The sequence below is a fragment of the Rhamphochromis sp. 'chilingali' genome, assembly GCF_963969265.1.
Source record: "Rhamphochromis sp. 'chilingali' genome assembly, chromosome: 5".
NCBI lineage: Eukaryota > Metazoa > Chordata > Actinopteri > Cichliformes > Cichlidae > Rhamphochromis > Rhamphochromis sp. 'chilingali'.
Window position 1 is genome coordinate 22,795,770 of NC_137932.1, and position 144,179 is coordinate 22,939,948.

Here is a 144,179-nt window from a genome sequence, read left to right on the forward strand (position 1 = left end):
TAAAATAGACTTAAAGGGTTTTCCCCTTTGAGAACTAGCAATAAGCTCCGTGTTTGTTAATGCTCCCTTGCAAGAGCTTAAATTAACTAAAATTCAAGTTTCTGTGTGTCTCAGATTTTGTTAAAAAATTTCTAACTGGTTGTTCTTTGAAAATACCAATACTTATGATAAAGATGGCATTTAAAAGAATAAACATTATCATGCTAGCAATGTGTGGTCAGATGCAAACTCTGTTTTCCCAACTTTTTGCATTGATAACACACAATAAACATTAAGATGAATTTAACCAGCATAATTATTTTATTTTTAGGGAGTTATGTGCAGTGTTCAAAAAATTGAACAGGTGTTATATGAATAATTATCTGCAAACAAAAGCATGACTATCAGAGTTACAGGCATTTTAATTCATCTGCTCTCAACTATCATGTTTCTTTGTCCCTGTTTTTGTCTTTTTTTGTTTCACACTCATCAATGACAGAGTTTGAAATTTTGCTTCTTTTGCAGACTAGAACAGTTAGTACTTCCTGTGAATACTAAGGTGTGACTTCCTCATCAGCACGTTTGTCTTTGAACATTTTATTTTTAGTCACAAAGGGGTGGATAAAGTCAATGCAAAAAAATAAAAAATAAATTACATCTGAGAGAAAAATACTTAACATTAAATGCTTGAGATCCAATATAATCTTTTACTCATACCATTTTAATGTGGCAAAGAAGCATCACTGACCAGCCCGCTCAGAGCAGCAGAGCTCTGATCTCTTCTTCATTGTCACCACTAAGACTTCAGCCACCCCAACTCTGACAGAAAATAGTTGAATCTGATGTGTTTTTGAGGTCACTTGTTTGATTATGAGGAAGAAAACTTCCAGCAGAGTTTGGACTGAATGTTTAGTTGATCTTGCTAAAAAATGGGCAGGCCTTCAGGAAGGTTTGTTTACCTTCACCAGTTTTTGTCTGTGGTCAGATGATCATATGCATTTATTTGTGCATTAATAACTGTCTACCTTGGTTAAAAGGTGTTTAAGCATAAAGTGAACTTAAAGTCTAGTGGGACTGTATATGAGAATGCATAAAAATGTCTAGAGCGATCAAACTTTGCACAGAGAAAGCAATATTTATTTAAGTATCAGAGGCATGGTGCAATGCTCGCATTATGTCAGCGTCCTTCCTTTTTCACCATCTCCACCTGTAGAGGGAGTCTCAGCTTTCTCAGTAGCTTCATGTCTCATAATATCATGTCTGTTAAGGCAGACAGCATGGAGATGAGAGAGTGTTGTGCCCTTAAACAGGGGAAATAGTGAGGAGAGGTGAAAGAACGGCACAGACACGCAGCTCTCACTCTCACTCGTCTGTATTGAGTTTCAGAAGCAATACAACCAAAACAATATTCTTATGGATGCACTCAGTCTCAGGACAACTGTATCCAAACTAAGTCACTATTGTTCGCTGCATTAGCTGATGAGAATACTTTAGATAACATGAACTGTAGCATTAGACAAAAACATATTTTTAACTCGCACATGTTAGCTGACACAGTCACTAACTTTCCACAGCAATCAAATAATACTTTAAGTACTGCATGTCTTTCAGTAGTTAACTTATACAGATAGTAACAGAAAAATCTTCACACAATATGGCGGAGTAATAGCGAAAACTAGCATACGCAGCAACAGAGATTAACTGGAACTTCTCAGCAAAATAGTCCGCAATTCACATCTTTCACTACAATGAACAATGATAACAATGTAATAATCAACAGTAACACACATTTATACAGATTTGTGCATGACAGTTACCTTAAACAGGGGAAATAGTGAGGAGAGGTGAAAGAACGGCGCAGCACGCAGCTCTCACTCTCACTCGTCTGTATTGAGTGAAGGAGGAAGCGCGCGAACCCACCTACTGGAGCCCTGAGGCATTAACAATGGATCAACGCACAATCAACCCAGGCAAAACTTTCACTGCTTATCTCCCTCTATATTCCCACTGCATATTCTATTCGAAAACATTCAAAGCAACAAATAAAACATTAATAAGGGCATGACATGAAATGTAAGGAACAGAGATGTACAACTTCAAAACTAATCAAATTTATGATCCACCACAAGAGCGGATCCAAATGCAGACAAAGGGGGTGGAGGTGGACATTAACAAAAACTGAGCAGTTATTTTGGCTGAACAAGAAAACAAACAAAAGCAAAGAATGACTAAAATGGAGGTAACTGTCACAGCTGCCGAGGCAAGCCGTGTGGAATAAATGAGGATCCAATCGCAGGCAGTCATGGAGAAGTGAAGGTGATTTATTGAACACAAAAAGAATGTGGACAAACAGCAAACGGGGCTCGAACTAAACTAAACTGGGAAACAACTAAACTACAGAGCACAAACCTGAATGAAAACGAGCAGAGGAGGATGACGATGAACAGCAGGGAGAAGACACGGTGGAAACACAGACTGACACTGAGTAATACAGACAAACCGGCAACAGGCAGGAGAACACACAGGGCTTAAATACACACACCAGTAATCAGGGGATGAGAGACAGGAGGGCAACACAGCTGGGAGGAATCTGGGCTGACGGGACAGGGGAAACGTAAACTGATCACACTCACATACGTCACGGACCTTCACAATAAAACAGGAAACTCAGACACATGGAACCAGACAAGACATTGAACTAAACAGACAGATTCACAAACAGATGGGGTGACACCATAGACAGACAGATACAGACGCGGACCGAATATAACACAGAACTTAAACAATCATCATCTAGAAAATGATAACAAACTAAAAGCGCTGGGTCACCGACCCAGGACCATGACAGTAAAAAAACATATACAATAAATGGTACATTTACTGTATGAACCGACAACAGACAGAGCAAGACAGAGGACAAATACACAAAAGGGTAACAAAGAAATGAGAACCAGGAAAGAAAAACAGCTGGGACTAATCACACACATACTCATTTTCATATCTTAGTACCATCAAAACTGAATGCCTAATTCTAACCCTCAGCCTAAACCTAACCGCAACCTAATTGTAACCCTGACACTAAAACCACATTTTGAGCCTCAAAAATGCCTTCAAATGCACGCGCGCGCGCGCACACACACACACATGCACACACAACACTGCGAGGAAGCAAAACCAAACACACTAAACACATGACGAAGAACTATCAAAATAAAACAGGAAACATGAGACACAGACTGAGAGGCAGACTTGACGCTGGATCTGGGGCTTGGCTAGACGCGACACATGGAACAGACGGGAGGCACAGAGACAGAAACCAAGAGACTAGAAATCACAAAATACTAAAGAATAACTAAGGGAGCCAAGAATACAAAAGACTAAAGCATGAAAATCCACTAAACATCATAAAAGACACCTCACATCCTGGCCACTCCCTGTTCGAACTGTTGCCCTCAGGCAGACGGTACAGGGCAATCAGAGCAAGGACTAATAGACTCAAACACAGCTGTTATCCAACTGCAATAACACATCTGAATACTACAAAAAAATGTCCATCACGCCACTCTTGTGTTAATCTATGCACGGTCTGAAGCATGTGTGTGGGAATGTATGTGAATGTTTTACTGTTATATCTTATTAGTATTTTAAGTATTCTATCTATTTTATTTATTGAATTTTATTGTTTTATTTATATTTTGATATTGCTAGGGATGATGCAATGATCGGGGACCATTCTTAATTTCGTTGTTCTCATGACAATGACAATAAAGTTTCTGATTCTGATTCTGATTCTAAATTTTAGAATATTAATAATCAAAACATAACCACTGGGTCACCATGACAGGACAATGACACAGGTGAAAATGTGACAGGTCATCTGCGCCTGCTTTTGTTTATTTGATTAATCAATTTCAAAACTGCACTGGTCTTCATTAATTCAGACTTAATAATTGTCATTTGCTGTTTAGTAAAGTAATTTCTTGATCTGAAATAGCACAGAGGAAGTCAAACATATCTATGAACTCTTTTCTTTTATAGACCATGTGCAAACAGGCTCTTGGTATATGTGACATAATGGTACTTTACCACACTGGGTATGGAACAGATGAGTCTGAAGGACAGTTAAGCAGTACATGACCAAAGTAGGCCCTCTGAAAATAACCAGATATGCATGACTTTAACGTGACATAAATTACATGATTATTTATGAGATCTGTCCCAAACAATAAGCATTTTCTAACATATATTGTCACAGATTAGGTTTCTGAGTCTTTATTGTTCTCTTACAACCAGAAAAGTTGCTGTGTGTCTTGTAAAATTCTAAAATTAAAAATTAGAATCATAATATATCTAAAGTAAAATGATATACAGGTATGCAGTGAAATGTCAGAGCTTAGTACAAACAAGAGAGGTTTAATAATAGTGATGAGATAACAGGAAGGGGAAGTGGCAATAATACACACAGCTTTTACTGCTGCTGATTTATCACTGCTCTGCTCAATAGAGTCCAGTCTTCACTTCAGAAACCACTCTTCTCTTTCACAAGTCTTTTTCCGCCCAGCTGGTAAGTTATTTGAGTTTATTAAATCAAGGACAGCACATGAGACAATGATACACGATAAAGCAATGCAACTGTTGTTTTGTACAGAGGTTTTCTAGCCAAAAGCTAGTGTCATACCAGTTGCCTTGTTCCCAACATCGCCACTGACTGCTCTCAAACGTGCCACCCATGCTCCAGAGTCAGCTGGTGTTTGCATAGTTTCAGTGTTACAGCCTGCCTCCTACATCAGCCTGCTCCAGTATCAAAGTCACAGCTAACCTTTGCATGTTTAGCTTTTAAGTTCCTGCTTGGATCAACCTCCCAAGCTTCTGATCCAGAGTCGTGACTGGACACAACCTTTCCAGTGACAGCATCTGAACCAGAGCTAGTGCTTCTCATTCTTTTACTCCTAAGATGGATGAGGCCTCAGCCATCTGATTCCCAACCTGTGACTGCCTGCCCATGCTCTTCTTCAGTACCATTGCTCTGAAGGGTTTTGCCTCTTCTGTTGGCTTCCTAGAAGCACTCTGCTTCAACAGTCTCACTAAATAGTTCTTTTACTCTCCTCAGCTCAGGTTTTGTTACATTGTGAATCATGTGTTTATTTATTTGTAAGCTAAAACATCAGTATAAATTAAACTAAGTCATAGATGTTATACTTTCTGGTTTTATATGCAGATAGTTAGGTGTTCATTTGTGTTATAGCAGCTTAATGGAATGTGGAAAAGCAGGGATGTTTTTGGGGGGATTTTTTTACATTATATTTTATTTTTTCCACAAAAAACATCTTAATTAGTAGATGCAAAACTTACAAAACTTACAGTTGGAGTAATAATTGATATTTTATCATAGACACAGTTAGATCAGGTAATTCAATTGGACTTAAACAAGTAAGTTTTTGTTACATTTCCAAAACAAAGTAACAATATTAAAAAGGCAAAGAGATATAAAATATTGACTTTGCCTACAGTACATGAGCACACAGTATAAAACGTTAACCTCAACCTCTAGAGGGAGTGTCAGTGGTTTCTTTGTTTCACTACCTCGAAAGCTTGGTGCTGTTTGTATTCATGATTGTACATTAAGAGCAAATTTTTTCACAATTGTATACCAAAGAGATCACTATAATTGACATATGATAGATATTAACAACAACTCAACTTAAATAAAAGGTGGGAAACTTTAGCCAGTGTGTCGATCATGTGTGTCATCTTATCAAATGCAGGTCATTTTTTTCTTTCTTTTTTTTTTAGTTAAAGGAAAATGTAAAAATGTTTTTCACATATTTATCATATAATGCAAACAATCAATCATAAAAAAAAATGTAACCTTCAGGCTGGAACGTGTTTCTTTTGTTTGTTGATGGTGGAATAGAGGTTGCTGGGATCAGTGGAAACGCCAGCAGAAGAGGAAGGAAATTTCACAGTGCTGTAAGTCACAGTGTCATCTTCATCATTATCATTACAGACCTGGAATGAAATATGATGGAGCACAATTATTTTTTTCTGACCTGTGACAGAAGTTTAAAATTCACGATCTTAATGTTAATATATTCTTTTGAGAACCTTACCTTGGCTTTACACTTGGACCTCCTGATAAAACTGACAGAGACATAGGAGACATCTTCAGCATCAGCCTGAACAGTGAAGACAACATATAGACTGCTCACTAATGCATATGCGGAGTCAGTTTGACAGGTATCAGTCCTTTTGGGGTTTTTCTTGTCCTATTTGTCTTTCATCCATTCTTATAAAGGATAAAAATACATTTCAAAGAATAAATGCAGTAGCTGTGAGAATAATGTCTGTTCACTTTGTTCTGACTGGCTGCTGGATTGGGTCATATCAGGGTTTACACTCAGTCTCTTAAATATGTGCAAGCTGTTCTCATTTTGGGACTTTAAATAAGGGAGTTTTCTAAAAGTAGCTACATACATTTTTTTGGCAGCTGCGTTCACTCGCCACCTTAGTCGCTTCTTCCACCTGTGTTTTGCTTCCTAAAAAAAGATGAAAATACAAGATAAAAGTAAACAAACTTGAGTTTAGAATTTCAAATCCAAGGTTCTCAATTATACTTTCAACTATAGCTGTCATTTTTTTCTAACTCACCGTTAGGTTTATTCCATGTGTTGATGACTATAGCAAGTATTAGTACCAGAATGCCCACAAGAACAATGATAACCCGTTTCCAAATTTCTGGAAAGAAAAATTAAAACCACAATCACTGGTAATGTTGAGCTTTGAATGCTGTGAGCAATAAAAAGCTTTATGATGGAGCCACAGCTCGAGTCTACAGTCTACAGTTCAGACCTTAGGCTTAATAAAGGTGCAAGCGATGCAGTCAGTACCTGATAAAGTATTTCTTTCAGTTGTTCCAGTTGTTGATGTAGGTTGGCTTGATGGTGATACAGTAGGTGCATTTGTTGATTTTGATGTTGTGGGGATTGGTGTTGTTGTGTGGTCACCTTAAATAAAATAAATGTATTAAAAAAAAAACTTTAGTTCGGCTTTTATTGCCCAAATGTTGACTGTAACAACAGACAGGCACTACCTGATGAAGTCCTTACTGTTCCATTTACTGATGTAGGTTCAATAATACTTGTATTTTTTGATGTGTGTGTTACTGTCTGTGTTGTTGTTACATTGTTGCCTGAAACAATAAAAAAAATGCAGACAATTAAATAAATACATGCAACAAACTGTCTGACATTAAATATTACCGTGGCAGAGGTTTGGTCCCTGGCTCAGCTGCAGAGAAGGAGTGAGGCAGTGAGGTCAAGGGAGCAATGCCAAGAGGCTGGAGGGACAGACTGGAGAGCTAATTTAACTGATGAGGTTTCTCTCTTTATATATAGTGAAGCCAGAGACCTGAGAGAGGAGTGCGCACTGATAACTGACTGGGAAGTTATTGAACTGTTTACAGAAACATCTAGCCATATGTGTGTAGTGCCTTGATAAACACTCCCCAAGTATACAAACATACCAGTGTGTCAGATCTATGATTACAATTACATATTAATGTTACAGCTACAGTAGCCAAAAGGTGGTGCATTATTTAACTGACAAATTATTACTTTATATTTTTAAGATGGGGAAAAAACATTTTCACTAACCAAAAAATCATATTGTAAATCAAATACGTCGAGCAATTATATACATCAAGTTGAGGTAGTTCATCATAATTTCTCTGTTATCTCAGCTCTAACACGTAAACACTGCGTGGCGATAAGTATAAGGACGTTGAAAAAATGGTGCAGAAAGCTGCAATCTGTAAGATGGAAAAACCACACAAATGTGGAAGAGTGGATTTGTACAAAATGAAACAGATGGGAGTGGATAGATGCAAAGTTATCAGTGGTTACAGACTCGTTCAATAAAGAGTATTTATGTTGCATCACAAGACAGCTGATCAGTTTGTTTCACTAACTCATCTAAACAAGGCTTTTTGCAGAGAGTATAGCATCCGTGGCAGTTTGTCTTCAAACAACAACCGTAATCTCCACTTTTTGACTTTTTTTTTTCAAAAAAATCCAAAATCGATTATCGACTTGAATCTTGAAATTCCTTTTTATCAAAATCATCAATATTTTTTCCTTAATGTGGCCATAATACTCCTTCATAGGTAAAGTCATATTACATGTTGATGCAATATTTGTATTTTAATATGTGTCCTTACCTTTACACTGAAGTATTAGTAGAGAGAATAAAAACACTTCAATCCATCTGAATAGGACCATGGTGCTTCTTCTGTACTCATACACACTAATGACACTGCATCTAAAGATTTGACTTGTTAAAGATAAATACTTGTGCTGTGTGGGGTTTGCGAGGTGTCACTTCCTGCTAGTGACTTCATTCTCCTCTGTCACATCTTGGCCAACAATAGATTATAGGAAGTCAAATGTGTGAAGATTGTCAGTTGAGATAAGTGTAATGAGAAATGCAGCTCTCTTTTATTTCTCTTTATTTTGTGATTATTAGAAAAAAAAACACAACCAGGTTTCAGTGTGATGTTTGAGAATGCATATTAACTGACATAAAGAGTTCATTTATTCTGCCACCTAAATGTAACTCCTAATATCATTGATGCAAAACAATGATGCCATCAGAACAAGTGTCAGTAGTCTGAAACCTCTTTAGAAGTCTGATGTCATTTTCTCTGCGTACCAAAATAGGTGTTTTGTTGAGAATGTGGCTACAAGAGCATTTATTGAGATAAACATCATGATAAAATTACAATTTTCCCATCATACTATGTCCGTTTATTTTGTTGTGAAAGTAAACTTTTGCAAAAATTATTTCTTCAAGACAAAATAAAAATCAATAAGCAAATAAGGTCAAATGCAAGACAAATGCTAACACCTGCTGCTCTCTGGCAGCAGCACCATGCTCTCCCTTGTTTTAAATGCACTTTAGAACAACACGCAGCAACACTACACATGAGCGGGAGGAGGGAGGTATGGGGTCTTCACACACCCCCGTTCTCTGCTAGCCATCGGGGCGGGGGGGCTGGGAGGAGATGTTGGCTGTCCGATTGGCCTCCCTGCTGCTGCGGAGCCTGGGACGGTCTGCTTGCCTCCACCCCGGGGGGAAGGGTAACATCTCTTGGGTCTGGGTTCTGTTTCCCCCTCTGGGGGCGAGGGTACCTGGACCCGGGGTATAGAGTATGTTTGGGGAGTGTGATTGTGTGTACATGTCCATTTATGTCAATCCTTACGTTGGGTGAGTGCTGAGTGTTTGTATATGTGTGCATGAGGGTGGGAATGCATGTTTGTGTCTGTGTGTGCCTGTTTGTCTGTGTCTATATGTCAGGTCGGGTCTTAGACTCCACCTCTCTGGGAACTCCCAGGCCCTCCAAGGCCTATCTCCCCTCACCACACTCCCTGCCGGTGACTGATGCCCTCAGGGGTCGGTGCATTGGTGGTTCTTGGTGTCCGGGGCTGGGCACTCAGGTATGTACCGGCTCACTCCCGGTGGCTACCTGGCGGGGCCTGGCGCCTGTTGCTCGGTCAGGCCTCTTCCGGGGTGCGGGGGGCCCTCGGGCCTCCGGCCTCTGGGCCTGCGGCTCGGTTCACTCTGGCACAGCTGGGCGGGCATGCTGGTGCAGCCCCCTCTAGCTTCTGCTCGGTGGCTACTGGGTGACGCCTCGTCTGGGGATCCTCAGCCCTTCCCATGAGGGTGGCACGGATGCCCCTCCGGTGGTCCTCCTTGGGCTCTCGCACTCTGGGGCCTCTGGATGTCTGGGGCCTGGATCTACTCCATGCCTGCTTCACGCCCTGGGGGACGGGGCTATGGCTTGCTACATCCTCTTGCAGACCATTACATGTGGAAACCATTGGAATACAAGCGCGCTGATCCACACAGGTATGCACACGGGTGTTCACTGCTCGTAGACTTAAATTACACCTTTCTTGGCTGCTACTTCAAAGCACATTGTGCGCTGTCTGTCCTGCGTGCTGCACAACAACATTGAATATTTAGTATTTACTGCTGTTTACACTTAGCTAGATTAATGCGATGGTGTTGTGTTTAGTATGTTGCTTTGGTTTTTTTTTTTTGCTTGTTTTCTATTCTTCTTCTCTCAACAGGTGATCCAGGAGATTTTATTTTTTCTCCCCCCCTTTCTCACTGTCCCTCTCCCCTTCTGTTTTTCTTTTCCTTCCTCTTTCTCTCTCCCTTTCCTATCCCTCACTCATGTCTGTCCCGTCTGTAACATCTGAAAATAAAATATAATAAATAATAATAAATGATAAAAACAAAGGTCGATCAAATGGACCAATACGGCAATGCCACGATAATCCATTTGGCAAAGTAAATCCATTGGGTATCCTTGTTGGTCTTCAGACAACAATTCTGATGGCTAAAGAACCAAATGGGACAGGCAAAAAAAAAAAAAAAAGAAAAAAAAATGCAAGTCAAATACCAGGAGACGGAGCAGGTGACAGATCTGGGGGTTAGGAAGTTCAGGGCATTTGAAGGGTTTTACGTTGCAATATAAAGCACTTTGAGGCAACTGTTGTTGTGATTTGGTGCCATATAAATACAACTCAACTGCACTGAATTGACCTGGAGGGGGGCAGGCAGAGCAGAAGAACACTTCAGGGGGCCAACTTGAATGCGGGGAAAGTTAGGAATTTTGTTCCGAGGATCAAAGCTGGAGCAGGAAAAATGTCTTTACAATAAAGAGGGTTTAATATAATAAAAAGGTTCTCTACACACCAGAGGCCTGGGAGCTTTAAGGGGTGTTTACCTCTGACATAAATTAGTCACTATGAGGTGTCACTTCCTGATAGTGACTTTAGTCTCTTCTTTTGGAGCTCTCCCTCCACCTTCACCTTCTTGACTAGAGAATGTTGTGGTGGCAGATTTCTTTTCTCATTTATTAATCACATATTTAATCAAATCACATTAGTTATAGTAATATCACTTTCTCTCTTTACTATAGTAAGAGCACTCCTGTCACTAGTTTGCATGCATGGGGAATGTTAACACAGTGAGGCCATTGTAATGGGAGACGTTAAACAGATAGTGAGACTCCTTCTGTTTATCAGGGATGTAAATCCTTAGGTGACAGCCAAGCAGAAAACAAGGTCATAATTCTCTCTGTGAGGGAGAAGGTATAGCCCCCCCCCCCCCCCCCCCCCCCCCCCCCCGTGAGAGGGGCCCCGAGAAACACTAGAAACTTATGATCACTAAACTGAGACAGACCTGTTTGTCTGTTTATGTTGCTGTCAGATGGTTTGTTAAAATAAACATTATGTAGAAATCTAACTTATAGCCATCCATTATCTTCCTTCTCAGGGTCACAGTGCTGCTGGAGGCTATCTCAGCTACCAGAGGGCAAGAGGTGAGATCCAACCTGGACAGGTTGCCAATCTGATTGCCAGCCTTATTTTACATATAACTTAACTTTGTTCCTTTTGCTTGTTTTTTTGTTTTGCATCTTAGCCCGGTTTGTAAGTGTAGGATGCTTTGACATTGAAGCTTCTAAGAGTACAATATCCAGTGATTATACACTTGCTTTTTATTGTGGAATGCAGATTTTACCTTTTCCCACCAGGGGGCAGAATTTGTCTGTTTCCCACTAGTTACAGGGCTGTTATGGCGTTGTTTTTGTGTCACTATTCTGAGCGCACGTAAAAAAAAAATTGAGCGCACGTAAAAAAAATTTGCAGGTGCAAGTGTTGCATTTTCAGGAGAAATTTATTTTGAGCGAAGAAAAGCTAAATTTGAGTGAACAAAATTCATTGCTGCGTGCAAAAAATGTATTTCAGTGTTTGCTATTATCCACACACACACACAATAGCAGCCCCTCTCGCTCAGTTTTTGCACTTGCGTTCGCTCGCAATGTGTTGCTCGCGCTCTCAACATTTCTGCCCGTGCTCGCTCAACTCTTACTGTACACCATTATATTTGTGCCACAAAACCAGAATCCCTCGCCTCAACAAGGAAGAGATGGCTAAGATGGAGATAGAGACCCAACAAAGCAGTGAAATAAACAGTTACTTTTTGATTGTTTAATAGTGGTTATGTTCAAAGCATGCCAAACAAGAAACATGAAACAAGATGTTTTTTTCTTTTCTGAGACCTATTTAGTTTTTATTGTTGTAGATGTAAATAACACAAAAATATATTGAAAGCCATAATTTTATTTCCTAATGCTGAGGACCCAATATATTCACATTCTCTACCTCTAGAGGGAGTCTCTGCTCTGTGGCTTTATGGATGATGGAGGTGATTTGCAACTGCTTTGCTCTATCAACACTAAAGCAGGATGTGTTTTCATTATTCAGTGTAGAAAAAAAACAGAATTATCCTTTAAAAGTTGCATTAAAGAAAGATTACATAATATAACACTGAGATAAGTAAAGACAATTGTCAGGTTGTTAAAAATCATTGTTTTACTACATAATAATACACTAGCCCCTTTAATTTAGATCTAGATCATCGGTAACTGAACAATCAGGCAACATTCAAAGCATTTTTAAATATGTTGAGTGAACATGACTGGATTTATTTCTTTGATTTGTTGACTGTGGAGGAGACGTTGCTAGGATTAAACTCCAGAAGAAGACGAGAAGGCTTTCACAGCTGTAGGTCACACTGTCACCTTTATCATCACCACCTAGAGCTTAGAAGAAGAAATAATTCTATACTTAATAATACTTAAACAATAATAATAATAACAACAACAATAATAACAGAACTGATATTAACATCCTCACTGTAACCCATCACAAAGCTTACTGTGCCTTCTTCTCTGGTGTTCTTGGTGTAGCTGATGGAAGCCAAGGAAATGTCATCTTCAGGTTCAGTCTACATAAGGACGATCACATAATGATTGCTAACACATTAATCCAAACCTTGATTTAAGTATTAAAGTATTTTGCACATAGACACAGTTCAGAGAATGTGAGTCTCTGCCGTGTTTAAACTCGGTCCCTGCACACAGCTTATAAAATTAAGTGTAGGTATTCTGCTGAAACTTGAATATATGCATTTCGTGAATGGTTGGAGAGTGGTTGTTAGGAGTTGCTGGCATCGGATAATATGACGTTTTTCATAAAGTGGTATATAGTACTGCACCAAAAACCTTCTTACAATTGCTTTGGTCACTAGTAGGTTCCTGCTCCCATGAGCAATTTGGATAGAAGACAACAATTAGCTAGCACTTGCAAACTACACTTGCAAGTGGTGGTAAAAATATGAAAAGAGCACACAAACCGGGAGCAGAGAATGTTCTCTGTCGAAGTAAAAGCTGCACCTTTTGAAATGTGTACTTTATAGTTATAAGGCACAACTTTTCATTTGAAGGTGGACACTCTCTGATGGCAGTTTCCATCGCACTTTTAAAGTTTCACTACATGTCAGAGAGTAAATGGTGACTGCTTGTAGACAAGTCAACATCTTCCATGTGAAATATGACTGAAATTAACACACTCCTTTTCAACCAGTCACAAAGTGACACAGACAACTACAGGCCCGGTTTGTTCATTTTTAGATTCTCCACATTAAATCAACTTTTTCTGTAAAGTTTTACTTTCACTATATTAAAAATTTTTATTTTCCTAGGGTCATACAGGTGTAGAGAACTTAACAGACAATCACCAAAACTCAGTTTTTTATTGAAGAATCAGAATGATCAATGGATGAAACTCACATTGTTCTGTCCATCCATTTCCATGTTCCCTGCAAAGAGGAAAAAATTGAGTTGCGCTTCTAGTTCTGAGTCTGTGTTCTTATAGTTATTATAGAAAACGGTGTTGTCTCAACTGATTAAACTGGTAAAGACTGGTTGTCTAATTTAATAATCTAAGACTTGTCCACATAACTTGAACTTCATCATGTCATGAGTCAGCAAAACACATTAAATTTAACAGTTAAAACGCTGATTTACATTTGTCCTGTTCTCACCTCTAGTTTTCTTCCTTGTGATCATCACCACAGCAGCAACTAAGACTGCTACTAAAGCAGGAAATATAATATGCTCCCATGACCAACCTGGAAAGAAAATTAATCCATGTTGAACTTACTTTTAAAAAATCTAAGGATTAATATTTATTTTTACTGACACATAGTTATTTTTTTTAAATCATAGTGGTGATGAGTACAATTTTAGCACTTTTTTTGTATTTCCCTTCTGATGTAGCCTATTGCAAAATCTAATTATCATGAGTGATCCTGTTTTCATTACTGTTTTTTAATTATTCTGCCTCCGGTGCTGGATTTGGTGTCACTATTAACTTTTTTGCTGTTGTGGATTTTTTTGTTGTCATTGCATTCTCACCTGAAAACACAAAACAGCAGCCAAATCAAATCTGTACAATGAAAATGTGTCTTATGTTCCTTTTCCCCAATCAATGGCAAACACATGCAGAATATTATGGCTGAAATGGCTGTTTAAACTTAAAAAGATTTACAGATGAAGCTTTTTTTAATGATACTCTTTACTTTGAGGTAATAGCAGCTTGTTTTCTCACCTGACGACTGAGAGCTGAAGGGAAACAGCTTCACTTTGTTACTGGACTCATCTGTCACATTGCACTTCAGAGACTCATAAATCTTTGACTTCTGATTAAGTTGAGATTTAAATGTCACTGCTGAAGAGCAGGAACCTGGTAATATCGTCATGTCTGTATAGATGTTCTCTTCACCCTCGTAGAGCCACTCTACTGTGTATGTACAGGGTTTATATGCCAACAAGGAGCAGCTCAAGATGGCTTTGTTACCGTTGTCATGTTGAGTCGCTGGTGAAGACAAAAGATGAGAGAAAAAATAGTTTAATCACAGTATTGAATATTTTAATGTTTCACGCACAGTTTGAGCTGAAAAAATTATGAATGAAATACTCACTGTTAATAACGGAAAGATAGACATCAAACTCTGAAACTTCATTTCCTGATTTGATTTGTCTGCACGTGTAACGGCCAGCATCCTCAACTGTGACCTTGTTTACAACCAGAGAACAGTCTTCACTAACACTCAGCCTGGCTGACTTAGCTCTAACATCTTTGTGAATCTGCCCATGAGTGGCCAACTCCACTACTGCCGTGTCTGTTGAACCACTGAAGGCCCAGGTAGTAGATTTAGATTTAGATTTAGATAGAACTTTATTAATCCCTCGGGTGGGTTCCTCTGGGAAATTCGATTTCCAAAAAAGCACAGCACCGACAGAAGTTACAGAGTTATACACACACACATATATATAAATACAGAGACAATATAAATAAAATATACGAAGGGGATAAATAGAATAAATAGGAATAAAAATAAAAATACAAGTGAATTGCACATTTCAAGTATTGAGTCTATTGCACCGTTGACTATTTACAAAAGTATTGCACAAAAGGTATTGCACAGTGAGGTGAAGAGGCACTACAGCTTAGTTGTTCCCCCCTCCTTTGTCCTCCTGTTTCCCCTCCCTCTCCCCTCCAGAGAGGAGTTAAACAGTCTGATGGCGTGTGGGACAAAGGAGTTTTTAAGTCTGTTAGTTCTTGTCTTTGGGAGAAGCAACCTGTCACTGAACAGACTCTTCTGGTTGTTAATGGCCATGTGCAGAGGATGCCTGGCATTGTCCATAATGTCCATCAGTTTCTTTAATGTCCTTTTCTCTGCCACTGTCACCAGAGTGTCCAGCTTCATGCCGACCACAGAGCTAGCCCTCCTGATCAGTTTCTCCAGCCTGGATGAGTCCTTCTTTGCTGTGCTGCTCCCCCAGCACACCACAGCATAGAAAAGTACTCCAGCAACCACTGACTGGTAAAACATCCTCAGGAGCTTCCTGCAGATGTTAAAAGACCTCAGCCTCCTGAGGAAGTACAGTCGGCTTTGGGCTTTTTTATACAGGTGCTCTGTGTTGCATGACCAGTCCAGTTTATTGTCCACCCACAGTACTGTTACAGTCATCCTGACCATGTGTCACATTTTCACAAGGCAAAGTGAGGTCATCACCAACTATGACAATAGAGACAGATTGAAGTAGATGAATTGTTGGTGCTGAGAAAAAAAAGAGAAATATGACAGATAAAGATCACAAATGTGACTTGGCGCAAATTTAGTTTGAGGATTATTTTTGATACGAAACAAGTTGGTCTCAAATGTAGTCTCATTGAGTCAAACAAAGTTGCCAGCAAAACGTGTCCTTACTTGTAAACTGAAGCATCAGAAGCAGAAATACAGTCATTTTAACGCTCCCGAATTCAGCCATCTCTTTCTCGTTCTCGTGCTCACTAATGACACAGTCTCTTGTATTTTCTTAAAGTTACACACAGCTTCTGCTTTATGTGGTTTTTGAGGTGTTGCTCTGTCATAGTGACTTTAGTCTGCCTCTTGCACACCTATCAATTGTTAAAAAATATAAATTTTTAACCAAATTTAGTGTACGTATGAGTAGAGAGACAGTTTTTCATTTAATGTTGTTTTTCTCATATTTTTAATGCATTTTCACAGTAGACAGTGGTGCGTTTTTACCTCAACGGAGAATCTAAAATTAGAATCATAAATGGCATTAAGATAGAGTATACAGGGGAATATGAATATGACAATGTAGTATTATTTTCATATAATTCATCAGCATTAAAAACTGAAATGTTTGCAATGAAAAGTAGGCATCCTGTAGCAGCTACCATGCCACAGTGGTGAAACACAGATAAGATGCTTTTGTGGTCTGCGACCTGCTGGTTCCTCATTGCATGAAGAATTCTTTGACGTGAATGGGAAAGTGTTTTAGTAAAAACAGGGATACAATAGCACCAGAGCTCTGGGCCCTGTTTTAGGGCTTTTATGTGTCTGGGTAGGAAGATACTATTGTGGGTTTGTCAACCCTTGGATGAGGTAAACTCCAAGTTCCAGAGAGAGAGTTTACTTAAACTTTGAACAACTTAGTCCCTCGTTGGCAATTTTTCTTCAACAACCTCTGAGCTCTCCCCTCCTTCTGCATTTGAAAAAAGCTGAGTGATGCTTTATGCCATTTCCTCATTCATAAAGTTTCCACCAACACAGAGTACAAAAAGATAGGTTATACATACTATTTATTGCTTTTATGCTCTGTGTTAACATGAGTAAATGGAAATTGTATCATATCTCCTTGTTTATTTTTAAAACTTTTTAAATGTTAAACATAATGTGTTACCTTGTATCATATAACTAAATATTACTTTGTGTTTAACAAATTAGGTTACCCACATCTGTTCTTTTTAATGTTTTAGTGTAAATACTCTCCCATGACTGAAAATGATATGTTTGACAACTTTACTGTGAGATGGTTTTTGTGCATAATACACTGCAAGACGGAAGACATATTGCACCCACATTCAAATATATGACACAAACTTACATGTATGAAATGATCCTCTCACTGATGTGCTGACTTTCATATTTATTATTTACATGTCACTGTATTTAATTTAGTAATTTAAAAAAATGTTGTCATAATGTCATTGTATTTAAAGTAAGAGCTGGACGTAATATTTTGTTTGTGGCAATGCCACACATACACTAAAAAATGTGGCAGTACTAACTCACCGATTAGTGGCTCAAGACAAGAACATGACCGACTGAGTGCTTCAGTGGACTGTCCTCTGGTTCTGGTACAATACATTTTTGAATTTTCAAATAGTCATTAAAGTATTAAAAAAATCAAATACAGTATTATCTTTATTTGAAAATACAGAGTATAGTTGCTGCCTTCTTATTTGTGACTGGTAGGATGTGATGCCCCATGACTGGCAGAAGGTGGTGGCAATGGTGCAAAAAGCCATGTCCCAGCTTTTTTATTTTCCTACATCTGTGATCATGAAGATGTCGTGATGGTGTCTGAAAATGCTGAAGGCTTCTCCCTCTGTCAGACTTCACAGAATGACTGAAAACTTCAACATCAGCTCACCAAACCAGTACAAGCCCAGATTTGGATGTTTCATACTGTCAGTATGACATGTAACAAAGTGTAAGAATAAATGTTTGTGTACTCAACCATTTTTTCCTCTTGTTAAGAAATAACAAGACAGAAATGAGTTTCATCAGTGTAATTATTTTTAAAATATCCATTTTATGTTCTAATAGGACACAATGAGAAGCAATGATGATGTTAATACTCTCAGAAACAGACAGAAGAACAATAAAATCTAATCCTCAATGCCCTCTGATATGACCTTTCTGTAGGTTCAGTGATCGCCATCATAAATCTTGAACCTTGAATCAGACACCCACTTCCAGTCAGCCAGTCAATTCCGCTGCTGTGTTTCCTTGACTGAAGTCCATGATATTATTATGATAGTTATCCTGACCATCAATCTTACTTTTTGTCATGTGACTGGCAGAATGAATGACCCATTCGCAAAGCAGTGAAAAAAGTTCACTCCAGCACTTGCAATGTAATTAGATGATTACAGTTCATTTATAGAACGAAGAAAGTTGTGGAGAGGAGAAGCTGTACAGCAATACAGCTTTTGAGTAGTAGAGTAATGGACAACATTTTTGGTTTTATTGCACAAAAGGATATGAGTGTGTTACAGGAAAAATGTTTCTATGTTTCTTTACCTTCTTTTAAATGTGCAAGCATGCCCTTTTGTCTATGGTTAGATTAGTTTAGAATTATCTTTTTAGACTTTCTCAGCAAAGATATACTGTTTTGGGACATATTGTTTTAGATTGTTTTATCTCTCACAGCCTTCTCCCAGCTCTCTGCTGACGAGACTAGCGCCACATATGGAGTTGTTTATTTTATTTGTTTTGTATTTTCTTATCCTGTTCTCACTGTCTTTCCTATAAAAATTACCAAGCCACTGTGCATGGTGTGAGTTGTTCTTAGCAGCTCACCCGTGTACACGTTTGATAAAGAAAGTAACTTTGTCTCATTGTGTCTTTATTTCTCCTGGGTTTTTTACAGAGTTTTCCCCCAACATTTCTTGGTCCTTCGGAGCCGGAGCGCCTCCATCGTGTCCCATCTCCGTGACCAGTCCACGTTGTTCGTCTGTCGACAGCCCACACACTAGGTGTGTGGTCAAAGACCAAGGGCGTTAAATTCGAGTCTTGGCCAACGTTCTTAGAAAGCGACCCACGGTGGTGGGGCCCGATCGAGGTGGACCAGACCCGGCGACACTGACCAGGTAGATACAGACACACTGACACAATCTTGCGTAAAATCGTATTTTAAATTCAGGGAATTTGAAATAGCGAAAGTAGCTCGTCGCAACTGGAAGCTCCCCACTTCTGTGGGTTTAAAGTAGCTCGTCGGCTGGTAGCTTGGAGCTCGTCGACTGGAAGCTCCCCACTCTTGTGGGTTAGGTTTGGAGCTCTGAGTAGCTCCCCCAGCTGGGTCAAGGGAATAAGTAGCTCGTCTACAGAAAGACTGGCAGCTCCCCTTATGATAAGGGTTCCGATCGCGCGAATAAGTGTGAATGTGAATGTATGTGTGTATTGTTTTAATTAACGGAGCAAGCTGAATTTTCACGGTCCAATAAGAGACTGAGCTGCTCCTACTGTGTTTTTCTTTTACTGCTATTCACTGACGTGCTGGTGAGTTGAGAGAACGGTCGAGTTCCGTCTCGTAAAGTTCACACCGCTTTTGGAAATAGTCCGAAAGTAGAAGGGCGTGTGAGCAACCACTCTCGTCTCTAATACCAGCGAAGGTGATAGCAGCTGTATTGTGTATATATTACTTAAACAAAAATAAGTAAATACATAAATAAGATGGGTAATCAAGCAAGTGAAATTAAAACTCACTCCTGCTGACGAGCAGTGGTGAGAAAAGAAAAGTCCAGGCGCCGGACAAAAACAGTGTCTGTAAACTGAGAGATTTAAGAAAACAAAATATAAACAGTCAGAAGAATAGAACTCAACTGCCAGTTTAGTAAAACCAGAAGACGAGACACTGTGCAGTTCCCACAACCCTTTTAGAAAGCCATCACTCATTCCTGCAGCCGCATCTGCAGCACCACCCATATCAGGAAGAACATAATAATCCCTTATTAAGTGAAAACTAGAGATCAAAGTAGTTTGAAGTAGTTTAAAAGGGTTGAAAACAGACCCCACTGAGTAGATATAAATATAAAAAGTACGAAATAAAGATGAACAAAGGGAAAATTACAGTAGAAATGATCTTTAGAGTATTTGAAATTAATAATAGCAAGGATAACAACCTGTAAAGTGATATTAACAATGAAACACAGTTGGCATGATGACCATGCCCAGCATGTATAAAATGAATATAAAGCAAATAATTCACACGAAAATATTTTAATAACATAAATAAGGTATATTAAGGCTGTGTCACTGTTCAGCCAAGGACAGTGTGTGAAAAGGTAACTGTCTCCACCCTGGGAAAAGGATGATTCTGCAGGTCATCTGAAGCCCTTGATGGATACAAAATAAAATATAAATAATATATTATAATAGAACTGCCTGGTCCGCCATGCAACAGAGAGAACAAATGTGACCGCAGATTGGATGAATTCTAAATTATCTGTTTGCTGAATAAGATGATCCTAACTAACAAATTGGCTCAGGAGTAGTATAATGGTACACACTGATAAAATATTATAATATGCTATTGCTGTTATATAAGACAAAGAGGATAATATTAACAATGACATAATATTAATATGAAGAGGCACCTTAATCGGTTATGATGTGAGGTGGATAATTGTTAAGCAGTAGTCTACATCAAGCTTAAGGTTTGCTGAAACTCAGTGTAATGACATGTGAGATGAAGACAATACAGAGAATAACTAAACTAATGAAGTGCATAGAGGCACTTGACCAGCTTGAAACCTATCATTCTAGAATGACACATTGCTGAGATATAGAGCACACCTACAATAACAACCAATAAGCAAAACCCTGTAGACAACAGCTAAAACTACAGGATTGAGAAGCTGAATTAAATATGTAGACACTGCTAAGCTGATGAGCATGTTACACATTTTCTTTTCTTTTTATTTATTTGTTTCTTTTAGAGCAGAAGCTGCTGTAACACACCCAAAGAAAGACTCTAGGTCTGACCAACCGTTTCAGTCATGGGCAAAAAGATGTCAGTCAATAAAATTCTAAAAGATAATTTATTGACGAAAAATATATCAAGAGATAAAAGATAAAACAGTCCAGTGTCCCACTTATGAATTGTATAAAAACACACAGTCCCAAGGCCAGAGCCAGCTATGCCACACGGCCAAGTTGCACCCCACATGTTGCCTTTAACAGGGTTAGAAGTTGTCCTTGGAGACCCACCACCCTGCAAGCATATAGTCAGTGGTCACTCAAGCCTCTGGAACTCTGCTGCCTTTAGGCTGTGGCATATAATAGGCCCTGGCCTGCACAGAGAGACAAAACAACACAGCAGTGTTTGTAGTGTGGGCTATATGTAGACCAGTGTATCAGTGCAATCAAGTACACCTGCCTCTAATTAGTCCAACCCCATTCCAGCCATTGGCTCACCAAAAATGTGACAACCACAAAACCACTCCCAACCCAGTGCAACTTCACACAATAATATGGAGCTGAATTAACACAGGCACATTAGTCTACCATGTTACAAGCTGCATGCTATTACAAGCCAACATATGCAGACTTCTGCCTTGTACGGGTGGCAGCATTTTTCTTTTTCTTTTGTGTCCTGACACGTTTATGTTTTTTTTGTTTTTGTTTGATTATTTTGTTGGTTTTGGAAGCGATTTTAAACGAACTTGTGATAATACTTGAGAGTCACAATGACACATAGTGATTAGGCATATGATTGAAAAATGCCTAGGTTTAGAGCTGTGAGCTATGAGCTGTGAGCAATGCAAAGTTAAACATATATATATATTTGTATAAATGGGAAACAACCGTAACTTGAAAGTTTGAAATGTGTGAGATCCATGCATTGTTTGAAGAACTAGAAATTATCTAAAACTGCCTTAAGTGAAAATGTAGAGTTGCATCTATTCTCCCAAACAAAAAAAAAAAAAAAAGGAGAAGCATTCTGTAACTTAAAAATAAGGCTGACTGTTGACAACAGACTAAAACACGGTGCGCCTACTGACTCTTTCATTACTACAGGCAACAATTTTGCAGACAGAGCAGCAAAACAGGCGGCACAAAAGACAAACATCACATTGATGGCAGTAAACACACATCAGATTCCACTGGATGTGTTACAAAATGAACAAAAAGCAGCAAGCACAGCAGAGCAGGCAAAATGGCTAAAACACGGTGCAGTTCTGACAAACAACTTAATGATGTGTTATGGCAAGCCAGTGTTGCCAAAAATTCCTCCACAAAATGGCGACATTGGTGACTCATGGCTGTACGCATTTGTCATTGGGGGGGGAATGCCCTGTATTGTCAACTCTCATTTCTACACTATAAATTTTGAAACCTCAGCAAAACAATTTGTCAGAACGTGCATGACGTGTCAAAAATATAATGCTCAGGGAAACCTGAGACCACACAATCCATATGGACTTTATTGAGCTAAAGGAATGCCAAGGGTAAAAATACGCCCTAGTGGTTATAGATGTATTCTCAAAGTGGCCAGAAATCTACCCAGTGAAAAAGGCAGATACAATTTCAGTAGCAAAATGTATGTCTAAGTTGTAGGAAAATAAAGAGATGATTGTAAATGACGAAGAATGTAATGATGTCTATCAAGTGTCTTGCAGATCACAGCCCGGTGACTGGGTTCTGATCAAAGTGCTCCAAAGGAAAAACTGGAGCTTGCAAAATAGCGGAACGACCATCTTGCATCCATCAGAGCCAGTAAGTGAAGCCATCTAAACACAGCTGACGGCAGGCTTGCCCACTTGTTGTGATCTCGCCCGGTGGAGGGGTCAGCTTTCCTGGCCGGGGGGTCTACTCGCGACAGGAGGGTGTGTCCCGTCGTCATGAGATGGTGGCTCTTAACAACTGCAGCGGCCCTGACCATGGCCGGGCTCCTCACCTTTGCTTCCGTGAGGGACAATAAGTCACGCTATATGAAGAAAAGGCAGACACTGTATGACAAAGGAAAGTACACCAAGTTTCCCCATGGCTATGCCACTAATTTCTGGTGGCAGTTTATGAACACTACAGCTTACTTGAATAATAAAACTGACTGCTATGCAAATACATATACACTTTCTGCCCACCGAGGAACAAGAGGAAGTGTATTGACTGTTCACTCAACGAAACCTGTGCCAGTAACGCGACACTGATGAGCCTCAACTGTCGCTCCAACTACAGCTACCGAATGATACTACAAACAAAGACTCATTACCAGACAGGATGTGCACGGACGGCACCAAGCAGTAAAGGAACCAGAGTTTCGCATCTGAGGAGGAGTGAAATTCTTACAGAGCTTGATCCCCGGCATTGGAGTTGCCGAGGTGCGGGATCACGTGGAAATCAACCGATATGCTCTGCTACACACATCAACTTAACTAAGGCCCTGGGAACGGCCTTAGCAGGAGAACAGAAGGCCATCAGAACGATGGTGTTGAAGAACACACTGACACTAAACCTGCTAACAGCATCACAAGGAGGAGTTTGCAAGCTGATCGGGGAGACATATTGCACTTTTATCCCTGGTGGATACAAAGCTGGAGGAGACATTTATGAAGCTTTGCAGAATTTGACCGCTCTGCAAAAATATGTCACTGACCACACACCTGGAGCAGCTACAGCACAAAGCTGGCTGGACTGGCTGTTCAGCGGTTCATGGCTGGCTGCTGTAGCAAAGCCATTTTTCCTTCTAGGCCTCATCATGATAGCACTGCTCATATTAGTGTTGTGTGTGTTGCCATGCCTAAGAGTAATGATTTCACAGATGATAACAACTACAATGACTGCTTATGTTGCCGTGCCTGAAGAAGAACAACATCCCGTTGCAATTCTGTTAGAGGAGAACTTGTACTAGCTGCTAATAAATGACGTGGTGATTAAAAATGACTTGTCAAGTGATCATGCACTGATTAAAACATTAGTAGGTTATGCAAGTTTTCATGCTTTTATTTTTTTGAAGTTTTGAGTTCTAAACAAAGTTTTTCATTTTAAATATAAAGTTTTCATGCTTTTATTTTTTTTTTGAAGTCTTCAGTTTTAAACATAAAGTTTCCATTTTAAATATGAAGTTTTCATTATTTTACATATAAAGTTTTCAATTTAAGGTTTGCATCGTTTTAAGTATAAGGTTTCATGCTTGTATTTTTTGAAGTTTTCATTTTATAATATAAGGTTTTCATCCTTGTATTTTTTGAAGTTTTCATTTTACATATTAGGTTTTCATCATTTTTAAATATAAACTTTTCATTTTACTTTTCATCCTTTATTTTTTGTAGTTTTAGTTTTATTATTTTTTCATTTACTATGTTTTTCTTTGTATTATTTTCTTTTGTTTTATTCTTTAGACCAAATGACTTCCATTTCTGCTATGCTGACATTTTGAGAATTTAAAAATTGCTTAAGATACTTAATAAATAACCTTCACAGACAATTGTTGTATACATTTAAAATAAGTTAAAACAGGAGGGAATGTTACAGGAAAAATGTTTCTATGTTTCTTTACCTTCTTTTAAATGTGCAAGCATGCCCTTTTGTCTATGGTTAGATTAGTTTAGAATTATCTTTTTAGACTTTCTCAGCAAAGATATACTGTTTTGGGACATATTGTTTTAGATTGTTTTATCTCTCACAGCCTTCTCCCAGCTCTCTGCTGACGAGACTAGCGCCACATATGGAGTTGTTTATTTTATTTGTTTTGTATTTTCTTATCCTGTTCTCACTGTCTTTCCTATAAAAATTACCAAGCCACTGTGCATGGTGTGAGTTGTTCTTAGCAGCTCACCCGTGTACACGTTTGATAAAGAAAGTAACTTTGTCTCATTGTGTCTTTATTTCTCCTGGGTTTTTTACAGAGTTTTCCCCCAACAGAGTGCGATGGTAAAGTGGAAACAGCATCCAGGACAGAAACAGCCACATTATACTGCTAACAGAACTATGTTTCTTTGGTTGTCTGTTAGTGACTGACAAACACTCATAAACAAATATCCATTTCACATAAGTATCTCATTTTATTGCATTTTCAATCTGGGAATATTTTCACCCTCTCCACCTCTAGAGGGAGTCTGTGTTATCTCGGTGGCTTCATGTACGATAGTGCACAAGAAAAGAAATCATAATCCAGTCATATATTTCTTTGGTTTGTTGATGATGGAATAGAGATCACTGGAAGAAGAATATCCAGCAGAAGATGAGGAAGCGTTTACAGTGCTGTATGTCACAGTATCATCTGCACCATTACAGGGTACCTTAAAGAAAACATGAATAAGAAATTCCTACCTTAATTAATCATACATGTCAGAAGTTTTGATAGTTATGATTTGGATGCCAACATCTTCATTGTAACCGATTACAGATCTTACCCTGGCTTTATTCTGGGTCTTCTTGGCAAAGCTGATGGTGGCATAAGAAACACCGTCGTCAGGTTCAGCCTATAAATTGAAGACATTATAATGGATACAAAATTATTTTGAATTCAAAACCTTTGTCAAGCACTGGGGTTTTTTTTAAACAGACATGTTAGAATGAACAAATACAGCAGTAGGGATGGGTATCGTTTAGGTTTTATCCGATACCAGTACCAAACCGGTACTTTTGAAGCAGTGCCGGTGCTTAAACGGTGCTCGAACCGGTGCTTAAAGAATCAAGAACCTTTCATGTTTAGCTGTTTTTTGTAAAAAGATAACAATGTTAGCCTTTTCTGCAGCTATAGGGTATATATGGTATCACTCTTGGTTGGAAGCAGTGCTTAAACAATGGGGAAAAAAAACACCAACTTTGTCCAAAAACCTCTCATGTTTAGCTGTTTCCCACTTTTTCTTTGGTCATTTTAGCCTTTTTGGCCAGGGTAAAGGGAGCATCTGCCATCAAACAAGAAGACAGCCACATGTAACTATGACAGTGTTTGCTAGTTCACCTTACATGCATTCATTTAATAACGTGGTTAGCTTACACACGAACAACATTAAGCTACTCACACAGAGAAGAACGGCTGCTGCTGCATCATCATCCGTCATCATTTCTGCTACACTGGCAGGGCTAGGGGCCAGGACTCTCCTCTTCGGGTGCATGTTGCTAACTCCGGGTCGATAACAGGCACCACACCCGCAGTAGATGTGCACGGTGTGAGGTCTCGCAGCAAGCTATCAAATACGGTGCATTTCTCAGCCTTTAAAAAAACGCTATGCGTCACCAGGTGTTTCATCAGATTCGAGGAGTTACCTCCTTTGCACAGTGTCACCTTAAAGCACTTGTTGCAGGCTGCTGAGTTTGCATCTTTTGCTGTGAAGTACAGCCAGACTTTGACCGCTTCACCTTGGGCAGCTAATCTGTAGCTCTGCTCTAAAAGAACGTACGTACCTGGGCCCGCCTACTACACTTGCAAAGGTAAAATGATTGGCTAGAATCCAAAGTGTGTGACATCTCAGGGAAAAAAAAGCACCGAAATGAAGCACCGAAATGTGCCCTGCTTTTCGGTCTGGGTACCGTTTATGTCAGAACCGGTGCCAGATACCGGTACCCATCCCTATACAGCAGTAAGTGTAACTTTGAACTGGGTGTAGTGTGTGTGATCTCACAGTGTTGTTGATAGAGTTGTATTGTTGATTGTCATTTATGCTTAGAAATATTTACTTATATATGCTTAGAGTTTTGTAATTAGTTGTAGATTGGTAGAGGTTTTGATCCTTGATAGTCTGCAAACTTTGTGTGTATTAGACAGCACTTTGGGAGCATGAGAGGTCATACCGTGTCTTATTGTTTTATGGTAGGATTAACGTAGTGGCGTCTGTTCTAGTCTAAGTGCTCTTTGTTTAGATGAACTGCAGGACTTCCTCACCGTGTTATCTAGGATGAACCATCTAGGGTGAGGGGGAGGCTACCCTCTTCCTGACCAAGGATGTTTGACCCTTTGATCAGCAGTCCACACACACACACACACACACACACACACACACACACACACACACACACACACACACACACACGCAAGGTACTCTTTGTGTATGTAGACGTCATATGTTAATGAACTTATGCATATTCATGTAACCTCAATAAAAGGACAGTGATACGGGAGAACGGACGAGAGCTACTGGGGTCAAGCGAAGGAACGGCGTTTGTCTGGTTCTCTCCCGTGCACGAGTACCATGAAGAAGTTTGCCTACTTGCGTCTTGCTTGCAGTGTAATTATATTGTCTTAACGTTCCAGCGAATAGGTTTATGCTACAAACCTATCAGTTGTGACTGGCTTCTGAACCAGACTGAGCCTCTTTGGGGCTTAAGCTTGGTTCCTGCACAGGCACAGAAACATAGGTGACTCAAATTATGCTTTTTCTGCTGTATATGCAGTCCCTATAAATCGTTTTTTGCGACAGTACAAATATTTAGTACTAATAAACATTGTAGTGTTTAAACTCACCTTATTTCCTTCCTTTTGTTCTTTATTTCCTGGAAAAAACAACAGATATGACATAAGTCAGACACAGAAGTGGGTTTCAGACACTTGCACAAATGACTGATCAGGTGATCTGCTGATCTCACGTCTTTGCCTGCTGAAATTCAAACTATGGTCAGTTGCTAAGCTTTCTCAGTTGTATTTATCATCAAGCCATAAACTGTTTTCCTCAATGCAAAGTCAGCAAAACATATCAAACATGAACGCTGAAACATCCAATATTTTTATACAAAGATCTACACAATGATACAGACAAAAGATGAAACATTTAACTTTTTAATTTTAATGTTTAATTTGTGAATGGTCCTACCTTTCATTTTCTTCCATGAGATGATCACTATGATAATTAAGAGTGCTGATAAACCCACAGTCACATAAACATACCACCATGACCAACCTGGAACACATGGACGCATATTTGGTTTAATTATAAGCAACAGTTTGAGGTCAATTATAGTTTTTACGTTTTCTCACCCGAGGACGGAGGGCTGAAGGGAAACAGCTGCACTCTTTTGTCTTCATCTGTCACTTTACACCTTACAAACAGTAATTCAGACAAAATTGACTTCTGATTAAAGTGAGATGTCTCAAATGCCACATTGGAATTACAGGAACGTGATGAAATCTCCATGACTGAGGATATATTCTCTTTACCCTCGTAGACCCACTCCACTGAATGCCTACAGCCTTCATATGAGAACACGTAGCAGTAAAAGATGACTTTATCGTTGCTTTTTTGTTCAGTCACTGGTGATGATGGAGATATCGAGAGATAAAGACAACAACAGAAACATTAGCCTCATCATTTTAATGAATATTTTTGTAATATTTCAGTATGTTGCTCAAAACAAAACACATTAACTTGACAACACTGATATACAAATACTCACTGTGAATAACAGAAAGATGACAGGTGAGTCTTGTTGGTTTCCTGATATGAACCGTTTGCATTTGTACAGACCAATATCCTGATCTGTGACCTTCTGAATAACTAGAGAACAGTTTGCTGTAACGCTCAGTCTACCTAACTTAGCTCCAGCTTCTTTGTGAAACTGATCATGTTCAAAGAGTGTTACTGTTTTTGCACTTCTTAAATTCATGAACATCCAGGTTGTACTGTCACAGTTACGCTGACCATCTACTGGATTTTTACACGGCAACGCGACTTCATCACCATCTCTTACAATAAACGTTAAATGTTGCCAGGTTGCTGTTGCTGAAATAAGAGAGACAGAGACAAATTTGATCAACAAACTGATTCAATTCAATTCAATTTTATTTATATAGCGCCAAATCACAACAAAAGTCACCTCAAGGCGCTTCATAGATACAGAGAAAAACCCAACAATCATATGACCCCCTATGAGCAAGCACTTTGGCGACAGTGGGAAGGAAAAACTCCCTTTTAACAGGAAGAAACCTCCAGCAGAACCAGGCTCAGGGAGGGGCGGCCATCTGCTGCGACCGGTTGGGGTGAGAGAAGGAAGACAGGATAAAAGACATGCTGTGGAAGAGAGACAGAGGTTAATAACAGATATGATTCAATGCAGAGAGGTCTATTAATACATAGTGAGTGAGAAAGGTGACTGGAAAGGAAAAACTCAATGCATCATGGGAATCCCCCGGCAGCCTACGTCTATTGCAGCATAACTAAGGGAGGATTCAGGGTCACCTGGTCCAGCCCTAACTATATGCTTTAGCAAAAAGGAAAGTTTTAAGCCTAATCTTAAAAGTAGAGATAGTGTCTGTCTCCCGAATCCAAACTGGAAGCTGGTTCCACAGAAGAGGGGCCTGAAAACTGAAGGCTCTCCTTCCCATTCTACTTTTAAATACTCTAGGAACAACAAGTAGGCCTGCAGAGCGAGAGCGAAGTGCTCTAATAGGGTGATATGGTACTACAAGGTCATTAAGATAAGATGGGGCCTGATTATTTAAGACCTTGTATGTGAGGAGCAGGATTTTGAATTCAATTCTGGATTTAACAGGAAGCCAATGAAGGGAAGCCAAAACAGGAGAAATATGCTCTCTCTTTCTAGTCCCTGTCAGTACTCTTGCTGCAGCATTTTGGATTAGCTGAAGGCTTTTCAGCGAGTTTTTTGGACATCCTGATAATAATGAATTACAGTAGTCCAGCCTGGAAGTAATAAATGCATGAACTAGTTTTTCAGCGTCACTCTGAGACAGGATATTTCTAATTTTAGAGATGTTGCGCAAATGGAAGAAAGCAGTCTTACATATTTGTTTAATATGTGCGTTGAAGGACATGTCCTGGTCAAAAATGACTCCAAGGGTCCTCACAGTGTTACTGGAGGCCAAGGTAATGCCATCCAGAGTAAGAATCTGGTTAGATACCATATTTCTAGGCTTTTCAGGGCCGAGTACAATAACCTCAGTTTTATCTGAATTAAGAAGCAGAAAGTTAGCGGCCATCCAGGTCTTTATGTCTTTAAGACATTCCTGCAGTTTAACTAATTGGTGTGTGTTATCTGGCTTCATGGACAGATAGAGCTGGGTGTCATCAGCATAGCAGTGAAAATGTATGCTATGTCTTCTAATGATGCTGCCTAAGGGAAGCATGTATAATGTAAACAGAATTGGTCCTAGCACTGAACCCTGTGGAACTCCATAATTAACCTCAGTGTGTGATAAATTGACAGGTTTTTTTTAAATACAGTACTTAGTGTGAGGATAATTTTAAATCCACTGCATTTTACACATTACTGTCTCAGATTTGGTTTACAGTTTAAAATTATTTATGTCATGCATATCTTTGAAAGCAAAAAAAAGCACATTCAATGTATTAAATATGCTCTTGATGTATTGAAATGTATTTGTAATAGTTGCCATTAGGATCAGAGCCATCAACCTGTTTCAAAACCTGCGATTCTTTCATTTAATGCTCACCATACATGTTTGGGACTGAGCCCTACACTTATTTACGGTCCTACTTGTTTTTGAACTGAACTGAACAAACATGCCCCACTGAAGTAAAAGAGAGTAGGTTTCCAATAGATATCAGTGTCTCGTCTCTGTGAGCTGATGGATTTGAACATTTCTACAGAGATCAGGACACAATGAAAACATGTCTGGTTGTCTTTTCTACACTCAGAGCAAAAAAAAAAAAGTCTCTAAAATGGGATCCAGGTCCTTTATACAAAGATGGGTTTTAGTAATATGATTACATGTAAACATGACCAGACAGTTTTTGCTTAGTTGCTGCTGTTGAGAAATAGTCTGAAAGTCAAAAGAAATGAAAAACAAACTGATGTCTCACCTTTAGATTTCAAGATTCAAGTAAACAATAACAGCATGGCATTTAAGCATATAGTATTTAATGATGTAACACTAGAATGTTTGCAATTTAATGTGTGTCCTTACCTGCAAACTGAAGCATCATCATCATGAAAAAAGAAATCTTAAACCATCTGCTTGGAAACATCGTGCCTTTTGGTGTCTCCTTGTAACGCTCACTATGCAGTCTCTGAGAGTTCTTCTGAAACACAAATGCAACATGTGCTTCTTGTGGTCTGTGAGGTGTCACATCCTCATAATGACTTAACGTCTGCGTCTTCTCACGTCATTCACTTAGCCAACATGAGATTACAGGAAGTCATTTAATATTAATGCAGAGACGATCAGCTGAGATAAGTTGTTCACAGAAATGCAAATCCTTTTCTGTTAGACTGTGTTATTATTAGAAAAAAGAAGAGTCTTTGAGATGTTTAACATGGAGCGTAAACCCCCCCAGTCCAACATGGTGACATCACAGTAACTTGGAACAAAGACAGACAAGATGCGTCAGTGCTGTGACGCGTCTTGTCTGTCTCTGACATAACTTTCTCCCCTACGTAACCAACACACAAATGATGAAATTAGCCAGCCACTGCTGGTCTTTCTGGAATTGGAAACCCTACCTTCGCCTTGGGGAGTGAAAATATGAACATTACTTTTATTAATTTTTTTAATGCACAAAAGCAGAAGAGAATTATAGTAAAGTAGAAACTTCATCCAGAACAGAAGCAACAGCATTATGCTGCCAACACAACTTTGGCTCTTTGCAAGCTTCTGCACTGACAACATCCAAATGCAAAGCTAACCAGGAAAGCAGAGTGATGATAAAGCTGATTTTATACCCAGTCCCAGCAGCCAGACCCTGGACTTCAACCAAAGCAGTGATGAGGAGTCAGGCTTGCAGCCTTGTTTACCTCTTCATGTTTCTAAACTAAAATCACTGAATCACTTTATCTTTTCTTTGCATTGTTGCCTTTGTTTTATTCGTAAAATCTAAAACAAAGAGTGTATCTGTGCCCCCATTTGGATGGGTATTTGTGTTGGTGTGTGTAACCTATAAGTTCATGCTGTTAAATTGTGTTAATGTTACAATGCAAAACAAGTGGTGTAACAAATTTCAAAAGTAATGCACTGCAATACTTTTTTCTTTAAAGGAACAAGCAAAATGTGCAATACATGACTTTTCTTGAGTAAGGACCCAAGTAATGGTGATTAGACATTTTAAAAAAAGCTGTCAAGGCTGAAGTAAGGCGCTCTGGCAGCGATTGGGCCCAACAAAAATATCTAGCCCACAACATCAGAGAAAAACAACAGTAAGATGCAAGAGACAGGAAAAAAGAATAAAGATGGCAAGAAAAATATATCTATTTCCTGTGAGTAATGAGGTGTCACTTCCTCACGGTGACTTCAGTCTTTTTCTTCTGAACTCTAACATTTGTTGAATAACCTTTTTAATCTAACATAATGATAATATAATGATAAAACTGAGTGTATGCCAACCCCAGCCCAGCAACCAAATCCCGATCGTCCACAGGTAACAAATCAATCACTCGTATAACAGTGCAACATCCAGCTCTATCTGTACATGTTTCTACAGTAGAATTACTCTGCGTAGCTGTATTAGGATCGGGATCTGTGTGAGTTTGTGGGACTGTAGCCTTAATAATTGGTAGCTTAGATTATGTTACGGGTTATGTAAAAGTAATGTGATGAGAACTGTAACAAATTACTTTCTCTGGTGTTTAATTACATTACATTAATTTTTAGACAACAGTACTGTGTAATACATGAGTGACAAACCCGGCACTAGTCACTGACCTATGTTGACCAAAAAAAATAAAATTACCAACAAACTACACACCAAACTTTGACTTTTGATCAAAGAAAAATGTTAATGCCACAGCAGAAGCACAGGAAGTAGGTGCTATCTCCATTTGTCAGGGTATTTTTTCTTTACCCTCATACACCCACTCCACAGTGTGTCTACAAGGCTAATGTGTCCTCACAGAGTGGTGACTTTACCATTGTCCTTTTGTTTGGTCAATGATGGTGACGGATATTTTGAAAGAGAAAGACATTAAAAGGAAAATTAGTCTCAACACTGTAATCAATATCAATATAAAATCTCAGTCTGTTGTTCTAAAAACTTTAAGACACTTTAAGACACATTAAGATCTAAATATTCACTGATAGATGAACATGAGAGTCTGATACTTCCTGTCTTCCTGATATGAACTGCCTGCTGTTGTAATGACCAACATCCTGATCTATGGCCTTGTTTATAAGACTCAGTAAGACTCAGAATGAATGATTTAGCCCATATTCAAAGAGTGCTACTGCTGTTTATCCCCTTAAAGAATTCAAGATCCAGACAACACCATCAGAATTATGCTGAACATCCTTTACACTTTAACAGGGCAACGTGGCTTCATCACCAACACTTGACAGTCAAAGATAAAAGTTGTCCTGTTGACGCTGTTGAGAACAAGGAAGAGAACTGTTACCAATAATAATATGACTGCTTCATGGATACTTAATATAAGGACCATTTTAAATACAATTTTGTGTCTCAGCTTTGGTTTAAAATGTAAAATTATTTCTGCTGTATATAAAGCAAAATCTGCAGACAAATCAGTATAAGGAAATAACACAAATCCATTTGAATGTAAACGTACTTCTTACGCTCTCCAGGTCGCCTCTCTAATGACACATCTCTAAACCTTTTTTGTAAAGACATATAAAAATACATCTGTTTCCTCTGAGTAATGAGGTGTCACTTCCTCACATTGACTTCAGTCTTTCTCTTCCAATCACCAATATTTGTTGAATTAGTTGAGATCACCTGTTTGTTACAATTTAGAGTTAAAAGTAAAAATTTATTTTTTATAGTTTGCCTATTCTAAGCTTGTGTACTTTAGTATTGTGTTATTGTGCTATTACATGTACTCCTGTGTGGTTAGTGACAGAACAGGAAGTTGGAGGTGTGAAGATTCTTAGTGAATTGTCAGGGACCAAGCAATAAGGCATAGAGGACACAGATGTTTAATTCAAAAATAGGCTTTTATTGACCCCAAAACATGAAAGATAATTAACAAAGCCAAATAATTAAACAAGCAGAACAATAAGAGAGACTGATTTCACTTTAATTGTGTTAAGCTTTACACTGATATAAACTTGCATTGTTGTGGTACTAATAATAATAAACAATAAAGACAAGAATGACAAAAACTCATTTAAGTAGCAGATGTGAAAATTATCAAATTATTTTTAACAGAAAAACTAAAATAACAAAGCAGCTAATTCTACAAGACCTTCATTTTTAGGTGATGTTTTTCACACTGTCCACCTCGAGAGGGAGTCTCAGCTCAGTGGCTTCATGCCTGAAGATCTGATATTGTCTGTTTCATCACCCCTAAATCGACTGTGGCTCAGGGGTTTGGGAAGCGCATCTGTAACCGGAAGGTCGCCGGTTCGATCCCTGGGCTCTCTGTCCTGATCGTTGTGTCCTTGGGCAAGACTCTTTACCCTACCGCCTACTGGTGTTGGCCAGAGGGGCCGATGGCGCGATATGGCAGCCTCGCTTCTGTCAGTCTGCCCCAGGGCAGCTGTGGCTACACCGCTTGCCTCCACCAGTGAGTGAGTGAATGAATAGTGGCATTGTAAAGCGCTTTGGATCCCTTGAAAAGTGCTATATAAATCCAATCCATTATTTTTGTATATGAACTACAAAACAATTTTTCAGAAATTATATCAAATAAAGACTGCATAAGCTAGCAATGAGATAAGATGAGCTGCATCATACCTTGTGCCCATGACCACAGACAACAAGTTTCAAGCAGTTACAAAGTTAGATTTCCTATTTTAGAGCATGCTTATAGCCCTGTTTACTCTAACCTGCATCTTAGTTGATGATCAGTCAGTCAAAATATGCAACATTTTAAACAACGTCATACATGCAGTAAGTAATATCTTATTTCTTTGGTTTGTTTACAGTGGAGTAAAGGCTGCTGGGATCACAGAAAACTCCAGAAGTGGAGAAAGCTTTCACAGTGCTATAGGTCACAGTGTCACCGTCACCTAGAACCTAAAAGAAAACATGAAAGCTAAATTCCACATACCTTATAATTTAAAACAACACATACTGGTCATGATTTGGATAGAAATATACTTTACCTGGGCTTTCGTCTTACTCTTCCTGGTGAAGTTGATGGAAGCATAGGAAACACCAGGTTCAGTCTGCAATATTATGACAATCAGCTCATCAACTGTCAGCTTTCAAGTATTTGTCTTCATTCACACAGACACATTTCACACAGCACATACAGCAGTGAGTACTGGGCGTAGTATGTGACCTTTGCAGGGTTGAAGTTCTGCTCTGCACAAATACAGGACAGCGGAGTAAGAATCTCACAGTTTTCTTATTTATTTTTGGGCATCGGCTATTTTATATTATCCCCCATGAATCCTTTGTTGCTGCAACTACTTATTTCTACACTACATGTTATACTCACATTTACATAAAGTATTTTATTATTAGTGTTAAACTCACTGTGTTTTCTTCCCTTTGCCTTTTATTTCCTGAAAAGACAAGACAATCATGTTTAGCTTTCGTACTGAAAATCCACAGTTTCAGTTTTGTCTCATTTCTAAAGCAAACAAACAAAAACAAACATCTAACACATGGCAAAACCACAACAGTCAAAAGGAGACAATTACATATGTTACATTTATCATCATGATTTTGTTTCCGCACGTCTTCAAATAGAAATCTCAATGATCAGTGAAACGTTTGCAGATGTGCAACACCTGTAAACAGCTGTCTGGAAACTGCCTTATACATGAAACTCTCAAAATGAAACATATTTCTACACACATTGAAAATACACAATTAACGTTTTTAATTTACCTTTCAATCTGTGATTGGTCTCACCTTTCATTGTCTTCTGTCTGATTATGATTACAGCAATCCCTGTGAGTGTTGCCAAACCCACAAGAACAACAATGAACCACCATGACCAACCTGGAAACAGAATAAAAATCAGCGCAGTCGCTGCCACTGTGAAATGAGCTGGATGTTGTAAGCCTTGTGAGACACACTGAATCAAATGAATTCTATTTCAGCTCTGACATTCGTATTTGTGGTTTTAGTCACTACCTTGTTTTTCTTTTCTTTTGTTTGGAAATGTTATGTAACTTCCATTTGATGTGGTTCTGTCCTCTAAAGTAGTCTCTCCACTTCTTATAGCTGACGTTGGCATAACTGTAGTTGTTGATTTTGTTGTTGCTGTTCTTTCATCTCCACCTGTACAATGAGAATATACACCATGTTGCTTAAGTAGTATTCTTTTTAACACTGCTGTTATATTTAAAGTCAGTTACATAAGATGAACATATATTTGTTGTAATTATGAATTTCAATTTTAGTTCAGCACCGTTCTCACCTGTTTTGTCACCCGAGGACTTCAAGGTAAAGGGAAACAGCTGTGCTGATTTAGTGTCTTTATTTGTCACATTACACTTCAATGACTCATAAATCGTCTGCTTAAAGGTAGATGATCTAAATGTGACAGTAGAACTGCATTCACCTGGTGATATCTCCATATCTGAGTTAGATATTTCCTCTTTACCCTGATACAGCCACTCCACTGTGTAACTACAGTTTTGATGTGGGAACACATTGCAGGACAAGATGAGTTTATCATTGTCCTTCTGTTCAGTCACTGGTGATAATGAAGATGAGAGAGAAAGACACCAAGAGAACAAAAATGAACATTACTAATTATAATTAATGTAATGCTTCAGCAATTTTTTTAAAGACACTTTAAGTTAAAAACATTAAGATGTAAATACTTACTGTGAAGAAAAAATAAAAAAACAAAAGAGTCTGAGTGTTGGCTTCCTGATATGAACTGCCTGCAGGTGTAACAACCAACATCCTGATCTGTGACCTTCTTTATAACCAGAGCACAGCCTGCTGTAACATTCAGTCTGTCTGCTTCTTTCTGTCCATGTTCAAAAAGTGTTACAGTGTTTCTTTCAATGAAGTCATTGAAGAGCCACTCAATGTTGTCACAGTTATTGATTGATTGATTGATTGAATCTTTATTTTGAACATGTTGAAAAAGTATAAAAAAAAAATAGAATTAAAAGAGACAAATGAACAAAGCAAACAAAAGGAAAACGAGCAACCACAACTCCAAATAACGTCCATGTTCAAAAAGGAGCAGGAAGAAGCATAAGCTTATTTAATCCCACCCCTTTTCCACTATCTAGTATCAATAGACTACAGAAATACCTCCTTGTAATTACATTATATGTTATGTGTAATTTTTTTTTTTTTTTTTTAAATATATACACATATATGTTTCTATCTATCCATACATACGTATATACACACATACGCACATATACACATTTTCAATAACCCCATTAACACCTCAAGGATACACAGCCTACAATTATATATATATATCCATACCAACAAACCCGTGCATGCGCACACACATGAAAATATTAGACAAGAACACCCTATCAAATCTCTACCTTTTCCCTGTACCCTGTAAAAACCATATCCTTAAACCGCTTTTTAAACTGCGCCATGCTTGGACATTGCTTCATATCTTTACTTAGTCTGTTCCACAGCTTCACTCCACACACAGAGATGCAAAAACTTTTTAATGTTGTACGGATACGAGGATGTTTTAAATTTAATTCCCCCCTCAAATTGTATCCCCGTTCCCTTTTAGAAAACATTTTTAGAATATTGTCAGGAAGCAGGTTATTTATTGCTTTATATATAATTTGTGCTGTGAAAAAATGAACCAGATCTGTGAATTTTAGAATTTTTGATTTTAAGAATAGTGGATTTGTATGATCTCTGTAACCAGTTTTATGGATTATCCTTATGGCCCTTTTTTGTAATATAAAGATTGATGATAGCGAACATTTGTAAGTATTGCCCCAAACCTCTGCACAGTAATTCAAATACGGTGCAATCAGGGAACAATAGAGAATGTGGAGTGATTTGTGGTCCAGAATGTGTTTTACTTTACTCAAGATTGAGACACTTCTTGAAATTTTGTTATGTATATGATTTATATGAGACTTCCAGTTTAATTATCCTGACCATGTTTCACATTTTCACAGGGTAAAGTAGCCTCATCATCAATTCTGACAATCAAAGATGAATGTTGCCCACTTGCTGCTGTTGAGAGAAAGAAAGAGAAATGTGACCAGCAAACTCAGAGTACGGCTGTGTTGTTCATACTTTGTCTAAATATAATCAGTATTTAGTTACAGTAATTAGTTACTGATTACTTTTTTCAAGTAACTTGACCAACACTGCTGAGGACCATTTTAAATAAACACCAGCTTTTGTCTCATCTTTGGTTTAAAATCTATGTCATTTGTATCCTTACCTGCAACCAAACAAATCAGTAAAAGCAGATTATCCATCTGAATCCATCTGACTGTAAACATTGTGCTTCTTCTTATTCTCTTGATCTAATGACACATCTCTGAAGATTCTCCTCAAAGATATCTAAAAATAAATCTGTTTCCTGTGAGTAATGACGTGTCACTTCCTTTTAGTGACTTCAATCATTTCTTCCAGTCAACAGCATTTGCTAAATTAGTTGCGATCATCTGTTTAATCTATCACAGTTTAAAGTTAAACATTAACACGTTATTATTATTGGATACATTTGTTTACTCTAATCCTGTGTAATTGAGAATTGTGTTATTATGGGGTTAGAAATGGCAGTTGTGGGGTTATTAATAAAAGAGGGAGTTGGAGGCTTGAACAGCGTAGTATTTTTAGAAAAAAAACATTAACATCGTGATGTTGTGGCACTGTGTGTCATGGTCTGGAGTCTGTGACTGCGTGTTTATGTTTTAGTTTATTTTTATTCTGTGGTTTTGGTTACCTTGGGTGTTTGTACTCTTCTGCTTCATGTTCCTATGTTCTGTGTCCCCCAGTCTGTGTTAGGTTGGTGTGTTATGTCATTACGTGTATGTGTTTCCTGTTTTACTTTGAAGGTCCGTGTCTGATCTCAGTGTGTCAATTTACTTTTCCCCTGTCTCGTCAGGTCGGATTACTCCCAGCTGTGCCCTCCTTTTGTGTCTCATTCCCTCGTTATCCTTCTGTGTATTTAAACCTCATGTCTGCCTTTGTTAGTTGCTGGTTTGTCTGTGTTGTTCCCCTCGGTCTCCCTGCGTCTCGCCGTACTGCCCTGCATCTTCATTCTGGTTTGTTTTATTAGTTTTGCCCAGTTTAGGTTTACCAGTTTCATGTTCACCCACCGCTTCTGTTTGTATCTTAGTGATGGGCAAATGAAGCATTGAAGCTTTTCATCCAATTGGTTCACCCCAGCGCAAAGCTTCTTGAAGCTTCATTTGCTCTAGTAGGACATCTACTGGAAAATGCAAAAATATTAGTTGGCATGAATTTGAAGAGTGTGGCCTTTTGCACACAGCCTGTAAATGTCAACAACAAAAGGAGTGTGTAAAACATGTATATTGTAGTGATGGCAGTATACTTTGTATATTTATACTGGCAGTATGGAAAATGATCATTTGGAAATGCTTAAAATGGAAATGATCATTTACTGTGAGGTGAGGTGTGGTTGGGGTGTGGACAGTGGTTGTGCTTTTGTAACGTTGAGGTATGGACAGCTACACACTGAGGCCTCAGTCCTGCCCATATTTTATTCAGTAAAAACTAAATTTTCACTGCTTTTATAACCTTTAGTGGGGAGAACATAGCTAGGATTTAATGATTTAACAAATCTTTTGAATCCTTTGTCCTCCACAATGCTAAATGGCTGGGAGTCCTCAATCACCATGCTAACCAGGTCTTCATCTATTTGAGATTGTTCTCCTGAGGAAAGACAATAAAGACAAAGCACAAATATAAATATCACACACGTAACTTATAACAGTTGTATAATATTGTTATATCATTTAGTAACATTACGGCATGCTATATTATCATGGCATTTGATGGCTCACCTGGTCTTGCTCCACATTCGGTGTTCCCCTTATTCTCATGCAAAGCTCTGTAGTGCCTAAGCATGGATGAGGTGTTGTTGTTATATCCCAGCTCCCTGGCACATAGCAAACACTTCACCTTGTACAAAAGTACAGACAGCTTAGCATAAATTGTATTGCACCATCAGTATTATGAAAATACATCTTCTGTAGAAATTTACATACCTTGTTGGGAGGAATAAGATCAAAATGTTCCCACACAGGGGAGGACATCCTCCTCTTCTTAGCTGGCTCCATTCTCTCCTGACTTTCTCTCCTCACTCTCATAAACCTCCAAACTGTCTCCAAACTCTCACTAACCGCAACTCTCCATCAAACACCCACATTTTGAATGAAGTCTGAGGGGTTTGTATCGCTGTCATAGCTCGCGGCAAAGTTCGAACCACTTCATGAACCAGTCACATGGTACAGCCGGGCAGCGAGGCTTCAGACGTCATCATTTTCAGCTCCTCCCATAAATGAAGCAAGCCTCGATACACGCATCGCGGAAACGCCCCCTCCATTACTCGACACAAGCTTCGAAGCCTCGATACAGAACGTCACATCACTATTGTATCTACTCCTGTTCAATAAATACTCACCTGCACCAGAGCTGCCGCATTTATGGAAACAGAATATGGAAACAAGTTTGTTTCTGTCGATATTAAACTATTCATAATGAGGCACTTGAGACAATTGATGTTTGTTTTTCTTTACTTAAAATTTTATTTTTGAGGTTCATGTTGGGATTCTCTTCAACTCTCTGTGAATGGTACTCATGGCTATTGATCAGTGGGTTTTGGTCAGTGGTTGTTGATCAATGGTCATGAGAATTTGCATAATTAAGATTAAGGAACTGACCTCCCAGCCCATTGTTGTCATGGTCCCCGTGTCTGCCCGGCTGACTCAGGTTGGCTACATATGTTTCTTGTTTACATGTACCTCTCTCACGCTTGCCGTGTCTTGCTAGGGCAAAGCTCATTGCGGGCTCCTGCCCCTGGCCCTCGCACCTGAAGTTAATCACACACCTGTGGCTCATCACCTAAACTCATCCACTACTTAAGGCAGTGGCTGGAAACATCTCGTCGCTGGACTATTGAGTAACCTCGGTAGTAAGCTCCGGAGTACTAGTCTCTTGTTGCCTTTTTGTATCGCTGACCCTTTGGATTAATCACTTGTTGTCTGTAAACAGGAATTCCGTTTCCCTGGAACCCTTGGTGTGCGGGCTGCTGGTGTGCTGTGTTTTTTGTGAAGTCCCTCGTGTGTGAAGAGCTCCTTTCCCGGATTTCCCTGTGCCCTGGATTTCCCCCGCCCTCTCACTTGTATATATTTGCACCTGGTGTTGTATAGTAATAAACGGAACTGTATTCTAGCTGCCTTGTCTGCACTTGAGTCCATCCCACTTCGTGACAATTGTTCCTTCAGTGGGCTGGTTTCAGTCACTATGCAAATTTACTGTTTATAAGATTTGGGGAAACCTGCAGTCAGCTGAGACTGAAGAAATCACTTGGATGAGTGACGAAACGTTTCTCCCACAAAACGCTACGTCCAGATGAGCAGAATCAAGTTTTGGAGATTTACTTTCCTGCATGATTGAGAATGCATCAAGACCTGTTATCAACCATTTCATAACAACAGAAATATGTTTATATGTTCAAAAAGGGGGACCTAGTGCTAGAGCAGCTTTCATCAGAGTGTTAACACTCAATTTCTTGGCAATTTCTGACAAGAAATGCACTCTAGAAATTGACAGCCACATTAGGGCCATCTTATATCTTCACTAGTAACTTAACATCTCCAACTTTGTCTTACGTCATTTACCAGACCACTGCAAATGTTTGTGTTTAACCCTAAATTGTGATACATTAAATGGATTATTTCAACTAATTCAACAAATGTTGGAAACAGAAGCAAAGTGACACCTCCTTACTCATGCAACACAGATATATCTTTAGATGAAATTTCAGACATGCGTCATTAGAGTAGAGACTGAACCCACATAGCAAAATTGGTATGGCCCATTGATGACCCTTTGGTGGCCCAGACCTGGTTTGCCAGATGTGGCCCACACATGGGCCAGCACAAGGCCAGTTGCAGACACACTGGTGGTCTTGTGCTGGTCCATGTGTGGGCTCTGGCCCCAGATGTCAGCCTAATGTGTACCTTACTCAAGCCATGAAATAACAACATGTGCCGGAACATAACTGTGCAAAAGCACCATGACAAAACTCTGTTCAGACACTGAATGGACTGATTCTTATATAGGACTTTTCTACTCTCCCGGATTACTCAAAGTACCATATGCCACACTCACCCAATTACACACTTTCTACAAACCGAGTGCTTCCTAACTACATTCATACACATTCACACTCTTCACATGCAGACTGGAGGAGCCAGGGATCGAATCACTTACCTTCCAATCAGTAGGGGACCTGCTCTACTTCCTGAGCTACAACCACCCAGTCTTAACTGTAAGTAAACCCTCACTAGGTTTTGGATAAAGTGTACACTCACAAACCTGTCAAACCTGCGTTTGAAACGCTGGCTGCAATATTTGTTGCAATACTATATGTTCCCATGTTCCTATGTTCCTAAAATAGGAACATAGGAACATAAATAGTGCCATCATTGCCAGACCTGGCCCATATCTGGTTAACATACACCCTACCATCACACCAGTCAGCCAGAAGTGCCAGCTTTATTAGCACTTTTAATTCTTATCCCTACTTTTATTTTTTCATGTCTATTTAAGTGCTATTTATGACACTATTTAAGTGCTATTTATGACACTATGTTTGCACTGAAGCACCGCAGCAATTTCCTAATGTTGTAAACCTGCTCAACATTTGGCAATAAACCCCTTTCTGATTCTGATTCTGATTGATGCCGGATCCAGGGAAGACCTGTTTTCTATGAGCCTGGGCCACATAAACCAAACCATAATCGGGCCAGATATTGCATGCCATCACATAAACAGTGCCATCTACGCCAGGCCTGGCCTATATCTGGATGACGTACCGCTTACCATGCCAGAAGTCAGCCAGCAGTGCCGGCTTGACACCAGATATGGGCCAGACCTGTCTGCTATGTGGGAAAGAGAGAATGCACTATCATCACATTCCGGTGAATCCAGTGTATTTATTTCTTTATATATTTTTCCATTTAATGATTTTGAAAATTACACGTAATGGTAAATGGCCTGTATTTATATAGCGCTTTACTAGTCCCTAAGGACCCCAAAGCGCTCTACATATCCAGTCATCCACCCATTCACACACTGGTGATGGCAAGCTACATTGTAGCCGCAGCCGCCCTGGGGCGCACTGACAGAGGCGAGGCTGCCGGACACTGGCGCCACCGGGCCCTCTGACCACCACCAGTAGTCAACGGGTGAAGTGTCTTGCCCAAGGACACAACAACCGAGACTGTCCAAGCCGGGGCTCGAACCGGCAACCTTCCGATTACAAGGCGAACTCCCAACTCTTGAGCCACGATCGCCCGTAATGAGAGATACAGCACACATTATTTTAAAATTTCAACCAAATATGAGACACAAACTGGTAAAAACGTAATTAATTTGCTGGTAAAATATCTCTTTCATTTTTGACAACAGCAGCATCTGGGAAACAGTCTTTTTTCACTGTTTAGAGATGGTGATGAAGACTCTTTGCAGCGTGATGATTGCTCAGCATAACTGCAACAGTATTATATGGCTCTTCACTGAGTTTAGAAATAGTACCATTCTTTGGACATGGGCAGACTGACAAAGGAGCTGAAACTAAATCAGACAGACAGTGTGTTAAAGCAAACTGTGGTCTGGTTACAAAGAAGGTTACACATCAAGATGTTTGTCAGGACAACTACAGACAGTTCATGTCAGGAAGACAACAAGAAACAGACTCCCATGTACATCTTTCTATTGTTTACATCTTAATGTTGTCACCTCAAAATCAAACATGAAAAGTCTACTTTAAATGTGCAGCTAATAAACTTTAAAATTTGAAAAAGAATAAATAAAATAAAAATTAAGAGCTTAAATATACAATACAATCTGATAACAATACAGCTGCTGCAGAAAAATCAGCAGTGTCACTGTGCATAAGAAGAAAAGTACTGTACAGTAGTTTACTCCTAAAAACACTGTATGGCTAAAACTAGAAAATACCTGTGGCAAGTGTAGCTTATGTGAAGCCAGGAAGGAAATCCATGAAAAATGCAGAGATTTTAAGTCAACAGAATTCTTGGTATTACAGCTCTATCATTAAGACAAGGGGGGATCTGAGGAATTACATTTGTTATTGCATAAACTTAATTTTTAGATGTGCATATGACAGCTGTGGTAGTGTTTAAGAGTGTGAGAGTAAAGAATATTTTAAAAAAAATACAATTCAAATGTAGACTTTATGAAAATTTGATGAAAGGTAAGTACAAATGGGTGTATTGTTTTAGAATGATATATTAATTACTTGCTCTGTTTGTGTTTTCTTTTCCAATGCTGCCTGTCTTTTTGTACAAGAACACTGAATGTTCTTGAATAAAAATATCTATTTTGGACTTGTTCCCAGTTTTCTGTGCCCTGCGTCTGGGTCCTCACCCCTGTGAAACTGCTAAAAATACTTCAGAAAATGAAATGAGAGAGTCAATGCCTGCTTCAGAACCTTGTTTGGTAAATATTAAAACACAATTACAGTCAATGAGACTTGATTCAATCCTTCAGTTTTACAACACTCCACAGTCACAGACATTTCAAGCATTCAAACTGTCATCTTTATAATCAAAACATCTAAATAAGAGCAGAACAACTCAGAGTTCAACCTCAGGGCAGCTCTAGAGGAACAGATGGACTTCAGTGTCTCGCTCAAGGGAGCAGGGGTGAGAGTTATTTCAGCAGGGTAAAGCATCATTTACCTAAATGTCCAAATGTCTCACTTAAATTAAAATCTACTTTTCTCACTGTTAGACCAATGCAGTTACATCTGTTAAAGCAAGGAAGTCAAATATAATTAAATTATTGAGATATTCTCAAAATTAAGAAAGAATCTGATCACAGTTTTCTATCCATTTCCTGTCCTGTTAGTGTTTGGGATTTTTTTGTTTGTTTGTTTTCTAGTATAATTTATGGTATTCTGGGGTATGTCACACTAGTAAAGCATCCACTTCTTGAGAGAATTGTTCTGTATATGCTTACAAATGCAACATTCAGCACTTGAAATTAAAAATACTTGTGTGTCTCAATTTATGTTTATAGAACGGACAATATACATACACTACAAAAAACCCAAGAAAATCACATCTAATTTTTTTTTTTTGACAAATAATGTCTACCTGAATCCTTGGAATGATGGGAAATACAAGATTTTAAGGCAGTTTCACCACTGATCTCAAAGTTGTGGCGCGAGCAAATAACAACTTTCTGTGTCAAGCTGATTCGACTTGCATGTCAAAAAGCTCTACTGTAACTGCAATTTGGCCCTACTCTCTTCAAATCACAGTGTGCATACTGTGTCAAAAGCTGTGGATGAAGTCGTGTTTCACATTTTGATCACTGATAAAAAGGTGTCACAGGTTTTCACTGGATGCACCTGTAGATGAAGGAGGAAATTAATAGGAAACTCGAGATTTTGATTTAACAGCTCCATCATCCTTTTTTTTTGTTTGTTTGTTTTACAGATCTCGTCAAAGAAGCAGATCCAATGTGAACTATATCTGTTTCCTCCAGAATATTATCCAGAGTATTTGGATGGTCTATCTTTAAAGTCATGTTGCTATTGCAGAATGTGTTTTTCATTGTTTCATAGCAACACTTGCACCAGTGGTTACTGTGTTTTGTGTTTATGTTAACAGAGAGCTGCAAAAGTAAATTCAAATAGTGTCCCGTGAGAAATAACACAAATGCTCATCTTAAATTTACTTTCCTCCATAAAAGTAACAAAGTGTCACTGACTGGTGATTTAACCCAGTATTCCTGTATCATAACTTTTAGTTTCTTTTTCTGGACCCCCTTATATAACACAATTGTAGAGTAACACATTCTAAAAATCTCTGTTTCCCCATCTTCTATCACTTAGTTAAACAAATTGTAGTCCTTTTATTTTTAACAACGTAACAGCAATTAGCTACAAGCTAATTCTTTCTTGTTTTTCTTTTCTTTCTGTATTGTGCTGTATTATTCTCTTCTTGGTGTTATTTTTGCTCAATTAAATTACCTGAACTGGACCTTGCTTTTAATATTTAAACATTAAGCAAAATCATCATCCTTTAAAAGCCAAATGAAGCCACGAGGGCTAACAGTGATGCACAGCTGCCTATTTTTTTGTTGGCAAGTAGTTGCAGACTATTAGTGTAGTTATATTAATAAAATACTGTTGTACTTATTTATGTGTTTATTCCTTGCCCATATTGCACTTGGCAAGCTGAACAACTTGAGCAAGGGTCCAAACAGAGTCAGGAGTCCCACACTTTTAAAATAAATTATATCTCCTAAAAACAATCAGGTTGTCCTTGTGTAGCTTTCATACACATGAAATGCAATATGAGAGCCTTTTAGGTTGATCAAAGACAGAAGCCGCTTCAGAGCTGAGCCTCTGCTTCACCAATGACATATAGTTAATGTGGATATCTGTGCCAAAGGTTTCAGACAGACGCCATCCGTAGGTGTTTATTTTAAGATTAGTGCATTCCCAGGCCCCATTTGGCTCAAGACCAAATGTACTAACCACAGACAAAAAAAACCTGCTACTGTTTCCATCTTTGCTAAAGTTTATGTGTGTTTACACTACGTGTCTGCCAAGGAGACTTAATAAAAAAAGTTTTACTGATGCAGTTTTCTGGTTGAATATTCTCTGCTCACTGTCTCCTAATGCTTTATTCATTTTATGTGGGTTTCAGTAAACTGAATTAAAAAACTTGGATGGGTGGGTTCAGGTGGTGAATGGCTGGGACTGGTTAGCCACCACCATTTTGTCCGTCTGTATCTGGAAGTCCCACAGGATCTTAGCTCGGTCATTCTCCACCACCCTTGGGGGCATCTCCCATTTTGACCTCGGGACTTCCCGGTTATACTCGGCACAGATGTTCCTGTACACTATGCCGGCCACTTGATTGTGGCGTTCCATGTATGCCTTGCCTGCTAGCATCTTGCACCCTGCTGTTATGTGCTGGATTGTCTCTGGGGCATCTTTACACAGCCTGCACCTGGGGTCTTGCCTGGTGTGATAGACCCCAGCCTCTATGGATCTTGTGCTCAGAGCTTGTTCCTGTGCTGCCATGATTAGTGCCTCTGTGCTGTCTTTCAGTCCAGCTTTGTCCAGCCACTGGTAGGATTTCTGGATATCAGCCACCTCCTCTATCTGTCGGTGGTACATACCGTGCAGGGGGCCTGTCCTTCCATGATGCTTCCTCGCCCTCCGCCACTTTCTTGGGTTTCTGCTGCCTGAGGTATTCACTGAGCACTCGGTCAGTTGGGGCCATCTTCCCAATGTATTCTTGGATGTTCCTTGTCTCATCCTGGACTGTGGTGCTGACACTCACCAGTCCCCGGCCCCCTTCCTTCCGCTTAGCGTACAGCCTCAGGGTGCTGGACTTGGGGTGAAACCCTCCATGTATGGTAAGGAGCTTTCTTGTCTTGATGTCAGTGGCTTCTATCTCCTCCTTTGGCCAGCCTATTACCCCAGCAGGGCACCTGATCACGGGCAGGGCGTAGGTGTTGATAGCCCGGATCTTGTTCTTACCGTTCAGCTGACTCCTCAGGACTTGCCTGACCCTCTGCAGGTACTTGGTGGTTGCAGCTTTCCTAGCGGCCTCTTCATGGTTCCCATTTGCCTGCGGGATCCCCAGGTACTTGTAACTGTCCTCTATGTCTGCAATGTTGCCTTCTGGTAGTTTTATCCCCTCTTTTCTGGCTACCTTCCCTCTCTTTGTTAACATCCGACTACACTTCAGAATTTATATATATATATATATATATATATATATATATATATATATATATATATATATATATATATATATATATATATATATATATATATATATATATATATTCAGCTGGAGCTTTCTTCCTGTTAAAAGATAGTTTTCTTTCTTTCCCAAGTTCTTGCTCATAGAGGGGTGTTATGTGACGACTGTTGTGAATGGCACTACGTAAATTAAAGTGATCTTTTATGCTGCATTTATTTTAAACAGCATTGAAGGATAGCTATTTCACTTTTCCCTCTAACTGCAAATTATTATTAGTTACGTTTGAACTCAAAGATGTAACATCAATGTGCAACACCTGGGTTAGTTGATCTTGAGATAACTTAAATATTGAGACTATTGATGGCACTCTAGTGCAGATGGAAAATATCAAACGCCTGTCAGCAGCTGGTTTGTTTAGTAGAACTAAGAGAAAGATACAACTTACCAATGACTTACCAAGCATTTAAAGAAATATCATCCTATTACATTTTTTCTGTATACACTGTGTTTTTATTACTGTTTCTGTTTTATTTTTGGTTATGTTGCATAGTGTTCCATATCTTCATAATAATATGTTGTGTCATTTTGAGACATTTAATATTCTAAATTTGCCACTTTGTGAGGACAATTTTCATATCCTGGTGATTTCTCTGAATTTTTTGCCCTTTTCTGTCTAAAATAGTCAAATAATTTAGTGTTGACATTTTATTCTTAACCCCACGTAAAAGTCGTTTGTCTGTCAGCTCCCTGGTATCTCTGGGCCAAGAATGCGGAGTAATATACTTGGGAGCTGCGGAGCATCACTTAACATTCCCTGTGCAGAGCTATGCTGTGTAACCTAACAACCACACAGGGGAAACAAACAGAACTAAAAGGCAACACTGATTAATGCAGAAGAGCTAACTTTGCTAGGATATCAGATTAACCAGATTTCCAAACCAGAGGCTGCCCGTAGAACGTGTGCAATAAAAACTTTCTTTAATGCTCTCTTGGTTTTTAAAAGTGTAACTAGAGCCTTGGGCTGATGCTGGTACTATATTGAGAAATTTGAGTGGCAGCAGTGCATTCAGCAGATGTTCTCTGGAAATGATGATAATGTAAAAAGCAATGTGATAATTTGGCCGAGGCTTTTTTTTTTTTTTTTTTTTTTTTGAAAAAGCTTTTACAGGATATGCAGAGGCATAAATGTACATTTTTGTCTGGTGGGTTGCGAGCTGCATGATGTCACCCCGAGGGCGGAGTTATACAATTGAAAGAGAAGAAGCAGAGGGTGGATGTGAGGCGCAGTCTCATCACAGTCACCGCCGCCGTCAGCATCATCTGAGGTGTGTCTGCGCCGCCGGAGCTGCAGACAGACAGAAAGGACCAACAGAAAAAGATCCTGTTCCTCTCTTTACACCGACCATGGCGTCAAAATGTCCAAAATGCGAGAAAACGGTGTATTTCGGTGAGTGAGCAGCCGCTGCAGAGGCCGCCCAGCATCATGATTCTAACAGATGCGATGACCGCTGGGTGGGAGTGTTATAGTCAACCGGGGGGTGGTTATAATATGAAAGACTGACAGTGCAGTATTCTTTAAATCGACTTTTACTTATAATCGATAACGTGTTTTCTCGGATACAACATAATGAGAATTTGCGGATACATCACTGATTTTAGAGCTCTACAGAAGATTTCCACCCATTGATCAAAATGGGCATTGTTTTGTTATAAATAGGCTTATCGAGTCTCCCACACACAGAGAGACATAACTATTTAAGACACTCATTCATCCTGTTGGATGATTTTTATTTTTATTATGTGTTAGGTGGAAACAATGATTAGAATCGTGAATTTTACACAATAAATAATTCATTTACACATATGAATTATTTATTGGTAGTACATTAAAAATGCATTCACACTAAATCACTCATTATTTCCTTTACCATTTGCACAGAACAAAGAGATTTTTAACTGGAATCCTTTGAGGTTTTGTGTGATGTTATCTTGTGGGCAAACTAACTAATAGAGTCTGTCTTTATATTCATCGATCACATTCTTGCATCCTTTTTATTGGACCACACATTTACCGTGTTGTCTATCTTTGTTGGGGTAATAACAGCTGATCAGTCAAGCCAGTATTAGTCAAACTAATTATATACAAGTGTCACAACATAATCTCCACATCAGTGATATTTATATTTACAGTGTGAAAATGTTACTGTCGTGTCACTGAGTCAAAGTACTTTAAAATATACAGTATGAATATTATTTGTCTTTATACAGTGGCATATAAAGACAAAGTGACAGAGGATGCCTTATACAGTGGCATCCTCTGTCACTGTATGGGGCATAATTTCACCCACGTAAAGGCATGTAAATTTATTTATTTATCTATTTTAACCTGTCAAATTTGATTTAAAGCTTGAAAGTCTTTTACAGAATATATCAAAATAAGCATGTAACTACATTACAATACAAAACTCTGGGTCCTAAAAGCAGTCCAACAGAATGTCAGAGAAATTCACAGCTGAGTACCACGGACACGTTGCCAGATTGGATGTGAAATCAAAGTGACAGTTTTTCTCTAAAACTGATCCAAAAATTCCCCAGATGGTGAATCTCAGAGTCCAACAGACAACTGGTCCATATCGACACAACCCATATCAGGCAGTGATGGGTTCACTATCTTTGGATAAGATTACAGGGAGCCATTAACAGACCTGTAGTCATAGCCTCAGCTGTGTTTTCTGACAGCTTGTGAAAAATCCTTTTTATGTTGGCTTTTAGAAGCAGGTAGGATGAGTTTAAGCGTGTTAATCCCTGGTTACTGGATACTATATTCACTTGATAGTAGACAATACTGTCAAATAGGGTGAGGTACTATGATACTAAGGAGTTAATTTAACATCTATTTTTAGCTTCTTCTTTTTTCCATTTTGGTGCAATGCCATATGGCATGGTAAATAATTGATTGATTTGCCAATTCGTTTTATGGATCAATATTCTTTTTGTTCTTTCCCCTTCCCCATTTCTCTGGAAAACAACAGCAAAACCACACCCTGCAGGCTCAGTCAAACTGCTGCTCTCTCTCTCTCTCTTTTGAAACTCTGCAGGAAATTAGAAGCTTTAAAAAAAAAAAAACGAGGTTCTGCAAAAATGTATTCCTCCTAGAAGTGGATACTGTTGTTTTGCAGGGGATTTTATTACAGTAGAGATAGTTTAGCCTTTAGGATTTCTGGATGCAAAGTTCTCGATAGCCATAAAGAAGATGATGCTCGAGACACGGAGTCTATAATGTGATTTTTAAATAATAAACTGAGCTAATGTGATTTCTTCAGTAAATTCAGTTCCTTGAGTAAGAACCCAGAAGAAAACCAATGTTATGCTGTGCAGACTGGAGCCCTTCACCATCCAGGCATATTTCTGTGTGTCGGTGTGACTTACTGTCAGATATCACACTGACAGGGAGGCCAGGCATTGAGTCTAAACAGGAAGTGTCATGTTGTATCAGTCTCAGGGTATCAGCTGAGATATTTTGGGAGGAGGACAAACAGATAAGCAACTGTCAGTGAATTTCTCGCTCCCTCTGTCCATCCTCCTGTCTTTTAGACAGTCTTAAAAAGGGGGTTATGATGTTTTTCTTTTGACTGAACAGAGTAATATTTGTTTTCCCTCTTGACTCACACTGTATGTATTTTTCCCTTGCAGTCACATAAATAACTGGGTAGAAAAAAAAACAGTTCAGTCATGACCGCTGTAGTCCACAGAAGACAGCTCTTTCCATCTATGATAATTTGGTGGTACAGTGTGGTACAGCTCTGTCCTACCATAATGTGCAGAAATTAAAAGTTGGTGGTGGAAAGAGCAACAGCAAGACCCCCTGTACAGAGCAGAGCAGGTATCACATGACCATGGATAATACCTTAATAAGGAGCAGCATGAACGGGAAGAGCATGGGTGGAAGTGGGTTGCAAAGTGACTTGGACAACAGAGTAATTTGAACACACTGTACTATGTGTTATGTTTGCAGCAGGTGTCATTAAGGTGCACTCTAGTTTCTGTGATTTCCAACTTGTATTTGTGTCCATTATGCTAAAAGGGATTGCATTCATTTCCAATTCAGTATTTTCATTAAAGGGCTCAATCAAAGTGGCTGTGCTGGATTCAAAGTTGAAAATGATTGTTAACTATCTTATTCTTGGCCTCGGTGAAGTCCTTCACTCCATCCTCCATGTGAAACAAGTTGTTTTAGTTCTTCTCTCTTTATGCCAACTTTTTCTGAGTGGTGTCACACATATATGTGTGAAAGTTACTGCAGTTTTTGCTTTGTGTGTATGAGTTCCACCTTCGTTAAACACAGTTTTAATGTTAAAGGACTAGTTGGTTGTCAGTTTTGTGGGTTTTTGATATGGTATATATTCACTACTCTGTGGTTTTAAGCATTAAGACTGGAAACAGAGGAAAACCTCCAAAAGTCCCTGCTGTGCTAACATTATCCAAAGATCATCCATTATCCAGACAGGAAAGAGATCAGTTGTTTGATCGACCTCGCCAAATTTTAAAAAAGATATTTTTTAAGACTTCACATTTAGATTTACCTTCAGATTAAGGTAACTTTAGTATGTGAAGGGATGGAAGAACAGACAGTAGCTCTATTAAAAAAAAGGAATAAATAAGAAAAATGGAAATGTCTGAGTCACCACACTGCCCTTTAGAAAGCAGTGGAAAGAATGTGCTTCAGGCTGATATGAACTCATAAGTGCCCATTAAATGTCGTCTGTCACTTCGACCGTCACTCGGCTGTTATAATTCAGAATACATTAGTGCTTATGTTGTGTATTCAGGTTGTGTCAGAAAATATAATTGCTACTGTACTTCACATGCTGACACACACCCCCACAAAAACCTTAATAACAGTGCATATAATTTCTTCCAAAGGTTGCTGGACCCATATGTGAAGGTTGATTTCATGGCAAAAATAGCTACTTTTTGTATCAAAATAACCTTTTTTTTTAGGACAAAATGTTTCTTTTTCTCATAGAAAAGATGGGTTCTGTTCAAAGCAGCAGCAAAAGGATCCTGCCTGTGGAGGAGTGTTTGCATTGGTGCACAAATAAAGCACAAAAAGAAAGAGAAAAAAAACGTTTTCCCCTTTCTCTGCATTCAGTGGCAGCGCTCTTTTCTAAGCACTAAAGCACTGACCCATAGAGGATGGCTCTTTCTCAACAGTCACTGCATTTATTTTGTAAAAGTATGACTCAGACTTCATTGAGTGCACTTATAATCAGATTTTAATAACATATTCCCTCTGTCAAGAATGCCATGTGATTGGTACTGTATGATTTGTTAGTTTGTTTATTAGTTTTCAGGATTACTCAAAAGGTTATACACAGATTTGAATTCAAACTTTACCAGAGTTATAAACTGATCCAACTTAAAAGTAAGTAATATTTGTTAGTGTGTTAGTGGGGGCAGAACTGTAGTGCCGCGGTCAGAGCTTCACACCAAGAAGGTCCTGGGTTTGAATCCAGCCTTCTGAGTAGAGATTGCATATTTCTTTTCCTTTGTGGGTCTTCTGGTTGCAGTGGGTTCTTCCCAAAATTCAAATAATCTAAATTGTTTATAGCGTCCCCGCCCACTCACACACACACACACACACACACACACTACCAATGAATTATTGCAAACTAGTCCAGATATCGTTTTGGATCCAAAGACTTATATATGCATGCTGTGACGAACTTGTGACTTCATTAACTTCATTATATTATAAGAAATTCCAGGACTAAGTCCATTTATTTTATGTTTCATAAACCAAAAGCACGATATAACATCAAACGATCTTTGTCTCTTCCTGTCCCACAGCGGAGAAAGTGTCATCTTTAGGGAAAGACTGGCACAAGTTCTGTCTAAAATGTGAGCGCTGCAACAAAACTCTGAATCCGGGAGGCCATGCTGAGGTAACAGGATGTGAAGAGTGTATATGCTTCATTTTCCTTAAGCAGTTATGATTTGTTTTTGTTTTATGAAGTGCAAATATTTCATGTTCAAAGGTTATGTTGGTAGGCTACATTGCATCAACATAATAAACCGTGACTGTGAACAATAATGTCCCATGCACTGTGAGGCTGTAAGCCTGGTTTGGTGGTAAAATACAGACTTTTTGAAATCAACCAAAAAACCTGATCATTTAACATCAGCAGAAAGTAGCTGGATTTTTTGGACAGTTACTGTGCTGTCTTTGAAAACACGTATGTACTGTGCAGGAAAGTCAGTACCTGTGTATCTTCAGTGCATCACTCCTCTGAGAAACCTGGAAGCACCTGTACTTTACTAAGGAGTTTAACATTGTCTGACATTGTTGTAGAGAACCATAAACCAGAAGGCGTAAATCTCAGAGACAACAGGGTTTCACACATCTTAGTGCTTTGATGAGATGGCAGTTTCAACTGTTGATTAAAGAAAATAGACTTGAATCGTGGTTATGTGCATGTAGTGCAAGTTATATGAAAATGAGTATGCTTAGCCTAATCATGTTTAAATAAGCTCGAAGATTTGTACTCTGTGTCCCCCTTTAATCATTGTTATAATGCATTTATATTCACATATGACAGCTCATCATCATTCACAATGCATGATGTTCTTCAGTCTGTTCAGAACAAACTCGGTACAAAATTAGCTGTACATAAAATTAACAGCTCAGCAGCCTGTTATTTAAAACTCATCAGACTTATCAGATTAAACTGTTTGTGGCTCTTGCTGTGTTTTAATTAGATTTTAAGAAGGAAGGGATGTACTGAAAATCACAGATGAGCTGACAATGGTATTCATTGTACGCTGCTAAAATGCATTGATTTAGTCAGTGAGAGCAACTTTATTGTCCATTATCTCCGTATTTTCTTCACAGTGCTTCATTTTGGCCTTTATTGTTCAAGTTCAAGGTTCTTTATTTGTCACATGCATAGTTATACAAGTATAACACACAGTGAAATGTAGCCTGACACGCTCCTCGACATGTGCAAAAATGGGGGGGGGAGGGAGTGTAGAGGAAGAACATTATATATATATATATACATATAGTATGTACACTGGGTGAATGTGCAGTAGTAGTAGTAGTAGTTGTGCGCATTTGTCTGCTTTCAGAATGGTTTTATTGTTAGTCTTCAGTTTTTTTGGTCTTGTCATGTGAACCACTTTGACATGCATATTTGCTTGAAAGGTTCAGTTGAGTTTAGCTGAAAAACACATCCTGTGGGAATGTACATTCCTGGGATGACTGAAAAAACTCCACAGAGTATTTATATAAACGATGACAGTGTCTAGATGACCAGGAGCATTACTTTTACTGAATCAGTGAGGCTTATTTTATGTCTAAAAACAAAAGTGAGATAAGGGCTTTTATTACCATAAAAATAAATGGTTAGACAAAGTCAAATGCCTTCAAATGCAGTCCAAGTTTGGAGGATTATGTGAATCCACACAGACTGAAAACAACAGTTTATATAACTGCCGTTTTTTTTTTTTTTTTTTTCCGTCTGGTTCATAATATTAACAGTTACAGGTATAGCTTCAGTCCATTTGTATCTGCTTGATATTTTTTTTATTAGTATTTAAGGTCAACTGGAATCACAATTTCCCTGAGGGAACCTCCCCAGGGGTTAATAAAGTTCTATTCTATTCTATGTGTTAAGAAATGGATGTTTCCTCTGTCTGTCCCCTTTACACTGTGCAGCATGATGGAAAGCCTTATTGCCACAAGCCATGCTACGCCACCCTCTTTGGACCAAAAGGTGGGGTTTCTCCCTGATGTGCAAATACAGACGATGAACACAGATTCATAAAACTTAGATTTATGAATTCTACCATTTGATGTTTTTAGGTGTAAACATCGGTGGAGCTGGATCCTACGTGTACGACAATCCTGTCAATGAAGCCCCTGCAGCCGTTTCCTTGGAAACAAACGCCAAACCAGAGGAGGAGAAAAAAGCCCCCGCACGGGGACCAGTGAAGGGTGAGAAATATGTGGAGCAGAAATAGAAAAACTGTCATATGGAAGGAGGAGAAACTCAGTGCCTCTGTGGCAGGATACAGTTTAATTCAGGTTTGGAACAGCAAACTAAAGAACACAAAAGGAATAAATGAGCCCCAGATATGTTTTAGGGAAAGTGAGAATTAATGGAGAAAACTAAGGACAGAAATATGAAGAATCAAAGCTAAAGTAAAAATATCAATTAGTGCCGTAATCCTACAGCAAAGTAATGCATTTACGGGCACTGACATGAATTCATTTTCGTTTTCATTTTCGTTTTCATTTATTTAATTTTACATGTTTTTATTATTATTATTGTGACATTTTTAAACATTTTATGTTTTCCTGTGTATTTTCCCAGACATATTTATTTCTGTAGCCATTATTATTATTTTTATTTTGATGGTCTACACGCATGTGTCTTTAATTATCTTTTTGATGGTTTGTTCAGAAAGTGGTGCAGTCCATGTTCCTGTTGGTGCAAAGGTGCTGATCTCACTACAGCAGATTGATCATTACATCTCAAACTAGAGAACTGAGGCAATCTCTAATGCTGCAAAAACTGGCAGGATTAAATTACCTTACTTCATACCTATAATTATTTAAAACAATATTGTTTTCAGTTAGTTTCTAGGCTTCTGGCTTTACGGTACAACTAAAATGATGTAAACCACAAATTCTATCTAATGGCGTTTATTTAAATCACTAAATATCTGATGTAGTTACTATTAAGTTTTTTTGTTTAATTCATTGTAACTTTTGCAGCTGCAAGCTTCTCATCTTTCTCTGGAGGCCCCAACATCTGCCCCAGATGCAACAAGACAGTGTATTTTGGTGAGCAGAATGCTGTTTCATATTTAAATTCTGCGACAAGCATGTATTTGTCCTACATTTCTACATAAGCATTGGAAACTGTCTGTTTTAGTCCTCTGCTCGGTGTAATGACTGTCTCTACCATGGTCCGTGTTTCTGTCTGTGCAGCTGAGAAGGTGTCATCTCTCGGGAAGAACTGGCACCGGCCTTGTCTGCGCTGTGAGAGATGCAATAAGACTCTGGCACCGGGCAGCCATGCAGAGGTGAGAGATGAGTCAGTTTGCAAAGCTGGAAATCAGAGTATTAGTAAAAATGTTAGTGTTTTTGATTAGATACACAGACAGTTACTCTAGTCATATTCAAAATGTATTCGTTTAATCAAGAAAGATCTCAGAGTGTGAAATCGTTGAACACAATTTTAATTTTCACAGAGATACACAACATCTTCGTCTTTTCTCTGTCATACAGTCATGTATTGTGTTTTCTTTACTGACTTAGATTATGTCACAAGATAGAAAAGGAGACATTATCACAAGCTCCAGCTGCACATTATGATAAATCTCTGATCTCCATTTTTCAATTTATTATTATGCCAAAAATGTTTAGTGAGTTTCTCTTTTTTTTCAGGTTGTTTTTATGGCTCCAGATTATTTTAATTGTACTAACTTAACATCAGTGCTAGTGATGGCATTTTGCTGTTTTAAAATGCACACAATGAGACTGTAATTATATGTGTGTAACTGTGGGTCTAGTCAAGGCGTCATCATGGGTGAAAGACAGAGTCAGTTCCTAGATGTTCTACAGGTAGATTGTCAAAAATACACATATAGTATTTGAGTCACATAAGAAAATGTTTTAGTTAATTCAGCCAAAGAATCAATAAACTTCTAACATGGTGAGACATCAGTGTCTGTCTGTTCACCGACAGTTCACAAGAGTCACAAAATGATCCCCTAATGGCTTTACACCCAAAGCATTCTGAGGGTTAAGATCCCATTTGTCATTTTATAATCAGTAAACGTGAGCCGTGATGGCTCATGAACCGGATGAGCCACTACATCACTGACATTCATCTTCATGTAATCATCTTTAATTTGTATAGCTGTAATTCAAAGGATTTAGTCTGTCAGGCTAAAGTAAAGGTGAGGTGTAACATCTCTGTGGCCACATCCCCATCCAGTTATTGTGCCCCAGACACGAGTTAAAAATAAGCTGAGCCTGTCTAGTGTTAAAATTCAATCCAGCCATCACATGATGAGATGTTGCTGAGGTGTAAAATGTGTTTGTTGCTGAATTTGATTGATGTCAGTTAATAGAAGCTGTTTATATTTAGCATATTGTGTTCTGGGGTTTTCAGCTGGTAGAAAAAAGAGAAAGCAGATAAATGTTGTAGTTGTTTCTATCTCATGTACACTGAATGTTGCTGAGAGTTAAGGTAGAATGAAACACTAAGTGAAAACATTTTCAAATATGGAAGAATTGAGAGGAATGGTTTTCTCTGTGTTTCAGCATGATGGGCAGCCTTACTGCCACAAACCATGCTATGCTGTACTGTTTGGACCAAAAGGTATGTAATCTGAGTATGGGAGGGGGGGACTGGGCTGCGAGGAAGGCTGGTGCTGGACTGTTTTTTAAAACAATGGCTCAAACCACTGTGTCCCACAAAAATCTGTAAAATATGTTAATTTAGTGACATAAATACATCTGAGGCAGTCGTATTAGTCAGCTTTCAGGGTAGAAATAAATACTCACTGTTTTATGACCTTGAAGGATCAGATTCAAGGTGACCTATAATACCAATATCTATGTCGATGTGAAATGTATATGAAGAGAAAAAAAACTGTGTGAGGATTTAAAAAGTCTAGTAAATACTATAATTGACATGGACAGCTAGTTAGTCTTTATTATTTAGTCTACAAGGCTGGAAAACTTTGGAAAATCTTAAGCTGTGTCTGTGTTATCATACTCCAGCTCCATGTTATTATAGCAAAGAAGGATACAATTATATGGAGTCGATGTTTGTATTTTTCAGGAACCAATCCCAAAACCTTTGCAAAGTGAACCATAACCAGCCAAATGGTTATTTCGTGTTAATGTATGTTTTTTGAGTGAACAGACCCTTTAAATTTAAACGTCTGGTCTACCCTTCTCAGGCGTAAACACCGGAGGTGTCGGCAGCTACATCTACGACGATCCTGAAGCTGAAGCGCAGTCTTGAGCTCTGAAGCTGCTTCCAGCACGCAGACAGAGAAACGCCACCAGGACCCTCTGTGTCTCTATGATTTGCCTTCAGTGGTCATTGTGACAAATGATATGTACTACACTCACAGGGATGGAAACTTAGATGTTTATGTTGTATTTGTATATTGTTTATATATCTATTTTTTGTACCGAAACAGGCCTTTAATATGTCCTCCCATGTGACTTTCAGATTTGCCTTTGAGTTTCTTGGTTCTCTTTGCCAAATAATTATTAGCCTGTTACTATAGTGAATGAAGGCTCCTGTATTCTTTTCACTCTGGATTAGTAGATTTTTGACTTTTGTGCACTTAAAACATGTACTGTATGAAAACAAACAAACAAACAAAAAAAAGTACCAGCCCTCCAGTTTATAGTCAGTGTTTTTTGAACAAGTTTGTCTTGGTTCTATAAATACGAATGATAGCGTAGTGAAGATATACATTTTACAAAGGAGTGCATTTTAACGAATGCCATTAAGGTGATTTTGAGGGTTGCTGCAAACAAGAAATGATCTGCTGTTCTTCACATTTTATACAGTAAAAGTGTGTGATAGCAAACCTGAGTTCATTGTTACTGTGTTTCTGTTCCCAGCAAATATGGTGGTTGGGGCCTGTGTGAGTTTCAGATTTTATGGAAACCCACACAGCTCACAGTGGGAAGCCAACTGCAGACCCCTGTACTGGCATGAGAGGCAGGACAGATGGGCACCAGAGGGGCAACACATAGTGCGGGCTGCCCACACTAAGCAGAAAGGAGTCCACAGTACCGCTATGCAGTGTACTCACAGTATGCCCACGCTCTAGGTCTGGGCTGCCATACTGGGGACCATCCTTGGCCTCACAGTGTAAGGCCCACCTGTGCTCCCTGGTACATTACAACCAGCAAATGGTATGAAGTCTGAAAAAAAACCCCACTACTTTCTGCTGCTCTCTTGTTGCACCACATATTTCATTTTTACATGGATGTCCTTCTTGTCACAAACCCCAAGCATTTATATATTTTTCCAGTCTCAAATGGACATTTGGTTTGTCAGGTCAATGTTTGAACTACAACACCATGGAGGCTTTGAATCAGTCGCCTTCTTTCAGCTTCATTTTTCTGACAGTGTAATATAACATTTGGTTCCATCTCCTCCACACTAGTCACATCTCCCTGTATGGCGTTTCTTTAATTATTATTAATGTCCTAGCAAACATGTCTGCACAGCGCCACACTGGGCAGGTGTGGGTGAACTGTTTGCTGGATACACACACAGTCTATTACGAAACAGTCATGTCAAAGGGGAAACATGATTTAGTTGGTTAGCCTTTTATTCTATAAAGTGTTAAAAAGAATTTCAACCAAAATTTGAATTGTGTCTTCATGTTGCTTGTTATGTGTGACCAACAGCCAGAAATGCCATAAGAAAGGCAAGGCAAGTGTATTTATGTAGCACAATTCAACAACAAGGTGATTCAAGGTGCTTTACAGAGACATTAAAAAACAAAAACAAATAAAAAGCATGATTTAAAATTGAAAAAAGAAAAAAAGAAGGAACAGTAGATAAAATCAGTAGTTAAAATGTAAGTTTTGAAATTTAAGCTTAAAAGTATGGATTTGGTGTTTTATTCAAAAGCAGCTGAGAACAGGTGAGTCTTCAACCTGGTTTTAAATAAACTGACTGTTTCAGCTGATCTGAGGCTTTCTGGGAGTTTGTTCCAGATATAAGGAGCATGAAAGCTGAATGCAGCTTCTCCGTGTCTGGTTCTGACTCTGGGAACTGATAAAAAAAACGGATCCAGGAGGATCTGGGTCAGGAGGTCGCTGAAGTATTTTGGTCCTAAACCATTCAAAGCTTTATAGACCAGCATCAGAACTTTAAAGTCTATCCTCTGACGGACAGGCAGCCAGTGTAAAGACCTCAGAGCTGGACTGATGTGGTCCACTTTTTTGGTCTTAGTGAGGACTCGAGCAGCAGAGTTCTGAATGAGCTGTAGTTGTCTGACTGATTTTTTAGGTAGACCTGTAAAGGTGCTGTTACAGTAATCAAGCCTACTAAAGATGAATGCATGGACTAGTTTTTCCAGGTCCTGTTGAGACATCAGATCTTTTATCCTTGAAATATTCTTGAGGTGATAGTAAGCTGACTGTGTTGTTTTAAGTTTAAAAAAACAGTCAAACTGCTTCCATCACTACACCCAAATTTCTCACCTGGTTTGTGGTTTTTAGGTGTATAGATTGAAGTTCTAAGGTGACCTGTAATCGTTTTTCTTTGGCACCAAAGACTATTACTTCAGTTTTGTTTTTGTTTAGCTGGAGAAAATTGTGGCACAACCAGTCATTAATTTCCTCAATGCATTTACCAAGAGCCTGTACAGGGCCTCGGTCTCCTGGTGACATTGTCTTTTAAAGCTTTGGATTGTGATGCCCCTGCTTACATTTATGATCTTTTAGAACCCCATGCTCCCTCTCACAGCCTGAGATCTTCTAATCAAAGGCTGTTGGTAGTCCCTCGAACATATTTTAAAACCAGAGGTGATAGATCTTTTAGAGCGGTGGCCCCCAGGTTGTGGAATGCTCTCCCTCCATCATTACATTGCCTTGATTGTATTTATTCTTTTAAAAAGCAGCTTAAGACTCATTTATTTAGATTGGCTTTTAATTAGATTTGTGCTGTGTGTTTTATTATTAATGTATTGTATGTATTTCTGTTTTATATTACTGTGAAGCACGTTGTGGTTTTTATCCTGTGAAAAGTGCTATATAAATAAACTGATTTGATTGTGATATATATTTGTGTGTCATCTGCATAGCTGTGATAGTTTATTTTGTTGTTGTTTATAATCTGTGCCAGTGGGAGCATGTAGATGTTAAACAGAAGGGGTCCCAAGATGGAACCTTGGGGAACTCCACATGTGATACTTGTCTGCTCAGATGTGAAGTTACCTATTGATACAAAGTATTTCCTGTTTTCTACGTATGTTTTGAACCAGTTTAGTACAGTTCCTGAAAGACCTGCCCAGTTCTCCAGTCGTTTGAGTAATATGTTGTGGTCAACTGTATCAAATGCTGCACTGAGATCCAGTAAAACTAAGACTGACATTTTTCCACTGTCTGTGTTCAGACATATGTCATTAAACACTTTGGTCAGAGCGGTTTCAGTGCTGTGGTTCTGTCTAAAACCTGACTGGAAGGCATCGTAGCAATTATTCTGTGTTAAGAAGTAATTAAGCTGTTGAGAAACTGCTTTTTCAATGATCTTACTTAAAAATGGGAGATTTGAGATCGGCCTGTAGTTGTTCATTTGTGTCTTGTCAAAATTGTCCTTTTTCAGTATAGGTTTAATTACAGCAGTTTTTAGTGGTTCTGGAAACACACCTGACATTAAAGAAAAGTCGACGATCTGTAACAGGTCTGACTCCAAAGTCTTTGAGGCCTTTTTGAAAAAACTTGTTGGCAGGACATCTAAACAGCAAGAGGAGGAGTTCAGTTAACCTAAGATGTCCTCCAGATCTTTACTGTTAATAGGGTGAAACTGTTTCATGGTGTTTAAACAGTTTTTCGGTGGACACAGTACATATCCTGAATCTGCTGTTGATGTACCAATTGCTTGTCTAATCTTTTGGATTTTGTCTGTGAAGATTTGGCAAAGTCATTGCAGGCCATGGTCGAATGAAGTTCAGCTGCCACTGACACAGGAGGGTTTGTTAGCCTGTCAACTGTAGCAAATAGGACCCGAGCATTATGACTGTTTTTGGTGATGATGTCAGCGAAGTAGGACCTCCTTGCACTCCTCAGTTGTAAATTATAATTGCGAAGTATCTCTTTATGATGTCATAGTGAACCTGGAGGTTTGTTTTTCTCCATCTGCGCTCAGCTTTCCTACACTCTCTTTTTTCTTTTTTCACCAGTGTGGAGTTTCTCCATGGAGACTTCTTCCTTCCAGAGAAAACCTTCACCTCAATGGGAGCAATAGTGTCCATAACATTTAACATTTTAGCATTGAAGCTATTGACGAGCTCATTGACTGAACCCCTGGACAGGTCAGGTGTTAATGGGAAGACCTGGTTAAAGATCTCACTACTGTCTTCAGTTATACACCGTTTTGTGATCACTGCTGTTGATATATTTGTGTGGGCTGAGATTTTACTTTCAAAGAAAACACAATAATGATCAGACAGGCCCACATCAGACACAGTAACCTTTGAAATGCTCAGGCCCTTGGAGATCAGTAGTTCAAGAGTGTGTCCTCTATTATGTGTGGCCTGTGTTACATGCTGAGTCAGCCCAAAGTGTTACTCTGGTCTTTAGTCCCTTTGTCCTGAGGGTTGTCCACATGAATGTTAAAATCCCCGACAATAATTACACAGTCGAAATCAACACAGATCACAGACAGCAGTTCACTGAGATCATTAAAAAAGTCTGTGCAGTATTTGGGAGGCCTGTAAACATTAAGAAACACAGCTTTGGATGGGGCCTTCAGCTGTGAAGCCACATATTCAAAAGACTGAAAACTTCCAGGAGATAGCTGCTTACATTGAAATGATTCATTAAATAAGACAGCAACCCCTCCTCCTCTCCTGCTCGCCCTGACCTCACTGATAAAACTGTAGTTAGGAGGGGTCATCTCGATGAGAACAGCTCCACTGTTATTTTGGTCCAACCAAGTTTCAGTTAAAAACATAAAATCAAGGCTGTGCTCAGTGATTAAATCATTAATTAAAAATGTTTTCCCAGCTAAAGATCTAACGTTTAATAAAGCCAACTTAAGTGTTTTAGAGGTATTACTTGTCCCCTCGTGTTTGGGAGCAGTCTGTGGCACACAAGGTATGTTTACTATATTTAAAGATCTTTTAGAGTGCAGATCTCTGTGTTTTGACCAGGCCACATGTCTCCTTCTGTCACCTAAAAGTACAGAACTTTTAAAACCTTCTAGTAAACAGGGTCCCAGCTTCTCCTGGGAAAAGTCACCACTGCCATAATCCTCGCAGCCCAGACCCTCCACACATCACACATCAGACTGTGGAGACAGAGCATGAAGGTGGTAAGGAGGAACTAAGGGGGCGGGGCTGGGCAATGTAACTTTGATTGCACTGTTGAGGGCGGGGCTTGGTGACAAACCTTTGGCCGCTCTGGTGGGGGGTTTATGGGGGACAAAAAGGGATTGGGCCGGGGGGTAGATCTAAGCCCAGCATTGACCCGCTCCATCATCTCTTCAGTGAATTTCAGGTGTGGGGAGGAGGGAGACAAGGAGGGGGAGGAGGGTGATGGCCTGTCAGGGGTTTGGGGGAAGGTCGTGGTCCCTGGTCCTGGTCGTTGGTGTTGTTGAGAGTTGGAAGCAAATAGGGACCCCTCTTCTTGCCTCTGATGTCTCTCCTTTCTGAAGCTCTTCCCGGGTGGGGGCAGATGAAGATCCTCGTCAAGGTTTCTGCTGGGCTTTGTCTGTTCTTGCATAGTGACAATGAACTCAGGTTTGCTATCACACAAGTGTCAAATCCTTGCAGTGCAATTACTGTAACTGACATTTTTTTTGTCTTAGCTGATTATTTGAGAACTAAAATGTTAGCTTTTAAAATTAAAAAGACCAATCATAACCTGCTTACAAGCAAAGAACACATTCAAATCAAATCAAATCAAATCACTTTTATTGTCACATCACATGTGCAGGCACACTGGCACAGCACATGCGAGTGAAATTCTTGTGTGCGAGCCCCACAAGCAACAGAGATGTGCAAACACAACAACACAAACGAGCAAAATACAAGAATGGCCAACCTGAAACTAATAAATATATGTACAATATATAATAGTGTATGCATTTCTGGATGTGTATACTGAATATTTTCCTACGTGTGTGTGTGTGTGTGTGTGTGTGTGTGTGTGTGTGTGTGTGTGTGTGTGTGTGTGTGTGTGTATACACATTTTTACAAATTAAATAGTAAAAAAAATAAAAATAAAATAATAATAATAATAATAATAATAATAAAATATATAAAATATACAGAGTTGAATATGTGCAAAACAAGTGGCATTTATATACAGTATGGAGTGCATAATGTTGAAGTTCCAGTAGTGAAGCTGAGGTGTCTATGACGTGTTCAGCAGTCTGATGGCCTGATGGAAAAAGCTGTCTCTCAGTCTGCTGGTTCGGGACCGGATGCTGCAGAACCTCCTTCCTGATGGAAGCAGTCTGAACAGTTTATGGCTGGGGTGACTGGAGTCCTTGATGATCCTCCCCGCTTTCCTCAGGCAGCGCTTCCTGTAGATGTCTTGGAGGGAGGGAAGCTCACCTCCAATTATCCGTTCAGAGCACCGCACTACTCTCTGGAGAGCTTTGCAGTTGTAGGCGGTGCTGTTGCCATACCAGGTGGTGATGCATCCAGTGAGGATGCTCTCAATGGCACAGTGATAGAAGGTCCTGAGGATGCGGGGGCTCATGCCGAATCTTTTCAGTCTCCTGAGAAAGAAGAGGCGCTGCTGCGCCTTCTTCACTGTTTTGTTTGTGTGTACTGACCACGTAAGATCCTCAGCCAGATGTACTCCAAGGAACCGGAAGCTGCTCACTCTCTCCACAGCAGCGCCGTTGATGGCGCTGGAAAAATGCTGGAAAAATATTAGCAGTACCATGAATTGAAATGCATGTATTCTGTGGTTATTGTGTAGTCATTTTTCTCTCTTGCGTTAGACTTCTTGTTGAGGTCGTGGGTATATTGAGTATATAGGAGGAGATGTACTTAAATTATTTATTTTGTTGTTTATTTAATACATAAGCAGACTTAAGTCAATAATGTTAAACTGTGTCCATTTAGATAATCCTAGATGCACGCTACATGGCGTTCCACAAGGATGTCAAACATTTGTTTTTAGGTGTTATTAGCTGCACCAGGAATCCCCATAAACCGTACATATGTACATCTGTCTAAATATAATCTTACAAGTAAAAGAAGTAACTTTAAAAATATACAATCAAATATAACAAGGGTAGTCTAACAGGACATAAAAATAGAGCACTCAAAATTCCTCACGAAATCTCACAGGGGTTGTTTTGCTCACTCTTGAAAGCTGCTCCGGCTAAGGAAAGTGGGCGCTCATGCAGTGCAGTTCATTTCTTTACCACAAGGCGTCACTGACGGACCGTTAAAGGTATACCTTTAATTCATTCGGTTTGTTTTTTTTTCATTGTGAAATATTTAAAAGCTTATCTATTATTGACAGGGGTTATATAAATTAATAAATTAATATGTGTCTTCATCCATAGTATTTCAAACACAGTGATACAGAGAAGACTTTAATGAGATCGGAGACCTCTTATTAATCAGAGAAATTAATGTTTGATGTCTAAATTTCAGGAAGAAGGAAACTTCAAGTCAGACATCCCCCAAGAACATCAGAGCAGGGTGCAGGTTTCTACAGGTCCGTTTGTAGTCTGTCACATGACAACAACAAACAGCCTACCAACTGCACTGGCAACATAAGCCCTGCCCACTGCAGCTGAAATTATTTATTTTGCTTTTCTTATATTACATTAATGCTCCGCCTTTGAAAGACATAACCAAATAAAAAAACAGAGGAACTCAGAATAAAACGTCACTGGCAGGATGCGGTCTGACACGCCCCTTACTGGAAACACGGACCCCGGAAGTAGCAAAACATCCAGTTCAACAGACAAATACCGGAAGTTAAGGAGATTTTCTGCAAAATATACCAATATCTGCACTCCATGTCACCTTATGTTATGATTTCTACCGTTCTGACTTTTCCTCCAAGTGTTATTAAATGCTGATACTTAATTATTACATTAATATTGTATTTTATATGGGTTACCAATGTTATTAAATTTTTTGGTTAAAATATTAATTTCATCATTTCATTATTAATAAATTAGGGTGGGGTGTATACGTTAAGGGTCAAAAATCAAACCTTTCTCGCAGAAATTCTCGTTTGAGTCTGAATGCCCTTTTGTACTTTGACGGATGCACAGTTAGTCGTTTTGCTTTGAAAGGTTCTACCGGAAGTGACGTATTTTATTATGGTAACTTAAGCTCTCTGCCACTTCTGCTTTGACAGGCTCATTTTGCACGACGTGTCATCCATTGTTTAGCGGCAGCAATAACTGAAAAAAACCTTTTAAGTTTCCACACTGGAGCTTCCGTTGATATACTTTAACGTTAAATTCGTTAAGTATTTGTTTTCTGTGTGAGGGCAGCTCGAAAAAAGGAAAGCGAATTATCCACTTAGCTAATTGGTAGCTAACTGTTAGCCTGTGACGTTGTTAGCTAAAACAACAGCCGCGGAGGAATTAGACAGCCTGTTTATGTTTTCGCCACTTCAGAGACATGTTGGACGGATCTACCGCTTATGGCGATGAAGCCAACATCGGCAACGTCGAAAATAACAACCCGATATCGCTGATTTCCAGCAGCGATGTGACGAACAAAACGAAGCAGGTTCTGCTGAAGAAAGGCGGAAGGAAGCTGCGGAACGCAGCGCCGCTGCACCACCACAAACCCCCGAGAAACTGCCCCAACAGCCGCCTGTCGGACCACCACCACAGCAACAACAACACCCTGACGGCCTCGACTGGTCACAGACCCGCATCTCAGGTCGGAACCGAGCCCGGTGAGACCGTGCTCACCCTCCATCCCCTCAAACATGGAGCCAGGAAAGAGGTACAGATTACAGCTGCACTGCAGCTCTGCACGGGCTTGGTGCTGAACTGACAAGTAAACCTGTAGCAAGTTGAACAAAGGCTATTAAAACCATAATGGGAAAATAAACTATGATCCACAAAGTGTATGATCATATCGGTTGCCTTCAGAAAGTACAAAACGTCTAATAAGCTTTAATATATTTTATTTTAAGGTTTGTTTCTCTGGCATACTGTTAAATTTGGTAAAATTGGTTGTTCATTATATTTTATAATCCAAACATTTAATGAAAATTCAGTGTCTACAGCCATGTGTATATTAAAGTATTTGTGTAGAAGTACATGCAGACTCATGTAAAAGTACACGTAAAGATACCCATACAAAACTAATTGGGCTGAAACCCAGTTGTTGTGCCTGAGGCGTTTTTAACTGACGCAGTTACCACTCTTTCTCCTGAAGGTGACGTGAGTCGAGTCTTTGTTCCTCTTTCACCCGCTGATTAGCGAGGAAAAAATGTTCCCAATTACGCATGGATGGCAGGCTTGTCTGTCAGATAAATGCAGATGGGAGAGTCCACAAAAAAGACAATGAAAACATGTTTTTGGTATAGGAAGTGTATTGCTTTAACAGACGGACTTTTTGGCGTTAATATAAATGTGCAATGTTGTTCCTGCTTATTAAAAATGTTTGGTTCCTGCCTAAGCTTTGTTTGGGCCTCCACCAAAGGAAAATCACCTGGACTGTATTAGCAACAGTTTTAATCATATTTTCCTTCAAACTTCAAACTTTCGTTTTACTCAAGCTAAATTGTTTCTGTTACTTATAGTAACACAAACTATCAAAGCGGATCAGTTGTGGTTAAATGGCTTGTTTTGAGTCAGGAGAAAACCTGCATGTTTAAGAATATCAGAAAACAGGGTGTTGCTGTGTGTAGCAATTTGACGGGGTGGGTGAAAACAAGTATGAAACTGTTCAGTCTATCGCAATACTACGCCCCCAAGCTTATCAGGTTATTACAAAATAATGACATCATCTAACTGGCAGTGGGTCTTCAACACACCCGAGTCTTTTGTATTTCTTTTCCTTTTTCTCTTTGGGTATAAACTCTGTTTCTACACTGTGGTTATACTCTGATAGTGAAATGTAAACACCCCCCCCCCCCCCCCCCCCCCCAAAAAAAAAAATAAAAAAAATAAATAAATCAGGAGTCTGTAACAGTCAACAACTGGATTTTTATGCAAAACATTGGTGTCAATAAATTCGTTCCTTTAGACATTACCATGCCTACATAAACAGATGGGGATTTGGATATGCAAGCACAGAAGATAATAACAAATGAGGAAGGTTTGAAGCGTCGACGAGTAAGTCAGTTTCTCCAAAAGTGAAACCTAAACTACAGGCTGTGTGTTTGTCTCAGCAGCTGTGAGAGAAAAACTGTTCAAGCAGAAAAGTTATAATTGTACACACAGATGAGTCCAAATGACTCATAATGTTGATGTGTAAATACCGGTGGTAGAAATAAGCAACTTTTTGACATCAGCTTTACCACATAAACCTAAAAGATGATAATGTGCGACTTTTTTATATACATAACAGTGGAACCCCGGCTTAGGAAGACCCCATTTAACAAAAAATTCAAGTTACGAAGGCACTTAACAACAATATTTCTGCCCGTGGTACAGCAAAATGCCCGCATAACGAAATAGATAAAATAGAAAATTTTAAAAAATTAAATTAAATTCCATAATGTTATGTACATGTACACATGTGTATGCATGCATACTTATGCTTTCTTCAACCTCCGCCACCTCCTCCTCCACCAAGAACTTCGTCTTCAGCCAGCATCGCCTCACTCAAAAGGCGATGGACTTAGGAAAATTTTGACTTACGAAAGACCCTCTGGAACGAATTAATTTCATAAGTCGGGGTTCCACTGTATTTTGTTTTCAAAGCCAAATGTTTCCAGATTTTATGATTGTAGCATTCAGTAATTGATTAAATGCTATTTAAATTAAGTGATAATTTTGGCTCCTAAGGCTGATTGGAGGGGGGGGCGGGGACAAAGGTGATTAAATGGTTAGCCATGTTGCACTTATTTCCTATTCATCACGTCTCCAAATTCTTGTTTTTGTTTACCTTGAGCCAAGATGCCGAAAGAACCTTTAAAACCCAAGATTTTATCTAAACGCAACTATGCTGATATTTTGAGCTTCCAACTATGCATTTAACCCACATTTTACAAGCAACCTCACTCTGGAAATGTTTTTGTAAGGTCAAAAACATCCCCTACTGTGGTCCCTACACTATGATTAATAAGACAGCCACTGTGACATCACGATGACATCAGTTAACCACAGTGTTAACATTTTGGTCACTGAGATGTGCGTGTGTGTTTTGGAGTAATAAATGACCATATCTAGACAAGAGGGTGAAGTGTCAGTTACTAGCCAAGTCTGCAAAGAAGCAGACGTCTGCCATTTAGTTTAAATTTCAATGAATATTAATCCAGTTTTATTTCAAACTTTGTGTTTTGCAGCTGCTGAAATTTAAAGGTGGCAGATTGGAGCGAGGGGCTGCACAACCAGGGGGTCAAGCTAACCGCAGCCTGCCTAAGCATGATCAGACCAACCATAATGTGAACACCAGGAGCCACAAGCCCAAGCAGAGCCAAACACCTGGTGTGGCTCACCCCACAAAGAAGAAAGATAACAGCACACCTAATAAAGCCACCTCCGTCCATCAGGCTCAAGAGCAGAAAAAGCCCCTCCACCCCTCCAACAACGTAAAGATTGTGAATGCACTGCCTGCTGAAGCTGCACCTGAATACCTCAAAGATGGTGAGAAGGTCTATGCTGGAGCTAAGTTCAGTGAGCCACCCTCACCCAGTGTCTTACCGAAACCGCCCAGCCACTGGGTCGAAGAAGATGAGCCTATTAAGAGCAACCAAAGCCGGGAGCAAATGACTGTTCATTTGAAGTCACTGCTGAAGGTTCAGGATGCATCATGACCACAATTTGGAGTTTCAAATCAGAGCTGACCTATAGTGTCTGCTCTGCGATTAACCTTTAATACCCACAATTGGAAAATTAAAATGGAAAGTTAAATGTAGTTTGGCCCTTTTAACACACTGCAATACAATGTAGGGAGTTTTATTCACTGTAGTACAATTTCCCATTAGCCAACATGCTGCCTGCATTTGTGAACATTTTGTGCACGTTGTGTTGTTGCTGGAAATCTGACTGACATGCTGTGTATGTCAGATGTTTATCAGATACTTCCTGACTTCTGGTAAGCTGATAAATGACTGAAAGGTTTTTTGTCACTCAGTTAGTGAGATTGTGCAAAAGTGATCTGAAGTCGCCTCCAGCAGCAAAACAATCAGTGTCTGATGTTTACGTCATGCAAAGTGATGACGGCACTTTCTTTGTGAACACTTTGGAAATGGCAGCCATGTGTTTGACTTTTTAAAGCACTTGTGTAAATGTACATAATCTATTGTAAACACACATTTGTGTATATTTTCTTGTTATTTTAACTGAGATTCTAGTTTTGTTACTGAGGTTTTTCCAGAAAAGAGAAAAAAATAGTCCCCCTGCGAACTGAGGCACTTTGTTACAGCTTCATCAGCATGAGGCACAGTGGATGTAAGAGACTGTTTTCAGTGTAAATCAGTTAGAGCAATCAGGAAGGGCAGGACACCTTGTTTTGATGTTCCAAAGCTTGACCAGCCACTTTGATGAATTCACCAGCCAGCTTAGAGCACAGGAGAGGACTTCCACGTTCTGGCAGTGTACCTTTCAAAAGGCTTGGAAAGTGGACTAATCAAAAATGGGGGGGGAAAAAAAGAAAAGGCATGACCTTAAGTTACAGCTGCTAGCTGAAGTTCTTTCCCTTCCCTCAACACGGGTCCAGCTGGTGGAGAGTCGAGAGTCAAATCAGGGACTGTGATGCTGACGGGGCTGTTGAAGCCTCAGTGAAAGCAAGATAATGACGACGATGTGAAAAGTCGCACAAACCAGCTGCTGCAGAAAGTCAGTATCCTGCATCCACACCAAGTGCTTTTTCTTTTCTTTTTTTAAATTTATTGCACTGATATAAAAAGTGTGTACACTTTAAGTTTGCTTTTTCTTTGTGTCCACTGAGCACTTAGCCTTTTTTCTTTTTTGTTCTTCTTAATTTTTTTTTTGTCCCCACACCAGAAAACTGTTTACAAAACAGTATCTGAAGTACATCTACACATTAATGTTTCAGGGACTTCATGGCAGTAAAATTAAAATAACAATTTTCAGTTTTGTTGTTTTGTTTTTTTGACAATCAGTGATGTAAAATTTTGTTATAATGAATCAGTAACTCAGCTGTCCTCATTTTTATATGAAATGCCAGGATTAGAGTGAGTTGATTAAATAATTTGTTTTGAAGTCACTATATTGAAGAAAAAAAAAATCCCCAAGCATTTGTTGTTTCTACCTCCTGAAATCTTCTAAAGACATTTTATTGTTTCGCTTTTGAATTTGGAAAATTGTAAATTGGATGTTGAGCTACTATCAGACATTTTATCCATGGATGAATTGGTCATTCCTGCTGCCTCAGACACTGGGAATGATTGATTTGTGCTATTATGTGGTAATAGAGGCAGGTAAACATGCAGTAAGTGAGGATGTCTAAATGAGGAGAGAACGGAGTCACAGCAATGTTTGTGTGCTATGTGTTATTTGCTGAATAGAAAAAAAAAGAACAAAGTATGTTGAAAAGAGATTAATTTTTAAAGTTTAGCTTTTTCAGTGAAAGCAAGGACATAAAGGAGAAATCGCTGTTGTACACACACATCACAATGTTTGCACACTTTAACTTTTTACAGATGTTTAAGGCTCACTTGGACAAAGTCAAGTTTTTTTTCTTTCTTTTTGTATGACTTCTTTTTTTTCCTAAAGGGGACTTGATTTTCACTCACATGCTCATGCCATGTACCTCTTACCTGTATTTGTGTTTCTTACACACATGATTGTTTACCAGGAGTGAAGTATGTGTTAAAGTTAATACAGGTCATCTTATGATTATGTACCATAAGTTTTTTTTTTTTCTCTCACTTTTTTAACTTAATTAATTTTCATGGATGCAGGCAGTTGCTGGATCTTTTTCTTTGACCTCTGTGACGTCGCTTGAATGGAAAATTGTATTAATGTAGCAAGAAAAACTGCCCATTTCATTGCAGTGTTTTAAAATCATTTCATTCCATTTATAAGAATAAGCATAAAAATTTGTCCATGCCACAATTTGAGAACAAAAGGCGTTTATTTTATAAAGTCTTTCATATCAAAAATTTAAAATGCAATTAAAAAATTGGTAACCCCTACTATATTGTTTGAGTATTCATTACAGGTGGAGTTATTTTTGTGAAAATGGGACATAAGGGAAATTGCAAGACTATTGTGGCAACTTTTACCAGAATAAGGAACTATCACATCATCATGGCATCATTACTCATTTAACTATAAATATTTTATCATATTCACACACACACATTAGTTTTAGTCACTGTGTGTGGTTTTTGGAGTAATAAACAACCATATTTTGAGACGAGGTTGAAGTGTGAACTTACCAGCCAAGGCTGCAAAGAAGCACACTTCTGCCCTTTAGTTCCTATTTCAATGAATATTAGTCCAGCAATAGAATAAAAGACACTGACTGATGGTGTTAACATAACACATTACAGTATGACCTGAAAATTAAAAAGTCCATACATATGACCAAGGGCAGTCAGAATCTGCAGACCATACTTTACTTCATTCCTTTTATGAATTCAGAAGGATACCGGGATGTGCGCTGGTGAAGATACAAAATCTCAAATTTTGCCCATTTTACCAATGTAACAAATCCTTCCAAATATCCCTGCATCCAGACTCATTTAAGAAGTTAACAATTTTTAAAGTAGGCCACATCCTACCCCTAGTAAACTCTTTATAAATCCTCAGTCCCGTGACTAACTGCAGGTGACTAATATTAATATCAATAGTAATATTAAATCTGATGCATCTCACAGGGATTTAAATGCATTCATCCTGCTGATGTGATTCAAACTTGATCAGACAGCTGAACCTTACTAGTTATTTTGAACAAATGTCTATTCTTGTGAAAGAAAAAAAATCCTCCTAAAATAATTAAGCAGAGCTTGTGTTATCATTGCATGGCATTGTGATTTTACTTGGCCTAGACATTTGCAAATACTTTCGAAATATGAAAACTGAATTCATATAAGTTTTAATGTTTTATTAACTCAAATAATTAATAAATGCAATGTTTTATATGTATATTTATTTATCTGTCTAAAGAGTTTAGCAAAAAGAAAAAGAAAGAAAGAAAAACGCCAGTGAGCAGTATTACTGTTCATTGGGACCAAAAGTGATACTGTTCTGTTATCACTAAAAGTTGTGAAATGTTGTATCACTAAAATATCATTCTGAGTCAGTTTATTATTCATTATGTGTTTGCAGCACCCTCTGTGGTTGCTCCAAGTAATGCACTTTAGAAACGGCTTTATTTTGAAAAACTTTATTGAACAGGAAGTCGGCTCAGTCAAGAAAAGCGAGTAAGCAAAAAGAAGGGAAACATTTCGGCACTAGTGATGTGCGATACGACTGATTTCCTTTCCGATCTGATACCAAGTAATATTCAGGGTGGTATCGACGATACTGATCCGATACCGATACTTTGTACAAAAACTTATTTTATTTATTGTATGAAATTATAGCATCATAATGATTACAGGACATCAGATTACTTGTTCTTATCACTTAATAATGCAGAGTTCATCATATAGAAATAAAAAAAACTGAAGTTGTGCGCTACTTGAACACCTTGCCTGCCTGCAGCACTAAAGGACTCTGTGAGAGACGTCTGTCTCGCCCTAGCAGCACCTGTCCCTGTCCTCCTCTTCAGTTCACCTCAACATACGCGCCTCATATTCTGTGATATGATTTACTCTGAGGTGTTTAGTGGTGTTGCCACAACCATACATGCCAACCCTCCTGATTTTTCCGTGAGAATACGGAATTTCAGTGCCTCTCCCGAAAATCTCCCGGAGCCACCATTCTCCCGAATTTCTCCCGATTTTTCACCTGGACAACAAAATTGAAAAAGCATATCGCAGAATTCATTGTGTGGCCCAGCCAATTCCAGTTTCCAACAATGACGGCAGCTACTTAGTTTTAATATTACTCTTATTTCTCTTTCTGGGTCGCAAAAAAACTATTAACATATTTTCAAGTGTAAACCGACACATCGTCTTTAAACCCCCGCGGTCTTTCGCTACTTGGGTTAAACAGCGCCCGGTTATATTTTAGATAGCAAGGAGCAGACAGCAGAGTTTCACTCCACCGAGGGAGCCTGTGACGTACTACCCGGCTTTCTTTAGACCGCGAAGGCCGGGTCCTCAGGTGGAAGCAGCCTCTGAATTTGGACACCATCGCTGTTTCCGGGCCGGCCAATAATAACGGTGACATTTAACATATTTTATCCGATAAATAAACCCTGTAAAATGTATTTATCCCCCCCCCAACAGCCCTTTTGAATGTCTCCCTAGTATGGCCACAACACCTCACTCTTGGAGCACTTTTTTGCCACATGTATCGCAAACCACGGCTCAGCTGTTTGTGGAGGTAAAATAAGTCCGCACATGACTCCAATTACGCTCAGCCATTGTTGTGAGTGCGCACGTCAAGGGGCGGCGAGACATTTATACAGCCATATTTCGCACATGACTATGAAATGTGGAAGAGGAAGTAGTTCCTTTGAATGTAGACAATCCGAATGTTATAGTTTCTTTCCACTGTGTTCCTGTTAATGATGAACTACAAATTTACTCTAAATTACTAAAATATCTTTATTTTAATGTGAGAATTGATTCATAAATGATTGGTATCGGAGGAATCGATATTTCAGGATCGATCCGCACATCACTAATCGGCACACAGTTTATGGTGTCCTGTTGGAGAAAACACTGTCCACATCTTCTGTTTATGGTTGTATCGCTGGTATGTACTTACAGTATAAGTTACAACTTTGTTTTTGTACAATATGTTGTCCGCTAATGGAGTATTTGGCTGTAAAGCTAGTCCTTTTGTTAAGCTAGTTACCTGCGATTTTGGAGGTCGCCTGGGATAGCATCAGTAGTAGTTTGAAAGGTTTACATAATTATACATATGACATATGCTATGTAGTAGCAGGGTGATATATGAATGCATATTATGCTGCACATATATATATCATGACTGTATTTTTTGTCTTGTTTTTAGTTTTACCCTTTTGAATGTCAGTAAACCTGTTGACAATGCTCATCAGTCTTCAGAGTGACCTTTATCTCAGCTTATGATACAAACTAACATCATATTAAACTAGGCTACCACAAACCCAAATCAAATTCCACCTTTCTAAAGTGTAAGACAGGTGCAACTTTATAAGCAGAGAAAAGCCCATTAAGCACAGATCGATATCTGAATATATCTACCCTATATCATTATTTTATCGCTAAAGTCTTATTCCTAAAGCCATAAACTAGTTTCATCGTTTTTAAATTACAGTATCTGCATTATTTTGGGTTTGAGGCACTGTAGGGTGAGAAGTTCGGCCATCCGGGAGGGGCTCAGAGTAAAGCAGCTGCTGCTCCACATCGAAAGGAGCCAGCTGAGGTGGTTTGGGCATCTGACAAGGATGCCCCCTGGGCGCCTCCTGGGTGAGGTGTTCCAGGCATGTCCCACTGGGAGGAGGCCCCGGGGCAGACCCAGGACACGCTGGAGAGATTATATCTCTCGGCTGGCCTGGGAACGCCTTGGTATTCCCCCGGATAAGCTGGAGGAGGTGGCTGGGGAGAGGGAGGTCTGGGCCTCTTTGCTTAGGCTGCTGCCCCCACGACCCAGCCCCGGATAAAGCGGATGAAGATGGATGGATGGATGGATGGATGGATGGATGGATGGCACTGTATCTGGTGAACAAGTCCTGTGAACAAGATGAGCCACACCAACCGTGGATCCACCTGAATGGTGACCTTTACTGGTGCTAACTAGATTAATAATTACATTACAGCATCACAAAGGGTTAAGGGGATTGCCTAGGTTGTCTATTAGAGTTTCTGATACATTTAGGTAAATTAAATCAAATTACTGTCTTCTGTTTATTATTAAATTCCTATTTTATCAGGTGGGAGCAACATGTCATACTGGACAAAGAAATCTCAAATATTAATAAAATGACCATAAACCATCTATTTTAATACTCTATAATATAATACAGTTAATTTAATATAGTATAAATTTAAATCCATCTCAGACAGCATTAAACAATCACCTGATGTGGGAATATAAGTTGTTTTTGTACAAATGTATATTTTATGGGGGGAAAAAAGACATTTAATTTATATACTGTAGTAATACTGAGGATACTTGCCTTACTTGCCTAATCGTCAGCCAGTTCATCAGTGTCTTAACCATTTTATGTTCCGTGTTTGTGTGGTGATTATTAGACCTTTCTCACTACATTCTCACCAAAAACACTTCCCCTTTAATTCTTAGAAAGGTTGCCAAAGAGCTGTAATGAGGAACAAGAAATGGTATGATATACCTTCTTTCTCATAGCAGTGAATAACTAACTGTCTGCTCTTATGTGCTTTCTTTTTGCTAATTTATTTATAAATATACTGTACATTAAAGAAAAAAATCAATTTTCCAATAGTCACACATTCAACTTCCCAGTCACGTTTATCTGGTGAGTCCTTGGTGAGGGAATATAAAATTAAATGTAAGCATTTAAATCAGCAAAAACGTGAGAAAAACAAAACAAAACTAAAATCTCTGAGGTAACAATGAGGAAGTGACTCACTAATTACAAATTACAAAAACTACAAATAGTCTTTAAGAGGAACCAGTTCAGAGAAGCTGAGAGTGGCGAGTGGTGGAACAATGGTTAAACTTAGATGGAATAAAATATCGTCATGGCTGATCCTGATATTTCAGGTTGTAGGTAAGGATACAGAACTCATTTTTAATGGCAATAAAATATATCTTTAGCAATAATATGTTCATTTATGTATTATGGCAACTAAACAGGCTCTGTTGTTTTAATTGAGTATGAGATACATTGATAAACTTCTGTTTGATATAAAATCATATTTAATCTGATGGTTTAAAAAAAGATCTGATTTGTAATAAGTGTGTTTTAAATTTCTCTTCAATTTTCTCAATAGTATCTGGAAATGCAATATCCATTATAAAGAGAGTTGGGGATGATGTCATTCTGCCTTGTCTGAATGCGATCGATGACCAGAATAAATGTGACAAGACTACATGGACCTTTTTCTCAAGAGATCAACCAGCAGTAGAGCTGATCACACTTGGGCAGATTGGTGAAGAGGCCAAAACTAAATCAGACAGACTGAGTGTTACAATAAACTGTTCTCTGCTTATAAAGAAGCTCACAGTTGAGGATGTTGGTCGTTACCGCTACAAACATTGCACATCAGCAGTAAAACCAACTCAAGATTTTGATCTTTCAGTTCTCTCCAGTGAGTATTTACTTCAAACTATTCTCTACTCAGATTCCCTTTTCATTAGAACAGAAATTGAAACATAACAGTTATCATGGTTACATTAAGATTATCTGTTGAGTGGATTCTCTTTCTTATGCATCAAGGATACACTTCGTGGCTCAAGAGTTGGGAGTTCACCTTGTAGTCGGAAGGTTGCCGGTTCGAGCCCCGGCTTGAACAGTCTCGGTCGTTGTGTCCTTGAGCAAGCCACTTCACCCGTTGCATACTGGTGGTGGTCAGAGGTAGAGCAGGGCGATATGGCCAAAAATATTTATCACGATATATATTTGAAAATTTGCGATAACGATATAACCGACGATATAATTGATGCGAGACAAAATACAACTCCACAACATTACTAGCGCAAAAAGACAACCTTCCATTTATTTTCACTTAAACAAGAAGCTGGTTTTTATGTACATTAAAGCTTTATAAAAATGTAACAGTGCAAATGCAAATTCCTTGCTGAAAGTTTAACCAAAAGGCATTTCCAGTAGAAATGGGCTGACATATCCTGAGCATAACCATGTATAATATCCACTGAAGTTAAAAAGAGGTGCTTTGCAACATTTTCCACGTGTGGGACTAATAAAGGTTATCTTAACATTAAACTGCAGTGTGCAGTACGTATTTTTCGGACCATAAGGTGCACGGGATTATAAGGCACATTAAGCGAAACAAAGCAGTCAGATAAATCAAACTTTATTAAACTCATTCTTCTTGCTTCCTCCACTTCTGTACCGTTGATTCATTAATGTTGAATTCTCTGGCAGCTGCTCTATTCCCATGTTGTTGCAGTCTATTAATGACTAACCTCATATTGTGGATGGATTATCTCAGTTGTTCTCCTGACTGAAGTTTGGTCCGTTTACAACATCCTGCCATGCGATTGCATTTGTCTCTAACCATGAAGAACCTTCACGTTAACTTTTATAAGTGGAAAAGTGTTAGTGTTCGTCCTCCAGCTTCACTGTTTATGTTATGCTAACATAGCTGTGTCGCTAGCAATCACGTAGCACATCATTATATACCAGCTAGCCCAACTTCAGTAACCCTACAAACGTCACTGCTGTTTAGTTTCCTGTCTTCATTTATGTTGGAAGTGATAGCAGAACTGTACGTTTGATTTTTTTCAGAAATCTCTCCGTCAGAACATGCAATATCATGCTTAGGTAACTAGCGAAACTAGCGAGCTAACTTCCGCTAGCTTCCTGCTAACGTCTAACTCCGTTAAATGTAATAACTTTAGTTTTCATGGATGCCTGGAAGTTAAACTTCATAGTTACACCTGGTAAAGCAGCAATGCTGATCGTTTTATTAAAGATGAAAGAATTTAGACAGTTTTTAACTCTAAGTGATGCTGCAGTGTTGTTTGACCTGAAGCATACGGAGTTTAGGACCCAGATTACTCCCAGATTTAAGAGCATCTTAGTCCGACAAATATGACAATAACAACGGCCGCTTGCATGTTCTGCAAAAAAAATGTGCTTTGTCGTGTATCTGACGGACAAACACCAAACCAGTTCCACATCACGGAAGTTGCACCATTTTTACAAACCAATTCTGGTTCATCTGTTTCACTCAACAATCGGCCATGTGCGTATGAAAACAAAGGCACTGCGCATGCGCGTTTTACTCCCATTCTATCGCGATATTTCATTTTCCTATCGTTGCCTAACATTATACCGGTATTACCGTGAACGGTATAATATGGCCCAGCCCTAGTCAGAGGGCCCGGTGACGCCAGTGTCCGGCAGCCTCGCCTCTGTCAGTGCGCCCCAGAGTGGCTGTGGCTACAACCTAGCTTGCCATCACCAGTGTGTGAATGGGTGGATGACTGGTTGTGTAAAGCGCTTTGGGGTCCTTGGGGATTAGTAAAGTGCTATACAAATACAGGCCATTTATTTATGATCTTTCTTTTAGCATTTAGGTATGAACAAAGAATCGAAAGCACAAAGCAAAGATGAAAACCAGAACCAAGCGATTGTCACTGTGATTCGACTGTAGAAACATGAACAGGTAGAAACGGAGGCTGGAGCCTGACTCCTAATCACTGCTGTTGTTACCTGTTGAAGTTCAGGGTCTGCCAGACACTCAGCTTTAAAGTGGACATGGAACACTTCAGGTATAAAGACTAATTTAGACCATGGACACTGTGTAGCTGGTTTTATGAAATAAGAGCTTAAAGTTAAGATTTTAAAAACATGTTTAGTGCCATCTTCTGTCAGTACAAAATATCTATAAGCAAGATCAATAGGCAAGCAGACTAACAATTCCAAGGAGATGTAATTCTCAGTGTAATTCTCTGAAATAAAAAACACCTTTTCATTATTGGAGTTCCTAAATTTAGTATAATAACGAACAATTCTGACCTTGAAAAAAATATAAAGGAAGAACATAAATAAAACCTGAACAGTTTGATGAGAAGCACAAAATAATAAAACCAGTTTATGGATATATTACACATTATCTATTCCCAGATTTGAGATAGTCAAATTCAAACCAAATTGTCTAAAACGTAAGATATAAGTAAGATATAGTCAACAAAGGCAACGATTTTCAGAGTGTTGAAAAACATTCTCACAAGGTAAATAGGATGTCAGTTTTTATTAAAATGAAGTCCAGCAAAATTGTTAGCTGGAAGTAAACAATATCATGGTTTTATTCTCTTTGCAGCTTCATCCTCTTCAAGGTCCATTATCATCCTTGTAGGTTTAGCAGCACTTATAACAGCTGTGGTAATGGTCAACACATGGGCCAGAACTAAAGGTATGTTTAATTATGAGACGTTTTAAAAGATCTCAATTCTTAATAATAATCAAAATAGAATTTAATTCTTTTATTTCTGTTTTTTAGGGAACAAAACACAGATGGTTCAAGCAACAGTACGTGGAAAACTCAGTAATTTAATATTCACATATATCTCTTCAGATAGAAAAGGTCATGACTGGAGATTAGACCACCTTAAAAACACACACTTGAAAGTTTGGTCTTGTAAAGTGGATGGGTGCAGTTGTTAAGGTAGAACCAATAGCTGCTGTAACAGGCTACACTACACTACAGACTGACAGGAAAACAACACAGAAAAAAAATCTAAAGAGCACAAGTGGATGCACACACACGCGCACACACACACACACATGATAAGCTAACATTATAAGTTAAACTTTAATTAAATCAAAATTAAAGGGTTATAATAGAAATCATAGACAATTAGAAAGATCAGTCTGATTTACTGACTTATTGACCTATTTATTTTTCATAGGTGTCCTATAATAAGGATAAAGATGAAGTTGCAATACACTATGAAACCACTGGAGACTCTGCTGTTTCTGTCAGACTTCACTGAGCATCGCCATGGAAATTATCATCACACCACTACACCATCCACAACCACTATACCCTCTACAAAATGTCTTGTTATGAATTAGTGAAACAACCTGATCAGCTATCTTATTGTGTCTTGTGATACACAATACAGCCTCTTTACTGCACATTTGACCTTCGGGCCAGATGCAGCTTTCTCTTCAACGTCCTTATGCTATCACCATGCTGCTTTTACGTGCTTAGAGTTAGAGAAATAATTTCCTTCTGAAGTATGATTTCACCAACTCATCCACACAATGCATTTTGTAGAGGGTATAGTATTTGTGGCAGTTATTTGTCTTCAAACAACAGCTTTAATCTCAATGTTGTATTTAGACTTTTTTTCAAAATGTTATTTCAACTTCATTCTCGAAAGTGTTCTCCCTTTAGTCTAATTAAATATTTCTTTTCTTTTTCTTTTTGAATTTAATGACAGTCACATCTCGCACTAAGAAGTTCACTTTGGGTTTAATGAGATTCTTAATGAGCTGTGAATAATGCTATTATGTAAGTTGTAAATAAAATGTACAAATATTCATTTTGAATACTTTTCTTCCCTTTCTTTTAAAGGTAAAGATGAAGAACAAATATATTTTTTATTTTTTTACATTTCGTTAGCTTCATAGCATAATTGCCTAAGTCATTTGACTAAGTCAATGACTTAGGCACTTATGCTATGAAGCTAACGATTTATTTCTTGTGTAGCTCCTTTCAGCCACTAGGGGACCTCAGTGTGTAAGGATATACCCAGTCCCTTGTTTACCACAAAAGCATAACATGGGCCATGTACAGAAGAAAGTAAGACATTTTTTTGTTTTGTTTTGTTTTTGTCTTTATAAATTTATAGTTCGGTTTATGGTTTCAACATCCCAAAGTCAGTAACTGGTTTAACTGGTCATATCAAGGTGGGTATCGACTCAATGAATGAACCAAGATTCTCCAACTGCTGACATGAAATAGGCAGTACTGGCAGCACGTAACCAGTTGCAAACTGCACAGGGAGTGATGCTGCATTTTTAATGAAGATGAATTTGTAAGTAGTATTAAAATACAACGTTAGAAAAAAAATCAGATGTTAAACACATGATAGAGGCTGAAAAAATCACAGCTGCAGCCAAAGCAGTAGATGAGTGTAAGTAATAGAAAAATTACTTCAGTATTAAAAAAAGCACTGTATGGATATGGTTTAAGCACAATTGCAAATTTCACCAAAATAATATGTTTAGATGTTCGTAGGATGGTTTTCCTCTTATTCTTTCAGCTGCATCCATTATAATATTAGATGCTCTGAAAGCAAGTAAAGAATAATAAGTCCTATGTACAGTGCTTTAGAAACATATCAATATATTAAGACTGGTTAAACTTGAAGTTCTCTAATCACATGTTGTACTACAGATCCCTGACCCCAGTTTTACAATTTGCTCTCCTGCACATACACCTGCAGCCAGTTCCACTTTCCTATATTGTTTGCCTCATTTATCTAGCTGTTTTATGCTTTTGCTGTAATTCATTTCTTGCATGTTTCCTTGCATTTAACCACATGAAACCACATGGCACCTGTTTGTGTTCATATGTGTCCTCCATGCAGCTGTTCTAACACATCTGTAAACATCTGGCTGAGGCCAGGGCTGTGCACGATGTTCACCTATTTGCCATGGCTCAGGTGGGGGCAGGGCACTCAACTTCCCTCACCCTAGACTTAAAGACAGATGTTGGGACATGCCGTGCCCTAGCATAGGAGCGGTCCTGATGTCGGGTGGGAAGGCTAACGCTGAATTGGTTGCTGAGCTGCTGCTGTGATAAGCCTTTAGTGTGGAACTGCTGCTGCTGTGATGAGATTGATGAGCGGTGTTGCTAAGGACCACGTTTCCTTTTAGACCGGTTGGATGAAGCGGGCCATGACTGTCTCAGCCTAACCTGCTCTTATTTGCAATCAACACTTAAATACTGTTTACTGACTAAACTATTCTCTGGAATGTAAATAAAGAACAAGATCTATATTTGTATTTGTTGACCTTATATCAAATTTCCATATAGACAAGGCCACGAGCTGCATTGTTGTTGTGAGATTGTTAAACACTTGTACACTTAAACATTATTTGTTAGAACATAGTAAAATGATACAGCTGTCATACTGTGAAGCCGAAAAGCTGAGCTAGTCAGCTAACCCTTTCTTCTAGCCTCAAGTAAGGAAAACATTATTAATATAGTAACTTTTCCAGACGTACTGACCATAGAAATTTTATTTATATAGCACATATCATTACTCAATGTGCATAACGCAGTAGATAAAAAAAAGGGGTTAAGATTTGCATGTTTATAGTGTCTTAAATGTCATAGTGTTTAAAGTGCAAGCACATTTGTATAGCCTTTCTTCACTGCTGTATTGTGTTTCTTCCATTATAGACACCACTGATTTGTCTGCAGCAGCTAAAAAGTCAACAAAACAAAGTAAGTGACATTAAAATGAAGAAGAGAAAATGAAGAAGTAACATCACTCATCAAATACAAACATAAATAGTCAACATCTGAGGAACTATTCAGTGAATTGTGCAGACAGTCTTAAAGACAGAGCAGTTCTGATACTGTTTCAATCAATCAATCAAAGCTTTATTCGTCACATGCAGGTTGCCCTGCAGTGAAATAGGACCCCCCCCGACCTTACACATATAGCACAAACATTACATGGGGATACAGGTCGGAGATTGGTAGAATCAGAGAAAAACATTGAAATGTACACTACACTGGGGAAAGTACAAGAGGAAAAAAAGAGACCCCTACTCATGCTATGCTTCCATGGTAGGACAGCATGAGAACAGGAAACAAAAAAAAACTCCTCTGCACAAGAAGCACATAAATGTCCACAGCACAACATTGTGAAGACATGACAAGCCACAGGGGTGGGTGGGGGGTTGAGGAGTAATCCGAAGCGAACACAGCAGCCACCCTGCACAGCGCTACCATTCCAGCGCGGTACACAGACCCGCCGTGTTCCCCCTTCAGGAAACAAGCATCGAAGGCGTTTGGAAGGGAGGGGGATGAGTGCGTGCTTATCAGTGTAAGTGTATGTGTGTGCGTGTCCAGAGTACAGCGGAGACAGTGTCCTTCGCTTTATCAGGCTAAGTAAACAGTCTGCCAGCCAACCCAGGTGGCCTTCATGGGACGGGAAGAATAGTCATCACACAGTCGTTATCAGGGAGTTGTTTTGGTGGGCTCCAGCCTTGGGCCTGCAGCTGGCGCCGTGGTGTCCGAATGTTGAATATTGTTGATTTCTCCTTTGTGAGCAGCTCGAATTTTAGCACTCTGAGACTGGTCCCTCAACCTCCCGTTGAAGAGCTGCGAGCCTCCCCATGATGGTATCAAACTTCTGTTCCAAGGTGTTGTCAGTCTTTTGATTCTGAGACCTCACAACTGCAGTGATCCGTTCCGCGATGTTTTCCAACTGTCGCGCAAGGGTCTCATTTTGAGCAGGCCTCTCTCTGATGTTTCCCCTCATACGCTCAATGGTGTTGTTTTGAGCCTTCACAGCAGCTGTAAGCGTCTCCAAGGTGTTGACCATATTACGTTCGTTGTGAGAGGTCGCACCTCGTCCCGGCGCTTCGAATCCAGCGGGCAGTTTGAAATTGAAGATAAGATATAACAGAGAAAGAGACACATGTTGAAACAGGTGGGATGGAAAGAGATTGTAGTACTCCCAACTTACCTCTCATTACATCTGAGAGAGGGTAAAAGGTAAAACGGCTGTATTGCAATAGAGTCCGTCCGATGAGGAGTGTGTGTGTGATTGTCTGTCCTACCACACTACTTGTACAGTAGAGGATTGTAGTCCATCAATGTGCAAATGAATGTGCAAGTACCACTATGAAAGCATGAAACTCATAAATCTTACAACACAAAATAAGTATTATTAAATTAGTAAAATTAGTATCCGCAATAAAGATTTTTTCATACATTGTATACATTCTACCACAGGCAAAGTTGCCTCCATTTTTATAGTTTTTATTAATATTTTGTAATAATTTATTTGTAATAACCTATTCTGCTTTGGGAGTGTATTTTTATGTATTATATTATACATACACATTAAAAGTGAATCTCAGTTTACTTTTTACTCACTATGAGTATCATTCATTATTCTCCCCCAGTAATTAAGGGCAGGATATGTATTTTTTTTAAATTCCAATTCATTCTTCTTTGGCAGCATTTAAATAACCTTGATCAGATTTGATGGTTTTGTTACAGACTTTTCAAAAGTGTTTTGCTTTTCTTTCACAAATGTGGGATTAAATTGTGTTAAAATGTACAAAACAGTGATGTCATGTTTTGTGACGAGGACCCAGGCACAGAGAGACTTGTTGAATTTAAGAATCTTATGATTTAATAAAGAAATTTGCAGACTTGCACAGAGATGGTAAAATTATGATGACTGATAACGGAGATGAAGACAACAGACGATGAGGACAGGGAGGAACAGGGGTTTAAATGCACCAAAGTGACAGTCAGAGAGAACTCGGGACAAAATTTAAGGATGCAGGGACTGACAAACAGATTTATCTTGCCTGGCTGGGCTCTGATCCTAGAATCGCCCCTGGTCTTTACGCTGTCAGCTGCCTCTTCTTCTCTCATTCTCCCCCCTCCCTCTCCTGCTGCTACTTCAATCATGAAACTGATCAATGATCAGCTGATCGGCGTTTCTGCCGCAAGTCCCATCTCTCTTGCTTGTTTATCTCCCGCTTTGCGCCAGAAAGAGGAAACTAGCAGAGGTCGCGTTAAACAGCAGAAGCGCCTTTAAACTTGATAAGCTGTTGTTAGAATTTATTTAATATTATTTTCTAGTATCAGCTGATGTTTGTTGGAGCCACGGCTGTAAAAGCTGCTGGTCATGATATTGCTTTGGTTATCTGGTGAGAGGGAAACATGAAGATGAAACCAGGAGATGTCCTTACTGAATCATCAGAGCTGAACAGGTGATAGAGAAACAGGTTTACCTTTTAGGTGACATGAATGGTGTCATGGTCCTGAGTCTGAGGACTCTGTGTTTTGTGTTTCTTTATATTCTTCTATATTCTTGTTTATTCTGCCGTGTCTTTTGTTTAGGTTTGCTATGTGTTAGTGTGTTGTTTCATGCCTGCCTGTGTTCCCTCTGTTTGTCCATGGTGTCACTGTGTCTGCTCGTGAGTCTGCCTGCCAAGTTCAGTGTCCGTTCTGGTTCTCTGTGTCTGTTAGTTTCCTGTTTTATTCTGAAAGTTCATGTCTCATGTCAATGTGTTCAGTTTTACCTTTCTCTTGTCTCGTTAGCCTAATTTCTCCCAGCTGTGTCTCCCTCCTGTTGCCCATTTCCTAATTACTCCCCTGTGTATTTAAGCCCTGTGTTTTCCTGTGCTCCCTGTTGTGTTGTACCTGCAACTTGCTGTGTGTTCATGAGTTCCAGTCCTCCTGCACCTCAGTTTAGAGTTTTGTTTGCTTTTGTGAGTTTTACTTTATGTTGAAGTTTTGTTCCATCAATAAAGCTGCATTTTCAGTTGAAACCTCGTTTCCTAAGAGTCCTGCATTTTGGGTCCACCGCTCCTGCCTGCCTGCCACACAGCCAACCATGACAGAACGACGTGACCATAACCTGGACCCAGCAGGCTCATCTCGGGAGAGCGATCTCGCCCGCGTCATGGGCCTCATAAAGCAAATTTCCCACACGAAGGATACTAAGGCAATGGCGATCGGATTAGATGCTATCGGAACAATCCTCGAGGGAAATCCACATCTCCGCCAACTTAAGGGTTTTATGAGCTTAATGGACGAGCTGCACGAAGCCCAGGAGGTTCTTCAGGCTTGGGAGCTAGCAGTCTTTGCTCGTTTGCAGTACTCCACTCCGAGGCCTCCGCAGCAACAGCAGCAGCAGACGGAGCTCACCACGAAGCAGTGTGAGCTCCCTGCGACACAGCAGCAGCCGAACATGGAGCTTTCTGCTACACCACAGCGATCGCTGCGGCAGGATATCAACCCCTTGCCATGGCCACAGAGTGAACTACTGACTCCGGTCTGCTCCGACTATCGCTCGCCAGCCTCTTTCCTTGCGGCCATATGGTCGCAGGATAAGGAGTCTGCCTCTCCGCCGTTGCCGTTCTCCTCTGCAGTCTGTACTCCCACTTCCAGGAGGAAGCGGCACCGGCGCCATCACCATTCCTCGCTACAGCCGCACTCCAGCCCCTCCAATCAGCAGCTGTTAGTAACCACGACAGTTCTTCCCGCACTCTTTCTGGGCATAACAATAAAACGGACTATGTTTCTTCTGCTCCATCTGAGCCTGTTAACCCCGTATCAGCTATCCCTGAATCAGCTAAAGCTGCGGCTTCCACCCCAGAGACAATTAACCTAAGCTCTGAGAACATTAAGACTGTTTTATTCTCTGAACTGCCACCTCAAGAGACTGTTCAGTGTGCGCCCAAATGTTTTGTTTCTTGGACTACAGACACTCATTTAAAGTCCTCAAGTGGTAATGTTGCAGATATTGAAACATTCTTCAGGGCCTCCCCAGAGTCTGAGTGCCCTCCCTCAGCAGACCCCGGACCGCTAGAGGCTAAAGAGCCAGCATTTCCCGAGTCATTTAAAAGCTCCACTGAGGTAGCTCGCTTAGCTGCCCGGCCAGAAGCTCGCTTAGCTGCCTGGCTGTCCCCAGTTCATACTCCTGCTCCTCAGGCATTCACTCAATCACCAGCTTCACCACAACTGCCACTACAAACTGCAGCTCAGACATCAGCTCTCCCACCAGTTCATATTTCAGGACAGCATCAAGTAGCTCAGCTCCCAGTGTCTCCTGTAGCGATTCAGTCCCCTAGTCAGCTACACACTCACTCACCTGGTCCTATACACATTCAGCCAGGGGTCCCTATGCCCTCTGGCTCTACATCAGCTCCTGCTGGACGCTCTGATGAATCTATCCAGCACTCCGCAGCTCCCACGCCGCCACCTGCCTCATCCGCTGGGGGTTCTGGAGAGCCCGGCCAGCACTTCCCTGTCTCCGCTGGAGGGCCCGAGGAGCCTGTCCAGCCTCCTGTCTTGTCCGCTGGAGGGCCCGAGGAGCCCGTCCAGCCTCCTGCCTTGTTAGCTGGGGGTCCGGGAGGACCCAGCAAGCACGTCCTCATGTCTGCTGACGGTTCTGGCGAGACCGTTCAGCCACCACCATCTCCACCACCTGTACCTTCCACACCGCCACCTGCAGCAGCAGCTTCATCCACGCTGTTGCCTGCAGCAGGAGCTTCACCCCCGCCTGCAGGGCCACCGTCTCCGGCTTCCACGCCGTCGCCTGCAGGGCCACCGTCTCCGGCTTCCACGCCGTCGCCTGCAGCCACAGTCTCCGGCTTCCACGCCGTCGCCTGCAGCTCCATTCTCGTCTGGTCCAGCCTCCGAGCCTTCAGCTTCGCCTGGTCCAGCTTCAGCTTCGCCTGGTCCAGCCTCTGCTTCAGCTTTGCTTGTATCAGCTTCTGCCTCGTCTGGCCCTGTGGTTGCCACGCCACCATCTCGTCCACTCCTAGCACGGCCGGCTTTTCCGTGGTTGTCTCCTCAACATTGCCGGCCACTTTCCAGGCCTTTGGTTGGACATCATCGCCATAAAGGGTGGCCCCCTGAACGAGGCCGTCGCAGCCACAGCCTTTGGCGTGGCCGGCCTCCGGACTTGCTCCGTCACCGCCGCCACTGCCTTCCGCATGGCCGGCCTCCGGACTTGCTCCGACACCGCCGCCACTGCCTTCCGCGTGGCCGGCCCCCGGACCAGAGCTGTCGTTGCCGTCCGCACGGCCGGCCCCCTGAACTGTTTCTACGTCGTCGCTGCCTTCTGCATGGCCGGTGCCCTGAACTCTTTCTACGTCGTCGCCACCGTTGCTTTCCGCACAGCTGGCCTCCAGACCAGCTATGTCAACTGGGTCACCAACCTGGTCGGCCCCTCGACTGTTTGACTTATGAACTTTTGTGCCGGCAACCTCTGGGTCGGCCTCTCGAACTTTTTGATCTGCTTCCCCTGCTCCTGGGTATGGTTGCCTGCCACACAGCCAACCATGACAAATGGGTTGAAGGAAAGCTATGAACTGTTTCTGAGAGACAACTTACACCAGGATCCTTTTCTGTGTAGCTGACAGCTGGGAACTGTGCAGGGGCGGGTCTAGCAAAGTTTTGCCAGGGGGCCAGGTAGAGCATTAACAGGGAAAGGGGGGGCACAAAGAAATACTTTTCTTTCTTATTCTCATTTAAAATTTCTAGCTTTTAACAAATAATTATCCGACTCTTACAACTGTTTTCATTCAAAGGCTTTATGGTTTTTCCTATAACACCTGGTAGGCCGGCCTCTAGTCAAAATGCCCGGGCTAATTTTTTTTGTCCCAGTCTAGCCCTGTTTATAGCACACGTTGACTTGACAGTATATTTCGTGCATGCTTCATAGCCAATGTATCTGTAAGGCTGACCTGTCAGTCCCTCATGCCAAAAAGCAATTAAAGCAAAGTATACTTAATGACATGAACCTGGTAAAACTAGCAGAATAGTAATCTATATTTTTTAAGTTGTTGTAATCAGCAAGCACAGGAAAAAATTACACTTTAAAACAGCCCATTTTTGAAGTCTTATGACTGCTCAAAGTACTTTAAGATATTAAAAGATACTCTGAAAAAGATCGACTTAAAAATATACTCTTACTTGTCATGTTTTCTAATCGCAACACAGACACGCAGATGAGAAGCGATACGGCCTTTCTATCATGTCTTTCGAAGTGTTATCAGTGTGGGCGTGGTATCACAGGAAAAAGTTGTGTGCAAATGTGACTTGTAGCTTAAATCGCTTATTGCATATACTAGGACACTGGTGTGAATGTATTTTTAAAGCTTGTGTAATAGAAGAAATAAAAGAAAGAGACAGTGAGGAACAATGATTACAGTCTTTGTGTTTTGGATACCAGCACTTTGGTTTACAGGTAAGGATCCATTTAAAAGACATAACAGAAATGTACAAAAAGTTCTACCTTCAAATGTTACTTCATAACATGCAGACAGGCGTGTTTGTTTCATCAGTCTTGGAACAGATGAGAACCAAGCTTTTTGTTTTCTTTTGTTTTTTATGCAAACTTTCCTACATCTGAAAAATATCTACACTAATATGTAATAGTAATGCAGGCATTTCTCTTTCATATCTGCAGGAACACAGGGAGCAGAGAGTATTTCGCTCTTAATTGTCAGAGATGGAAATAAAGTCAGTTTGCCTTGTCCAAAGTGTAGCTTCTGGAGATTCACTGGTTCAAATGGCGCAGCTGAACAAGAGCTTATTAATCAAATGAGCATTGGAGGAAAAGTTACGTCAGACAGACTGAGTGTCAACACAGACTGTTCTCTGGTTATACCCAAGGTAACAGTTGAGGATGCTGGTCAGTACACCTGCACAGTGCCTGAAAACACAGGGAGGCATGCTGGTCTTGTTAATTACAATTATCTTTCTGTTGTTGTCAGTGAGTATTTACACTTTCAATATCTTTGAGTTCAAATTGCTGTTAGAGTTCATTACAGTGCAATAGATATGTTAGAATACTTATCAGTACCAAGTTAATCATTCTTTTTGCTATGCATTTTCAACAGTCACTGAACAGAAATATGGAGGTAATGTGACTTTGAACTGTTCTGTGTCGACTCCTAAAAAGTGTGATCAAGACATCAAGAAAGTGAAGTGGATCCACAACAGCACGGATGTCAATAGAGATATTTCATATGTAAAAACATCACGGTCTTCGTGCTCCGCAACTGTCACCATAATGAATTTTACCTATAGTAACATATCACCTTATGACTTTATGTGTGTAGTTAGAATGCATGGCATCATGGAGCCTTTTGCCTTCAGCCCTCACTCAACAAGTAAGTAACTAAGACAGAGTCTTATGAATTTTAAATTAAAATTAAACTAATGTGACTAATTACTACCGAAAGTATTTATTCATTTCCATTTTCTGAAGCTTTATTGTCTGTATGTTCTGTTAGAAAAGGTGCAGTTTCCAAGTGAACACTTGAATTTTGTTCTTTTATTTAGGTGAAGAAACAAATTCAACAACAATGTCTAAAAACAACACAAATACAGGTAAAACCACAACACAGTCTGACATGAAGGATGGTTTAAGCATTCAGGTTTGTGTCGGTCAATTAGTAAACAAGTGAATGTGCAGCAAAAATCATTGAAATTGATATAAACATTTTTGGGGGTTATTTTGACAGTGCTGTTTGATGTTAAGTCATATCAGATGGCAGGCTGACAGTTTTTTATTAAGCAGTTGATTGAGTTGTGTTTGGTTGTTCAGTTGAGAATGCAGAAACAAGACAATTTCATCATCATTAACACCAAATTAAGGATGTGGTTTGGTTAAAGATAATAAAAAACTGTTGCAAAAGTTACAGTGTGAAATTAATAACTTCAGATTATATTTACAAATTACAGAATTTGTATTTATTCACATGCCAAAAAGAAATGACAGAACAATCTGATGCATTTGATTAGATAATTTGTTGACACAGTTGAAGATGCTGGTTTTTACAATAATTATTATTACAACGTTGATTTTTTTCTTTTGCATTTCTTTTCTAGCAGTCACTGAAAAGAAACCTGGAGATAATAACTCCTCTATTTCGATTCCTGAAAACTGTGAACACACAAAAGTGAAGTGGATCCACAACATCACGGGTATCAGTAGAGATAACTCACATATAAAATATCACAGTCTTTGTGCTCTGCAACTGTGGCCATTCTGAATATTACAGCAACATATCAAGTTATGTCTTTATGTGTGCGTTACAATATATAATAACAAAGTGGAGCTTTTTCCTTCACCCCTCTTTCAACAGGTAAGTAATCAAGAGAGAGTTTTATGAATTTAAAAATAATTTTGAAATAACATCTGAAAACAACATAAATACAGGTATGACCACAGTGACAGTTACAGGGGTGATTAATCCTTTTGTCTTTAAATTTATCAATAAAACAGCTGCAGCTTTCACTGACAGCACATGTGGTACTTTAACCTTTGTACTGTTTTCTTCAGTTAATTTTGGAGTTACTACAAAGATTGAAGATATAGGATGATCTGTCACTGGGTGGTGCTGAGGACGGCTCCTGTAATCACAAACAGAACAGAATCATCACAAACTGAAATATAAAGTTTATCTCTCAAATCTGAAATGGAGCTGATTCCTTCTCTGTCCTCACACACTCGGGATCTGAAGTTGTTCAGTCCTACAGTTCTGCCGACAGCTGACATATGAGCTGTTTGTTTTTTATTTGTTTTAAAGGCCTTATATCAGGGGTGGGCAATTCCAGGCCCCGAGGGCCGCTGTCTTGCAGGTTTTAGATCTCACCTTGGGTCAACACACCTGAATCACATGATTAGTTCGTTACCAGGCCTCAGGAGAACTTCAGGACATGTTGAGGAGCTAATTTAGCCATTTAAATCAGCTGTGTTGGTTCAAGGACACATCTAAAACCTGCAGGGACACCGGCCCTCGGGGCCTGGAATTGCCCACCCCTGCCTTATATACTAACACATTTTTTAATATCATGTTTACCTTTGAGTTGTTGATGCTTTATAAATGGACATCTGCAAAGATGAGATGATGGAGCAGGTTTCAGTCGAGGTTCAGTCTGCTGCTGCATCCTGGTCACAACATACGGAGGTGTTATCAGCGGTGGTATTGAACCAGAAATATTAATGCTTCAAATTATTTGTCCTAAAGGATGCAAGCTGTACAGAGTGACTTTGTGAACATAACTCATTAAAAATAATTCGGACAGTTTTTTAACCTGAATATTTGTAACAAACTCAGGAAAAAAGAAATGCTAAAAAAATAATCAGAGGAAAAATTTAACATTTTAACTTAAGCTGACAAGCGGAAGTAGTTGGTTTCAGTACATAAGTATCGGGCGTTGCTATTTAATCCGTAGCTATTGACTAATGAGGGGTTACTGAAGTGCCAGGTTTTTAAAAGTTGGCGTTAATGTCCTTCCACATGTGGAAAGCGACAGAAAACATGCTGCTGTTTGCACATATTTAATAATCAGCTCTGCACAGAAGCAGAAGCAGAGTCCAGCCTGTTGCTCTTACAGTATAATACTCATAATAAAAGTACAGTAACCGTGGTTAGTCACTAAGCAGCCCGGTGCGTTTCTCTTGATTTCTTTAGTCAGGGTAAATTCATTCACCTGCCACGGGTTAGCTAAACGAACTTTACAAAACAAGTTTCACCTACAGCCGAGTGCTCATCTTAGCTAGCTATGTAGCTAGCTAAGGACCTAAATTACGGATTAGCTTACAAACACATTTAACTTCCCAAAAATAATGCGGTGGGGCCTCAGGTCCTCCTGTCCAGTAGTCCAATTTACTGAAGAACACCTCAGGCTGTCACTTTGAAATAGTTGGTAATGTAAACGCTGGACCTCTCAGCATCTGTCATTCCCGAACAGACACATGCAAGTTTGTCCGTGACCGCAGCCGTGTCGTCAGTGTTTTCTCCAGTCATTGGTCAGCATTATAATATATGCAAATACACGCGGGTCGGAATCCCCCCCCCAGCGCGCCCCCGGACGCCAAAACAGTGCCAGCAGAGTGAAACTGAAAAATGTTTTGAAACCAAAAAGTGGATTAAAACCGAAAAAAATGGATTGAAACTGAAAAAAAAAAAATTGTAAGCGAAAAATTTTTTTTTATTGTTTTTCACAATCACTTTTTTTTTTTTGGGGTTTCAATACAAGATTTTTCAGTACATTTATTTCAGTTACAATATTTTTTTTCGGTTTCAATATTTTTTTCGGTTTCGTTTCAAGGTGGCATCGTTCTGATTCCATACAAACCCAGGTGTAGGGCACGAGAGACCCGACCACATTTTCGCACTTTTCAGTACACTTATTGCGGCTGTCGACACACACGCGGCTGCAGCTTTTCGGCAACAGCCTATGCACATCAACAACAACAGCAGGACCTAGTTTGTCCTGTTTTAAGCCAGCGAGGCATGATTAGGGATGCCGCTCAGGTGCGTCCGCCTCCCCTATAGCCACGCCACAGCAGTCAAAAACAGGCTGTGTGAGAACAGGCAAGAGTGAATAGTATTAAACTCTCACTAATTTATATATTTTTTCATCTACGTTCACAAGTTTCAGCCTAAGACTGAACATTATTTTTCCATGTTTGGCCATGTTCACATTCTGCTTAACTTGTTTCCTTTTTTTGAAGAAGTGGTGCAGAATAATGAAGCAAATGAAAGTTGTTTGTTTAAAACGAAACTTACTGAAGGATTTTAATTGTGAATGAGTTTATTATCTAAATAAAGTTGAAGCAAGGCTTTTTTGTCATTGTTTTGTTTTTGTTTCTTCCTGCCATGTGGGGAATGATGTAAAGGGTTTGAGAACCACTGGTTTAACCCTCCTCTCGTGTTAGGGTCGGCACCGACCCATTTTAAATTTCAAATGCATAAAAAAATCACATACATTTGTTTATTGTATCAAGGCTTTTTGACTTTGTCAGGAACCTCTATTTCTACAAAATAAAATAAAAAAAATTATTTTCACTAAATTATAAAATGCCCTAGTTGAAATTATGACCTTTGTGTTGTTAGGGTCGGTTTCGACCCAGGTATAATATTATGAGTATAAAGCAATAATTAAAGCCAAAACTGAAATCATAAGTGCACTGTCAGCTAAAACACTTACAGCAAGCGCCTCTCCTAATCATATGAGCTTTAGGGGATTCTTATTTTGCATGTTTTTTGCAGTATACCTGCACAAAAACAAAACAAAATAAACACGGGCATGTGAGGTGAATTCACTATTTGAGTGGCCATTTGACTTCCAGAGTGCACATTTACAATTTGCAGCATACAAAAAATGAGAAGAAGATTCACAGTGAGCTAAGTTCTGGATCATATTTTTGGTGAAAATGAAGGAGAGGACACAGAGCAGCATAGCGATTCAGATGGGCAGGTTTCTAAGGAGGAAGACAATGTGGACTATCATCCAGAAGACACAGACACATCTGATCAGAGGTGGAGGTCGCTGGTGCTGAAGCTACTCCTGCTGAAAGATTCAAGTCCAAAAATGGTAAGATCTTTTGGAGCTCAGTACCTCATGATGTACATGGCAGGGCAGCTGCTGCAAATGTCATCAAAATGACCCCTGGAATCACAAGGTTTGCTCTGACCAAAGTCAGTGACATCAAGAGATGTTTTGAGATATTTATGCCATTGTCACTAGAAAGAGTCATCATTACTATGATAAACCTTGAAGGAAAAAAAGTCAATGGCGACATGATGAGGAATACCTGGATGCTTTCATTGTTCTTGCTGGAGTGTACAGATGCTGCAATGAGGCCACTGATCGTCTATGGGATGCATCGACAGGCAGAAACATTTTCTGGGCAACGATGTCACTTCACACATTTGATATCATTTTGATTCAAGAGTCCTCAGATTTGACAACAGAGAGACCAGACCGAGGTCTGACAAACTTGCTCCCATCAGGGATGTCTGGGAGAGATGGGTGCAGCTTCTTCCACTGATGTTCATCCCAGGGCCAGTGACAGTGGATGAATGTCTTGTCCACTTTTTGAGGAAAATGCCCCTTCCGGCAATATATACCCAGTAAGCAAGGGAAAAACGGCAGAAAAATCTGGGAAGCCTGTGATGCAAAAACCAACTATGCCTGGAATGTACAGATTTTCACAGTCAAAGCTGCGAGTGGCACCCCTGAGAAGAAACAATGAAAATGTGTGGTCCTCCATATGACCACTGGACTGCAGGATCACAATATCAGCTGTGATATTTTATTTTATTTTATTTTTTACCAGATATGACCTTGGACAAGAACTTCACAAAGGAAACTGAGGTGAAGCTGTATCATTGGGAAGTGATAAAAAGCCCACAATTACCCACGGCTATAACCAAAACAAAGGAGGAGAGGACTTTTTCCTTTTTTCAGTTTATATTAAAGGTCTACTGCTGAAAAAAAACAAACTTTTTTTGTCTTTTCTTGATGTAAATGTCTATGGGTCGAAATTGACCCATAACACCATAGATGTCATTTTAGTTATTAATCTTAAAATGAAAAAAATCAATAAAACAGATTTATTTAAGAGATGTGTCCTATACCCCTCAGTAATACTCAGGTAACACAGAAACCTTTTATTTATTAATATGATTCTCTTGAGGTTAATTTTACAATTTTTTTTTAATTGAAATCGAGGGGTATAGTGACAAAAAAAGACCCAGAGGCCCACACCAAAAGTATTAAAACCAACATTTTCATGGATAAGGAAGCCTAACAAGGTAACCAAGAGATGAGAAACAAATTGGATGATAACTTATTGTTTTTAGTATATTTTATAGCTGATTTAATTCACGGGTCAAAACCGACCCGCTAACATAAGAGATGATAACAGAAAGCTAACACGAGAGGAAGGTTAATTTAAAGAAGACAAATAGATGTAAAAGTTGCTGTGGGAAACCAAACTTCAGATTGCATTAATTTTAAAATATACTTTCATGTTTTCTTTCTTTTTCCAGTCTGGTGCAGGCTCATTGTTGTCGTTGTGAGTCTGGCAACACTCATAACGGTTGTTCTGATCGTCAACATATTGACAAAAGCTGGTGAGAATAGTCATATGTAAACAAAAGGGTGGAAAAATCTGAATTTTGTTTTTGGAATCTGAACTTAAATCTTTTTTTTTGTCTTTTCAGTTGCAAAAGCAAAAATGGATGGAAACATGGTGAGTCTGTTAAACAGATTACAAAGTCAACTGTGAATAATCCATTTGTAAATCAACCCCTCCTTATACACAAATCTTATAACCAGCTTTACCATAATGGAATCTCTGGAATGAGTACCTTCTCATGCAGTTCCAGTACAAACAGGCTTCTCATCCTGTGGTGTGATATGTGCCTCTATTGTAGTTTAAATAACCATGATAAATAATACCAAATAAGCTGAAATTTCATGGAAACTAAAAATCTCACATGATTTAAATCCTAGCGGCGTTTCGAGTTTGGAGAAATGTCTGACTTATTTTGACTATCAAAATAAAATAAAAAAATCCATCTATAAACTGAGTTCCATTCATGGACATGTTTTTGTAAAAAACAAAAACAAAAAAAAAACCCATCACACCAAAGCTACAGACAGCTACAGCCCATTATTTTCATGGTTAATTTTATTCATTGATAGCATTTTTTATCCTAAGTTTTGGATGGAACTGTGCACCAAATGAGGGTCATGTCATGTTCTGGGTATTATAATGCAATTTCTTTAGTATAATTACCTTGTGCTAAATGAAGGGTAATGAATGAATGAAAGAGCCAATCACTCACAAGAAACAACAGAGAAGAATCTCCATTTGACAAAATTGGACTGGCATTCACAGTGCTAGACTTTTCAATAAACCTCATAAAATCACACTTGAATCCACATTTATAGCACACGTTGACTTGACAGTATATTTCGTGCATGCTTCATAGCCAATGTATCTGTAAGGCTGACCTGTCAGTCCCTCATGCCAAAAAGCAATTAAAGCAAAGTATACTTAATGACATGAACCTGGTAAAACTAGCAGAATAGTAATCTATATTTTTTAAGTTGTTGTAATCAGCAAGCACAGGAAAAAATTACACTTTAAAACAGCCCATTTTTGAAGTCTTATGACTGCTCAAAGTACTTTAAGATACTAAAAGATACTCTGAAAAAGATCGACTTAAAAATATACTCTTACTTGTCATGTTTTCTAATCGCAACACAGACACGCAGATGAGAAGCGATACGGCCTTTCTATCATGTCTTTCGAAGTGTTATCAGTGTGGGCGTGGTATCACAGGAAAAAGTTGTGTGCAAATGTGACTTGTGGCTTAAATCGCTTATTGCATATACTAGGACACTGGTGTGAATGTATTTTTAAAGCTTGTGTAATAGAAGAAATAAAAGAAAGAGACAGTGAGGAACAATGATTACAGTCTTTGTGTTTTGGATACCAGCACTTTGGTTTACAGGTAAGGATCCATTTAAAAGACATAACAGAAATGTACAGAAAGTTCTACCTTCAAATGTTACTTCATAACATGCAGACAGGCGTGCCTAAAAATGCCTAAAGATTAGAGTCATTATATTGTTACTGGGAAATGTGACTATGTCAGACAACTCATGAATGTAATTCTGCTTTATTTCACAGGGGTATAATGAGGAAGATGATGAAACAGTGAAGCAGGAAAATGCCCAGCCTTCTGATGAGGTCTGAAAAACATCAGTGTGCTATATATTTGCACAAGAACCTTTAAAACAGAAACTCATTTTAACTCAGTATAAATTTGGGCAGCATTTAAGTCCTAATGCAATGCAGTAATCGTATTTCACTAAATATATTTTCTGTTATTAGTTGTTAAAACATTTCTATTTTTGGACCAGAAAAGAACAAGAAGAAAAAAACCAAGCAAAGCAAAAACTACTGGTGTCCCTCAATCTGTAGGTGTAGAGAATAATGGTACATAATCAAAATATTACGACCAATACATGACAAAACAATTCAGGCTGAGGCACTTTTATTCCTTGATTTGGAAAAGTAATAAAATGCTCCTATTTAAGTAGGCAATGGGCATTAATAGGTCTTCATACCCTGAATGGGTAAACTGTCTTAAAGCCTATTAACATATTTTAAGGAACCCAATGGATCTTTTTGCCTCTGTGGCACTCCAAGGCACAGCCTAGTTCTTTAAAAAGCAGTTGTACAGAATATCTACTCATATTCACCAAAGCAGCTGTATCAAAAAATATCTCTCCATGTACAAATGTCAGAATGGAGATGGTCTGCAGAATGTATCATATGCAGAGATGGGCAGTAACGTGTTACTTGTAACCCCTAAACTTCCAAGCAAGCACTGCGTGCGCTACGACGTAATGGGAAATTCACAGAGAAACTCGCGGATTCTTCAACTGACCGCTGCGGCACACCTGCACCAGGGCAAACATCCGCCTACCCCACTCCTGCTTTACAGGTCAAAATAGAGCAACAGGACCGCTAGTCTTTGACTTTATTTATTTTCTGCTGTGTTTTACTTGCATCTATTTGAAAGAGAGAGTGTAAACACAAAAAATATTTTATTTTATGTGCTGGAATGTGTAGAAAATAGGTTTAAATATTAAACAAATTTCTTCCAGTCAGTGAATGTTGCATATAATTAAATTTTTGCTTGATGCATAAAGTTAAAAGGTTAAAACTAATAAAACAAGTTTTAAAAAGAGACTTTTCCATTTGATTACATTCTGTATGATGGATTATGCAGAAAAAGTAGAATTGGGCTGAAAGAGCTATTGCTTTATCATCTATTCAGGTTGTAAATCGTGTTTTTAAAAAGTAACTAAGTAATTAATTACTTTTGAAAATAAGTAATCAGTAAAGTAATGGGATTACTTTTTAGGGAAGTAATCAGTAATTAGTTACTGATTACTTTTTTCAAGTAACTTGACCAACACTGATCATATGTGCTCACCTGTCTTAACCTTGACATCAAATATATCAATAATAAATATTTGTTATATTTTATATTTTGTGCTTTATATCCATTCGTGCAAGCACTTCGACATGTAAAGGTTAATATAATTTAGACCTGAGTTGAGGAATTTTTCAGCTGTAAAAACTTGAACTTATTTTTATGACTGTCAGTAAGAAGTAGTTGGAAATGAATTAGGGGAAGTTTTTGTAAGTCATGTTTTTAAAGATGTGCTCTAATGAGCTTTGAGTCTTATAGTTATAATATTTTAGCATAACACAATTTGCAAATAAAGAAATGCTTAAGAACTCTGTTGTTGTTTGTATCTTATGTTCTTCCAGTCAGGCCTCCTATTTCCATTCTTAAACTTGTGTGTCATTTGAATACAGCCACTTGCCTTTTCACCTCTTACTTTTTCAAAGTCAAGTCAAAGTCAAAGTCAACTTTATTTGTCGATTCTGCCACATGTACAGGACATACAGAGAATAGAAATTGCGTTACTCTCAATCCCTAGATAAATAGCAAATGAACATTTAAATATATTTAAATATAAAAGTGATTAAAAATGCAAGTAAAATAATTAAAAAGTAAAAATTTAAATAAATACAATTTTACATATAACAAGAAAGCTATACAATATACAATATAATGGGTAAGTGACATTGAGTGTAAACCAGGCAGAGTAGTGCAAATAGGCAAATAGTGCAAATGGAGATTTAGTAATGTACGGTAAGAGAAAGTGTAACAACAAAGTCTTATGAGGTAATGGCAGTCCAATGCTCCACAAAGTGACTGGTAACTGGTGCAGGCCAGTGAGTGAGTCAGAGAGTGTGTGTGTTTGTGTGTGTGTGACAGAGTTCAGTGAGACCGTGGAGGAGAGAGGGGAGAGGGGGCAGAATCGGGAGGGAGTTAAGCTTCCTGACAGCCTGATGGATGAAGCTGTCCTTCAGCCTGCTGGTCCTGGCCTGGAGACTCCGCAGTCTCCTCCCCGACGGCAGCAGCTTGAAGAAGCTTTGCATTGGGTGCGTGGGATCAGCCGCTATGCAAAGGGCTTTTTTAGTGAGACGGGTGCTGTAAATGTCCTGGAGGGAGGGGAGAGAGACACCAATGATCCTCTCTGCAGCTCTCACTATGCGTTGGAGGGTTCTATGACAGGACGCATTGCAGGCTCCAAACCACACAGTGATGCAGCTCGACAGGATGCTCTCGATGGTGCCTCTGTAGAAAGTGTACATGATGGGGGCTGGTGCTCCTGCTCTTCTTAGTTTGCGGAGAAAGTAGAGACGCTGCTGTGATTTCTTGGCCAGTGCTGTGGTGTTGTACGTCCAGGAGAGATCCTCTGTGATGTGCACACCCAAGAACTTGGTGCTGCTCACTCTCTCCACAGACGCTCCGTCAATGGTCAGAGGAGCATGTTGGGTGTGCATTCTCCTGAAGTCCACAACAATCTCCTTCGTCTTCTCCACATTCAGAGAGAGATTGTTGTCAGCACACCACGTGGCCAGGCGTCTCACCTCACTTCTGTAGTCGGTCTCATCCCTGTTGCTAATGAGACCCACCACCGTTGTGTCGTCCGCAAACTTGATGAAGAGGTTGGAGCTGTATGATGGAGTGCAGTCATGGGTCAGCAGAGTGAAGAGGAGGGGGCTCAGCACACATCCCTGCGGGGCCCCTGTGTTTAAAATGATGGTGCTGGATGTATTACTGCCAACCCGTACTGCTTGAGGTCTTCCGGTGAGGAAATCCAACAGCCAGTTGCACAGTGAGGTGTTGAGCCCCAGCTGGACCAGTTTTTGAATGAGCTGTTGGGGGATTATAGTGTTGAATGCTGAACTGAAATCTATGAACAGCATTCGAACATATGAGTCTTTTTTGTCCAGGTGTGTGAGTGCCGAGTGGAGTGCAGTGGAGATGGCATCATCGGTTGAGCGGTTGGGCCGATACGCAAACTGGAAGGGATCCAGGGAGGGGGGCAGGACAGTCTTGATGTGTTGCATGACTAGTCGTTCGAAGCACTTCATCAGGATGGGAGTAAGTGCAACAGGACGGTAGTCATTAAAGCAGGAGGGAGATGACTTTTTTGGAACCGGAATGATTGTGGTGGCTTTAAAACATGTGGGGACGACAGCCTGGATGAGTGATATGTTGAAGATGTCTGTGAAGACATCAGTGAGTTCCACTGCACAGTCTCTCAGTACACGACCAGGAATGTTGTCAGGACCCGGAGCTTTACGTGCATTGATCCTGCTGAGGGATCTCCTCACGCTGTCCGGTGACAGAGTCATCACCTGGTCACCAGGAGGGGGTGGGGTCTTCTGTGCAGTGGTGCTGTTTTGGACTTCAAAGCGAGCAAAGAAAGTGTTCAGCTCGTTCAGCAGGGGGATAGTGCTATCACAGGTCTGTGGTGGGGGCTTGTAATCTGTGATGGTCTGAATGCCCCGCCACAGGCTCCGTGAGTCTCTGCTGTCTTTGAAGTGATGAGATATTTTCCTGGAGTACTGTCTCTTAGCCTCTCTGATGCCACGGGAAAGGTTGGCCCTAGCTGTCCTCAGGCTTGCCTCGTCTCCATCTCTGAAGGCAACATTCCGAGCTTTCAGCAGCCTGTAGACCTCTCCTGTCATCCATGGTTTTTGATTGGCCCGGACAGTTATGGTTTTCGTGACTGTTACATCCTCAATACACTTGTTGATGTAGGCAGTAACAGTCTCTGCGTACTCCTGGAGGTCAGTGGTGTTGTTATAGGTGGCAGCCTGCTTAAACATGTTCCAGTCTGTAGTATTAAAGCAGTCCTGTAGAGCCTCTGAAGACCCCTTTTTAAAGCCATTTTAGAGCTTTTTTGTCACGGCTGCCGAGGCGAGCCGTGTGGAGTTAGAAGAAGGACCCAAGATGCAGGCAGTGGATGAGATGCCGGTGAGTTTATTTACACAGTGGTGAGAAGGCAAAACAGGCAAGAGGGAAGACAAAACTAAAGACCTGAACTGGGAAAGCTAAATGACAAACCTGAGATGAAACAAAAAAAGGGAAGAGAGGCAGAGAGACGGGCAGGACACCGAGGAACACAGACTGACGCGGAGTTACACAGACGAACCGGCAACAGGCAGGAGAACACACAGGGCTTAAATACACACACCAGTAATCAGGGGATGAGAGACAGGAGGGCAACACAGCTGGGAGGAATCTGGGCTGACGGGACAGGGGAAACGTAAACTGATCACACTCACATACGACACGGACCTTCACAATAAAACAGGAAACTCAGATACATGGAACCAGACAAGACATTGAACTAAACAGACAGATTCAGACGCAGACTCAGAGGCAGATCGAAAATAACACAGAACTTAAACAATCATCATCTAGAAAATGATAACAAACTAAAAGCGCTGGGTCACCGACCCAGGACCATGACAGTACCCCCCCCCCCCCCCCCCAAGGGCTGGCACCAGACAGCCCAGCAGAAACGAAAAAAATGGACCAAAACAAAACAGAAAACAACCCGACCAGGGCGGGCGGAGGGGGCCCAGGACGGAGGGACAGAGTCCAAAAAGGCCCAGATGGTCAAGTTCAGGAGGCCGACCATGCGAATGGCAACGGGGCAGGTCCGGATGCCGGCCACGCAGTAGGCAGTGGCGTGGAAACAGTTCTGGGGCCGACCGTGCGGACGGCAACGGCGGCGTGGAAACAGTTCTGGGGGCCGACCGTGCGGACGGCAACGGCGGCGTGGAAACAGTTCTGGGGGCCGACCGTGCGGACGGCAACGGCGGCGTGGAAACAAGTCCGGAGGCCGGCCACGCGGAAGGCAGTGGCGGCGTTCAGGAGGGCGTCCACGGTGGCGGAGATGCCCAACAAGCGGCCTGGCAGATGACCGAAGATGTGGAGGTGGTAGTAGGGGACCTGAAGGCTGCGTGGCCCCTGCAGCCCCAGGCGAGGCGGAAGCTGAGGCTGGACCAGACGAGGCGGAAGCTGAGGCCGGACCAGACGAGGCTGATGAGGATGACGAGGATGCGGAGGCCGGACCAGGCGAGGCTGATGAGGATGCGGAGGCCGGACCAGGCAAAGCAGCTGATGAGGATGCTGAAGCCGGACCAGGCAAAGCAGCTGATGAGGATGCTGAAGCTGGACCAGGCAAAGCAGCTGATGAGGATGCTGAAGAGGAGGCCACTGCAGGTGATGCGGGAGCTGGACCAGGCGAGGATGAAGACACGGAGGCTGGACCAGGCGAGGATGAAGACACGGAGGCTGGAACAGGTGAAGCGGATGAAGCCGAAGCATGCGCTGGACCAGGCGACGCTGAGGAGGCTGAATCCGGACCAGGCGACGGCGTGGAGGATGCAGACGGAGGCGCTGAAGCAGGTGGCGGCATGGATGAAACTGCTGCTGCAAGCGTGGATGACGCTGCTGGTGGAGCAGCTGGTGGCTGGATGGGCTCCTCGGGCCCCCCAGCTGACGAGGAAGGAGGCTGGACGGGCTCCTCGGGCCCTCCAGTGAGAACAGTTTCAGGACCAGTGGGCACAGGGGCCCCTGGAACACACAGGACAGAACCAGCAGGCACGCGGGCCTCTGGCAGGCACAGGACAGGACCAGCAGGCACACGGGCCTCTGGCAGGCACAGGACAGGACCAGCAGGCACACGGGCCTCTGGCAAACACATAGCAGGCTGCAGCTGCATAGAGCATCGACGCTGCTCAGGCAGCGACAGCCGGGTGCGGCCCTCAGCTGGCTTCTTAACCTCCAGGGGTCCGGAGTCTGCTGGGGGCTGAAACCCAGCCTCTGGGGAGGCCCTGGAGTGCACCTCAGTTTCAGAACTGGCCAGCCTTTGAGGAGTGTTGACATTATTACTAGATGTGTCCCTCTGCTTGGAATGGACGGGCGAGGAATGGTGTTTTTCGGGTTGAATTGACTTGTATTGTTTTACAGGTGGAGCAATTGATACAGGATGCCGGGCTAGCGGCTGCTGAACAGGAGGCTGGACTAAGGGTGACTGACATAATGGTTGTGATGACAACGGTGGTGGAGGTGGCGACTGAGCTTCTGGCCGGGCGGCTAACTGAGCTTCTGGCCGGGCGGCTAACTGAGCTTCTGGCCGGGCGGCTAACTGAGCTTCTGGCCGGGCGGCTAACTGAGCTTCTGGCCGGGCGGCTAACTGAGCTTCTGGCCGGGCGGCTAACTGAGCTTCTGGTAGATAGTCTTTCTTATTTCCAGATTTTGGTTTGAAAGTCCGGGTTGGCATAACAGAGGACTCGGAAGAGGCAGAATGAAAGCAGTCCTCTAGATCCTCAGAGCGAGTGTTAACGGACCTTGGAGTATCAGACAAAGAATTAACAGTTTCCGAATTACTCTTTTCAAATTTGAATAACCCTGAGTTGACTGGTATTGAATTACTAGATTCAGGAAAAACTGACAGTGTTCATGAATGCACGCTCAGATGGAGCAGAAAAAACACTGCGCTCCTGACTCACGGAATCCGCCGGTAACTGACGGCCGTGCGGACGTCGCTTCCGCCTGGGAGAAGGGGCGAGAGCGGCCGGGGAAGCGGACGGTGATGCGAGGCAGCTCTGAAGTGGCTGCTCCTGCTGTGAGGTGGATGGGCTGGGTGGAATGAGGATGATTCCCAGTGCTTTGTAAAAAGCCTGGGCTGGTGTGAGCTGGCCACTGGGGGGCTGCATGTACATGAAACTGTCACTCTCACTGACCCCGAGAGCTGGTTTGGCAAGCGAAGGATGACGGCGGCGTGACCGCCGTTTTGCCCGGAAGGAGGGGGAAGCCAACTGATCGGGCGGCATTGCGTCCAGCAGAGAGTCCTCTGGTGGACTGGGGAGAGAATCTTCCGGTAAGCCAGGCAGGTCAGCTGTCACAGTTGGAGGGTGAAGATGAAGCGTGTTGAGGATGAAGTGAATCCAGCAACCAGGGGTGATTGGAAACTAGCCGCTGTATTCGGGCCTCCAGAGCATGACGAAATTCCTCCCCCTCATGCTCTAGCCACAGATTAGTCCATCTGGAAACTGAATCGGTTAATTCCTCCCGAAGCTCCTTGGAAGGTGCGAATGCCGCTGGGTCCATATTTGGCCGGTTCGTACTGTCACGGCTGCCGAGGCGAGCCGTGTGGAGTTAGAAGAAGGACCCAAGATGCAGGCAGTGGATGAGATGCCGGTGAGTTTATTTACACAGTGGTGAGAAGGCAAAACAGGCAAGAGGGAAGACAAAACTAAAGACCTGAACTGGGAAAGCTAAATGACAAACCTGAGATGAAACAAAAAAGGGAAGAGAGGCAGAGAGACGAGCAGGACACCGAGGAACACAGACTGACGCGGAGTTACACAGACGAACCGGCAACAGGCAGGAGAACACACAGGGCTTAAATACACACACCAGTAATCAGGGGATGAGAGACAGGAGGGCAACACAGCTGGGAGGAATCTGGGCTGACGGGACAGGGGAAACGTAAACTGATCACACTCACATACGACACGGACCTTCACAATAAAACAGGAAACTCAGATACATGGAACCAGACAAGACATTGAACTAAACAGACAGATTCAGACGCAGACTAAGAGGCAGATCGAAAATAACACAGAACTTAAACAATCATCATCTAGAAAATGATAACAAACTAAAAGCGCTGGGTCACTGACCCAGGACCATGACATTTTTACAGTTTGATAAATGATTCCACTTTTGAAAATGTACTGCAGTCCCAAAGCAAAGTTCCTTTTTTGGATCTTTGTTTTGTAGGTAGACAATGCTTTCAGATATGGAAAGGGAAAATCTGTAAGTTTGAATTAAATGTTACTCAAACTGTAGCACCGTACTGTAGTGATGTGGGAATCTCAACAGTATTGAACATGGCGGCACGTTAATGATTACAAACATTTTTCAGTCATTAGTTTTCTCTGCCAGCCTTTAAGGTAATAAAACAAAAATCTAGCTATAATTTCATAAACTTCAGCACTCTGGAGTACAATAATGAAGATCTGAGAAGTATTTCGTATAAAGACATGGATTCCCTTCAGCAGCAAAGGAGCTACACCCACCAAAAAAAACTGCCTTGACGAATTCCCAAGAGCAGCCTCTACATCAGGGGTGTCCAACTCCAGGCCTCAAGGGCCAGTGTCCTGCAGGTTTTAGATGTGTCCTTGATCCAACAAAGCTGATTTAAATGGCTAAATGACCTCCTCAACATGTCTTGAAGTTCTCCAGAGGCCTGGTAATGAACTAATCATTCGATTCAGGTGTGTTGACCCAGGGTGATATGTAAAACCTACAGGACACCGGCCCTTGAGGCCTTAAGTTGGACACCCCTGCTCTACATACACCAGTGATAAGGTGGACTCGGAATCTATAGATAAGGAATTGTCCAGTTCTGACACATGCCTGTCCTTACTGGAAATTCTCTACAGTGGAAAACTCAGTGGAGTTCAGCCAGCAGCAGGTGGAATCACTTTTTGCAGAAAATGCAGACCTCAGAGTTGGTAAATTCCCTCACCGAGACTCTTGGAAGAAACTGTGATTGAGGGATGATGGACTACTTGTTTTAAGGCATCCTGGAGAAAGCAGGAGAAGACCCAGAAACAAAGATGAGAGAGTTCATCCAGACTTACCTGAAACTCCTGGTATAAAACAGCAGCTTTCATAGAACCTTTCATGTTGCATATTAACACTATGCTATTAACACGATTACTGCAATACTTGATTAGAAGGGGGTAGATCAACATTTTTGATTAACTGACTTTGTGGGGGAACTGTCAACCCAGGAAGTTCCTGTTGTCATCATATTAGCTTCCTGTCCTGTTCTCATCATAACAACTGCCCTCTGCTGGCTGAAACAATGTACCTTCAAACTTTCAGCACTGTTAACATATTGCCATCTATCACTTTTACAGCAGCAGTCACTTTGTTTTGCAAAAATGTGAAAGATTATTAGGAAAAATTTACCTAAACTAACACTCCCTTCAGTAGTTCTAACACAGCAATAGTAACATTGCTTGATTTGGGAAGATTCACTAACATTAAAAAAAAAAAAAATCAGACAGCGTGTCTTAGACAGAGAAGGTCACAGCTGAGGATGCTGGTCTTTAAACCAGTAGAAAGTTCAGTGACAAAAAGAAGATCAAGAGATTTCTGCTGTTTTCTGTGTGATTAAGAGTCAAAATGTTAATTGCTCAAAATATCTCATCATGTCATAATAAAATATCCATCATCCAGCAGTTCTCTTTTGATTATTCTTATTATTTACTTGGGTCATAATACAATATCATAATAATAATCTCTACATTGAGGTTTCCTGAAATGTTTTATCCTTTTTTAACTTCCACCAGGCACTGAATATATAAAAAAAAATTGCAGTCATGTTAACCCGCTCTATTCTGAAATGCAAATACAAAGTTAAGTGGCTGTATGAGGATATATAATTTTTTTTTTTTTAAAGATATGAAGACTGCAAGAAATCAGTTCTATTTTACTCTGTAACTGTTAACATGAAGAAGATGCGTATATAAACATGATAGTTGAATTCGATTGGATGAAAATATTTTCATTAATAAATTAAATGCGGTATGAAAAGCAGAAAAAAAAAAACGCTTGGACACTGCTAGCATGGGGCGCCCACACAAACTCAAAGCAAGAGATAAAGCATAGCTGAATATGTTTCCAAACCAACTTCATTCTAAGCCAAAGACTAGAAAATATGGTGAAGCATATCTTCCTTTTGGTTTCACCTGCACAAGTGCCGAGGTAGGTCTCCCCTGCAGAATTGCTTTTCCCTTCGTGGGGAGCACGGGCTGGGCTCTCCAAATCACGGACAAACAGTATCCCACATTCTTTTAGTTCACAAACACTTCTTGTAATGACTAACTACTCATGACATTTTGGAGATGTTAGCTCTTTATATACAGTAAAGTTACAGTGGGATACAAAGGATACAAATAATATCAGGCTGATCCTGCCACGATTTGTTCCCTCGGTTCAAATCACGGACTAACAGTATCCTACAGTTGTTTATGTTTTTAAACCCATTTTGCACAGAGAGGCATTTTTTGAAAAATGTATTGATAGCAATGTTGAATATTATTACACAGGAAAAAAACAACTACACGTAAAATAATTACACCGTGACGCCTCTGCCTTTGTAAATGGAGGGACAGTAACTGCATGTGTATATGTAAGCGTGTAAACCTGCAAATAGTCAGATTAACAGTATTTTGTCTCTATCTGCCATTCTGCAATTCATCTCATGTAAACAATAACGTGGCGCACAGTGTGATGTGAAAAAAGTCACATACCTTTGACGTCGCGTGACGAACTCTGTATTCCTCGTCCACACGGAAAAGTAAAAAAGGAGTTTTAAAAAAATCTCAGTGGACGAAACAGCTGCGTTTTCAAAAAAATTCCCGTGTAGGTGTGGACGTAGCGTAAAACAGTTAGTAGTGTATTTTATTACTACCTGTAATTTATTGCAGTTTACTTGTATTTGTTAATTGTTTACTAAATGTTTGAGGTGTGAAATAAACAGCAATGGAGCAAAATATGGTTGTGTGTAGTTGGAGGATGTGCTTGTGCGTGCACGCGCGTACATTTTTCTTGAAGAAAAAAGGGGGGCCTAGCAAAAAAGTTTGGGAACCGCTGAGCTAACTAATGTGTGTACAACAATGTACACACAGTGTGTGTGAATAATGTGTGCGAATAAGAAAGGTAAATCTAGCTTACAGGCAGAATAAAGAGTAAGCTCACAGACTTATCTACAAACACGATGGATTAAAGAGTAAAATGTTTTGCCAGGATTTTGGGTTGATTAATAGGCCTCATTGAGCAGTGTGCAAGTCTGCAGTGGATTTTGAGATATATTTCCTGTAATTGCTTCAGGAGTGAAGTGTATCAGTTTCATAACTTCAAACTGGTAGTACAGACATCTCAATCAAAGTTGGTTGAATTTAAAGATTTTTATTTTTGTGGACTGTGTACTGAAAGGAACAGGAACAATTTTGGGCTCCTGAGAGGGGTTATCATCCACTTCCTGCTCCACAAAGGCTTTGTGTGGATACTGACGCTTCATTGTACCATCCTGTCTGGCAACCTCTGCTTCTTTTCATATTTGTTTTGCAGAACAGATCCGCATGTTCCCTTCAATAAAACCAAGATGACGTGCAATGAATTTATCTATCCTCATAGGGAGATTTTCATGCTTGAACAGACCATGTTTAATGTTCTTGAACTCTGCTTCAACATTAGCTGAAGTTGCAGTGAGCTTTTCGCTCTGAAATAGGGGAACCATTACTCCAGTCCAGAGTGGTAGGTATCCTCCCAATCTAATTAGGTGTGGGACGAGCTCAGGTAGATAGTGCATATTGTCTCGATCACCATGATCTTCAGCATGGCACCTGCTCCTCTCACAAATATCTGCCACCCACTGCCTTAAGTCAGTGTTTATTTCTGTGCATGGATCCAATCTAATGTCTTCTTCTTCCTTGTCATCAGAAACAGCCATAGTCTCATCTGCAATTTTTCTTTTCAGATTTGATTTGGACACTTCTGACATAATGGGTTTCCAAAACTGTCACAGCCTTCTGTCTCACTTAATGCCACAATAGCAATGCTGCGTATTAGGACCTTTGCTTCTTCCAAGGATTGGGACTTGACAAGTTGTGCCATTGATCGCATGTAGAAATCCCTCACCCGATGAGGCTTTTTTCTCAAACAGTCCCACTGGCAAATCATTTTGATTAAGTGTGCCACATCCACTCTGATGAAACATGGTGGTAGTTTGTAGGGTTTTTTCCGAAGCAAGACACCAAAGCATTCATTAATGTAGCTCTTCAAATCTGAATGATGTGTTAAAGCCTTAACTAAAGCACCAAGTAAAGCTAAGGAGAAATCACAGATGGCCTCCTTTGGGATTGGTGCTCCAGCACGAATCCATTCCGATAACCATCTTGTGATTGCCTGGACATCATGTCTCTCTGACAACATTTGCACCACTGGAACGTGAGAGTTGTCCCTTCCTGTTAACACACCTTGATACAGGAAGATATTTCCAGACAAACCATTAGGCCTGAGAAGCTTTTTTACAACTGAGCCAGTCGCATCAAAGGCGACTATGGGGTGCTTTTCAGTCTTGTACATCAGCATTTGAGTGTGACTCCAGTAGTGACAGAAGAACTTGTCTAATCCAATGTCCCAAATGCTTACACTGTGAGGGGAACTGTATTTTAATGAGTGGAGAGACAGTATTGGGTTTTTATGAGCAACTTCTAGTTGATTTTGTTTGTGTTTGGCTTTGCACAGTTGTCAAATTTGGTAGATGGCTTGGCTCTGGATCACCAAAGTCCATCAGCTTTGCTGCCTCTGATGCTCTCCACACATGGGGCTGCAGTCTGCCTTCACAAAGTTCTTTTGTTACTTGTGCCCTCAGACTTCCGGACATGGCTCTCTTAGAAAAGCCAGTGTGCATGCATTCATCCGTGTTTGCCATTACACACTTCAGCACCATTGAGCAGTGATTTTCAGGTTCCTTATCACATGTAATGTACAGCTGGCCACTACACTCTTTGCAAAAGTCTCTGATTTTAATAAAACAAGATACAGTTCTGGGGTACACCTTGGCTCGTTTAAAAGTAATGGTGCATGTACTTTTAACCTCTTTCCAGATTCCCTGGTTTACAACATGAGTCCATGTACCTGGCTTCAAAATTGTGTATTCCCTTTTCTTGAAAGTATTCTTTTTGTATGTGACTTTATGTGGAATCATATGTATCCACTGTTCAAATGGGAGTTCCACATTGAAAGTCTTGCAGTCTTTGTTTTGAAAAGGAGAGCTGCTTTGTTCTTTTTTTTTTTTTTTTTTTTTGTGTCCCGTTTGGATCTTTAGCCATCAGAATTGTTGTCTTAAGGCCAAGAAAGATGCCAAGCGGATTTATTTTACCAAGTGAATCATCATGGCCTTGCTAATACTGCAATTTTGTCCACCACTGATTTCTTTGGCATTTGTCAAGCAAAAATTAAAAATGTGATATATTACTGCTCAAATTTGGTTATAACTTTAATTCTACATCTTTAAGTGGACATAAAATTACTTACTTTGATACACTGTTTTGATGTAGTAAATTGAAGTGTTGATGATTGCTGTTGCTCATGGGATCTAGCTTAAAAATGCAAATAAGACAGCTAGCACATGTTTTCTTCAACTGTTGTTTTTTTCTCTCAGAAGAAGAATGTGTATGATAGCACCCCCTGGTGATCACAAACCAAACACAGGTCGCTATGTTTGGTTTTTTTGGCAGAGTTTATCAGTTTATCCTTAACACGATCTAGTTCAAAATTCATTTGATCGGTATAAAAATGAATTTAGTCAATGTTCAAAGCTCATCATTAAAATACTTGTAGATAAATCCAGACTCTGTTGAGATAAATCTGTGTCTGTGTCAATCCCACACGTGTTTAATAGCCCACTCATTTAATAGCCCTTTGTGACCATGGCTACAGAAGTTTGACTCTTGCAAAAAATATAGGTCGGCCCTTTCAGGTAACATTGACAGTTACCTAAGATTCACAGTTCTGCAGGCTGTTTGGAGCCTTTGAGTTCAGATTTGCTCAATCACTGAAGTGCACTCCTGTGTATGTTAATTTTATACAACTTGCTCATGACAGCCCACATACAAATGACAGCACTTTTGTTAATATTAGCATTTGACTTAAAAGCTACAGTTCACATATTATTAGTAGGGGTGCAACGATATTCGTATCGATATTGAACCGTTCGATACAGTGCTTTCGGTTCGGTACGCATATGTATCGAACAATACAACATTTGTAATTTATTTTATCAACTTTCCTTCTGACGATGCTGTCTGTGTTGAGCGCTCAGTGAATCTGCGTTCGACTACTCCGCCTAGGCTGCACTGTCGAGCGCAGATCCACTGAGCGCTCGACAGTGTAACGACACAGACAGCATCGTCAGAAGGAAGAGCACAGGGCAAGCTAGCGAGACAGAAGTTAAGCTCTCCTTGCAACATGGCAAATTGAACCTCCCCCACCCTCATTCAGATCTGGCGTTTGGAATTATTTTGGTTTTCATGTGATGTATGACCCTGAAGGTAAGCGAGTCATGAACTAAAGTAAAACAGTATGTTGGATGTGCCATGCAATGCTCAATTACATGGGTGGGAACTAGTGTGTTAGCGCAGTTAAGCTCGTTAATGTGTTGGCTGTCTAGCCCCATGCACGGGGCTATCAGGGGTAGCTCGTTAACGGAGATTTGCCGTGTTGTGGCGTTAACGTCATTTCAACGAGATTAACCTGAAAGCACTAGTGGGAACACAACGAATATGACTGCACATTTACATCATCCTAGTGCAAAAACAACAAGCATGCATGCTACAAACTTTAGCCGAGTCATTTAGACAGCCGTTAGCACATGAGTCTCCTTATGGGGACCTGATATGTTTAATATGCTGCTGAGAATATAGCCCAGAAGAAATGGTAAATGGTAAATGGCCTGTATTTATATAGCGCTTTACTAGTCCCTAAGGACCCCAAAGCGCTTTACATATCCAGTCATCCACGCACACATTCATACACTGGTGATGGCAAGCTACATTGTAGCCACAGCCACCCTGGGGCGCACTGACAGAGGCGAGGCTGCCGGACACTGGCGCCACCGGGCCCTCTGACCACCACCAGTAGGCAACGGGTGAAGTGTCTTGCCCAAGGACACAACGACCGAGACTGTCCAAGCCGGGGCTCGAACCGGCAACCTTCCGATTACAAGGCGACCTCCCAACTCTTGAGCCACGACCGCCCCAGAAGCGTATAGTATAGCTTTTATTTTGGAAAGAGCCATTTCTCTGTAATAAACTCTCTTTTCCAAAGATGCATGATTCTTCAATCAGATACAGGGCTCGCAATATCGCTAGCCTGACGTCCAGGGGCTAGCGATTTTTCCAGTCGGGCCACCAAAATCTATCTCTGCCCTGCCCGTCGGGTTATTGTAGGAAGGAAAAATATATGTCAATGCTTTTACATTTTTTCGGAAATGTAGCTGGGTAATTATGTCATTGGCATCGGTGAGCCACTGTCAATATGTGACATATTGAAATCGCGTTTGAATTTGTGCTTGTTTTTTTGCTTTCACTTTGCAATCGCTCGGACAGCACTGATTGGTGAGTGATGATAATTTGCGCACCAATTCCTCTGACATCGTCTTATCAATCGTTAGCTTACTATGCAAACATGACAAGTGAAATCTCCCGCAGCTTAAACATGTGAGAGGTTGATCGCGCAGAGAATCGCTGAGCGTTATGTGAGTGCGTGTGTAAAAGCAGCAGGATATATATATTTCAGTTCTGCTGAGCCAAATAAGACAGGTCAGGGTGAAGAAGTGACAGCCAAAGAAAAGCTTACCACAAAACGGAGAAGTTATGACAAATCAGACTATAAGGCAAAAAGAAAGTGCAGCTTTATGGTTTCATGGACAAAAGAATTTCTGTGGCTGCAATATGATGAGCTATATAACCAGGGCTGTACATAAGTGGTCCGCAGGTGCGCATTCGCTGTCAAAATAAAAAACACGCACAAGGGTTAGGGTTAAATTTAAAAACTGTACTTTTGAGTTAAAATATATATTTATAATTTTAATAAATGACAAATTAAAAAGGCGTGAACATTTTTTTGTATCGAAAAAAATATCGAACCGTGACACCAAAGTATCGAACCGAACCGAACCGTGAATTTTGTGTATCGTTGCACCCCTAATTATTAGGTTAATGTTTTAACAACCATTAGCATTTTAGCATATACCCTGCTGGTAGCACACTAGATGGAGTAAGGTAATGTTAAGAAACATGGTAGTCAGTGATCCACAACCAGCTTATTGGCTCAAAACACCTTATCTAATTATAAACGCACCTACTTGCATGCCCCTTTAAATTTCTTCACAAATGTTGTTTAATGTTATTATTACGGCAGCACGGTAGTTAGCACTGTTGCCGCACAGCAAGAAGGTCCTGAGTTCAATTCCACCATCACATCAGGGTCTTTCTGTGTGGAGTTTGCAGGTTCTCTCCCCGTGTTTGCGTGGGTTCTCTCCGGGCTCTCTCCAAAGACATGCAGCTTGTGGTGATAGGTTAATTGGTTAATCCGAATTGCCCATAGGTGTGAATGTGAGTGTGAATGGCTGTCTGTCCCTGTGTGTTGGCCCTGTGACAGACTGGCAACCTTTCCAGGATGTACCCTGCCTCTTGCCCTATGACAGCTGGGATATATTCCAGCACCCCCTGCGACCCTTAAAAGGATACGCAAATGGATGGAATTTTATTAATATATTTAAAATAATAGCACTACAAACAGCACTACCTTTTGACGTTTGCATTTTCATAAATATCTTTAAAACAGAGGCAGCACAAATGACAATTTTTGCAGCACAAACGTTTGACACCAGTTTTGTTCGATTCCATTACTGTGGGGGGGCTGGTTGACCTCTGATGACCTCTAGAAATTTTCTTGAATATCTTTAAAATGATAGCAGCACAAACGACAATTTTATCAGCACAAACCAGCACAAACGTAGCACAAACATTTGACATCTATTTTGTTCGATTCCATTAATGTGGGGGAGCTGGTTGACCTTTTGACCTTTACATTTTCATTAATATCTTTAAAATGAAAGCGGCACAAACGACAATTTTTGCAGCACAAACCAGCACAAACGTAGCACAAACGTTTGACATCAATTTTGTTTGATTTGGATAATGTGGGGGGGCTGGTTGACCTCTGATGACCTATAGAAATTTCAATTAATATCTTTAAAATGATAGCACCACAAATGAAAAATTTAGCAGCACAAACCAGCACAGACGTAGCACAAACGTTTGATACCACTTTAGTTTGATTTGGGTAATGTGTGGGGGCTGGTTGACCTCTGATGACCTCTAGAAATTTTTATTAATATCTTTAAAATGATAGCAGCACAAATGAAAAATTTAGCAGCACAAACCAGCACAGACGTAGCACAAACGTTTGATACCACTTTTGTTGGATTTGAAGAAGGTGGGGGGGCCAACTTCACTCACATCCCTGTCCTCCTCTTCAGTTCGTCTCAACATACGCTCGTCATATTCTGTGATATGATTTACTCTGAGGTGTTTGACAAGGTTAGTGATGTTGCCTCAGGCCGGGTCCTCAGGTGGAAGCAGCCTCTGAATTTGGACACCCCCGCTGTTTCCAGGCCGGCCAATAATAACTAGAGATGGACCGATCCGATATTACGTATCGGTATTGGTCCGATACTGACCTAAATTACTGGATCGGATATCGGAGAAAAATAAAAAAATGTAATCCGATCCATTAAATATCACGAAAGCACCTCACAAAACTTGCAACACGCCGTAACTCGCCTCAGAACGTTAGCACGTCGGAGCAGTATGCATCACGTGATAGAGCGGCTGTGGCATGCGGGACCTGTCGGTGGTCTGGATAGCATGTGGAGCTTCGCTAGCAACCCGGCATTTCATCTCCGACAAAGTTATCCCCGAGAGAAGTAAAGCAAGTGTGTAAGTCCATCTCTGAATGTTTGTAAAGCATTCCTGCGTTAAGCTTAACAACCGATTTATGGAGCGACTGCCTCTTCTCTCTTCCTCCCTCTCCTGCTGCTACTTCAATCATGAAACTGCTTAATGATCAGCTGATCGGCTTTTCTGTCGCGAGTCCGTCTGTCTTGTTTGTTTTTGGCCCACTTTGCACCAGAAAGAGGAAACCAACGGCTGAACAACAGCAGCACGTTTAAGCTTGATCAGCTGTTGTTAGAATTTATTTAATATTACTTTCTACTCGAGGAGCTTTTTCTACGTAGCTGACGGCTGGTAACTGTGCAGGGGCGGATCTAGCAAAGTTTAGCCAGGGGGGCCTGAAGGAAATTGCCGTCCCGGGTTTCCTCCGTGGCGTGAGCGATAAGCAGAGTTTTGTCCTTTCCTTCTAAGATTCCTAATTATTTAAAGTAACACTCAGGTATGCCATTCAGCGTGTTAGTACGAGCTCGGGAGCAGCTTGGGAGAACAAGAAAACAGAGACTGCTTTAGGTTGCCTTCCCAATCGACTCAAAGGTTTATTTAGTACATAACAGCTTATATAGAGGAAAAAAAGGTTCGTGTGTCAGCTTTCCCAGTTCAAACCGGTACAGACCAAATAAGGAAAAATCTTCCTGCCTTGTGAGCAAAGAAGTATCCTGTGTGTAGTTTATCAGCTCAGCTACAATTTATGATCATCCCAGCAAAATACACAGAATACAGAGTTCTTTCATTAGTGAATTCTGAAACAAACCACCTGGCCTTTAACGAGCCTTTTTCTAAGAGATAAGGAAGGGAGGATGGGAGTAAGGAAGTGGTCTCGTCTCTGTGGTGTTTTCGACCTTGGGGTACCAGCCTGTGAGTCTTACACATTAATTCTTGGGTCACAGAGAAAGAGAAAAACAACTAGTATATAGGCCTTATTGAGTAACAGTTTTCCTGTATAAAACAATCTTCTGTAAATGCTAACCGTGGTATCAAAATATCATAACAGTTCTCCCCTTTTATCATGAAATGATAACATAGTATAAAGACAGAATGTAATAACATAATATAAAGACAAATCATAACTGTAACTGGTCCTTCGAGCAAGCTTAATATCAAAATTTTAAAAAGAAGAAAAGAAAGAGAAGAAAACGTCATACTCTTCTTGAACAATCGAGTAATTCACAATCTAATGCTCAATACATACATCAGGATCATCATCGATGACATCTGACACATAATCTGGGTCAATTTGTGCCAATTGCAAATACATTGAAGTAGCTGTACTAGTAGCTATACGGGTTATCATTGAACGTACACAGGGTACCACACAACAGACAATAATCATCAAAAACATGCTGCAACGGTTACAAAGGCTACAATTAGTTCCTTCCATCTTCCAAACGTGTCCTGTAGCCACTTATGTAGCCACTGACCGTGACCTGCATTGGCAATTAGTTCTATCTGCAATGCTTCAAGTTTATTCATAGCTTGTGTGAATGAACCGTTAGGAGCGGTGTTATTGGGAATGAAAGTACAGCATACATCAACGGTTACTAGACCACAGGTACCGGTCCAATTAACAGGTAAAGCTAATCTAAGGGTATTATTGCACATCCAATAAGCATGTGGGATTGGTCTGGTCAGGCGCGTGACCATGTGTGATTTAACTAACTCCCCCCAGTCAGTGTCATTTAATACACCGTCTGGGGGAACAATGATCGATTCTCCGCTCGAACTTGAACTGTGTGTGTGTTCCTCCAGATATGATACAACTTCAGCCATAGAGACAGCTAGCCATGTCTCATTACAGCGTGCACCTGGGGAGTCAGAGAAGAATGTATAGTTATCCTTTGTATAATCTACGTGTGTGTCTGGGCCAGTTAACTTTAGTCTGCGCAGACATATCATACCAGTATTAAAATGGAGAGGGATCTGTCCTAAGGGCAGTGAGGGTTTTAACCTATTCTTAGGGCGTTTCATTGGGGCGCAGGTCCCTGCGGTGTCATTAGATAACTTCAATAATTCGCCTAATGGAGTCTCAGGGTTAGTTGGTGTGTGTGTGTGTCTAAGTAGGCAGTCGAGAGGGCTCAGAGTCAACTGTAAAGCGTCTTTAAGGAGAGCATTATCTCCGCCGATTTCCTCTAGTCCCTCAGTGAGGGGGAAACCGGATATGGGGTATCCTACTATTACCTGTTCTGGATTAGCCTTTGAACAGACATAACAGTTACTGTTTCCTAAATCACGAGCGGCTGTTCTGGCATTTTCATACCAGGCGTTAGCTCCTGCTCTAGAGGGCGCATAAAATGGTTCATTAGTGGCGTCTATGTTGCTATTTACTGATTTTAGGGAACGTGAGGAGTGCATTAAGTAGGTGTCTTGCAAAATAGAGCATGAGGTATAGTCAGCAAAATATGACCTGCAGAAATGTGAACATGGTTGCAGTCTACAATACAACATAGCAAAGAAAAATCCTAAGGTTAATGCGATAAGTATGATAAATAACCTAAATATATAAGAAAAACAGTTCTTCAGTCGTCTTCTGACCTGGTCCCAGGTTCGAGAGACACAGAATAAGCGTCGTATGATGACAATGGGCATTTCATTTTCTCCATTATCAGGATGGAATGAGTCTAGCTTTATCAGGTTAGACATCATGTGGTACTTTTGGCTTTCTGTTCCTGCTGGATGTTTGAGTACCTTGTTGTTGTTCTTTCAGACGTTGTGTGTTAATCAGTGATTGCGTGTGTGTATGTAACTTTTGGATCCGGGCGCTGGCTCGCCTGAGATGTCATCTACCCGTGTGTGTTTATTTGCTCTAGTTCCGGGCGCTGGCTCGCCGGAGATGTCGTCTGCTTGATCCGACGCCTGAGATGGTCCGATTGGGCTGGTCTTAACCCTGCTGGCATGAATCCACTGAGGTTGTCCGTCCGTAAGGATGCTGGTTCTTCGTCACTGCCAGTACAGTCTGGGGCTGGAACACGCGCGGCCTCCCAGAGAGTCCTTGGTTTTAGTGGCTTCTCCAACATGCATCTCCTTGTCTCCACTGGTGGAACTGTGGAGGGGAAAGGCTGAGAGAGACAAACTTTCTGATAGTTATTATTCAGTTTTTCTACCAGGTTGTGAACATCAGTGGACAATGCAATATACATCACCTTCTACTAGCGGTGCCCCTCTGGAAGCTGACCATGGTGTTGGAAATAGTCTTATTTCAAATGGAAATAATTTGGTTACTGTAGATTGAGTCATTCTAATCTCACACAGGACTTGAGGAAGTAATTTGACCCAGGTCATTAAAGTTTTAGCACACTTTTGAATTACTTCTAATGTGAATGAAGATCCTCTATCACTGTTAATCTGGTGAGGTATTCCGAATCTGGGTATTATTTCATTGCTCAACTTTTGACAGACTACTTCTGCAGTTTCTTTTGATGTTGGATAAGCTTCTACTCATTTACTAAATTGATCCACTATTACCAGTAAGTACTTGATGCTTCCTTGCGCTGGCATATGTGTAAAATCAATTTGTAATGTATGAAATGGAAAATCTGGTTGTGGTAAATGCTGATGTTTTGCTTTTGATTTTCCTACATTAGTTCGCGCACATGTTAGACAGGTTGCTAATATGCTTTTTACTGCATGTGATGTTTTCTCAATTACAAATCTTAATTTTATTGCCCCTATTACCCCTCTTTGTCCGACATGACTCACACAGTGAAAATGTCGGGCAAGGACTGGCATCAGGGAATATGGGAGGGCAATCAAACCCTTAAGATTTTGTATAGGCCATCTCTGTCTTCTAAGGTACAGTCATTATTCTCACAATAGGTGTAATCACATGCAGAGGCTTGCTCTTGTATGAATTTTAAATCAACATTTGTTCCTAAATAGTCTGGGAGTGTAACAAGTGGCAGCTGTAGGGGCACAGATAATACTTCCTGCGGAGGTGGGAGCTGTGATGCAGCTGCAGCCTTGGCTGTCACGTCTGCTAAGGCATTACCTGTTGCTTCGTCTGTGTCAGCTGTACTGTGTCCTTTCGTTTTTACAACTGCAACGGCCGATGGCAGCTGTATAGCCTGAAAAAGTCTTTGAACAAAATCACAATTTAGCAATTTATTTTCCATCAGCAGATCTAAATCCTCTCTGTCTCCACAATGTGCCAAAGTCATGCACAACGCCAAATGCATAGCGGCTGTCTGTGTAAATTGTCACATGCTTATCCAAATGTAGCTCACAGGCGCGTATTAAAGCCATGAGCTCTGCTTTTTGTGCTGAGTGAAATGGTAATGAGTGAGCCTCTAGTATGATGTCAGGCACTGTTACCACTGAATAGCCACAAAGAAATGAGTTGTCACTCGGCCTTGAACAGGACCCGTCCACATAAACCGTGGCTGAGTCTGGGATAGGTGTTTGCTCTAAATCTGGACGTGGTGCTGTGGATTCCTGTATACGTGTCATGCAGTCATGATCGTCAAGCCTGTCTGAGCCATCCTGTCGGTCAGAAGAACACAGCATAGGATCAATAAATGTGCTGGCGAATTGGGTGTGCTGCTCGCTTTTATAGTGAGATTTGCATATGTTGTTTAGTTATGTTTGCTACAATGGTCGTGACCTGGTGATTGGTGTGTAGAATAGTGTCATGTGAGAGTGTGAGCTTCTCGCAGTCCCTTATCATGATAGAGCAAGCTGCTACTGCCCTCAGGCAGGCCGGCATTCCTGAACAATTCAGGCAGCACCTTTGAGTGGCGGAGGTCAGCACTCCCTGTAATGCATTGAAAGAGGCAGTCATTTCTGTGGACCACAGTATTCGAGGAGGCTTGTCTTTTTTACAACAGTCACGCAGAATGTGGTCATGAAAAGAACAGTCTGGTATCCACTGTCTGCAATAGTTCACCATGCCCAGGAAGGACAACATTTCCTTCTGTGTAGTGGGACGAGGGACGGAGGTCACAGCTTTGACCCTGTCTGCAGTCATGGAACGTTTTCCGTGAGACAGTGTGAATCCCAAATATTGAACAGAAGTCTGACAGTACTGCATTTTCTTTGCAGATGCTTTGTGGCCAGTCTTTTGGAGGTGCTGGAGAAGCATGTGTGTAGCAGTTTGACATAGTTTTTCACTCGGAGCACAGAGGAGGAGGTCATCCACATGTGGATCAGGGTGCAGCCCTGGAGGAGTGAAGCACCATTGAGAAAGCAGCAGAGCTGTCTATCATGCCTTGGGGCAAACGAGTCCAAGTGTACTGCTTATTTCTATGTGTGAATGCAAATAACGGCTGTGTGTCTTACTGAGAAAAAGGAGCGGAGCATAAATCCACCACGGTGAAATGTGTATGCAATGCATGTCAATATGCTGTGAACATCTGAAACGAGAGGTGGCAGAGGAATGTTGACTGCATTAATTTGCCTTAAGTCTTGTATGAAACGCCATACGCCAGGTTTGTTAGGCTTTGGCACAGGATTGACAGGAGTATTATATGGAGATACTGTAGGCTTTATTACTCCTGTAGTCTCTAAATCTCCTATCATGACATCTAGGGCTGCGGCTTTTTCGGCAGAAATGGGATGTTGCTTGACATATACTGGCTTGTTGTGTTTTAATAGGTGTACGTGATAAAGTGTACAGTCAATAAATCCTATATCATTCTCACTTTTAGACCACAATGTCATATTCTGGTATTCAGCTGGCAATGTAACTGCAGAAATAGTACAGTGGATAGGTTAGGTTAGATCTATGTGACGACATGGTGTAGTTATGTCATAACCTATGTCTGAGTTATGTGACAAAATCACTGTTTGACCTTCACTTGTGTGAGCAGTTATCATGTTGTTGAAAAGTGTGAGAGAAACAAAAGTGTGGCTCCCAGTCATGGGATTACCTGGTAGTGGCGTCTGTACACGTTTTTTTGGCACAGTGTGTGACATAGAGTACCGGACAAAAAGGATGTTGAGTTCATTCTCTGCTGAGGGTCCAGCTGACACAGAGGATGTTCCTTCTCCATCATGTCGGTACATAGGGCAGAGAAAACATAAGCTGTTATCAGTGTCAGCAAACATTTCACACTTTGTGTTAAATTAAATACACAAATTCATTTTTGCTCTGGGTGTCTGCGGCTGCTGGAAAACTGAGCTAAATTTGCACCTCTAGCTTGTCCAACAGTGCATAAAGCGTTTTATGAATACTAGGATAGATTCATCAGGCTTCTGTTTACACATAGTTATTGCATTTAAGTCAATTTTGTCTCTGGACATTGTTAGCAGGAATTTCTTTAGATTCTTAAAGAAATCGGCGACTTTGTCATTATTTACCCACAAAAACTCTGCAGTTGTGGATGCTTTATCATGCTTTGGGTCTAATTCACCTATCTCTCTTATGAGTTGTGACTCGGTTACTCCAGGAATGCATTGCATGCAAGACTAGCTTTTCCCGCAGTAGATTTATTTTCTTTGCTAGAGCCTGCACTAGTTTTATTTGATGTTAAAGTATCTACGCCTGGTTCCGGTCCTTTTGTCCATAGCGGTAACATTTGATGCATCACGTCGCGGCATTCTATCATATTTTCTACAGGACTTTTTAAGCAGACTACTTTTCTTATCACAAATGATATTCAACATTTCTACTGACCTGGTTTCTGGCGATAATCGTTCGGGATAAGGCTCCGAAAAGAGATTAGAATGCATTGTACTCACAGTCCGTAAGTTGTAAACAAAGTCAGTCACATAAGCACTTCCGCATGTTCTGGATACGTAATCATGGAAGTCTTCGCCGATTCGTGGACGTGGGTTACACGTAACTGGAAATGGGAGTCGTACTGAGCTGTTGTTTGAGACTTTAAATTTAATTTTTTTTGGTTTTACAGGTAATTTTGATTTTTTATCGGACTTGTCTGTGGTCTTTGAATAATTCTGACCCATGTTCAGTGATTTCCAGAGGGGTTTACACGCTAGGAGGATTTATGTTAGTATTTTCGCTGCGGCACAGCTGAGGTCACTTTAAATTTATTGCTAGCAATTTTTTGTTTGTGTGAGCAACTCTCACTTAGCGAGCAACTTCTCGCTTAACGAGCAACTTCTCGTAAAACAACAGGCAACTTCCTGTGTCTTTCTGCTTTTAATTTACTGCTTTTAACCCTTGTATGGTAATCGGGTCTGTGAGACCCGTTCAACTTCTCCCTGTGTCACTCTTTGGTGAGCAACTTCTCACTTAACGAGAAGTATTTAAGACAACAGGCAACTTCCTGTGTCACTCTTTGGTGAGCAACTTCTCACTTAACGAGAAGTATTTAAGACAACAGGCAACTTCCTGTGTCACTCTTTCTGAGTGAGCAACTTAAACAAAATTAAAATATTCAAGACAACAGGCAACTTCCTGTGTCCACCAACACCACACAAGGGTTAATTTACTTTATTCGGGGACTGAGGAAGTCAGTCAGTGTATCTCTCTGGATCACTAAGTGAAACTTCGTCAGCATATCCCGTTTTTTTATGGATCGATCACTGAGAGAGGTATAATAGGTCTCTATATAAATATGAAAGACGCATATTTACCTTCTGTCAGTCATCCCACTTCTGACACCAAAATTGAAGGAAATTGCCGTCCCGGGTTTCCTCCGTGGCGTGAGCGATAAGCAGAGTTTTGTCCTTTCCTTCTAAGATTCCTAATTATTTAAAGTAACACTCAGGTATGCCATTCAGCGTGTTAGTACGAGCTCGGGAGCAGCTTGGGAGAACAAGAAAACAGAGACTGCTTTAGGTTGCCTTCCCAATCGACTCAAAGGTTTATTTAGTACATAACAGCTTATATAGAGGAAAAAAAGGTTCGTGTGTCAGCTTTCCCAGTTCAAACCGGTACAGACCAAATAAGGAAAAATCTTCCTGCCTTGTGAGCAAAGAAGTATCCTGTGTGTAGTTTATCAGCTCAGCTACAATTTATGATCATCCCAGCAAAATACACAGAATACAGAGTTCTTTCATTAGTGAATTCTGAAACAAACCACCTGGCCTTTAACGAGCCTTTTTCTAAGAGATAAGGAAGGGAGGATGGGAGTAAGGAAGTGGTCTCGTCTCTGTGGTGTTTTCGACCTTGGGGTACCAGCCTGTGAGTCTTACACATTAATTCTTGGGTCACAGAGAAAGAGAAAAACAACTAGTATATAGGCCTTATTGAGTAACAGTTTTCCTGTATAAAACAATCTTCTGTAAATGCTAACCGTGGTATCAAAATATCATAACAGGGCCGATAGGGCATGAACAGGGGAAAGGGGGCACAAAGACATACTTTTCTTTCTTATTCTCATTTAAAATGTCTAGCTTTTAATAAATAATTATCTGACACCCAAAGTTTTAATTTGATGCAAAATGAATAGAAGTCCATTACTGTATATAGTAACTATTAAGTCTAATATATATACCCTAGTAAGCTATAGTACTTTTTCCTTTGTGAAGGTACCATCTGTGCAGTCTGCAATTTTGTTGAAGAAAGATGTTGAATCTATTTAATATTTCTTGAAAAATAATTGATTTCTGTGCATTTTTTTTCACACTGCATCAAATTAAGGTTGATTACGTCAATTAGGCATCATGAGGTGGAGCATGAGGGGTGGTTCCCTATTTTTATTTATTTATTTTTGTTGTTGCTGGGAGTTGTAACCCTATTAGTTAGGTTGCTTAATATTTACGCTAAGTACTCTTTAAAATACCAGAATAGGGAGGATGGTGTAGGTTTAAGTTTATTAGATTGATCAGTATTGCTGAACTATGAAACTTTTTTTTTTGCATACAGGTATAACAGAATAGCTTTAGTGTAGTTGTTGTTTTAAACTTGAGTATGAACGTATACAAAATGCAGCAAGATATCTAAAAAAACAATTTTGTTGATTAAAAAACACCATATCGGATTCATATCGGTATCGGCAGATATCCAAATTTATGATATCGGTATCGGACATAAAAAAGTGGTATCGTGCCATCTCTAATAATAACGGTGACATTTAACGTATTTTATCCGATAAATAAACCCTGTAAAATGTATTTAACCCAGCCCCCCCCCCCAACAGCCCTTTTGTCTCCATAATTCTGAGGTCTCAAGGTTGGCAAGTATGGCCACAACACCTCACTTTTTTGCCACATGTATCGCAAACCACGTCTCAGCTGTTTGTGGAGGTAAAATACGTCCGCACAATTACGCTCAGCCATTGTTGTGAGTGCGCACTAGCGGCTGCGAGACATTTATACAGCCATATTTCGCACATGACTATGAAAGGCGGAAGAGGAAGTAGTTCCTTTGAATGTAGACAATCCGAATGTTATAGTTTCTTTCCACTGTGCTCCTGTTAATGATGAACTACAAATTTACCCTAAATTACTAAAATATCGATATTTTAATGTGAGAATCGATTCTAGAACATAAATGACTGGTATCGGAGGAATCGATATTTCAGGATCGATCCGCACATCACTACAGCACATTTGAAATCAGTCCACACATCCATGCCACTTAGTTAACTGGTTTTTTTTCCAATCAGGATCAAGCCAGGAAGCAAAATGGTCTGAACCAGTCTCATGCAAGAGACTACAGAGCAGAATCTGCATTCTGGAATGGCAATGGCAGTCAACTGAAATTCATATCCAACTCGCACCACACACTCAAAAAGATGACAAGAAAGCAATAATGGGGACACAATACTGCCTTTCTTACCTGTTTGTGCTGCATTAAAGGAGAAAAAAAAACACAATGAGAACATGATACTACATTACATATAGAAACAGAAGTATATTCTAAACAGAAGTATAGAATTAAAAAAAGACATACTAATAAAAATATTACGTAGGCAGAACTCAATTTTTATCAATTTGTTATTAGAACTCATTTTAAGTAACTTACCAGTACTCTTCATGCAAAAATGGTGATCAACTCAATTTATTTGAGTTTTCTTTACTTAGAAAAGCTAGGTAAGCTGGAAATGTTGCTTCTCAGTGCGGAAGGATGAAACGATGTGGTTTGAAAATGCCACATCACTACTGTCCTCCTCCCTAGCACGGATCAGTCCACATGTTCATGGGGCCAGCATTTTTTCTGGAATATGTTGAGCAAACCTGGAGAAGCTTCAGCTCAAGAGATTATTGTTATAATTGCTGTGGATCTTTACCCGATACACTGACTTGGTGAGTACACTTCTACTCTTATTCAAACTGATTTTGTGGCTTCTCTTAGTTTAGCACCAGGTTTATAATCTTGCTAGCTAATTAGTGTCAGCCCAGTGTTGCAGCTGCCGCTGGGCTTAAAAATTAACACCACAGCCTTAAAAACCGTATAAAAATATGTCTGTGAAATTTTATGTTGATTGTTTGAAATGAAAAAAGTGAGATACAAGCCTAGACAAACGTTTTCGGTAGTGATGTGCGATACCACTGTCACGGTTCTGGGTCCGTTGGACCCAGTATTTTGAGTTTATTATATTTTGGTTTAATTCTGCTTCATGGATTGTTTTTTTGTTCTCTTGTAGTGATAATGATGCTTATTATTAGTTTCTTTTTTCTGTTTATCCGTGCTTAAGGATTTGTGGTTTCATGTATTGTTTGAGTTCCATGTATGTATTCCATGTTATTTTGTCTCTCAGTGTCGAGTCTGCGTTCTTGTTTAGTAATTCATGTTTCCTGTTTTATTGTGAAAGTCTTTGTCTTATGTTAGTGTGTGCAGCTTGGTTCCCCCACGTCTCGTTAGCCCTGATCTCTCCCAGCTGTGTCCCCCTTCTGTTGCCCATTCCCTCATTACTACCCTGTGTATTTAAGCCCTGTGTTTTCCCGCGTCCACACGTGTCATACCTTCAGATTATGCCTGTGTGTGTGTGTGTGTGTGTGTGTGTGTGTGTGTGTGTGTGTGTGTGTGTGTGTGTGTGTGTGTGTGTGTGTGTGTGTGTGTGTGTGTGTGTGTGTTTGTTTTTTTTTGGTTTCTGTATTCACTTCATGTTTGGTTCTCATGTCAGCAATAAAGCTGAGGTTTTGATTTACAATTCTGTGTTCGAGTCCTGCGCTTGGATCCTCCTCTCTGCCTGCCCGCACACAGAGCCCTGACAACCACTGATTTCCTTTCCAATCTGATACCAAGTAATATTCAGGGTGGTATCGACGATACTGATCCGATACCATACTTTGTACAAAAACTTATTTTATTTATTGTATCTCAAATTATAGCGTCATAATGATTACAGGACATCAGATTACTTGTTCTTATCACTTAATAATGCAGAGTTCATCATATAGAAATTAAAAAAAACTGAAGTTGTGAGCTATTTGAACACCTTGCCTGCCTGCAGCACTAAAGGACTCCGTGAGAAACGTCTGTCTCGCCCTAGCAGCACCTGTCCTTGTCCTCCTCTTCAGTTTGCCTCAACATACGCTCCTCATATTCTGTGATATGATTTACTCTGAGGTGTTTGACAAGGTTAGTGGTGTTGCCACAACCATACATGCCAACCCTCCCGATTTTTCCGGGAGAATCCCTAATTTCAGTACCCCTCCTGAAAATCTCATGGAGCCACCATTCTCCCGAATTTCTCCCGATTTTCCACCTGGACCAACAAAATTGAAAAAGCATATCGCAGAATTCATAGCGCGGCCCAGCCAATTCCAGTTTCCAACAATGGCGGCAGCTACTTAGTTTTAATATTACTCTTATTTCTCTTTCTGGGTCGCAAAAAAACTTTTAACATATTTTCAGGTGAGAATGTAGGTGTGTAAACTTCAAATATCTGAGCCGACCGACACACGTCTTCAAACCCCCGCGGTCTTTCGCTACTCGGGTTAAACATGATATATAAGTCACTTGATTAAATTAAATTAAATTTAACTTTATTAATCCCTCAGGAGGGTTCCTCCGGGGTTTTCACACAGCTGAATAAACATCAAACAGAAAACTAATTAAACAAAGTGTGAGACGGTCGAGAGTTTACGCCAGCGCCCGGTTATATTTTACATAGCAAGGAGCAGACGGCAGAGTTTCACTCCACCAAGGGAGCTTGTGACATACTACCCGGCTTGGTCGTTGGTACTTGCTGGCTTGTGTAGCCTCTAGGTAACAAAAGCTCAACACTGGGCCTAACATTCTGGAGCACTTCTGTTGTATTTTGTATGTGCTTCTGAGTTTGTACATGTTTTGGAGTTTTTACGTGCTTCTCAGTTTTACGTGTTTGGAGTTTGTACGTGTTTTGAAGTATGTACGTGCTTTGTCTCTAGGGGCCACCGTAAATATACTTTTAGTTATCCACTCCACATAAAATGTAATAAATAAATCATATAATAGAAAAACCAACTATTCAAAGTTCAACTTTTAACTACTTAAATTTTCAGCTTTTTCCTTTTAAACAAATTTAAAATGAAACAACACAAAACGCTGCAAACCACAACACAATTAAATATAAATTAAAATATGAAAACAAAAAGAAGATGCATATTCTTTGTCATATAGGCATAAATAAACTTTCTGAATCCTTTATCATCCTTAACTGAAAATAGTTGTGGATGATTTCTATACCTTTGTAGGCTACGTCCACACGTACACGGGGTATTTTTGAAAACGAAGATTTTCCGTTTTCGTTTTAAAAAATAATCCCGTCCACACGTAAACGCAGAAATGAAGGAAAACGCTGTTAGGAACATGCCAAAGCAGCAGGTGGCGATATATTCCTAACCGTGTAGAAATGTTGGCCAATCAGAAGTCTAGAAGCCTCGGTGGGAAAAAGTAAACAAAGCTGGGGCATAGAAGCAGAGTCGTATGTGTGGAGGGACAGTAACTGTGTGTGTATATGTAAGCATTTAAACACTGCAGAGACTACAATTAACAGTAACAGTATTGTAGAAATTCATTTCACCAAAACAATAACGTGGAGCACAGTGTGACGTCAAAAAAGGCGCACATCTTTGACGCTGCATTTTCTCAGTTTTTCTCGTCCACACGTAAATGCAAAAACGGAGTTTTAGAAAATATCCACTCTGGCCGGAGTTTTTAAAAATCTCCGTTTTCAGTCACCAAAACCGGCGTTTACGTGTGGACGATAGGTGCAAACGCATAGAAAAATCTGCGTTTTCAGTCACCAAAACCGGCGTTTACGTGTGGACGATAGGTGCAAACGCATAGAAAAATCTGCGTTTTCAAAAATACCCGGGTACGTGTGGACGTAGCCCTAATGTGACGTTGTTGTCCCTGGCTCTCTTCCTCTCTTTCCCTCCCGCTCTGTTCCTGTGCTACTGCGAGTGTAACTACCGCCCCTTCCCCCTCTGCCCAGCACAAAGCACAAGGCTCGCCTGCGGAGTGAAGCGGAAAAAAAGTGTGAGAGAGCAGGGTGAGAGAAGGAAGAAAAAAAAAAAAAAAACACAGCTCGCGATAAGAAGCCGGCTCGCGTCGTTCACGTCAAAGATCCGCCTCTAAGAGCCATTTCGTTCGCGACCGACACATCTGTCTTCTTCTTGATATCAAATATATCCATAATAGGCATTTCAGTATTTTATACTTTTTATTATGGTTTCCTGAAACACTTCTTTTTTTTTTTTTTTCTCCCATGAAAGTTTATTGAATTACAAACACTACATTTGGCACATTTAGAAACTAAGATTATCAGAACACCAAAAAACTCATTATCAGATACGTCACTTCATGAAAGATGAAGCTTTGTAAAAGCTTTAAAAACAAAAAAACAACAAAATGATGCAAAATAGTAACTGTAATAAAATAAATATTTACAATCATAAAAAGAAAAGTCCCTGATTAGATTTACTATATGACAGTTAAATATTACACAAAACAATAACAGTCAGGTGGCTGGGGAAAAAGGCATCAGAGTCACTTGTTTCATGCAACTGCACTTTGTGGTACTAAGGTAGAGAAGTCAGTAAAACCAGGTGTCTATTTCTATAACTGAGCAGTTACAGACTCTGCCATGAATCATTTTATTGTGATAATGCTCAACCACTTGAAAGGCATTCTCTCTTTTGCATCACTGAGCAGATACATGAAAAATTATAATACAATTCTCCTGTTGCACTTTGTGAGTTGGCACCATGTCTGATAATTTAGAACTGAAATGATACAAAACAAATGCTCTAAGGCAGTGGTTCTTAATCTTGTTGGAGGTACCGAACCCCACCAGTTTCATATGCGCATTCACTGAACCCCTCTTTAGTGAAAAATAAAATATGATTTTTTTCAAATTCAAGACATATGTTTTTTATTGGTGCACAAAATGAGCCGTGCATGTCACGGTGGAGGCTCTGCCGAACCCCTGAGACCGACTCACCGAACCCTTAGGGTTCGATCGAACCCAGGTTAAGAACCACTGCTCTAAGGTCTTCTGGGGGATTGGGAACAGAGAACTGAAAGTACACAATGAGATTTCAAACCATTTCAGCTTTTTGTGCCCACAATCATTAGTGTCATTATCCCAAAGAAAGAAAGAAACAAAACCCTGAACCATGCCACTCAGTTTGAATTCTTCAGTTAGGCTGCAGGACTGTAACAGCGTTACGTTTCCGTAATGGTCCATTTGATTCACCTTTTATCCTGAAACACTTCTGTAAGTTAGTTCCTTCACACATATAAACCTTTTTTTTTCAGCTGCAAAAGCTTGAACTTGTTCTATTTAAGAAAAAACTCTTTTAAAATGAGTTGAAGTTAGGTTTGTTGTAAGTCATGTGTTTGGAAAATTTAATATGTGCTTTACTGATGCTGCTCAATGTCTTAGCAGACATTTATTATGTTTGAAAAAAATCTAATTTGCAAATAAAGTAATGCCTAACAAATCTCTTGTCGTTGTGCATGTCTTCATTTTAAAGTTCTGATGCTGGTCTATAAAGCTCTGAATGGTTTAGGACCAAAATACATCAGTAACCTCCTGACCCAGTATGGACCTTCCAGATCCCTCAGGTTATCTGGATCCGGTTTTTTATCAGTTCCCAGAGTCAGAACCAGACACGGAGAAGCTGCATTCAGCTTTTATGCTCCACACTCCCAGAAAGCCTCAGATCAGAGCACCAAATCCACACTTTTAAGCTTAAATGTCAAAACGTACATTTTAACTACTGATTTTATCTACTGTTTTTTTTTTTGTTTTTTTTATCGATTTTAAATCATGCTCTTTTTATTGTTTTTGTTTTTTAATGTCTCTGTAAAGCACTTTGAATCACCTTGCTGTTGAATTGTGCTATATAAATAAACTTGCCTTGTCTTGCCACTGAAGGAACAATAGGCTGGAAGGTCAGTTCATTGATCAATAATATACAAATTGTCATGGGCCCTGATCAAAGACCTCAGAAACCTGCAGTCCGCTGAGACTGAAGAAGTCACGTGGATGAGTGACGAAACGTTTCTCCCACCTGAAAACGCTACGTCCAGATGAACAGAGTCAATCTTTTGGACCACCTATAATTCTAAACATTTTGTTAAATGACATTGCTATTACATGTTGGTACAAACATATGGATTCTTCATACCTCAATCTTAGTATAGGAGGTCGTCTGGAGCTGTACACCATAGGCAGAGTGGTTTACTTTGACACGGGAGACCTTTATCTGATCTCCCACATGAACATTGTCAATTGATGCCTCCCTCCACAAGGAGACAGTCATGGTATGCCCATCCTGAAATCACAAACATGACAGAATGAAAGATTTATTCATTAACTAATACAAATCTCAAATATGCCTATTTTCACCATTTTCAATACTACACTTTAGTTGCACCATTACCTGCTTTAGCTGGAGCGTTCGTATAGGCACCTGTTGTTTGCCTGCGAAAACCTTCCTCACTGCAGAACACTGAAAATTCAATTAAAATATAATGTCAGTTATAGTGATTGCATAAATCTGTGTGTGTACATCTAGGTGCTTCTTTCTTGACTTACTACATCTATTATTTTATTATTGTTGTTAATGATAAATCTACAACCATTTACAAAATAATAGCGGTTGATCTTGTTCTCACAATTTTGTGTTCGTTTGACAACAACAAAAATTATTATTTTTACTTTTAAAGACAAAAAAGTAATGGTTTCTTTGAAAACCTAAAGCAGTATCAATTCTGATGGAACCACAAATATTTACCTCCAGAACCTCCCCTTCCAGTATAATAAGCCCTCCAAACGTTGGGCTCATCTTCAGTGGTGTTGGCTGGGGAAGGTGGATCAAGAAGCTCCTCTGCCTTTGTGATGAGGGCCTCTGTGACTGCAAGGGCAGGAGCTTTAAAGAACTGTGTCCTCGCCGTAATGTTGATTAGATAAGGGGAGCTTGGCCCCTCAGTTCATGTCCCCTCATCATGGAAGACATGCCCTCTTTGACTTTGGATGAGAATTCTTCAAACAAAGTAATTTTTTGCCACTGTCTCTCCGTCAGTGATTGTTGCCACCGTATTTTTTTTTTGGTTAACAGTGGTTTGACCCCTCCATCTTGGATATCCCAGCTGATCACCTGATAAATACATAAATAAAGAAATGTATTTCTATGATCTTACTCCTGTGTGTCTGTGATTTGATGCTATACAAATAAAATTGAATTGAATCACCTTTAGCTGGTCACAAGATTTTAACACCCGGATGTGAATGGGTGGGGGCCTGAAGTACGGCGTCTCAGGCCGGTTATTGGTCAATTTCATTAAGGCCATTCTGGGGGAAAAAAAGCAAAAGAAACACATTAACAGGTTCATACATTTCTGCTGGATCCAGTTCTGATAGAATAGAGTAACACCTGTTGCTTTTATGTTGTCTCTTCACATTTTGATATGAAACAAACACATCATTAACTTCCTCAACCCCAAGTGTGTTTCTGAGGTTCCTGCTTGATATTTACATACGCAAAAACATTTCAATATTTCTGTGTAAACACAAATTATCTTTACAAAATGTTGGTCTGACAATTAATTTAACGCGTATGAGCCTTAATAAAATACATACAAATATTACAGCACATGTAAGTCTATCCAATTCACTTTGGATGGAACGCAGAAAAAAAAATCACAATTTTCTTTTCCCCACAATAAATAAAATAATTATTAATTAAAATAATACTTGAAAATAGGTTACAGTGGACAATAGAAAACAAGGAATCATCATAGGAAGATTATCTGAAAAAGGAAGTGAAAAACAGCAACATTACAGATATCTTACTGAAGACCTAGTCAAAGATTGCCTGCCTGCCTGCCCATCCCACACACGGCACGGACGCGCGCACACACACACAAACATAGTGCACCTGCTTGGTCTCTGTGGCTTTAGTTCATATTGGCTCCCCTTTTTAATCATTTGAGCCAATAGAATTATAGAATTACTGTCCCTGCTTTTAGGTCAATCCCGCCCTCCTTAACTGGGCAGAAAATGGCAATATTTTGACCAGAAACAGCTCTGTGGGAGATGACCACTACCCTTTGCACCAGGCAGTGAAAACATTGGGGCTGAATAGATTTCTGTTTTATATATGTTCCTGTCAACTATTCCTCCTGTCTGCTATGTATATTGTCTTCCGGCACAGTACAATTTCATGACAATACAGGGCTATGAATACGATAAATACTTAGCTATACTCCTATTGGTTACTCAGCTGCTGTATAAAGTAACTGGGAAAGTAATTGGCTTGCAAAGCTGGGAGGCGGTTGCCAGGGCAGAGTGCCAGCCTTAAGCAATTTTTTCATACTAACAGCCCAAACTTAACGTCTTAAAGTTTATAAAACTGTTATAGATCTGGAAGATTTGTCTGATTCTGTAAGATCTTAATATTTCATAAAAAAACAGATGCCAGTTTCATGAATACATTCAGGTGGTTTTTTTCAATTAAATATCCCTGAAACAATAAGTTCATCAAACTATGACACCTACAAATACATTGCTATCAATACTAAATGTGAATTTATCAAAAGTGATTTTTTTTCTTCGAGAGAAAAATGAAGATACACATATATAAAACATTCGTAGGCCGAAAGAAAAGTCAGGCCAAATTTTAGGGGTACTTTGACAGTCTTTATATTCACAGGAACTTAAATGGCTAGATCTTTTATCTTTCACTACATTATTTGTTGTACATAGTACAAAGGCACTAAAAAAAACGGCTCCAATATCAATACTTACGTTTTATGTTCTTAATACCACTAAGAGTAAAGTAGAAGAGATGACTGAATGACTGTGACTGGAAGTTTCTTCAGAAAGACCAGGAAAGGGACCGCTGGTCTTTTATGTTACAAATTGTGATGTAATCTGTTGCCACCCACCTGATTGGCTAACTATGATTGTTGTGTTTCCCAATTGTACTGCCATGTGTTGATTTTGTCTCTTTACTTTAGGGCGGTTTTTGTTGGTGATCAGACCCGATTCTTGTCTAATTTGAATTATGAAATTATCAGTACAATTTTATAAGTCTCAAACTTACAATTTAAAACGTATAAAATTACTGGTGTTTTTTATTTTTTATGTAGTTATTTTTTTTAAGTTCGAGTCCTAAAGCCCTGCATGTATTTTTTAGATGAGCTTTTATTTTGAAAGTGGCGATCTCTTTTCCTGGTGTCATGGGGAAGCACGTCCGACAGATCCACGTTACTGCTAGTCCCTGTTTTGGCAAGCCATTAGTGCCAAAAATTGCCACTTTTCTAACCCGTTTGGTTAAGAAATGGCGTAAAAAACGCCTTTTAATTATTCTAAACGCCGAAAAAAAGGCGTTCTGTTCCGACAAACGCCGCTTTTTACGTCACTCGGATGGCGCCCTGAACGCACCATCCGAGTGACGTAAAAAGCGGCGTTCAAAGACAGACGGAAACACCTGCAAAAAAAAAAAACAGAGAAAGAACTCACAGGACACTCTGCAAAGTTCAAAGCTGTAGCTGTAGCATAAACAACAACAAACTGGGACCATTTCTAATTCTGTCCTGGGGTTTATACAGGTGCAGTCATTTGTAAAGCTATAAATAAACCCAGCAGCTTCAAGATCATTTTTGCTCTGGCAAGATGGCAAGACGGTCATATTCACTGCTTCAAGCACTTGACTATGTGATGCGCTCAGAAAGCGAAGATGACGAGGAATCCTCTGCATCTGAAGAAGAGGCATCTTCTTCAGTCTCCTCAGAGAATGACAGCATCACTACCAGTGATGAGGATTACCATCCAGTGCCCGATTCCTCTTCTTCAGCAAGTGAGAATGATACAGAGACAGCAGTCGAGGCAGAGCGGCTAATGGCAGAGAAGGTAGGAGAAGCGGCAGAGACCGGGGCGCCGGTGGCTGAGTGGATGTCTCATTCTGGGAATATTGAGTGGTTTCCCACTGCTGAGGAGACCATGCGCTACAATCCAGTACTCACTAGTATCACTCCAGGGCCCACCCTGTACGCAGTTGCCCGCATTAGCACCCTGAGATCTGCATTTGACCTGTTTGTGACAGAAGAGATCATTCAGCTGCTGTGCACCCACACAAACCTGCATGGGAGGCGAAAGTGTGAGGATTGGAGGGATGTGGATGATGTGGAGATGAGAGCCTACATCGGAATTTTGATTCTAGCTGGTGTCTACCGCCCAAGAGATGAAACAACGCGTGGTTTGTGGGCTGACAAGACCGGACGGGCAATATTTCGTGCTACAATGCCCCTCTACCGCTACTCCCAGATCAGTGCTAACGTCCGCTTTGATGACAAGCTCATCCGCCCGGGATGTTTCAGGAGCGATAAGCTTGCTGCATTTCGGGTCCTGTGGGAAAAGTGGGTTGCTCGTCTCCCCCTGCTGTTCAATCCAGGAGTTGATGTGTGTGTCGATGAGCAGCTGGTTGCATTCAAAGGTCGATGTGGATTTCGACAGTATATGCCCAGCAAGCCTGCAAAATATGGCATTAAAATCTGGGTGACCTGTGATGTGGCAACCTCCTATGCCTGGAAGATGGAAATTTACACAGGAAAATCACCTGGAAGTTCCCGGGAAGTTAATCAGGGAATGAGAGTTGTGCTACAACTGACAGAGGGGCTCCAAGGACACACTGTCACTTGTGACAACTTCTTTACTTCATTCAGCTTGGCAGAGGAGCTGCTCAGAAGAAAACTAGCTCTGCTTGGCACAATCCGGAGAAACAAACCAGAGCTCCCTCCCCAGCTTGTTCAGCTGCGACAGAGGAAGATTCTTTCATCTCTCTTTGCCTTCACCAAACCATGGCAGTCTCCTACATGCCCAAGCGAGGGAAGAATGTGCTTCTTTTGAGCACAAAGCATAGGGAACCAGCAGTCAGTGATGGGGAAAAGAAGAAGCCAGCAGCAATCCTTGACTACAATAGGTGTAAAGGTGGAGTGGATAACCTAGACAAGGTTGTTGGCACCTACAGTTGTCGGAGGAAAACCAGTCGCTGGCCACTGGCTCTGTTCTACAATCTTCTGGACGTCTCAGCATACAATGCCTTTGTCCTGTGGAAAGCAGTGCATCCTGAGTGGGAGTCCACCAAAACCTACCAACGAAGGGTGTTCCTGGAGGAGCTGGGCCACATGCTGGTGACTCCAGAAATTGCAAGATGGCCTTGTGCCTCACGCTCAAAAGCAGCCGCTGCTATTGTTGCTGAGATACAGCAGTCAGAGTCAGAGTATGACCCACAGCCCATCAACAAAATGAGGAAAAGGTGCGAACTGTGTATAAACAGAAGAAGAACGGCAACCACTTGCTCCAGCTGTGGAAAGAGTGTCTGCAAAGATCACTCTGCTGTGGTTTGCGTGTCCTGCCATCCCTAAGTGCGCGTGCACACACACACACACACACACACACACACACACACACACACACACACACACACACACACACACAGAAAGAGCATGTATTTTGTACAAACAAGCAATAAAAGGCCGTTTTTGGCATGACTAACAAAGTGGGAGTTTCTTTTTTTGGGGTCATTACTCACAGGAATAATACAAAATATTAATATTAATAATAATTATTTTTGTTACTGGCACTGACCTGCAATGATTTAAAAAAAAAAAAAAAGGTTTCGTCATTCAACTGCTGAAAAAATGTGAACTTTATTGCCCCCCAAAAAACATAGTAGTAACATATAATTTGACTGGTATTCAAAGGGTATAATTTCTGAATTTTAATTATATTTTGGTTTTCATGACTAGGACTGGTTTTCATTTAAAAAATAAAGTTGGTCTAAGTAGAAAAATGTTTTAATATATAATAATTTTATAGTATTCTGTAAATGTAAACAAGGGGTGGCCATTTTTGGCCACGAACAAGCTGAGAGGGAGTTTTTTGGTTTTTCTGCCACTGCAGAAAAAAACAATGTTGCATAAATGTCATTGGTGCTGTTAATTATTGCTATGCATCTAACCTTCATCATGGTTGGCATATATTATTTAGAAAAAAACCTGGGATTTTATGATTTTCTCTATTTATGAGTTGTTATGATTATGTGCTCTAACTGGTATTTAAAGGGTTAAAATTCAGAATTTGAATGAAATTTTGATTTTCATGAACAGCCCTGATGCTAATCTAAAAAATCAAGTAAAAAAAGCTGGACATTTTTCTTAATATATATGAATTTTATAGCATTTTGTAAATGTAAACAAGGGGTGGCCATTTTTGGCCGCGAACAAGCTGAGAGGGAGTTTTTGTTTTTGCTCTCTCTGCACTAAAATAACAATGCATTATAATCAATGTTGATGTGAATCAATTATATGCCCCAGACTCTACTATTAATAATACAAGAAATTTCAGTAGCAATGCAATTATATAAAATTGCAAGATTTGAGTTTGTCGTCCAGCTGGTGCAGTGGACAAACTGTTGTTTAAAGGGTTAAAAAATAAAAAAGTAATAATTATTTTATATTTATGGAAAGAACTGAAGTTACTTTAAAACTTTATGCAGAAAAAATGGCAAAAAAACCCCATAAAAATAATAAAAAATTACAGACCTAATCTGTAGGTGGCCACTTTTGGCAAAATGAGATACAATCTCGCCCCTTATCCTCTTAACATCTAGTAGTGTGGCAGTGTAGATGTCAGGGATACCACAGCCTGCAATCCAGTCCCCAAGGTGACTTTTCAAGTCTGCCAGGTCTTCTGGGGTGCTGCAGTTGGAAACCTTGAAAATCAGGCACCTCCATAAATACATACGTTTAAAGCATTCACTAAGTGTACTTACATTTTGAGACGCTCCACTGATGAGTTAAGCTATGCATTGTGTTTCATTGAATTTAATTACACCTCAGCATGCACACAGCTTTACCTTTTCTATGTTCTGTTTGATGTCTTCATCCATGAAGACCTCTACATCGAAGTCATCAAGAGATGTCTTCTGGCCACACATCATACAGAACAGGTGTTTGTTGATACACCGTGGCCCTGGCCCATCGTGTGCTATCGACCAAGCAATCAGTTTACCAGCCGTATAAAACTTGTTGCTTGACAGCAACTTCTGGCTATAGCTGAACAACAGACTGCCAGGCTTCCCCTCAAAAATCCCTAGGGAATTCTGAGTTTCGACCATAAGTAAGCTGCAGGAAAACGTAGTAAAAAAACAAACAAAAAAAATGAGTCAAATTGTGATTTCATCTTTGCAACAACAAAAAACACATTCACGCATTCTATTATTGTGTGAGAGAGATGGGAATGGGTTACCGAAAAAATTCCCGCCTTGGGCCTCCATAATCATCGGCCATTTCACCAACAAATTCAATATTTGGCAATTTATGCCAGGCAAAATATGACTTAGAAAGTGCCATGCAGGCACTATGTAGGATTTTCCTTCGTCGGGCTATTATTGTACAATAATTGCTGGTGTCAAGATGCGTTTCCTGGGAATCTTTCAACACAGTCGCAAGGTCCATCTCGTCCTGAAGAAAGGGGGGGGAGAAAGGTCATGACTACATGAAACACATACACAGCAGTTCTGGCAGTGTTGTTCATGAGACATACATGTGAATCATTTTGTTCAGGGGAAACCAGGACAGCCTCATCCAGGTCTGATACTTCTGACTCTGCAGAGTCGATGTAAAACTCTTCCCTAAACAGAACAAATGCATTTGATTTTTTTAATATCATGTGTATATATACTGAAATGGAATGACTCATCTGATCAAAGAATCTGATTTCACATTCTTTTACTGTATAGATACAGCCACTTCAAATGGCCATGTGGTCCTTGATTGCATCTGTTGGAGCCATTTATATTTTAAAATTTCAAAATATTAAAATATAAAGTTTGTTGTTAGTTTACTTCTATTTTTGGGTTAATCATTATTTATTTGTAGGTTAATGCTCACTTCATTGTTTTGTTGTTTATCTTATCAAGTCAGCCAGGAAGAATTCCAGGGCTATTTTTGATAACTTAAGAGACTGGTATAAGACCAGCATGCACTGAGATGGGCCTTTTGTTTTTTGTTTTTTTTTTTAATTCGAGAGACAAGCAGCATGAAGCAACAAAAATGGATCTTGTTATTGGTTGCCAAAATGGATCAATAAACTATACAATGCAACTTTCAAGTTTTGACAGTGCAGTTTTCCCTGCGCACAAAAGATTATCACAGGGCAGCAGTGTCTTCTTTTCCTTTTTTTGTGAAACACAAGGAACTGCCACTACAGTGCCCATTTACTGGGAATAGTTTGGGTGATTTGTAGTTCCAAGTGTCTGAATGGTCAGGCTGACTAAAGTGTTATCGATGCATTTTCAGCAATTAAAAATACCAATATCACGACATCAACATATCTGAAAAACATGAAAAAGCAAAACAGAAACCGAATGAGGCAATTAAACCATTGGTCTATATTCAGAGCACATAAATGTTATCAGTTCAATACATGCAACCTTTAAAATTAAAATTTTTGCTGGTCTCACCCTGTTATATTGTACTTATTGAGTGTCTATTTACCTATGGTGTGTGCTTTATAAGTTCCAGTTTACACTTAAGTTTTGGCATGTTATTCAACAACTACCACTTGCCTGTTAACCTCTGGTTCCTGGAGACCATGCCTACTAGAATGAACTGTATGGTTTTCATGCAGACCACTGCAAAGCAATAGCAGAAATATTTCATAGCAGGAAGAAGACCCCAATGCAGATATTTATTGATCTAGACTACACAAAATGATCCAAGTTATAATAATGATAGAATTAGTTTGTACAACAGTTGTTTTACCAAAAAAATAAATAAAATTGTGCAATAGTTTAAGATTAAAATTCCAACTCATAAACAAACAGAGTGCCATTTACCTGAAAACCTCTGGCTCCTGTACATTGTGCCTGCCATGGTCTGGTGTCTCGGTGTCATGCAGCACACTGAAATATGGTAAATATTGATGATGAAAGGGTGTAATGCATTTATAGTGCTATAGTCCAAAGGCAGCTGTCAAACACTTTCATTGCCATTTCAGACTGAACAACTTATCCACCAGTTGAGTCCTCATTGGCTTCTGTAATCTAAAACACCAGAGTATTTAAATATAAATGAAATGGAACAACAAATGACAAACAAGAACAGAGAACAAGTCAAAGACAAGAACCAAAACAGCCACACTTAAAATGAAGCAGCGCAGCGGCTTCGCTCATGCGCGATTCATTTGCCTTTTGGACGCACAGGTGTGAACGTCTCATGCCCTGATAGCAGCTGGGGGAGGACTATCCTCCGCCTGGGAGCGCTTTGGCACGGGTGAGGTGCCCACCGCAGCACCGCTGCTTGTTGAGAGTAAGCGCAATACGTGTTTTCACGTCAAAAAGTCGTCATAAATAAGTCTCCAGTAACACCAGAAAAAGTCGCCAGATTTGTCGCAAGTCGCTTTTTAGAAAAAAAGTCGCTAAGGGGGTCTGAAAACTCGCTAAATATAGCCACAAAGTCGCTAAGTTGGCAACACTGCAGATGAATGTCTCAAATCCTTTGGGGAAAATCACAGCATTTATTATTCTGAGCAGTAACATGTTAAAGATGTCTTATACAATACTAGGGTGACTGGAGCGCCACTGAGTTACAGTAATAGTGACAATTATGCCATATCAGCCACCCCAGTGGAACATTTGAATACCTTTGGACGGATATAAAGATTGGAGCGACCCAGTAGGTTTCTTGCTCTAATTTCTTGGGGCATCTCTTCTTCAAGAGGAAGAATGAGCCGCTGTCCATTCACTTTGCATAGATCAAACTGCAAAGGTATGTATGCAATATTGTCCCGTAGTGCCTGCCTGAATTCAGTGGCATTTAGGTTTACAGGAACGACCACCCGAGTAGCAGGAGTGGCATCTGTAATCAAATTTAAACCAAATTAGCTGGCAATGCCATTTAGAACTTTCCCTAAAAACGGAAAAGGGTAAATTGTCACATTGTAGTGTCTCAACATCAACTTATTGGTGCAAGGAAATAAAGATTACAAAAGTGCTAAAAATCTAATGCCAAATTCTACAATTTGTAAACAACTGACACCATGATGTAATTCTCTTTTTTCAAACCCATCACTCCAAATAATTAATATTAAAATAAATATTGATGAGTTCTTCACATTCCTTCAAAGGAAGAGTACCCAGCCACTGGTACAGATATGTAGACGACACCTGGGTCAAAATCAAGACACAAGAAGTGGAATCCTTCACTGCGCACATTAACGCTGTGGATAAAAACATCAAGTTCACCAGGGAAGACACAAAGGACAACCGTTTGCCTTTCCTGGACTGCGCGGTGCACATTGAAGAAAACGGCAAACTCAACATCGAAGTTTACCGGAAGCCCACACACACGAACCAGTACCTCCTGTTTTACTCCCACAAACTTGGAGTAATTAGGACCCTACACCACCGGGCAGAACATGTTCCCTCTAAGCCTGAAGGAAAAAAGAAGGAACACACACATGTAAAAGAAGCACTCAAAACGTGCGGCTATCCTAAATGGGCGTTCTTAAAGTCAGCAAAGAGGCACAGAAAAGAAGATCAGACACCAGCGAGGGAGGATAAGAAGGACAGACGCAACAACATTGTCATCCCCCATGTAGCTGGTGTATCAGAAAAACTCAGGAGGGTTTTCTCCAAGCATGACATCCCGGCGTATTTCAGACCCAGCAACACACTCAGACAAAAACTGGTTCACCCGAAAGACAAAATGCCAAAACACAGACTTAACAATGTGGTGTATGCTGTACAGTGCAGCGAGGAATGCCCAGACCTCTACGTTGGAGAGACCAAACAGCCATTTCACAAGCGCATGGCACAACACAGAAGAGCCACCTCCACAGGACAAGACTCAGCAGTCCATCTGCATCTTAAGGATAAAGGACACTTTCGAGGATGCCAATGTTCACATTTTGGACAGAGAGGACAGATGGTTTGAAAGAGGAGTGAAAGAAGCCATCTATGTCCACTGTGAGCAACCATCTTTGAACAGAGGCGGTGGTTTACGACACCAACTCTCTGCCATCTATAATCCAGTTTTGAGTTCCCTTCCCAGACGCCTTAACGCCCACTCACATCCTGGGCCATCTGACCTCAGGAATTCGCATGATAAGGTGGGGCCAGGTTTTACAATGAACTCACCCGAAACTCTGGCTGATTGGGACCCACACCCAGTTTCACACCTTGGCTCAGGCGATTAGAGGATCATCAGGGGGTCCTTTTGTCCTTCTGTGGGGGGTTACTCCCACTAGGTTTATATCTGGGACTCTCCACCATTTGACCTTAGAACTGAAGAAGCTTCTCGGATGAGAGGTGAAACGTCTTTTTTTTTTTTTTTTTTGCCTGTCCCGTTTGGCTCTTTTGCCATCAGAATTATTGTCTAAAGGCAAAGAAAGATGCCCAACGGATTTACTTTACCAAACTGACCATCCCAGCCTTGCCATAATGGTCCATTTGATTCACCTTTTATTGTTTATTTTATTTTCACTTGTTGAATACGGGACAGACTTGACTGGGTGAAACAAGGGGAAAGAGAAAGAGGGAAAGAGAAACAGCTGAGAAGAGGGACGGGGGAGAAGGGCAATAAACAAAAACAAGCAGAAAAAAAAAGAGAAAAAAAAAGCATATATCGATCACCTGGATCACCTCCTGAGAAAGAAAAAAGAAAACAAGCAGAAGAGAACAAGAGTAATAGAATAAACAACATCACAATGATAAATGGGAATATGACAGTAAATACTAAATATTAAACATTATTGTGCAGCACATAAGATCAACAGAACACAGTGTGCTTTGAGGTAGGAGCCAAAAAGGGTGTAGTTTGTGGGTGTGATCACCCGTGTGTACACCTGTGAGCATGGACGCACTTGTTTTTTTAAAAGGTTCCTTCATGTAATGATCTGCTAGAGGGTGTGGGGGGGCCACAGCCCCGTCCTCCAGGGCATGAAGCAGGTATGGAGGAGATCAAAACTCCAGACATCCAGAGGCCCCCAGAACACAAGAGACCAAGGAAGACTAACAGAGGGGCAGCCGCGCCACTGTCCCAGAAAGAGCTGAGGAGAGTCCCAGATAAGGGCTCACCCAGCAGCCGCGGAGCAGAAGCCAGGGGGAGTTGCAGTGACGCGCCCGTGAGCTCCGCCGGCAGCCAGCTGTGCCTGAGTGACCGAGCCCCAGGCCGAGAGGCCGGGGGCACCCCACCTCCGAAGTGGCCCGAGCGAGCCCCAGGCTCCGATAAGCGGCCGCCAAGGAGTGAGCCGGTGTGTACCTGGATGCCCATCCCCAGACACAAAGAACCACCAACGCACCGATGTCTGAGGGAGTCCGCCACTGGCAGGGGAAGTGGAAAATCCCAACAC

General features: G+C 40.2%; 3 protein-coding genes and 1 long non-coding RNA gene across 6 annotated transcripts; 2 read left to right on the forward strand and 2 right to left on the reverse strand.

The window, feature by feature from the left end:
* Positions 1 to 5,010: 5,010 nt before the first annotated feature.
* LOC308397615 (uncharacterized protein) lies at positions 5,011 to 8,307 on the reverse strand. 3 transcript variants are annotated; one of them, XM_080883587.1, is made up of 7 exons: positions 8,195 to 8,307; positions 7,070 to 7,168; positions 6,867 to 6,983; positions 6,628 to 6,714; positions 6,454 to 6,515; positions 6,090 to 6,155; positions 5,011 to 5,988 (listed from the first exon to the last, which is right to left on the reverse strand). In XM_080883587.1, exons 1-7 carry the CDS (start codon positions 8,253 to 8,255, stop codon positions 5,851 to 5,853), a joined length of 630 nt encoding a protein of 209 aa, XP_080739713.1. In that variant the 5' UTR covers positions 8,256 to 8,307; the 3' UTR covers positions 5,011 to 5,850. The 3 variants fall into 3 exon arrangements, with proteins under 3 accessions (XP_080739713.1, XP_080739714.1, XP_080739715.1); XM_080883588.1 differs by lacking the exon at positions 7,070 to 7,168 and having other exon boundaries at positions 8,195 to 8,261; XM_080883589.1 differs by lacking the exons at positions 6,867 to 6,983; positions 7,070 to 7,168 and having other exon boundaries at positions 8,195 to 8,277.
* Positions 8,308 to 49,015: 40,708 nt separating this feature from the next.
* Positions 49,016 to 61,597, forward strand: LOC308397559 (cysteine-rich protein 2-like). Its single transcript, XM_080883526.1, has 8 exons — positions 49,016 to 49,208; positions 53,612 to 53,706; positions 55,479 to 55,536; positions 55,626 to 55,757; positions 56,541 to 56,609; positions 56,757 to 56,851; positions 58,098 to 58,155; positions 58,742 to 61,597. Exons 1-8 carry the CDS (start codon positions 49,166 to 49,168, stop codon positions 58,804 to 58,806), a joined length of 615 nt encoding a protein of 204 aa, XP_080739652.1. The 5' UTR covers positions 49,016 to 49,165; the 3' UTR covers positions 58,807 to 61,597.
* A 3,245-nt stretch (positions 61,598 to 64,842) lies between these two features.
* LOC308396596 (proline-rich nuclear receptor coactivator 1-like) lies at positions 64,843 to 72,802 on the forward strand. The gene is made up of 2 exons (XM_080882039.1): positions 64,843 to 67,477; positions 69,993 to 72,802. The coding sequence occupies exons 1-2, from the start codon at positions 67,145 to 67,147 to the stop codon at positions 70,461 to 70,463; spliced, it is 804 nt and encodes a 267-aa protein (XP_080738165.1). The 5' UTR covers positions 64,843 to 67,144; the 3' UTR covers positions 70,464 to 72,802.
* A 46,880-nt stretch (positions 72,803 to 119,682) lies between these two features.
* Positions 119,683 to 124,691, reverse strand: LOC308397782. The gene is made up of 2 exons (XR_013971845.1): positions 123,089 to 124,691; positions 119,683 to 122,456 (listed from the first exon to the last, which is right to left on the reverse strand). It is a non-coding gene; the product is annotated as an uncharacterized lncRNA (long non-coding RNA).
* Positions 124,692 to 144,179: the final 19,488 nt, after the last annotated feature.

What these genes read in the sequence shown, in the direction of transcription:
- LOC308397615 (XM_080883587.1), bottom strand. Translation starts at nt 8,255, where the DNA reads ATGGTCCTATTCAGATGGATTGAAGTGTTTTTATTCTCTCTACTAATA. An exon ending in AACGCAGCTGCCAAAAAAAT is followed by an intron (nt 6,156 to 6,453) that starts GTATGTAGCTAC and finishes TTCACTGTTCAG; the next exon opens with GCTGATGCTGAAGATGTCTC. An exon ending in GGTCCAAGTGTAAAGCCAAG is followed by an intron (nt 5,989 to 6,089) that starts GTAAGGTTCTCA and finishes ATTTCATTCCAG; the next exon opens with GTCTGTAATGATAATGATGA.
- LOC308397559 (XM_080883526.1), top strand. Translation starts at nt 49,166, where the DNA reads ATGGCGTCAAAATGTCCAAAATGCGAGAAAACGGTGTATTTCG. An exon ending in ATCCGGGAGGCCATGCTGAG is followed by an intron (nt 53,707 to 55,478) that starts GTAACAGGATGT and finishes TACACTGTGCAG; the next exon opens with CATGATGGAAAGCCTTATTG. An exon ending in CGCACGGGGACCAGTGAAGG is followed by an intron (nt 55,758 to 56,540) that starts GTGAGAAATATG and finishes TAACTTTTGCAG; the next exon opens with CTGCAAGCTTCTCATCTTTC.
- LOC308396596 (XM_080882039.1), top strand. Translation starts at nt 67,145, where the DNA reads ATGTTGGACGGATCTACCGCTTATGGCGATGAAGCCAACATCGGCAAC. An exon ending in AACATGGAGCCAGGAAAGAG is followed by an intron (nt 67,478 to 69,992) that starts GTACAGATTACA and finishes TGTGTTTTGCAG; the next exon opens with CTGCTGAAATTTAAAGGTGG.